General features: G+C 43.9%; 1 protein-coding gene and 3 long non-coding RNA genes across 8 annotated transcripts; 2 read left to right on the top strand and 2 right to left on the bottom strand.

Moving 5' to 3' along the window:
• Positions 1-9,058: 9,058 nt before the first annotated feature.
• On the top strand, positions 9,059-54,064 carry TEX36 (testis expressed 36). 4 transcript variants are annotated; one of them, XM_009215600.4, is made up of 5 exons: positions 9,194-9,278; positions 26,807-26,938; positions 27,685-27,765; positions 32,580-32,828; positions 54,035-54,064. In XM_009215600.4, exons 1-5 carry the CDS (start codon positions 9,228-9,230, stop codon positions 54,047-54,049), a joined length of 528 nt encoding a protein of 175 aa, XP_009213864.1. In that variant the 5' UTR covers positions 9,194-9,227; the 3' UTR covers positions 54,050-54,064. The 4 variants fall into 4 exon arrangements, with proteins under 4 accessions (XP_003904437.1, XP_009213864.1, XP_009213863.1 ...); XM_009215599.4 differs by lacking the exon at positions 54,035-54,064 and adding an exon at positions 43,036-43,852; XM_009215598.4 differs by lacking the exon at positions 54,035-54,064 and adding an exon at positions 42,768-42,994.
• On the bottom strand, positions 27,734-40,733 carry LOC110744190. 2 transcript variants are annotated; one of them, XR_002524500.2, is made up of 5 exons: positions 40,502-40,733; positions 38,520-38,624; positions 31,943-32,050; positions 30,966-31,694; positions 27,734-27,861 (listed from the first exon to the last, which is right to left on the bottom strand). It is a non-coding gene; the product is annotated as an uncharacterized LOC110744190 (long non-coding RNA). The 2 variants fall into 2 exon arrangements; XR_002524499.2 differs by lacking the exon at positions 27,734-27,861 and having other exon boundaries at positions 28,605-31,694.
• A 14,544-nt stretch (positions 54,065-68,608) lies between the features above and the next one.
• On the top strand, positions 68,609-98,572 carry LOC103887805. The gene is made up of 3 exons (XR_002524502.2): positions 68,609-70,994; positions 72,017-72,121; positions 98,049-98,572. It is a non-coding gene; the product is annotated as an uncharacterized LOC103887805 (long non-coding RNA).
• On the bottom strand, positions 96,578-102,325 carry LOC103887806. The gene is made up of 4 exons (XR_004176859.1): positions 100,390-102,325; positions 98,927-99,074; positions 98,568-98,665; positions 96,578-96,734 (listed from the first exon to the last, which is right to left on the bottom strand). It is a non-coding gene; the product is annotated as an uncharacterized LOC103887806 (long non-coding RNA).
• Positions 102,326-144,179: the final 41,854 nt, after the last annotated feature.

Below are 144,179 nucleotides of genomic sequence, written 5' to 3' on the forward strand. Positions count from 1 at the left end.
TTATAATCACAGTTATCACAGAACCATTAAAAGCCTATTAACTTGAATTCCCACAATTCCTTGAGGGCAAGGGCAAAGAGAGAGCAAAATAACTTTGAATATAAATGTAACACAACATTCGAAGGGAGAGAATCTCTTTTAATTATGCCAGCGAAGGAAGATGTCTTATGGATGCATCTCCCCTAGCAGATGGCTGATGAAAGAATACACATGAAGTCTTAGGACGCTCGGGATGTTATGAAAATGAATTCTCTGCAAAGAGACTGGGAAAGCGTAGGGAAGAGTGTGCAGACCTCTTCCTGGGAGGAGGAAGCGTGGAGGACTTGCTAAAATGTGTGACTGCCGGTTGGGTTGGTTGGATGGACACTGTACCGTGGCGAAACAAATCAGCCTGACGAGAAGCCTCAGCCACATTCGGTGGAAGCAATAGCCCAGTGAATATTTGGGCTATTGTCATGTGAGAAATTTGATTTCATGTTTTTCCACCCTTCAGTGACTTCGCTGACATTTCCCCTAACAATGCTATTATGTGCTGTACCAGTAAGACAGTGTGGTCAATAAGCTGTCTTGTGACTTCAGATAAAATGGAACGTTCTTATCTCACCGCAGAACAATTAGATGCATCAAATTACTTAAAAAAATCATACAGTAGTGAGCTGTGTGCACACCAATGACAGACTCTATCCCCAAATCTCTGGGCCCGGCATGGTGGCATCCACGCCTCCACATTGGGATGCTGGCACAAAATAGTCCCCACAGGTACTTGCACTCCTGGAGGCTGGACTTGACCTTGCCTTGCTGTTTGTAAAGGAATATTGGAATCACCTGGGGAGGGAATGCACCCGTACATGCGCACACACACTCTCTCGGTCTCTCTCTCTCTGCTGTCTGAAATAACTAATTCCAATCAATCCACCCTCACCTTAAATGCGTTCTTCCTGCATGAATTACCCACGTTCACTGCCCAGCTTGATCTCGTTTCCGCAATGGATGAAGCAAATGACTCAGTCCAGAGGGAGTGGGTTATTGACTAAGTGCTTAATTAGGCGCACAGCCCTTATGTGGTCGTTCTTGTACAGTCAAAACGACTGGACCGTGGCGTGGCAAAACCATGAATCTGGTTTACTCTCATGTGCCTGAGCCACGGTTGAATCAATGGGGCAGCAATCTAAATTAAACATTAAGACAGCCACACTGCAACATGTTTATGTAACTGCAAAGAAACAGCGTGTCTCAGGATCCTCCAGGGGAAAACATTATCCACGTCCCTCCTTGCATATCAGGTACACAGGAAGGTGGGTATGGTACAGTCTACAAAGGTTTTGAGCTCTTGAGGGAAAACCTAGGTAAACACGATGCAAACTCACTCTTTTGGCCCCTGACTTTGGCTTCTGAATCTTTAAAAGTTTAGCAGCACAGTAACCGCTGTCCAATTAGAGGTAGCAGGTTGAGACAAGGCTCCAGTGCTTATCTGCAGGCGCCAGGTCAAATGTGCCCAAGGGGCACCGGCAATGCGTCTTCTTCCTTAGAAGAACCAAGGTGGTATTGACGTAGACACAGCCCAGGTGCGTCTCCCGATTCCGTAAGGAGACGCTTCTCAAACTTTAATGAGCGCATGAATCACCTGGAGCATCTTGTTAAAGCACAGATTGTGATTCAGTAGGTCTGGCTGGGGCCTGAGATCCTGCATTTCTAATAGATTCCCAGGTGATATTGATGCTGCTAGTCCCAGGTCCACAACTGGAGCAGGGAGGTCCTAGCAGGAGGGTTCCCCTACCTTACAGCCAAAGCAAACATGAGAGGGGTAGGAAGAAAAAAAAAAGACAGCTGATGTTTTGGTGACATGATGCACTGAAGCCAGAGGGGAGGCTGATGGCCACAAAGAACCAGCCAGTCATCCCTGGAGTGAAGGGAAGTGTCTACACAGGTTTTGATGGCAGCCCTACCAGCAGAAGGCAACATGGTAAGGCTCAATGTGGTGCACATTTCCCGTTCGCCTTTCCAAGGCACACCCCATTGGCAAAAATGCCCTGGAATGTGAACAAAGAGCAACATCAAGAAAGGACACATTGTATTGGTGGCCATCCACATGATTAACTGAGTTGATGAACCCTAGATCCCTGTAGAGTTGGAGAAAGTGAAGCCTAAAGCCAGCACTCAGCCCAAGTCTGCCTTTTATGACTTTGTCTTCTTATTATCTTTGTAACAAGGCTCTTTTATGAGCTTGCGATTTCCTGCCAAGTTGATGAAATCTCCATTATGTTTTATAGTACAAAATAAGAGGATAAGAGAGGTTTTTAAAGGCCTGCAGATCTCTTCTTCGTTTAGGAACCCTGCCTGCCCTAATTCTGTCCCTGTGTGGGGTAGAGATCAACTTTCTGTCATGTTCTAAGACACTGTTCATTTTCTCTTCTGCTGAAAAATAGATATTTATTTTGCCATTTTGCTTGACAATTCTAGAGGCTGGCATTTTCCATTTTAGTGCTCTTCATTTTGAACCACACATGTAATTACTGCTGTCTTTTAGTCTGTGTTTGCGGAGGACTAGCCCGTTCAAACTGGGAGAGGACAAAAGCAGCTGTCTTTCCAGGGGCTGAAAACAATAGCATAAAGTCTTCATGTAAACCTCAACAAACATTGAAACACAGAAGTGGAAATAGGAATAAAACTCAAAACAAGTGGAGAAACAGAAATCCAACTACATATTTCCACCTTTGTCTGAATTTAGAGAAAGAACAAATACACTCAACACACCTGCTATAGCTTAGCACGAGTCTTATTTCTAAGGTGCTTTTTCTCAAAAGGCCGAAAGCTCCCAACTGATTATGTTGCTGTTGTTGCTCACTCCCTGCATTTCTGCCTCCTACTGGCATGGTCAGTTGGTCCAGGTCACAGAGGGCAAGGTGCCTGTCCACATTTCTCGGGCTGCCTGAATGATCTCCCTCTCTGGTCCTTCCTCCAGTCTGGCTCTCACCCATGCCCTTCTTGATGGCATCAAAGCCCCCTCCAGCCTCCCTCTGCGTTCTTTTTTTTTTTTTTTTTGAGACGGAGTCTCGCTCTGTCACCAGGCGGGAGTGCAGTGGTGTGATCTCGGCTCAGTGCGACCTCCACCTCCCGGGTTCAAGTGATTCTCCTGCCTCAGCCCCACAAGTAACTGGGATTACAGGTGCCCGCCACCAGGCCCAGCTAATTTTGGTATTTTTAGTAGAAACAGTATTTCACCATGTTGGCCAGGAGGGTCTTCATCTCCTGACCTCGTGATCCGCCCACCTTGCCTCCCAAAGTGCTGGGATTACAGGTGTGAGCCACCGTACCTGGCCTCCTCTTGGGTTCTTGAGTGAGCCAAGCTCCTTCCAACGTCAGGGCTGCAGCAGTCAGTCCATCTGCCTGGGACACTCTCCATCTTCCTTGGTTTGCTGATGTCATTCTTCATTTCTTCATCATCTTTCACATTCATTCACTGTCACAGGCTCCTGGAGCACCCTGGACCTCTCACAGTCATAACAATTATTTGTGTAATAATGTCTATCTCCCTTACCTCAGCTTCATGAGGTCAGTGACTGTATTTATTGTGCCTGTCACTGTATCCAGTACAATTTCCTAGGTCACAGCGCTTCTCTGGGTGACCAATTCTCCAAGTTATCAATTAACCAAAAGCTTTTCTAGAAATGATCTGGACAGTTTATAGCAATTCCTGTTTTGGCAAGGGTGACAAAAATTCAGTCACTACAATGACAATGTCTTGTGAAATTTGAATCTGGGGTGTCATGAGCATCAGCAGAGTCAAGAAGTTTTGTAAATATTACAGTTAGTTTCTACCTTTCAATTTGATCAACGTTCTAACCGGGACTGGTGGCACATGCCTGTAATCCCAGCACTTAGGGAGGCCGAGGCGGGTGGATCACCTGAGGTCAGGGGTTCGAAACCAGCCTGACTAACATGGTGAAACCCCATCTCTACTAAATACAAAAAAAAAAAAAAGGTTCTAGTGGGCCAACTTATCCTTCTTATCTTTCAGCTGGTTTTGTCTTTCTTGTCTTGATCCAGGAATTGTTCCCTTGCGTAGGAGACAGAGAGATACAGTTAATTTTCCATATAGTTTGCAACATAGGGTAACAAAAAATGTGCTTTATGTTATAGATGCCTGAATACTTTTCAAGGTGGCAGCATACAAATGTGCTATGTATTCATGACAATTTCTACTAGCACCGTATGAATCATGTATCATCATAAATAATTGCAGCTGAGTCACTTCAATTTGGTTGTTATTTGCAGAAAGAATCCAGACTCAGCCTTACAAGGTGAACCCAAAATGTGCTTTACAGTTAAGAAACCTAAGTATTTCTCAGGTGGTCAACATTTTATGTACAAATGGATTGGCCTTCCCCATATGCGTGTTTAATTGTGCAGGATTTGCGGACGTAAACATGAAAATGAATCTTTCATTTGGTAGACTGACAAACCGTCACATGCCTGCATATGTGGGAGCTGAGTGTGTGTGGGTGGACTTGTGGGTGTGTGTGGGTGGACTTGTGGGTAGGCGTGTGCAGACACACACGTGAGAACGTTCCTGTGAAGTCCGCCTAATTCTACCGCTTCCTCTCCCGCAAAAGACAGCAAATCGTTCATTAAAACGAGGCGTGACATGCTGCTCTGGAAATGCGCGGAAGACATGGGCGCGTTTACCCTGCACTACCTTTATGAAAAAAGACTTAAAATTCAAAGAACACAAAAATTGTCATGTCGAAAAATACACTGGACACAACAATTTGCTGTGTTGTAGGTAGTCCAATGAAAACAATTTTTGGTTAATCAATAGTTTTGAGGTACTGGTCATTGAATGTATTGCTAAATTCATGATTTGCTATTTATAAAGAACTGATGTTTGGTGATTGCCCTAGTGCTGTCTAAAAACAGTGGTGACACATGGCACATGTGCAGTGATATTTGTTGAATAAATGATTGGCTCGGTGTTGTCTTAGCTGGCGGTTTGGACCCCTACGTGCAAGCCTGTGGCAGGACCGAACTTGACCCTTGGGCGTTCTCGGCCCGGGTGGTCTGAGTACCCTTAGTGCTATAGGACTTGTTTTCAGAATGGTGGGTCACAAAGTACAGCTCAGTAATTTAAACCTCTGAAAATAATAACAGCCACCATGAGCATCCCTGCTCCAACCTGTGGCTAAGAAATCCTAGCTGAAGAGAAGTAGCATTTCATTTTTTTCCTGGCCAGGTGTCTTTGTTCAGTTTTGATTTTCTTGGACAAATTTGTTAGAATTTTAAACAATCATTCAAAAGAAGAAAATTGGAACATACCTTAACCAGCGGTCATATACCTTGTTTAACAGAGCATGGGACTAAGTACAGAGGAGAGGCGAAATATATTTGAAAATCAAGTTTCAGTTCTAAGAGATTTTCTGCTCCATCGGTGGAGACAAAGTGAATGCATGTGAAATACTGAGTTGGAAATGGCCACTGTTTTTAGGTTTTAAATGTCGTCATTGTCTTCCTCCCTCCTTTCTGACTTCAGCTTTCATCTTAGGGTGCAGGAGAACCAGAACTCTGCCCTGGCCCACCACCTTCATCTGTGTGGTGTTGGTGGCACATGATGTCCGTCATTTGGCCCCTGGCCTACAAGAGCTCACCTTGTTGAAGCGCTAGGCATTTCAGCAGGCCCTGTTTTGTGCAGGTTAAGGAAAGGGAATTAAAAGGAATCCTCTTATAAAATCACTGCTCAATAATTTAACAGCGTCAAGCAAGTGCATTAAAACAAAACCTGTTTTATGCTGGCCTCTGTACATCTGGGTTCTGCTGTGGGCTCTGCCATATATTAGCTGTGTGACTGTGGGTGAGTTACCTCACTTCATGGAGGTTCAGTTTCCTCGTCTGTAGGTAAGACAGTTACTAACACCTGCTTCAGTTTCAGTCTGCGTTCCTGCAGTGAAACCAGTGACACACTCCAAGACAGAAGAGACCTTAATGAAGGGTCTCCTCTCAGAGATGTTGCCAGGGTTACAGGAACTGACAAGAAATGGTGCAGCTTCCAGGACCAGCAAGAGCAGGAAGCCTGTCTATCCCTGGGCCAAAGTGTTAGGGAGAGGGCACTGTGAACAGGGAGAACTGTGGCTGTGGGGAAGGGGCTGCCCGGCAGGAGCCATGGACATAAGTAGACAAACACGGGTCCTTCCAAATTCTGGCCTGGTAGGGATAGAGCCTGGGGGGCCAATACTTTGAACCTGTGATGTATCAGAATGTGTTATATACACCTCTTCCCAACTCCATGTTCAGTGATGTCAGTAGCTTGAAATCCACCATGGTGGAAGTATTTATGAACGGAAATTGGCCGATGCCACTACAAATCAGGCTGCTTTTCCTCTGGAGAGCTGGTTGTGAACCATTTATGAGCACACTGCCTATCTCCTCCTGCCCTTCTGATTCCCACTGCTATTTCCTATGGGATGAATCCAACCAGAGCCAAAGCATGGGCTGGATGCGGTGGCTCACGCCTGTAATCCCAGCACTTTGGGAGACCGAGGTGGGGGCAGATCAGCTGAGGTCAGGAGTTCGAGACTAGCCTGGCCAACATAGTGAAACCCTGTCTCTACTAAAAACACAAAAATTAGCCAGGTGTGGTTGGTTGGCACCTGTAATCCCAGCCACCTGGGAGACTGAGGCAGGAGAATCGCTTGAACCCAGGAGGCAGAGGTTGCAGTGAGCCGAGACCGTGTCACTGCACTCCAGCCTGGGCAACAAGAGTGAAACTCTGTCTCAAAAAATAATAATAATAAATTAAAAAGCAAAAGAACCAAAGCATAGGGGAATAGGGGATACAGCCTTTACAGCTTAGACTCCAGGCTGCAGAACAAGGAATGGATGGAGAATGAATGGGAGAGGGGTACACACAAAAGAAAGATAGCCAGCACATGTCTTAGGGTGTTGTGAAAGTTGTATAAAACAATGAATATAAAAGTACTTAGTAAACATTGAAGTGCCTTTCATGTGTTCTTCCTTAGTTTTGCAAAGCACATTAGAGTTTGCAGAGTATTTGTAAGGTGCTATGTGAGCACAGCGCCGGAAAGTAGACAGCACTATGCATCCTCTTCGGCACCCCTCCCCTGCCCCGGCCAGGCTAATTGGAATGAAGTTAGCCTTATTCTTGTTAGAATTTGGGGAATTAAATGTTCAAATTAAAGACAAGAGAACACCCACTGGGGTGGCAGTGCCTGCGGGCTGTACTTTGATTTTGCTTCTCTGTCTCTTCCATGGTGATTAAACTTTAGGCTGGGCAATCATCCCACCAGGACAAAGCCTACTATGCAACCCCCTTTACAGTGAGGCCTGACCATGTGGTTGAAGTCTTGGCCCACAAGAGGAAGTGTCGTATGGCAGCTGCCAGGAACCCTCCTTAGGAGGAAGCAGCTGAGTCAATTGGGGTTGGCCCAATATGATCCATGGGGACACGCCCTTTCCCCTCTACTTCTCTTCCTGCATTCTGCTACCTGGAATGCAGATGCCATCTGGGGCCACAAGATGACAGCTGTCCCCTAGGGCTGGTGAGCGGTGGTAGGTGGGAGGGAGCCTCATCTCTGAGAATCCTGAACAGCAGAGCCACCATAGCGAGCCTGGACTACTTCCCTCTGGACTTCTTTTACGCAGAGAGAATAAATGTCTATCGTGTTTAAGCCCCTGTTAGTTCGGGTTTCCTGTCCCAGTCAAATTTGATCGTAATCAATATAGTGTGTCTTGGCAAGGCTGTGAGATGACAGGACTCCCTTGTACTGCTGCTGCTGGGAGTATTTCTTTACACCTGGGCTTTGGAGAGCAGTGGGCAATGCCTGGTAAAGGTGAAATACACTGTGTGTGTTGCACCGGGCTTGTCAACAGGTAGCAGAAATCCCAGAAGGGTTTACTACGCACGTGACAGATCGCCTGGTGCAGCAGCTTTGCAACACCGAAAGAGGCGGCCCACCATCTTTTCCTCCTCTCCTTACCATGTGGCTTTTGGCGTCACAGTGCAAGAGGACCTATGCATCTCTGGCGTCACATCTAGGGGCCACCTCTGGTCCTTCAGTGCTGGCAGTGGATAAGGTCCTGTATCACTACTACGGCAACTCTCTCGTTGGAAAACCCAGGGAGGTAACTGGGGGAGGAAGGGATGGAGGACACAATTTCTGAGTGAGAGAGCAGCTGGACAGGTTGTCCTGTACATGTTTACTCTTGTATTCACATGGAATAGCCAAGAGAATTGGCAAGACACAACATTTAAAAAAAGAAAAAGAAAGAAAAGCAGAAAACACCTTACTGAGTAGAAGGGAGGCAGGAAGTGTGTCCAGGCCCTGAGAGAAATGCCAGATCTCAGGAGCAGCCTTTGCAGCCCTGGGGAGGCCAGGTGGCCCTTGGCAAGTCTCATGAGCTCTGGAGTTGGCCCATGACCTTGCTGGGACTTGTGACATCCCATCCATTGCTGTATGACCCTTGTTTCCTATTTGTAAATGTTGAATGTTGTCATGGAGAAAAAATAAAAACAGGTGAATGTTTAGTTTAACACAGCACTTGGCATATAATAACTATTCATGAGTGTTACTTCCTTGTGGCCTCAATGCTGTGCCAGGCAGGTAAGAGTGGCTGTGAGTGAGTCCTGAGGTTGGGTCTGAGCTGAGACACAGAGGCTGCCACAGAAGGAGATGGTAGGCAGCATGGGTTCTGGGTGCAGCAGTGCCACTGATGCAGACAAGGCCACCCCCAGCCTGGGACTCAACTTACTTCTCTGAAAACTAACAGGTTGGAGCATACAGTTGCCATGGGGACATCCAACTCAAACATTATTCATTCAAAAATTGAGAGGGTACAAAATGTTTGCCATTACCCCAAAATCATCTTGTCCTCACCTGTCTGAGCTGACCACAGGGCTTCCTCAGCTGGGACCTGGTGGCTCTTTGCCTCTTACCCTGGGGAGTCACAGCTGCAAGAAACCAGTGGCAGGAATCTTCAGAGGGCTTAGAAGACTCCTTCGCCCATTGTGATGGGTGAGTTCCCATTCCATGGCAACAATGGGCACCCGCACCTTCCCCTCCTGGTAGAGGCTGAGAAGTAAAGATCAGGAATGAGGAGGAGGAGCAACTTCCCAGACGTGTAGAACTTATGAAGTTTATGAAGCAGCTTCCCAGACGTGTAGAGCGTATAGAGAGGTGAGGCAGCCAACCTCAGCCACATTCAGCTTCCTGAAGAGAATGACTAAAGGACGACGCTTCAACCCACCTTTAGACAAGGATGGGAGATGGGTAAGGAAGATGGTGGCCCCTGATGCCTTTCTCATGCCACATGGGTGTGGTCAACGGTCTGAGGAGTTCAGATCCTGCTTCTGCGATTTCTGAAGCATGACCTTTGACAAATCACTTCACTTTACTCAACCTCAGTTTCTTCATCTGTGAAATGGGAATCCCCTAACATTCTTGCAAAGATTAAATGAAATAATGCATGTAAACTGCTGAGCACGCTGGAACCTTGTGAATGTCTACTAAGCAGTAATTCCCACTCTACTTTTTCTTTCTTCCTTAACATCTATTTTCTAAAGTACTACAGAACGTATTCTCTTATCTATGTTACTTTTCTCCCCTTGCTAGAATATAAGCTTCATGGAGGTGGGATTTTTGTCTATTTTAGTCACTGATGTATCCCTAGTGCCTAGAACAGGATCTGGAGCATAGGAGGCACTCAATAAATATTTGTTGAAGTAACTATATTGTACTAGAAACCTCTAAACAAATTCTTGTTGGCTCCCAATCCTATTCCTTTAGCCCCTCTAGCCTATGAAATGAGAAGAGTCCGGGAACGCATCATTTATTCATCTTCATCTCTTGAAAACTTTCCCTTTCCAGCTTCACGCTCTCCCTCAGCCCTTGCTCTTCTGATGTCACTTACAGAACCTGTGGGATTTGTCACTCTTCTATCATCTTCAAGAAACATTTGGGTCACCAGTGTGAGGTCTTAGCCTCACTAAGTGTGAGGTCTTAGCCTTGTCGGCCAAGCACTTCTCTCCTTTGCTCTTAAACATGTATATTTCATGGCTGACAAGCCTTTCCCATTTCTAATTTCTACAATTTATTGACAAAAAGAATGTTAAGGGGAAATCACAGATGTAGACTCGCAATGAGAGACATAATCAGAGAAAAACCTGATGTCAACTTCTTTTAGGGTAGCAATAGGTAAAAAATTGTTAAAGTTTTAATTTGTTTTAAAGAATAACAGAAAACACTTCAGCCAATTTGGGTCTGAAGGCTTTAAAAACCTGATCTACCCACTTGGATATAACCTTGGCTAAGCAGCTTAGTCTTTCTAAGTCTCAGTTTCTTTGTCTGTAAAATGGGAGCATAATGTACCAAGGATAGAAGACCATGGTGGGGGATTCATGATTCATTAACGAGTGCTCAGTGCAATGAGTGAGCACATAGAAATCACTTCACATATATACACTTTGTATATATGTATACATATATGTGTATACACACAAATGTATACCTTGTTTCATTCCACAAAAATTTAAAGCATGGAAAATGTACACAATAAAATAATACAGTATAAATCAAATAGAAAGTTATAACCAGTTTTATAAGTACTTTAGAAGGAGAAGAGGCTGAGTCTGAGAACACATATAACATAGACATAATATTGTGTATATTTCTAGGATTATATGGTAGATATTTGGGCACCACATTTGACTCTGAGTTCCCTGGCAGCCAAAGTAAAATGGGAACTAATGTCAACTCCATAAAGCTAAATTCCCATGAAGAGAAAAATGTAAGTCGCTCAGACTAAGTAGCTTTCCCTCTAGCTATTACCTATGTATCAGTTAGAATCATCAGACTGAATTTTATAAAAGGCTGAATAAAGTGACTATAGTGTCTTAACCAAATAGGGATTTATATTTAAGTAACAATGAAACCTAGCAGTTGGCCATCCCAGGCTGGAACAGCTCCTCAAGGGAGTCACCAGCAGCTGCCTTTTCAGTGTTCTGTTTTGCCATCCTTAGTGTGGGGTGACTCCAGCTCCAGACAGTGAGTCCACAACTCAGACAGGAAAATAAGAGGAAGGTCAAATGACAAAAAGATGGAAGGCAGCTGTCACCTAAGTCTGCCCCTTTTTGTCAGGAAAACAATACTTTCCTGCCTTCCCCAGAGCCTGCTCCCTAGACCTCTGCTTCCATCTCACTGTGTCACATGGCCAATTTAGCTGCAAGGGAGTCTGAGGAGGTTTTTTTTTAACTAAGCACATGGCTGCTCTGAATAAAGAACTTGAGTTCTGAAGTAAGGGGGAAAGTGAGAATCAACATTTCATAGGTAGAAATTTTATTTCATCCTTCTGTCAAGAGCCCAGAAACGTAGCCCAGTCCCTGGGTTTTAGGGAGAAGGGCACTGCTCCCCAAAGCTTGGCTTGAGCATTTGGCAAAAATCCTTTCTGCTGTCAGCACCTAAGAGCATAAAAAGAATAGTGCTGATCATGAAGTTTCCCAAAGTAACTTGTAGACGAGGAAGGAAAAATTAAAGAAACTGTTGGCTTTGAGTCAGCAGCAGCCCATTTGGGAGGACAGTAATTGCCACATTAGAGATGACAGTCATTTTGCAGTTGACCTTGCTGGTTGTAATCTGGCTATTGCCAGGTAGGAAAGACTTTTTCCACACACTTGCCCCTTCCTATTTAATATTTCAGTCATTGAGTGATTGAACGCAGCAAAAATTTCATCGCCAACTAGTTAAACAGCTATATTTCACGGTTACAATATCTAACAGAAGGGTTTATTTCACAGCTATCATGTTATAGCCATTAAATATATATTTTAAAAGAGTGAAATTAAAATGCTAGAGCCATTTTTTACAGTGATTTAGTCTACAGACTTGCTGAATACAAATGAACCCAAGTCAGTTGTCATTTAACTGGTGAGAGACATCATTCTTGATGTTAGAACAGCCTCCCAACCACCAGCCTGATTTTCCACAGCTTCCCAGAGCGAAGTGTTGACTCAGTCAGCCTATTGCAAGGGTGAAGGAAAAGGTTCGGAGCCCAAAGGCCCTTTGTATTATTTATATTCACCTCTAAAAAGATTTCTTCAGAAAATATTTTAAAAATAGAAGATAGGATGAATGAGAAAGATATAGGTTGACTTTGAACACATTTCTAGAATATATTGTTAAGAGAGGAAAGCAAGGTGCAAAGCAGTATGTATGATATAATCTGATTTTTGTAAAGCAGTGTAAGTCTTCTCACAGGTATAGGTGTTTGTATGTGATCATATGAATGCTTAGTTGTTAATATTGTTATCTGGGGTTGGGGGATGTGACAGGAAGCAGAGAAGAAAGCAACCAAAAGCTACTGTAAAATAATAAGGCAGGGGAGGGGTGTCAAGATGGCTGACTAGAAGCATTGCGTGCCCGCCTCCCCTACTTAGAAGAACCAAAATAGTGTACAGGCAGTCACACTTCAAATACGTTATCCAAGACAGAACGCTGGAATTCAACAGAGAAGTGACAGGAAACACTGTAAGTGGGGAAGGAGAAGGGAAAAAGGCAGTCTGCCTGGCCGGGATCGGCTGGGAGCCAGGAGTGACTTCCCAACATGTGGAAAGGGTAAGTGAGAAACTTCTGGCAGCCCACATGCCCACTGTGGAAATGTGTGATTCTGGCCACAGAGAACTTCTCGACCCTTCCATCCCTGAAACTAACATAGACAGTCTCCTAGAGACCGTGGGATGGAACTCCTCTAGGGAGGAAGGTCGTGCTGGGTTTCTTCCTGAGACCCAAACTGCTATAGCAAGGTGCCATTTTCAAACCTAGCTTTTGGCAGACTGCACACTATCCTGGGGCCCAGCAGCGTCTGGACTGAGGCATTAAGGAAACTTGGGCTGTTGCTATTGGGACTGAGGAGTGAGCTGAGAGCATTTCCACAGTTGAGGCTAAGAAGCAAGTGAGGCACAGGCTGCAGCTGCAGCTGCTGGTGCTGGGAAGTGAGCACTGCCAGGAGACTGGGATGTAAGCGAGGCACAGACTGACACTGGGACTAAGTTGTCAGCTTTCAGGGGTGCTCCTGTAGCCAGAGCCAAGGGGGGCAAGCTAGGCATGGACTACTGCCGAGGTTAGAGGGTAAACCCTGGCAGGACTGGAGCATGAGAGGGATGTGTGTTCCCCATCCACCAGCCCAGGCTGTGGCCACCAAAGACAACCCCTCCCTCCAGTGACAGGGCCTCAGCACAGCTGCTACCACCTCTCAGCTGAGCACTCCACCTGGGGCCCACTACTGCTCATGATGGCTGGTGCCTGCTGTCATATTTCGGGGGACTGAGCGCAAGCCCACCCAGCCTGGCTTTGGCTCCTCTTCCATAACAGAACACATAGCCTCAGGTCCTTGGGCTTGCCCAACCCATCCACCACCTTGAGTACACTCCTCCCAGGGAACTCAGATTGGGCCTAAACTCCTGGCCACTACCATCTCAACTGGTTCCTATACGCAAGCACCACCTGAGTCCTAGAGACTGGCCTGCCCAACCCATCACAACCACTGCCAACATCAATGCACACCACTCAGGACCCAAAAAATCATCCTGCCACTGCTACTGCCATCACCCATGCCACACCAGCTGCCTAGGGGCCTGAGAACCCACCCACCTGCCTGGTTCACTGCTGCCACTACTGGTATCCAAGCAAGCCACCTGGAGGCCCAAGAATTGGCCCACCAGGAACTGCCAAAACAGGCACCAGCTTATACTACTCTGAAGCACAAAGATAGACATGCTCAGCTAACTGCTGCCACCACTGGGGCCTGAAGACTGACCTACCTTGCGTCTCAGTCCCCAGCACAACTTCATCACAGCCTCTCTTGTTAACCATACTGTAACCCACTGAGGAAACCACAGGTATCACTCATTATGGTGACAGACAAAGAAATCATATAGAGCCTACATGACTACATGCATGCAGAATCAAAACCGAAGTACCCTATCTAACTGAAACCATAGAAACATCTTCAGGAAAATGTCCTCCCTTATGAAAGTAAATTTAAAATTAGGAAGAAGAGACTGTTATACCAGATGTGCAGATAGCAATGTAAGGACAGAGTAAACATGAACAAACAAGGAAATACACTTCTAAGAGACAAAATAATTCACCAGCAATAGATCTTAATCAAAAAGAAATTTCCCAAATTCCAGATAAAGAATTGAAAATATGCATTTTAGGGGCTGGGTGCAGTGGCTCATGCTTGTAATCCCAGCACTTTGGGAGGCCGAGATGGGCAGATTACTTGAGGTCAGGAGTTTAAGACCAGCCTGGCCAACATGGCAAAACCCCATCTCTACTAACAATACAAAAATTAGCTTGGCATGATGGCACATGTCTGTAATGCCAGCTACTTGGGAGGCTGAAGCAGGAGGATCAATTGAGTCCGGGTGGCAGAGGTTGCAGTGAGCCAAGATCACACCACTGCACTTCAGCCTAGGCAATAGAGTGAGACTCTGTCTCAAAATAAAAAAGGAAAAAAAAAAAGAGAAAATATTCATTTTAAAGAAGCTCAGTGAGATACAAGAGAATTCTGAAAAATAGTACAAAGAAATCAGAAAAATAATTCAGTATATGAATTATAAATTTGCCAAGGAGACAGATATTTAGAAAAAAAGAGAACCAAATAGAAATTCCGAAATTGAAGAACTCATGGAAGGAAATACAAAATACATTTGAAAGTTTCAACAGTAGATTTGATCAGGCAGAAGAATCTCAGAACTTTAAGACAGGTCTTTTGAAATAATACAGTCAGACAAAAATAAATAAAAAATAATTGAAAAGTATAAGGTCTTTGTTACATTTTGAATAACATAAAGTGATCAAACATTTAAGTTATTAGTGTCCTCCAGAGAAAAGAGACAAAGAAAGGATTAGAAAACCTATTTAACACAATAATAGATAAAAAATTCCTAAGTCTAGAAAGAGATTTAAACATTCTAGTACAAGAAATTCAACAGTCCCCAGGCAGATATAATACAAAAAGGTCTTCTCCATGAAACATTATAGTCAGACTATCTAAAGTCAAAGATAAAGAGCAAATTTTTTAAAAAGCAAAGGAAAACCATTAGTCATAAATAAAGGAAACTCCATCAGACTAACATTAGGTTTCTCAGCAGAAACCTTACAGGTCATAAGACAATGGGATTGTATATTCAAAATGCTGAAAGAAAAAACTGCCAGTCAAGAATGCTATTTCCAGCAAAATTCTCCTTTACAACTGAAGGAGAAATAGTCTTTCCCAGACAAGCAAATGCTGAGGGAGGGACTTTTTTACCACTAGATTGACCTTTTGAGAAATGCTCAAGGATCCCTGGAAGTGAAAGGACAATATTTACCATCATAAAAACATACAAAACTATAAAACTCACTAGTAAAACAACCATACAAAGGAGGAAGAGAAAGGATTCAAATCGTACCACTAAAGAAATCCACCAAATCACAATGACAATCAGTAAGATAAAAAGAAAGGAAGAAAGATGTAAAGAGCAAGAAAACCATTTAATAATATGATAGGAACAAAGCTTCACATATCAATAATAACTTTGAGCAGAGACATTAAATTATCCATTTAAAAGATATAGAATGGCTGGCTGAATGGAATTTTAAAAAATGATCCAACTATATGCTGCTTACAAGAAACTCACTTTAGCAGTGAAGACATATAGACTGAAAATAAAGTCATGATAAAAATATATTCCATGCAAATGGAAAACAAAAGTGCACAGCAGTAGCTATACTTAGATAAAACAGTCTGTAAGTCAAGCACAATAAAAAAAGAAATACAGGCCGGGCGCGGTGGCTCAAGCCTGTAATCCCAGCACTTTGGGAGGCCGAGGCGGGTGGATCACAAGGTCAGGAGATCGAGACTATCCTGGCTAACATGGTGAAACCCCGTCTCTACTAAAAAAAATACAAAAAACTAGCCGGGCGCGGTAGCGGGCGCCTTTAGTCCCAGCTACTTGGGAGGCTGAGGCGGGAGAATGGCGTGAACCCGGGGGGCGGAGCTTGCAGTGAGCCGAGATCGCGCCACTGCACTCTAGCCTGGGAGACACAGTGAGACTCCGTCTCAAAAAAAAAAAAAAAAAAAAAAAAAGAAATACAAAGAAGGTGATTATAATGATAAATGGATCAATCCAGCAAGAGGATATAACAGTTCTAAATATATGGCTATCCCACACTGGAGCATCCAGATTCATAAGGCAAATATTATAAGATCCAAATAAATGGACTGCAATGCAATAATAATGGAAGTCTTCAATTCACTCTTCCCAGCATTAGATAGATAATCTAGACAGAAAGTCAACAAAGAAACACTGGATTCAAACTGAACTTTAGGCCAAAGGGACCCAACAGGCATTTACAGTTCTTTCTATCAAACAACTGGAGAATATACATTATTTTCATCAGCATATTAACATTCTCCAGGATAGACCATATGTCAGGTCACACACAAAAAAACAAAAAAAAAACAAGTCTCAACAGTTTAAAAAAATTAAAATCATCACATATCTTCTCAGACCACAATAGAATAAAACTAGAAATCAATACCAGGATGAACTTTGGAAACTATGCAAATACATAGAAATTAAACAACATGCTCCTGAATGACCATTGGGTCAACGAGGAAATTTAGATAAAATTAGGTGGGAGGGGCCAAGATGGCCAACTAGAAACAGCTGCGGTTGGAGGTTCCCACTGAGAAGAATGAAAATGGTGAGTGAATCCTGCACCGGCAACTGAGATATCCTGATTCTGTCATTGAGACAGACTAGGTGGTTGGCAGGACCCACAGAGAGTGAGGAAAAGTAGGGTGGTGTGTTGGCCCACCTGGGAGCCACATGGGGTGGAGTTCCCACCCCAGCCAAGAAGGGTGGTGAGTGATCATCCTGCCCTGCCTGGGAAACCATGCTTTATCCATAGACCTGTGCAACCCATGGATCGGGAGATCCCCCTCATGAGCCCATGCCACCAGGGCCTTGGGTCCCAAGCACAGAGCTGTGCAGATTCTCAGCAGCCACTTGGTGGGGACTGCCTAAGACTACCGAGTTCCTGTGGGGAGAGGTGGCCATCATCATCGTGGGTGCCTGCTGCCTAAGACGACTGAACTCCCCAGGAGAGGGGCAGCTGTCATCACTGTGGCTGCCTGCTAAGACAACTGAGCTCCCATAGAGAGGGGTGGCCTCCATCACTGTAGCTCCAGTCTGCCATTTTTACCCTGCTGGTGCTGGAGAGACTGGACCATTTGGACCCAGGAGGAATTTCCCATAGCACAGCATAGCAGGTGTGGCAGATCGTGGCCAGACTGCCTCTTTAAGCTGGACCCTGGCCCATCCCTCTTCACTGGATGAGGCCTCCCTGCATGAATTTCAGCAACTCCAGCCAGGGGTTTAGGGACAGAACTCTTATCTCCCTGGGACTGAGCCCCTGTGGGGAGGGGTGGCTATGGTGTCCCTAGATCAGCAGACTTAGTCTTCTCCCCTGCTGACTCTGAGGAACCTGGGCAATCTGGATGAGCAGAGATTCCCCCAACCCAATGCACCCCCTTTGCCAAGGGGCAGCCAGAGTGCTTCGTTAAGCAGGGCCCTGGTTCCCATGCCTCCTGAGTGGGTGGGACCCCTCAGTCAGGTTATACAGGAGTGTTCCTGCTGGTATCAGATCAGTGCCCCTCTGGGACAGAGATCCCAAAGAAAGGAGCAGGCTGCCACCTTTGCTGTTCTTCAGCCTCCTTCCAGGTGCTGGAGGGACCCAGGTGAATAGGGTCTGGAATGGGCTCCCAGCAAACTGCAGCAGTCCTATGGAAGATGGGCCTGACTGTTAAAGGAAAGACAAACAGAATGCAACAACAACAATAGCCTCAACAAAAAGTCCCCATAAAAATTCCATCCAAAGGTCAGCAGTCTCAAAGATTGAAGCTAGAAAAACTCACAAAAATGAGAAAGAATTAATGAAAAAAATGCTGAAAACTCAAAAAGTCAGAGTGCCTTTTCTCCTCTAAATGATTGCAACACCTCTCCAGCAAGGGCACAGAACTGGGCAGAAGCTGAGATGGATGAATTCATAGAAGTAGGCTTCAGAAGGTGAGTAATAACAAACTTCACTGAGCTAAAGGATCATGTTCTAATCCAATGCAAAGAAAATAAGAACCATGATAAAACATTACAGGAGCTGTTGATCAGAATAATCAGTTTAGAGAGGAACATAAATGACCTGATGGAGCTGAAAAACTCAATATGAAAACTTCACAATGCAACCACAAGTATCAATAACCAAATAGACCAAGAAGAGGAAAGAAGTTCAGAGCTTGAAGACTGTCTTGGTGAAATAAGACAGGCAGACAAGAATAGAGAAAAACAATGAAAAGGAATGAGCAAAACTTCTGAGAAATGTGGGATTATGTAAAAAGACTGAACCTATGACTGATTGGGGTACCTGAAAGAGAAAGAGAGAACCAAGTTGGAAAACATACTTCAGGATATCATCCAGAACTTCCCCAGCCTAAAAAGACAAGCCAAGATTCAAATTCAGGAAACCCAGAGAGCCCCAGTAAGATATTCCACAAGAAGATCAACCCCAACACACGTAATCATCAGATTCTCCAACACGGAAATGAAGGAAAAAATGTTAAGGGCAGCAAGAAAGAAAGGCCAGGTCACTTACAGATGGAAGCCCATCAGACTAACAGAAGACCTTTCAGCAGAAACCCTACAAGCCAGAAGAGACTGGGGGTCAATATTCAACTTTTTTTTTTTTTTTTTTTTTTTTTTTTTGAGACAGAGTCTCTCTCTTGCTGCCCAGGCTGGAGTGCAATAGTGTGATCTTGGCTCACTGCCACCTCCACTTCCTGGGTTCAATTAATGCTCCTACCTCAGCCTCCTGAGTAGCTGGGATTACAGGCACTTGACAGCATGCCCAACTAATTTTGTATTTATATTAGACATGGGGTTTCACCATGTTGACCAGGCTGGTCTTGAACTCCTGACCTCAGGCGATCAGCCCACTTTGGCCTCCCAAAGTGCTGGAATTACAGGCATAAGCCACTGTGCGCAGCCTCAACATTCTTAAATCAAAAAATTTCCAACTCAGACTTTCATATCTTGCTAAACTAAGCTTCATAAGTGAAGGAAAAATAAAATCCTTTTCAGACAAGCAAATGCTGAGAGAATTCGCCACCACCAGGCCTACTTTGCAAGAGCTCCTGAAGGAAGTACTGAATATGGAAAGGAAAAACCATTACCAGCCACTGAAGTACAAAGACTAATGACACTATGAAGCAACTACATCAACAAGTCTGCAAAAATAACCCGCTAGCATCATGATGACAGGATCATATTAATAGATAACATTAACCTTAAATGTAAATGGGCTAAATGCCTCAATTAAAAGACACAGAATGGAAAGCTGGATAAAGAATCAAGACCCACTGGTGTGCTGTATTCAAGAGACCCATCTCATGTGCAAAGACACACATAGCCTCAAAATAAAGGGATGAGGAAAAATTTACCAAATGGAAATCAGAAAAAAACAAGAGATGTGATCCTAGTTTCTGGAGAAAACAGACTTTAAACCAACAAAGATCAGAAAAGACAAAGAAGGGCATTAAATAATGGTAAAGGGATCAATTCAACAAGAAGAGCTAACCTAAATATACATGCACCCAATACAGGAGCACTGAGAGTCACAAAACAAGTTATTAGAGACCTACAAAGAGACTGAGACTCCCACACAATAATGGTGGGAGGCCTTAACACCCTACTGTCAATATTAGATCACTGAGACAGAAAATTAATGAGAATATTGAAGACTCAAACTCAGCTCTGGATCAAGGGAACCTGATAGATATCTACGGAAGCCTCCACCCAAAAATAGCAGAATATACATTCTTCTTGGTACCACATGGCATTTACTCTAAAACTGATCACACAATGGGAAGTAAACACTCCTCGGCAAATGCAAAATAATTGAAATAATAACAAACTGTCTTTCAGACCACAGTGCAGTCAAATTATAACTCAAGATTAAGAAACACACTCAAAACCACACGACTACATAGAATTTGAACAATCTGCCCTTGAATGACTCCTGGAAAAATAATGAAATTAAGGGAGAAATCAAGTAGTTCTTTGAAATCAATGAGAACAAAGAGACAATGTACCAGAATCTCTGGGACACAGCTAAAGCAGTGTTAAGAAGGAAATTTATAGCACCAAATGCCCACATCAAAAAGCTAGAAAGATCTCAAATTGACACCCTAACATCACAACTAAAAGAACTGGAGAACTAAGAGCAAATGAACCCCAAAGCTAGCAGAAGACAAGAAATTACCAAGATCAGAGTGAAACTGAAGGAGATAGAGATACAAAAAATGTTTCAAAAAATCAGTGAATCCAGCAGGTGGCTTTTTTTTGAAAAAATTAATAAAATAGACCACTAGCTAGACTAATAAAGAAGAAAAGAGAGAAGAATCAAATAGACACAATGAAAGATGATAAAGGGGATACGACCACTGACCCCACAGAAATATAACCAACCATCAGAGAATATTATAAACACCTCTATGCAAATAAACTAGAAAATCTAGAAGAAATGGATGAGATCCTGGACATATACACTCTCCCAACATTAAATCAGGAAGAAGTCGAATCCCTGAATAGACCAATAACAGTTCTGAAATTGAAACAGTAATTAATAGCCTACCAACTATACAAAGCCCGGGACCAGATGGATTTACAGCTGAATTCTACCAGAGGTACAAAAAAGAGCTGGTATCATTTCTCTCCTGCAACTATTCCAAACAATTGAAAAGGAGGTACTTCTTCCTAACTCATGAGGCTAACATCATCCTGATACCAAAACCTGGCAGAGATACCATAAAAAAAGAAAACTTAAAGCCAATATCCATGATGAACATTGATGCAAAAATGCTCAATAAAATACTGGCAAACTGAATCCAGCAGCACATCAAAAAGCTTTATCCACCATGATCAAGTCAGCTTCATCCCCAGGATGCAAGGCTGGTTCAATGTATGCAAATCAATAAATGTAATTCATCACATGAACAGAACTAAAGACAAAAACCACATGATTATCTCAATAGACACAGAAAAGACCTTTAATAAAATTCAACATCTCTTCATGTTAAAAACTCAATAAACTAGGTACTGGTGGAACATACATCAAAATTATAACAGCCATTTATGACAAACCCACAGTGAATGTCATACTGGATGGGCAAAAACTGGAAGCATTCCCCTTGAAAACCAGCACAAGGCAAGGATGCCCCCTCTCACCATTCCTATTCAACATAGTACTTGGAAGTTCTGGACAGGGCAATCAGGCAAGAGAAAGAAATAAAGTGTATTCAAATAGGAAGAGAGGAAGTCAAACTGTCTGTTTGCAGATGACATGATCCCATATCTAGAAAACCCCATAGTCTCAGAACAAAACTGGAGGCATCATGCTACCTGACTTCAAACTATTCTACAAGGCTAGAGTAACCAAAACAGCATGATACTAGTACAAAAACAGGCACATAGACCAATGGAACAAAAAAGATAACTTGGAAATAAGACTGCACATCTACAACCCACTGATCTTCAACAAACCTGAAAAAAACAAGCAATGGGAAAAGGATTCCCTATTTAATAAATGGTGCTGGGAGAACTGGCTAGTAATATGCAGAAAATTGAAACTGGACCCCTTCCTTACATAACAATTAACTCAAGATTAAAGACTGAAATGTAAAACCCAAAACTATAAAAACCCTTGAAGAAAATCTAGGCAATATCATTCAGGATATAGGAAAGGGCAAATAAATATTGCACGATTAAAATGTCAAAAGCAATTGCCTAACCACGCCTACCAAGCGGAGGTGTCCCCAGGCTGTCCCCAGTACTCCAGGCCCCGCCCCCTGCCACATTCTCTTGAAGAGGGGGCCTCCTCCTCGGGGGCTCCAGGTTGGCTTGCCTGTGCTCTTGCCTCCCTCGTGACAGTGGTGTGTGATGTCGTCTGTGAATGCTAACTTCATCACCCTTTCCAGCACACTGCCAATAAACAGCTATTTAAGGCCGGGGGCGTGGTGTAGGGAGAAAACTACAGCCAATATCCCCGATGAACATAAATACAACATTTCTCAACAAAATACCAGCAAACTAAATGCAATAGCACATCAAAAAGACAATATACTGTGATCAAGTGGGATTTATACCAGGGACGCAAGGATGCTCCAACACACACAAATAAAAAAACATGACACATCACACCAACAAAATGAAGGACAAAAACCATATGATTATCTCAACAGACATAGAAAAAGCATTTGATAAAATTCAACATCCCTTTACGATAAACACTCTCAACAAACTAGGCATAGAAGGAACATAAGTCAAAATAGTAAAGACCATATACAGCCAACCCACAGCTAACATCATACTGAATGAAGTGAAGTTGAAAGTCTTTGCTCTCAGAACTGGAACAAGACAAGGAGTCTCACTTTCACCATTCCTATTCAACATAGTACTAGAAGTCCTAGCCAGAACAGTCAGTCAAGAGAAAGAAATTAAAAGTATCCAAATTTGAAAAGAAGAAGTGAAACTGTCTCTTTCTGCTGATGATATGATATTATATCTAGAAAAACCTAAAGACTCTACCAAAAAAAAAACCCCACTTAAATTTGATAAATATATTCAGTAAAGTTGCAGGATACAAAATCAACATACAAAAAGCAGTAGCTTTTATATATATCAGCAATGATCTAACTAAGAAGGAAATAAAGAAGGCAATTTCATTTATAATAGCTACAAAAATATATAAGAATAAATTTAACCAGGGAGGTAAAATATCTTTATAAGAAAAACTATAAAACACTGATGAAAGAAATTAAAGATGACACAAACAAATGGAAATACATCCTATGCTCCTGGGTTGGAAGACATATCATTAAAATGACCATATTGCTCAAAGCAATCTACAGGTTCAATGCAACCTCTATCAAAATACCAATGTCATTCTTCACAGAATTAGAAAAACAATCTTAAAATTCATATGGAATAAAAAAGAGCCAGAATAACCAAAAGAATCTTGAGCAAAATGAACAAAGCTGGAGGCATCACTTATTACAAGACTATAGTAACCAAAACAGCATGGCATTTTTATAAAATTAGACACACAAACCAATGGAACAGAATAGAGAACCCAGAAAACTGATCTTTGACACAGCCGGTATGAACTTATATCAGGGAAGCCGTACCCTGTTCAATAAATGGTACTGAAAGAATCGGATAGCCACACACAGAAGAATGAAACTGGACCCCTATCTCTCACCATATACCAAAATCAACTCAAAATGAATTGAAGACTTAAATATAAGACCTGAAGCTATTAGAATAAAACCTAGAGAAAACTCTTCTGAACTTTGCTTTTGGCAAAAAATTTATGACTAAGATCTCAAAAGCATAAACAACAAAAATGAAAACAGACAAATGGAACTATATTAAATCAAAAAGCTTCTGCACAGCAAAGGAAACAATCAAAAGAGTAAATAGACAAACTGTTGAGTGGAAGAAAATATTTGCAAACCATTCATCTGACAGGTGACTAATATCCAGAATATACAGGGAACTCAAACAACTCAACAGTAAAAAACAAAAACCACCACCACCACCACCACAACCAAAAAACCAAGTAATTCCATTAAAAAGTGGGCAAAGGACATGAATAGACATTTCTGAAAAGAAGACATACAAATGGCAAACAGGTATATGAAAAGGTACTCAACATCATTGATTATCAGATAAATGTAAATCCAAGCCACAATGAGATATCACCTCACCCCAGTTAAAACAGCTTTTATCCTAAAGACAGGCAATCATAAATGCTGGTGAGGATATCAAGAAAAGAGAACACCTGTACACTGCTGGTGGAAATATAAATTAGTATAGCCACTGTATTAGTCTGTTTTCACACTTCTATAAAGAACTACCTGAGACTGGTAATTTATAAAGAAAAGAGATTTAATTGATTCACAGTTCTGCATGGCTGGGGAGGCCTCAGGAAACTTACAGTCATGGCAGAAGGTGAAAGGGAAGCAAGGCACATCTTACATGGCGGCAGGAGAGACAGTGAGCAAAGGGAGATGTGCCACACTTTTAAACCATCAGATCTCATGAGAACTCACTTATTATCATGAAAACAGCAAGGGGGAAATCCACCCCCGTGATCCAATCACCTCCCACCTGGTGCCTCTTCTGACATTTGGGGATTCTAATTCAAGATGAGATTTGTGTGGGTACACAGAACCAAACCATATTAGCCACTATGGAGAATAGTACAGAGGTCCCTCAAAAAACTAAAAATAAAACTACCATGTGATTCAGCAATCCCACTGCTAGGTATATACCCAAAAGAAAGGAAATCAGTATACTGAAGAGATATCTGCACTCCCATGTTTATTGCAGCACTATTCACAATAGCCAAGATTTGGAAGCAACCTAAGTGTCTATCAATAGATGAATGGATAAAGAAATGTGATACACATGCAAAATGAAGTACTAGTCAGTCATAAAAATGAATGAGATTCTGTCATTTGCAACAATGTAAATGGAACCAGAGGACATGTTGTTAAGTAAAATAAGCCAGGCACAGAAAGACAAACTTTTCCCATGTTCTCACTCCTTTGTGGAAGCTGAACATTAAAACAGTTGAACTCATAGAGAGTGGAATGATGGTTATCAGAGGCTAGGAAAGGTAGTGGTGGGGGAAGTGGGGATGGAAAATGGGACAAAAATATAGTTAGAATGAATAAGATCTAGTATTTGATAGCACGACAGGGTGACTATAGTCAATAATAATCTATTGTACATTTTAAACTAAAAGTAGAATTGGATTGTTTGTAACACAAAGAAATGATAAATGCTGGAGTTGATGGACCCTCCATTTACCCTGATGTGATTATTACACACTGTATGCCTGTATCAAAGCATCTTATGTACCCCATAAATATATACAGCTACTATGTACACATACAAAATTTTAAATTTTAAAAAAGAAGACATACAAATGGGAAACAGGTATATGAAAACATGCTGAACTAATCATCACGGGAATGCAAATAAAAACCACAACGAGATATCATCTTATCCCAGTCAGAATAGCTATTACTAAAAAGACAAAAAATAGCAGATGTTGGCGAGGATGGGGAGAAAAGGGAACTCTTACACACTTTTGCTGGAAATGTAAACTAGTAGAGCCACTGTGGAAAATAGTATGGAGATTTCTCAAAACACTAAAAAGAGAAAGTACCATTTGATCCAGCAATGCTATTACTGAGTATCTACTAAGAAAAAAATCAATATATAAGAGGGATACCTATACTTGCGTGTTTATTGCAGCACTATTCACCATAGCAAAGACATAGAATCAACCTAAGTGTTCATCAGTGGATGAATGGATAATGAAAATGTGATTGCTATTTAGCCAAAAACATTTGCAAACTATTCACACTATTGGAGTGTATACATTTCCTCTTTGTATCAAATCTACCACATCAGGTAGGTATTATTACTCCTATTTTACAGATAGGGAAACTGAGGCTTGAGAAAGCTTAGTCTCTCTCATCAGGCTCACCTAGGAGATAGGAGAGAGAGCTGGGGCTGGACTCAGGACCTCTGAATGTCTGGCCTCTGACCCAACCACATTATGCTTCCTTCTCCCTTTAAGGGAATTTTCATTGAATTGGGTCTTGTCTTTTTAATTTCCATTCATTTCCTCCTAGAGAGTCCTGCTTCAGAGCTCACTTTGTTGGGGTGGCTTTTAAGAGGTGCATTCAAATAAAATTGGGGTGAGTTTCTCTCGCCATCCAGAGCCAGCCACATCCCGCTTCAGGAATGAAAGACTCATCCCTCCGGTTGCTGGGAGTGTGGCCCTCCCTGCCCACACCTGGAGATCTGCTGGCTGAAGAGAGCTGCCTCCCTAGGGTCACCCCCTCTTCTAGGGGTAGCCCAGGAATAAATCCAATGCCTCATTGCTGGGTGCACAGAGACTGGATCCCCTCTCCCCAACTCTGAGGGGCCACCCAAAGTCCAGAGCTCCCAGCCGGGTCAACAGAGGCCCTTGTTGGGACCAACCCCTTCTGCCCAGTCCTGTTTCCTTCCCAGTCTTTTGTTGATTGAGATTGCAAGGACACATTCTAGATAATCCTCATTGTCTTCATTTTTCTTGCTTCACAGCCTTCTATCCCCTCTTTTTCCCTCCTAGACGTTACCTCCCCTATACCATCCCACATTACCAGCAGAGAATCATTTGGGACTCTCTGTTCCTCCCCTTCCCATGGTCTTAGGGCCACCTCATACCTACATTGCTGCAGGTTAGCTCATCTCCATAAACGTGGGTTGGCTCCTAGGTCCTCAGTACTGGGAGCTCCCTGACCACAGGAAGGATCTCAAATAACACATTTCTGTCTCCTCAGAATGTGTCTGCTCCCTCTCTGAGGACCACACCCTCCTTACCAGGCTATGGGAACATTTCCAGGCTCCAGCACAGCAGGGGTGGCCTCTGTAACTTGAAACAACCGGCAGTGATGGCTCTGGGCCATTACAATGTTTTTTGTCTTGGAAAGAATACTTGAAAATTACAAAAATTATGCCATTTCCATTGCATGCCAAAAGCACCCAAATTGCATTTTAATCACTGTACAGAGGAAGCCCTGATACTTGGCTTGTAGATTCGAATGTGTCTGGTTTTAATCAAGGCATGTGCTGTTCTTCCAGTTCCCTCACATCGGGCTAACGCAAAAGACATCAGAATCCAACACCAGGGCTATGTTAAAAGAGCCCCAGAGTCCACACTCACCTTGGCAAGTGGAGGGGAAGCTGCCGCCCATATACAAAGTCCGGGAGAAGGTGAGTCCTGAACACTGGCCACAGCCATGGGCTCCTGTGGACCTCCCAGGGGGCAGCAAGGCTGGCACGTTGGGCCAAGCAATTGTTCCTTGTAAGAAACTGCGCATTTACTATCCTTGGACCCTGAGGGTTGGTAGTGTCCCCACCCCGTACCCTGGTGCTCTCCAGCAGGAACTACCTCCTGCTACGGACAATCAAGTCAGGCTCCTCCATGAACAGGAAGCAACATCCTTCCAGCCCACAGCTCATTAACATGCACCTCCTGCCTCCCCGGCCAATTCCTGAGCAACTTCAAGGCCCTGCAGTGGCATGAAGGAGAAGCAAGGGTCCATTTCATACCTGCCAGGGTCCCCCCGAGTGAGGCCTTGGGCCAGGGCTCTCATCTCCTGGGACTCCTACTGGCCAGATGACGGAGTTGGTCTACATAGCCTCAAAAGTCCTTCCCAGCTTTTGGCTCTGTGAGCCTATACGCTTTTCCATCCTTGCCTCCAAATAAGTTGTTTTGAAAGAGAATTTTTATGACTTTCAGGAAGCTGGAAATAAGGTGGGGTTTCAAAGCCCCGGGGCTGATGAGCACGTGGATATCCTCCCTGTCCTGTATCTGCTCCATCTCGGGGGTCAGGTTTCATTGTCTTTCTTAGAGGTTACTTTGCCTCATCCATCTTCCTTCCACATCACCGGATCCCAGTTCTGAAAGCAAGCCGGGTTCTAATGTGTGCCCTTTCTCTTCCATCCCACTTTTCCAGCAAGCAGTGAATAACCAGTTCCCCTTCTCCGTGCATGACAATCGGCACAGTTTGGAGAACTCTGGATGCTACCTTGACTCCGTGAGTATTTCTTTCCAAATTATTAATAAAACAGGGAACAACACAAGGGATCTTGATTTTCTGGGGTGTGTTGAAGATAGAGGACTGGCCTCAAAACTGGAACAAGGTCAAAACAAAGCGAGATCTTAAACAAGACTCATAACAGGTTAAAAAAAATGTTGGAAGCTCTCAGAATTCCACGCCGCTTTCAAGATCTACACCAGTGTTCTGCCTAGGTGTGTGTGCGCTTCATCCTTCTCCAAGTGCCTTCCCATAAATTGTCTCTTTTGCGAGCTTTCTTGTGAGGATCTGCCATGGGAAGGAGGGACTGCTATGCGTATCTCTGGATAGCAGAGCCAGGATCCACAAGGAAAGGTCAGAAGGAGGAGGAGCTTACATAATAGAAGGAAGGATTTCCTCGTGACTGGAGTTGCCTTTTCTCAGCAGGTGGTGAGTTCTCCTTCACTGAAGAACATGAAGTCTGACACAATGGTGGTTAACACAGCACTATGTGATAGCAATGTAATGCAAACTGTATGCATAATTTTAAACGTTTTAGTGGTTACATTAAGTACAAAGAAACAGGTGAAACTTACTTTAATAACATATTTTATTGGCTGGGAGCAGTGGCTGACCCCTGAAATCCCAGCACTTTGGGAGGCTGAGGTGGGAGGATCATTTGAGGTCAGGAGCTTGAGACCAGCCTGGGCTACCTAGTAAGACCCCGTGTCTACAAAACATTAAAAAATTAGCCAGGTGTGGTGGTGCATGCCTGTTGTCCCAGCTACTCAGAGGATTGAAGCAGGAGGTTCACCTGAGCCCAGGAGTTCAAGGCTGCAGTGAGCTATGACCACGAACCCTGCACTCCAGCCTGGGTGTCAGAGTGAGATCCTATCTCAAGCAAACAAAAATAATTTATTTAGCCCAATAATTCTCCAAATTGTCCATTTGACATGTAATCAATATAAAAAATTAATGAGCTATTTTACATTCCTCCTTCCAAACCGAGTCTTTAAAATCTAGGTGGTATTTTACGCTTACATAACATCTCAACTTAGACAACTCACATTTCAAGTGCTCAGTGGCTACATGTGGCTCGGGGCTACCAGACTGCACAGCACAGGGAAACCTATTAGGTAGAAAGCTGCATCAAGTGATATCTGCAAATCCTCATGGAAGCTGAAAGTCCATGATGATGAAGATGTTATTAATGGCCCACCATTTAGAAAGCATCTGCCATATACCAACATCTCGTATTATTGTATTCAATCCTCACAACAATCCTACAGGCTCATTACACTTATCATCTCAATTTAGAGATGAGCAAATTGAGATCCAGTAAAGTTAAACAACTTGCCCCAAATCCCTCTTTCTTCTAGACTACAATGTCTTAACTAAATAGAAGTGCCTTAACCCGAAAAATCTGGTTTTCTTCTGGCAGAATGTTGAAAACAGAACCAGAATACCCACTTCGCCTGCTTCTGTAAATGGAGCGCTTAATATTGTTTTTCAAATAATCAAAGCAACGTATGTCCTTTAAAAACTGAAATAATACAGAATTATATAAAATTAAAAATAAATTCACACCCTTATTTTCCCTCCTCACAATCTGACCTTGATGATTCACTGCTAGTAATGGTTTTGTGGGTAAAATTTGAGACTTTTTCCAATTCACATGCAAATGTACACACATAAATGTATATTTGTTAATGGTATAAACAGGATTGTACCACTTGTATTTTACTAAGGTTATGGTGGTCTTCTAGAAAACCTTGGAAGCTTTCCAACTTTCTCTATGTTCTGGAATAGCTTATATAACATTTGGATTTTCAGTTTAATGAAGGTTAGACAGAATTTGCCTATGAAATAAGTTGGGTTTGATATATTTTTTAGAGTAAGTTTTTTATTACTTTTTCTTTTGTTCTTGATTATTAATCTATTCAAACTTTCTACCTCTTCTTGGGTAGATTTTGCTGATATATATTTGCCTAAAATTTATCTAATTCATTTCAAATGTACTGGTATAACATCTCTCAAAATAGTCTTATTTTGTTGTTCCTTTAAAAATTTTTTTTCAGTTGAATGTTTAGTTCACATACTTGCAATTGTTTTTGTTAATAATTTATTAAAACTATAAGTAGTCTTTAAGATTATTGGTTTGACTACATCCCAAAGGTTTTTCCAATTAAGGTCTCATTATTATTTGCTTTCAAATAGCCTATGCTTTAATTTTTAATTTCCCTTTTCCTAAAAAAATTGGAAGAATGTTTTGAATTATCTATATGGTTAAAAATTTTAGAAATAATCTATTCATTGCTAATATCTAGTTTTATGGGTTGTGGTAAATTTCAAAGAGTATAATCTAAGATTTTCACTTTTGGAAATATGAGATTATCTTTGTTGTCTTGTATGTGATTAACTTTAACAAGTGTGTTGTGGCTGTTTACAAATAATATATATTCCCCCATGTTGGTTACAAAGTTCTTTATATTTATTAATTTAGGACTGCGAATTATTTAAACCTTTCTCATGCTTGTCTTAATTTTTGTATTGATCTGTCAATTTCTGTTTCTAAGATTATTCTTGAGATTCTAAAGTTTTTTTTGCCTATGTAGTTTAATACCATATCTTTCTGCATCAAAAATTTTTGTTGTTTTATTTTCATGATGGCTTTTGCCGTTTATCAATATAAAGTGTTTCTCTTTATATGCGTTAATGCTTTCAGCCATGAATTCTATCTACGTTATGATACTAGCATTGTCACTATTACTCTCTTTTTGCTAATGTTTGTTCTTTATGTTGTGGCCCATTCCTTTGTCTCCATAATTTGTAGTCACTTTGCTTTGCGTTTGTCTTCTATGATAAGTAGAATGCAGCATAGTTTTTAAAAAAAATCCAAGAATCTATTTCTTTATGTGAGAATTTAGCCCATTCACGTTATTATGACATTTTATGCTTTTGGTTTTATTTCTGCCATCTCACTTTTATGTTTCCTATTTATTATGCTTATATTTTGTTTCTTTTTTTCTTCCTCTCATGACTTTGCTAGACTGATTGAGTTTTTTTGTTCACTCTGACTTCTATTGATGTTCTACGAGTACTTGCCCTCAAGTATAAATATTTAACAATTATATTAACACTATATTACTCTATGTATAAAAATTAGTAACTATAGCTTTTCCCCAAGAATAAGGTAAGTCTTCCAGCATGCTGTATCTCACTTCCTGCTTCAGGGCTGCTGTATTGGTGGCCAGGTTGTATCCTCCAAGTTCTGTAGGTGCCATTCCTGGACTTCAGCTGGGAGCTCAGAGACGTGGCCCTCATTTCCCTAATCAAGTTGAAATCCTGGAATTTTAGTTGTAAATTCTTTTCTGTCTGTCTTTCTGTTTCCCTCCCTCCTTTCCATTTTGTGAATTTGTACAATTCAATACATTTCATAGTCACATTATTAGCAAGCATTTAGATTTAATCCATAAATTTTACTCGCTACTTCCCTTGAAGCTCTTTCCCCTATTTTCATCATGCCTTTTCTTTTACTTGTTTTTCAATTTGCTGGAGTATCCTCAAGTCATTCTTTAGAAGCTGACTTGGACTTTGTGCCCTGCGTCATACACTTGTTCCTCCAGTGCCACTCTCTTCCTCTTCTCCCCACTCTGGTTCCGGGGGGCTGATCTATGTGGAGTACATTCCTCCCCAGTCCCCTCAGTCCTGGAGCCATTGCACAGCCCCTCGGGGTGTCCCTACACATACCCACACATATGTAGATAGTCCCTTTATAGACTGTCCTCAAATTACTCTAATTGAAATGTGCCTTGCATCTCCTGCTGCGAATCTGACATTGACCCTTCATCACAGAAACCTCACTTTACTGATGTGAAGTCTATGTAATGTAACGTCCGTTTCCTCTCAGTCGTTCATGTCAGTATAGTGTTTTTGTTCTTGGTTTTCACCTAGTTGTGATCAAACAGAATGTACAATTTTGAGTACACAGTAATTATTAGGTTCACATGTAAGGTGCTGAGAGTGAATGAGGAAGCCTGTGGGCCAGTACCCAAAGGTGCTGGGTCCTTCAGGGGAGCCCTTAGGGATGGGAAAGAATTCGGCCTCCTCAGACTTTTCAGAGAAAGAGTCATCATTGGTCCCACCGAGTGCTGGGGAGCAGGGAGGGGTCGGCGATGTTGGGGCAAAGGGAACCTACCTGGGTCCCTAAGGTTGAGGCTGTCTAACAGTCTGTTTCTGGCTGAATTCCCTCTGGTTCTGCCTTCCATGTCTCTAAAAGCCCAGGCTCCTTGGTGGCATCAGAAGACTGTGAGGACAATAACAGAACCCCACCAGGGTTTTGTGAGTGTCAGTTCATAACCTTCAACAGGTTGGTAAAGGAGACCTCGAGACAGTCATCATAGGGTGCATTTCAACACATACATGTCAAGTAACTGATTTTAAGAAAGACCTCAGAACTATGTGACTGAGGCTGGGCACGGTGGCTCACGCCTGTAATCCTAGCACTTTGGGAGGCTGACGTGGGCAGATTGCCTGAGCTTAGGAGTTCAAGACCAACCTGGGCAACATGGCAAAACCCTGTCTCTACTAAAAATACAAAAACTTAGCCAGGCATGGTGGCATTCACCTGTAGTTCTAGCTACTCAGCAGGCTAAGGCAGGAGAATTGCTTGAACCCGGGAGGCAGAGGTTGCAGTGAGCTGAGATCGTGCCACTTAACTCCAGCCTGGGCGACAAAGACTCTGTTTCAAAACAAACAAACAGACAAACAGACAAACAAACAAAAAACTATGTGACCTTGAATATTTTCCTTCTAATCTTGTAATTCTTCTCCAGGGCCTGGGACGTAAGAAGATCGCTCCAGATAAGAGGCAACATGTTTCAAGAAATTTTAATCTCTGGGCGTGTGACTATGTTCCATCTTGTCTTGATGGCTTTTCAAATAACCAGATATCATATGTGCATAAAGAAGCCGTGGTGGTCTCAAGTTTCAGACGCTTTCCACGATGCTATAAAGAGATATGGAACACTTTAACATTTCTTCCTGAGCGAAGATATACAGAGTTTTTGAAAAAGAAGCCCAAAGTAAGGTTCACTATTGACAAAAAGGTTCTCTCTTCACTGGAGTCCTAATCCTCCCAGAAGATTTTTGATGAATTTTTAATATTGGTATTTCATCAGACATCCTAAAAGCATACGTTTTCTGATCCAGCACTACTATTTAATTTTTTAAGTGCTTTTATGATTTTTATAAGGTCAAAAAGCATTCAGATCTTTGTGAAATAAATATGTGATGACATACGCATGTGTAAATAAACTTTTCGATGGCCACATTTACTTTTGGGGAATTTTAAAAAGTACATCCTTAATATATGGTCACATTTTCATTTTGAAATTTCAAACCATACAGAGGAAATGAAAGTCCTCCTGATTTCACCACATCTCCAATCCTGTACGTCCTCAGAAGTAAGTTAACTACTTGTTTTTAATCTGCATTTACAAGCATATACATCTGCATTAACACATAAATTTTTAACATTACTATGTTACACAGTGCAAAATATTCTACTTTTTTCTTTTTTTTCTTTTTTTGAGACAGTCTCTGTCTCCCAAGCTGGAGTGCAGTGGCACGATCTCGACTCATTGCAACCTCTACCTCCTGGGTTCAAGTGATTCTCCTGCCTCAGCCTTCCCAGTAGCTGGGATTACAGGTGTGCATCACCACGCTGGACTAATTTTTCTATTTTTAGTAGAGATGAGGTCTCACCTTCTTGGCCAGGCTGGTCTTGAATTCCTGGCCCCAAGTGATCCTCCCACCTTGGCCTCCCAAAGTGCTGGGATTACAGGCATGAGCCACCGCACCTGACCTTCTACAGCTTTCTTTTGATACTTAATAATGTGTCTTGGAATTCTTGCAGTGTTATAAGAATAGACTGATTTTTTAAAAAATCACTACCTATATTCCCAAATACAAGTTCACTCTGTTTTAAATAATTATCTTAATAGACATTTGAATAATTTCTAGTGTTTTTGCTGTTAGACACAGTGGTACATGAACGTGCTTGATCAGCCTCTCTGGATACATGTTTCCCTGAACCTCTGGAGTGGATAGACTCTGAAGAGTTACTTTGTTAATGCTTGGTTGACAGTAATGCACGAAGTGTTGAGAAATAATGCCATTGGTTTTGAAAAAGACTGGACCAATTGAACTCCTACTAACAGTATCTGTGAATTTGTTTTTCCCCTTTCACATTATCATTTAAATATTTAAGGATATTTAAGGGGAAAAAAGAGACCTTGTTATTTTCTTATTTAGCATTTCTGTAATTATTAGTGAAGTTGAGTATCTTTTCCCATGCAGTGGCCTCCTCTATTTCCTTTCTATAGACTGAGCAGTGTCCCCATCATTCCTTACCAAAATTTTCTTGTTTATCTTGGATGTTTTTTCTGTACATAAATTTTGGAATAAGCTTGCAAAGTAAACAAACAAACAACAACAAAAATAACATTGCCAATGTGATAGGCATCTCCCCAAATTTAGCTTTTAATTTATGGGAAAACGGACACCTTTATACTGCATCTTCCCCTTTGTTTGAATTTACTTTATATCCGTCAGTAAAGTTTATAATTTTCCTCACATGGGTCTGATGTGTTTCTTTTCCATGTTTATTCCTGTATATTTTGAAATTCTGTGGCTATTTTGAATGTTTTAGTTGCACTTTTAGATTGGTTTTGGCAGATGCATGAGAAAGCTATTGGTTTCTGTATGTGAATCTTCTACTTGGCGACCCGGCTAAACTTCTAATAATAAATAAATAAATCTTCTAATAAAATAAAAAGAAATTTCTAATAATATTTTAGTGGATTCTCTTCTGGATTTTTCTAAATGGAAAATTATATCATTTGTAAAATAATAACTATTTTAAGTCATTTCCAACATTTATATTTTTCCCATCTTATTGCATTGGATAGGACCTCAGGTACAATTTGAATATTATTACAGAGAGTGTATATCTTCATTTTCTTTTTTTTCTTTTTCTTTTCTTTTTAAGAGACAGGATCTAGCTCTGTTGCCCAGGCTGGAGTGCAGTGGTGCCATCATAGCTCACTGCAGCCTCAAACTCTCAGTCTCAAGTGATTCTCCTATGTAGTGAGAACTACAGAAGCACGCAACCACACTCAGCTAATTTTTAATTTTTTTTTTTTTATATATGGGATCTCGCTATGTTACCCAGGCTGGTCTCGAACTCCTGGCCTCAAGCGTTCCTCCTCTGCTGGGATTAGAGGCATGAGCCACCGTGCCCGGTCCTGATTTCTTTATAGATTAAGGTGTTAAGGCTTCATGTCAAACATATTTCAAGTATTTTATCTATTTTGTTGTTTTTTGTTCCTCTTTGCTTATAAACTTTATTTCTCAGAGCAGTTTTAGGTTTACAGAAAAATTGGAAAGTTCAGAGTTCCTGTATACCCACTCTCCCCGCTTATCTCCACAGTTTCATCTACTGTTAATATCTTGCTTTGGTGTGGTATACATCATATAAAAGCCCTGCATATTTTAACACAGTAAAATGAATGAAATTTTTATTTAATGGCTGCAGGATTTCATGTCGTGCTTAGGACTTCCTTTGCTTAAGATTATTAAATAATTCTGAGTTTGTGCTATGGTTGTACGTATGGAGGGACATTATAGCAAATAATGTTCTGGTGTTTATTGAGATAATCTTATGTTTTTCTCTATTAATCTGTTAATATAATAAGGTATATCAGTGGATTTTCTAAACTTCAGCCATTCTAGCATTCTTGGGGCAAACTCTAGTTGTTATGAGGTATTATGCTTCCGATATATTCAGAATTCGATATGCAATTATCTTACTTGCAGTCTTTTAGTTTTTAAACTTCTGCAATTATTATTTTAGCTTTCAGTTGAAGGCAGCTTTCTCTCCTTTTCTATCCTCTGACACTGCTTATATAAATTGCAAATACCTATAGAATTTGCCAGGAAAACTCCTGGACCTGGGGCTGTTTTCGGGTGCAAATCTTGGCATGTCTTTTCCATTTATTTTTATGGAGATTGGTCTGTATGGTACTTCCATTTTTTTTTCTTTTCTAATTTTGATCATTTTTATTTTTAGAGGAAACCACTTGTTTTACATGGCTTTGTAAAATGTTGGTGTTTTAATACAGTTCTCTTTTCTAAGGCTCTTAAAGTCACATCCTGTCCTTTGACATTTTGAATGTTTACATGCCTTTGCTCTGTTTACCAACTCTACATTTTTGTTGCTGTTGTTTGCTTTTGATCTCATTAATGTATGCTTTCATGTTTACTAATTCCTTTCCTGAGCTTATTTTGATTTTCTTTTTCTAGCTTCTCAAGGTGAAAACATAACTCAATTATTTCCAGTCTTTCCTGTTTTCTTGTAAATGTAGTCAAGGCTACTCCCTCAGAATGCCACTATACATAGACACATCATGGTGCTCTTGTTATTTCTTGTTACTGTTCTTTTTTTTTTTTTTTTTTTTTTTTTAGACGGAGTCTCGCTCTGTCGCCCAGGCTGGAGTGCAGTGGCCGGATCTCAGCTCACTGCAAGCTCTGCCTCCCGGGTTTACGCCATTCTCCTGCCTCAGCCTCCCGAGTAGCTTGCAGTTGTTTTCTTTCTTTTTATTCTTTGTTTTGTTTTGTTTTGTTTTGTTGGTCTTGAGACAGGGTCTCCCTCTGTTGCCCAGGCTGGTGTGCAGTGGCATAATCATGTCTCACTGCACTGCAACTTTGACCTCTGGGGCTCAAGTGATCCCCCTCCCTCAGCCTCCCAAGTAGCTGGAACTACAGGTGCATGCCACCATGCCTCGCTATATTGTATCTTTTGTGGAGACAGAGTTTCACCATGTTGCCCAGATGGTCTCAAACTCCTGAGCTCAAGATCCTCCTATCCAGGCCTCCCCAAATACTGGGATTATCGGTGTGAGCCTCTGCTCCCAGTCTGTTTTCTTTCTTAATTCAATAATTATTAAGAAATGTATTTGATTTTTTTCTTTCGTTGTTATTTTTCATTGTCAATATTTTATTAATTAAATAATTTCTGCACTGTGGTCAGTGATTAAGATTTGTGTGATTTCTGCTTCCTGAAAATTTTAAAACGTTCTTGAGGCTTAACACATAGTCAATTTCTGTCACTGTTTTACATGTATTTGACAAGAATACACAATCTCCCTTTTACGCATTTCTTTTTTAGAAGGAATAATTATAGGGCCATAGAAAGTTGCAAAAAAAAATTCTGCAGAAAGGTTCTGCCTATTTTTTACCCAGTTTTCTCCAATGCTAATATCTGGCATAACTCTGGTAAAATAGAATATTCATTTTCTATTGCTGTGCATATTAGTCCATTTTCTGTTGCTTAGAATAGGATATCTGGAAAGATAATTTAAAATTATAAATTACAACTGTAATTTATAAGGAAAAGAAACTTATTTATTACAGTTATGGAGGCTGAGAAGTCCAGAACCAAGGGGATGCAGCTGGTGAGGACCTTCCTGCTGTGAGGACTCCCTGCAGAGTCCCCAGGGTGAACAGGATTTCCCATGGAGAGGGGGCTGGGCATGCCGACGTGCTCTCTCAGGTCTTTCTTTCTCTTATTATCAAGGCACCAGTCTCCCTTCCATGATAACCTATTAACCATGGATCCATGAATGGATGAATCCATTCATAAGAACAGACCCCTTATAACCCAATCATCTCTTAAAGGTCCCGCCTCTCAATGCTGTCACATTGGAAATTAAGTGTTAACATGAATTTGGAGGGAAAATATTAAAATTATAGTACTGTGTCACAAGTGACTACAAATTTAGTGGCTTATAACAAAACTACTTAACACACAGCTCTGCAGGTCAGACGTCTGGGTGCACGTGGTGATGTCTTCTGCTCAAGGTCTCACAGGCTAAAATCGAGGTGCACTCTCATCAGAGGCCGGGGGTTCTCTTTCATGTCTATGTGGTTGTGGCACAATTCAGTTCCTTGTGGTTGGAGGACTGAGATTCCCTGCTTCCTCATTTGCTGTTAGCCAGGGACCTTCTCAACTCCTATGAGTTGCTGCATTCCTTGCTACATGGCCCCCTCCATCTCCAATGCCAGCAATGGAAAACCTCGAGTGGATCCCTCACACATTTTGCAATCTCTTTCAGGAGGAAGAGTTTGGTGCCCTTTTTAAGGGGATCACCTGATTGGGCTTGACCCAACCAGGATAACCTTCATATTTTAAGGTTGAGACCTTAATTCATCTGAAAAATCCCTTTTGCCATATAACATAACATAATCATGGAATTGATACGACATCATATTCACAGGTACTGCCACACTCAAGGGCAGGGGATTATACAAGAGTGAGGTTCATTAAAGGTCATCTTAGAATTCTGTGTGCCACAAATATCATAACCAGGAAATTGATGTTGGTGCAATTCACAGGCCTTATTCAGATTTTCTTCACAGTTTTACGTGTGTGTGTTTTGCTGGCTATAAAATTAGATTATATCTAGCTTCTTAATTAGCTAGTCATGTCTGACATTTATATAACATGCACACTTGGGAATAAGGTAGGGTATTTCACTTTCAGTATTGTCTTTTTATTTTCCATTTTCTTTTAGTTACAGAATTTTTTTCAGTTATATCTCTGATTATTTTCTCTACTCTATTTTCTTCGAGAATGCTTCTTAGATGGTTACTTAAATACCTGGCTCTATCTTCCTCAGCTCTCAAGTATTCCTTTATATTTTTTGTCTACTTACCCATTTGCACTGGTTTCTGGGAGAATCCCCAAACTTCATCTTCCAGTTTACTAAGTGGCTCTTCAATGATCCATTCTGCTATTTAGCCAATCTATAGAGGTTTTCCTGTAACCAAACAACAGTTTAATTTCCAAAGTCTCTATTTGGTTTTTGTTTGTGGGTGTAATATTTGATTCTGCCTGATAATGATTTTACTTATTTCTGTAGCTTGTTATTTTTCTCCACCCACTTTGCTTCCTTGGGTATTGTTGTGTCTATTTGTCTTTATTGCATGGTGCGAACATTTTATGACTTGATTTTATGCTCATGTTGGTTTTTTTGGTTTGTTTGTTTGTTTTGTTTTTTTAGGTGAAGTCTCGCTCTGTTGCCCAGACTGGAGTGCAGTGGCAAGATCTGGGCTCACTGCAATCTCTGCCTCCTGGGGTCAGGCAATTCTCTAGCCTCAACCTCCTGAGTATCTGGGATTACAGGTGTGTGCCACCATGCCCAGCTAATTTTTGTATTTTTGTCTTTGTTTTTGTTTTTCTGTTTCTTTTTTTAATTTTTGAGATGGGGTCTCACTCTGTTGCCCAGGCTGGAGTGCAGTGGTGCGATCTCTGCTCACTGCAAGCTCCACCTCTGGGGTTCACGCCACTGTCCTGCCTCAGCCTCCCGAGTAGCTGGGATTATAGGCACCCACCACCACGCCTGGCTAAGTTTTTGTATTTTTAGCAGAGACAGGGTTTCACCATGCTAACCAGGCTGGTCTCAAACTCCTGACCTCAAATGATTGGCCCACCTCAGCCTCCCAATGTGCTGGCATTACAGTTGCTTTTTGAGGATCCTTGATAGCTCACCTGTGAGCAGTATATATGTTTTTCTCACACTGTCTGCATGAGGGTCGGGGAGAGGCAGAAAAGACTGCCCCAGATGTGGCCACTAGCTCCTCTTCTGGGGAGGGGCTCCCAGTCTGTCTACTGCCACCTTTCTGGGACACTGCCCTGCCCTCCTGACCCAAGTGATAACTGTCAATTCATCTACTTTGTCACTGACACAGATCTAGTTCATCACTTTGCACAGAGAATGTGCTGAGGACTGCCCTGGCAGAGAACCTCTGTGAATAGCCCTGTCAAATGCCCTGGACCATGCCTCTTCTCAAATTCACTGCCTCCATGCCAGCACCCCTGGAACAGAGAACATTTGTAGCCGAACTGACCTGTGCCCAATTTGATCCTGTCTATCTTCCATTACTTAGAAAACTGGGATCACTTGTCATAGATAGAAGGCAATCTAAAAGTAAATAAAATGGAAAAACCAACCAACCAACCCACCAACCAACCAAACCAACCAACCAGGACGATTAAATTCCAGCTGGACTTTGTTGCCTCCTAAAGACCTCTTGTCTGAGGCCTGGTCTCGGTTTGTCAAAATAGGGAATTAGTAAGTATTAGAGAGGTGTTGGGCATATGACCACCAAACCCAAGATTTTCTCCTCAGCCTAAACAGAAGGTTTGAAGTAGAATAGTAAAAAATAACAACAACAACAACAACAAAACCACCTTTCTTTTTTTTTTTTTTTGAGACGGAGTCTGGCTCTGTCGCCCGGGCTGGAAAAACCACCTTTCTTAACATGTAAGTCAATATTATTTAATGTTGCACCTGGCAGCTACCTAAACTCCCTCCCATACTTTAGGAAATACAGGCTAAGGGATTTTATGGTTACTAAAATGAAATCTTAAAAAATGACACAAATAAAAAGAATATCAAAAGACATTTCACATATATTAAATCAGCAAGCATCCATGCTGTTATGGTAACACCCTAAGAACCACAAAACAAGCAAGAAGAATCAATTTTCTCCTTTGGGCTCTTTGCTGCCACCCACAGTCTTTGGTCCTAGCATGGCACTGGGACCCAGTGTTTTGGAAAGATCCCCTTCAGCTCAGCTCTGCCTTGGCAGTAGCCGTGTCTTCTAGTCCTGCCTTTCTCTGGGTTTAACAAACCTGGCTGTTCCCAAACACACAGTGCAGTCATTGCGCTAGTTTCCATTTTTCATTCCTTTTTGTGAGGGAATCTTGGTAGCTTCTCTCCTGTCCTCTGTTTCAAAGAGACACTGTTTTTGTTGTGGTTTAACAGAATGCTGTTTAACAGGCAGGTTTGTGACATCAGAGGCCTGCAATGTGCATAACTCTCAAGCTTATATCTGACGCGCAGGGTTACGTGACTTTATCTCTGTCTGTGGTAAGTTCTCTGCAAGGCCCTGTCTTTGCCTTCGACATGTAGGAGCTTTGTTCTCCACCAGGTGCATTTTCTTTTCTTCTCCCAGGGAGTCCTCACAAAATCCTTGCTTATGGAGCCTTCTGCCTCTTCTCTCCTTTCTCTGCCTAAACACCAACAGTCTCTAACAGGAGTGACACATAATTCAATTTATGGGAAGTGAAATTCAAAAAATTACCCAAAAGACATACAGAACCAAATCTGCAATTATGTGGAGGGACACAGAGATTGATGAGTGGGAAAGGTATATTTACCACCTATGGAAACACAAATTAGATAACCTCCCCTTAAAACCAGTCTTTCTTAGTAGCTTTCTACAAAAGAAATAACACTGTCCAACCACCTCACAATTCTCAATCCAGTGAGTCAAAAACAAAAGGATACTGCACAGGAATGGGGGGGTAGGTCCTGGGGACTCTAGCGTAGATGCCCCCAATACAACAGCCCACTTTACAAAAATAAAAGTCTTTGATAAATTGGCACAATGTCAGTGACTTGCTGTTGTTGGTTCTGAACAGAGGAATAAACAGCCAGTTAAAGAAACCCCAACTTACTAATCAAATACATGAAGGTGTTTATAGATTTCTTCTGTTTTAGTGCATTAGAGTTGGACTTATGCCATCTGAGAGATGACTTAGACATTAAAATGACACCCGGGGGTAATAACGTTTCATAGCGAGGCTGTCTAGTACCCATTCTAGACCGATACTAGGAATCTTCAGTCACTGTTCGTGCATGTAGCAGGCATCTGCATAACTATTGAGTATCTAATTTATATTTGCAAAAATCAGATGTAAAGGCCCTCAGACATGATGGTTAGAAGGGCAAAGTGATGATTTCCTATATGAAACCAACTTTTAAATGCTGCCTATTTTTAGAGAAGTGTATTCTCATTTGGTCTGCTTTAGCATTTAGGACCATGACTTAAAAGTTGCCTTGTGCCTTCTTTTTTTTAGAGTATCTTGTGGCTGCCTTTGGCCAAAGCCATTTCTGTTTGGGTGGCCAGGCACGGGAATCAGGTGTTGTGACATTTCTCCTGCCCTGGCTAATTCTACTGCCTTTCTAGGAACAATTTCTACGTTGCAGTTTAGTGGCCAATTGCAACTTCAATCAAAGTTCGGGACCTATCACAGCTGGCCTAAAGTTCAGGAGAAAAGGACATTTCATCCCAATTAATTTTTTTTTTTTTCACCTACAGAAAAATTGGTCCCATATTGAAGATTCCCGGGGGAGGGGGGAGAGATGGGTGTGGGGGAGGAAGGGTTGAAATGATGAGCTAACTATAGGCTTCCCATATGTTCTGTTGAGTACAGGGAAGAATCCATGCTGTTATGGTAACACCCTAAGAACCACAAAACAAGCAAGAAGAATCAATTTTCTCCTTTGGGCTCTTTGCTGCCACCCACAGTCTTTGGTCCTAGCATGGCACTGGGACCCAGTGTTTTGGAAAGATCCCCTTCAGCTCAGCTCTGCCTTGGCAGTAGCCGTGTCTTCTAGTCCTGCCTTTCTCTGGGTTTAACAAACCTGGCTGTTCCCAAACACACAGGGCAGTCATTGCGCTAATCCTGGTGCCATGTTGAGGATGGGAAAATGCTAAGTGTGAAGTGCTGTATATTGCCTTTATAAGTACCCATCAAAACAAACCAAAACATCTCATTTAACACACGGTATTTAAGTAAACATGTTACGGCTACACCAAAATAATCCCCCCAAATATTAAACAACAAATCAACTCCCTGTCAGAGCCTGACTCACTGAATAAATGGAATGAATAAAATTGTAACTCACGCGCTTGACTACGGCTCTATGAAATTGTTGAATCTGTTAGGTGTAGCGTGTGATTTCCGCACAGAGTAACCGAAATAACCTCAAATGCTTTATTCTCTCTCCCAATCAAAATTAAACAGATCTGTAAGTTCCCAAATTGGGTAATACAGGCACAAGAACACAAATCCTATTTTCTTCCCTTCTTCCTCTCCTCCTGCCAAATAGGAGCTAGCATCAGAATATTCAGTCCAAGAACAATGATTTCTACTCCACTTGGGCACTGATCTGGCTGCAGCATCTGCAGGGGACAGTCCCAGTTCCGAACGGAAAGAACAACTTTGCTCCTTATCCACGTTCCATATAGCTACTGACAGGATAATAAGTGACCATAGCGGAATACTATGCCTCCTCTGCTGAGAACACATGGTTGTAATTCCTTTGGCCTGAAGGAGAATCACTGAAGCCATTTTAAACATTCTTTTGTTGTTTATAGCCTCTGTCTAAGATTCCATGACCGGTATCAGCTATGAGTGGCATATCCAGTCCCTCTCCAACATCTGCCGTTATGGTTCCCAAAGAAGATTGAGAAGTCTCAACAAAATCCCACAGGAGAAATCTTATTGTTCCTCCAAAGAATATTTTGTATTGAAAGCACTGCCTCATATTCATGACATTCTAGATGTTTAGAGAAAGGATTTGACTCTGCTGGATATCTTCAATCAACCAGGAGAGTCTGGGTTAAAGCAATCATGTTTGCCAACTGAATCTGGGCTGTTTTACAGCTCACTCCTCAATATGGCCACAGTCCCTCCCACCCTCAGCCTCATGACATACCCCTCCACTCTCTATTGCCCCATTCCCTTTGGGACAGGTGATGTAGCCACAGTATCACGTGTATTGGTATGAACACGATGTAAGACATGCCCAAAGACCTTACGTATTTACTCATCATTTGGTGACAATTTTTTTTATCACAGCCCTACCTCTGTGTTAAGTACCGTGCTGGCTTCTAGGGTAACGCATGAGTGGTAATAGACCCCAGTGCTGCCTGTGGTGCATCCAGCATAGACCGTCAGGCAGTGAGATGCAGCAGGCCCCTTGCAATAGCCGAGATTTGGAGCTAGGGATTCTGTGTAAATGTGGATCAGGCAATGAGACTTTGAAAGGTCATCATTATAATTTTATTAAGCTGTGACAAAAGGGAGAAGATCAATGTAGAAATGTGTTTAGTATTGGATACATATGATCTTACAGAACAATTATGAATTTGTGTTTCTTGTGTACATTAAAATTTGGATATATGTGTAAGAACAAAAGCTGAATCTAATTTTTTATCTGACAGATAAGGAATTGATTTGAATTCTTTCTCTGCTAATTAAAGGAAAATTAGAAAACAAACTATTTACTAAAGCACTAAACACATTTTGATTACTTATGGAGACAGGCAGTTATTTTGGCTTCACTTATTTATTTACTGAAAGCCTAATGATAGGTAAAATGAAGAATTAATAGTGCAACAGAGAGGGATGATGGGTTTATTCAGCAGACGGAAGGAGGGTGACGCATTTCCACCTTAGAGTGGAGAACATGAAGTCTCAGTGATGCTGATGGGTGACGTTAGGCTTCATGCAGCCCCTGCTGGAGTGCACTGACCTGCACACGGACACGGCAGAGGGATCAGGTTGGGGTAGCAGGTGAGTGTGGCTGCAGACCAGCTGAGTTCAAGGTGCCAGGGGAGGCAGAGGGAAATCTCTAGCTGACAGCTGGGCACGGTGGCTTAGCTCAGGACTAGACTTGTAGAGAGGAGATAGGGAGATAGCTTGATGGAGAAATAGAGTCAGCAAAATTTGTTTGTTTGTTTGTTTGTTTACAACAACGTAAGTTTATTATCTGATAATTCTGGGGTCAGAAGTCCACAGTGGGTCTCACTGGATAAAAACCAAGGTGTAGGGCTGGTTTTCCTTCTGGGGGTTCAGGGGGAATCTGTTTCTTTTCCCTCTCCAGCTTCAGCGTTGAACTGAGACCTTCTCTCACTCCCATCTCTCTGCTTCTGTCTTCTGAATCCCTCTCTCTTCTCTCTTTCTCTCTCTTTCTGTTTTAGGATTTTTTTTTTTTTTTTTTTTAACATAGGAATGAGTGGTGTTTACAGACCAAGGCAAAGAAGGGAATGGGAATGCCCAGGCTGAGGCTGCCTGAGGATGGGGGAGGAGAGAAGGGGAGCAGGGGCAGCATGGGGAGGGGCCTGCACCTGGAAGGGAGACCCACTTCTGGCAGTGGGGGATGAGGGTGGGGGAGGGGGGTGTCACATGACTCAAGTGGATGGGAAGAGATGAAAGAAACTTGAGAGTGGGGAGGGAGGCAGTTGGGGATTTCTCTGGAGTGTCTGAGGGAGGCAGAGAGAGGTCTTCAGCTGAGAATGAGGCACCTGAGATGAAACCTGGAGGAAGATGGGCAGCCTGTGGCATCGTCATTTCAAGAGAACGCCATAACCGAGAGGAAGCTGGACGGAGCCCGGCAGCAGGGCGGGGGTCTGGATTTGTAGAGGTTTGTGGTCCAGCTGTGGGATTTTTCCAAGAGAACTCAGCAGCTCAGGAGTAGGGGCAGGAGAAAATGAAGACTGAAGTGGAAATCATTCTTGTGGAGAAAAGCAAGGAGACTGTGCCATGAGATGGATGGGAGCAAGGTTCTTGAGGCCACTGCCTGTCAAGTCTCCTGGGGAGCCCACCACAGGGGTCCCACTGGACCAGCTGAGTCAGGTTCCTGGGGGTGGGGCCAGCCTCAGCATTTTTGAAAAGCTCTCTAAGTGATTCTAGGGTCAGCCAGGGCTGACAACTGCTGGGAGGACTGGGGGAAATGTATACCTAAAAGACGTGAAATCAGGATCTCAAAGGGATGTCTGCACTCCCATGTTCACTGCAGCACTGTTTGCAATGGCTCACATGTGAAACTGACCTGGACATCCAGTCAACAGGTGAACGGATAAAGAAAATGTGGTACATACATACGGTGGGATCTCATCTAGTCTTAAAAGGGATGGAAACCCTGCAATCTGCGACATGAACAGACTTTGAAGATCTTATGTTAAGTGAAATGTCAGACACGTAAGAACACACACTGCATAATTATACTTTTTTTTTTTTTTTTTGAGACAGGGTCTCACCCTGTCACTCAGGCTGGAGTGCAGTGGCGATATCATGGCTCATTGCAGCCTCGACTTCTCAGGCTGAGGTGATCCTCCCACCTCAGCCACCCAGGTAGTTGAGACCACAGGTGTCTACCACCACGCCAGGCTAATTTTTATTTTTTAATTTTTTTGTAGAGACAGGGTCTTGCCATGTTGCCTCGACTGGTCTCAAACTCCTGGGCTCAAGCGATTTGCCCGCCTCTGCCTCCCAAAATGCTGGGATTACCAGCATAAGCCACTACACCTGGCCTATAATTCCACTTATCTGAGATGTTTAAAATAGTCAAATTCATAAAATCAAAGACTGGAATGGAGGTGACCTGGGGCCTGGGGGAGGGGAAAATGGGGAGTTATCCATCAATGGGTATAAGGGTTCATTTAAGTACGACAAATAAGCTCTAGAAATCTCCTCTACCGCATTGCACCCCCAGTCAACAGTAACGTATTATACACTTAACATTGAAGAGGACACATCTCACGCTGAGTGTTCTTAGCTCACCCACACACAAGTACACCGGCAGGGAACTGAGGGTGAGAGAGACGTGACCGCAGAAAGTGAGAACTGGTCTGAGTGGGGATGGGGGCGGGGGCTGAGCGGGTTGGGGGACTGGCCTGAGTGGGGAGGGGGGCGGGGCTGAGCTGGTTGGGGGACTGGCCTGAGTGGGGAGGGGGGCGGGGCTGAGCTGGTTGGGGGACTGGCCTGAGTGGGGATGGGGGCGGGGCTGAGCGGGTTGGGGGACTGCCACTGATACAGTGGTGGGTCACAATGTGTGGGGTAGACTTACAGAACTGGAACATGGGTTTAGAAAGTTCATATTTGTGAACTCATTTGGAACTTTTACGAAGGTATCAAAATTGAATCTCATTTGGTTATTCATTTAGTGAGTCATCCATATAAAATAATTCAGCAAACACAGTGTGTAAACATTTGAAGGCCACGTGTGGTGACTCATTCATGCCTGTAATCCCAGCACTTTGGGAGGCCGAGACAGGGGTATCACTTAGGTCCAGGAGTTCTAGATCAGCCTGGGCAACATGGCGAGATCTCATCTCTACAATAAATTTTAAAAATTAGCCAGGCGTGGTAGTGTGCACCTGTAGTCCCAGCTACTCAGGAGGCGGAGGTGGGAGGACTGCTTGAGCCCAGGAAGTTGACACTGCAGTGAGCCGTGATTATGCCACTGCACTCCAGGCTGGGTGGCAGAGCTTGACCTTGTCTCAAAAAACAAAAAAATGAAGTGTCCTAGGAATTCAGGCTGCCCAATCACCAAGCAGACAGGTTGAAAGAGCCCTGGATGGCTGGGTTCCAGTCTGGGCTGGAAGTGGAACCCACCATCCCAGTTCATTTAAACCATTAACTGGGCACTGGCTGGAGTGAGTGGAGAACAGGAGAAACTGTGAGAAAGCAGGCAGAGCCCCAAGGACGTGAATGGACACAGTGATGTTGCTGAGTTCTCAGGCCAAGAGGATGGCAGTGCTGGGGGACAAGAGAAAGCTGGTGCACTTTCCCCATCCACTGTACCTTCGTACCCCAGCACGCGATGCCCTGCCTGGTATGCAGAGCACTGTTGCAGGGGAACTAGCAAACAGCATTCTGAAATGCCTTTGCCATGGACAGTTGTCAAGGCTGGTCTTGGCCTACTGATTGAGAGGAGAGCTTTGGTGCCCAGCTCAGTTACTTGATATCTTCGTGACCTTGGGCAAGCTACTTCTAAGTCTTAGTTTTCATATCCTTCTACTGGGGCTAATGATAGGACCTACCTTGTACAATTAAGGATTGCATGAGAAAATGAATGCACAGCGTTTTTCAAAGTGCTAGATGCAGGGTAAGAGTCTGGCTACCTAGAAGATTCCAATGGCTAGTCAGTGAGGCCTGCAGGATGACCTTTCTGGATCCCTTCTAAATGCAAGGAGCAACGTGGTGGTGCCCGCTTCTTGGCAAGACTCTTGGCTGTTAAATCTTTACAAAATCAAGTTCCTAGTTACACTTCTCATGCACTATCGGTAGATTCTGCTAGTTCCCAGGAAACCAAGGAATGTTAGGTTAGCAGTGGGTCTGGTGTGGCCTTAATCCCTTTCCCTGCCTTGCTTAAGGGAAGACCTCGTCATTCCATCCTGGCCCCAGCTGGAGGAAATGTTACCTTCTTCTCTGAACTCCCTCACAGCCCCGAGCACAGCCCACTTGTGTGTTAGGCGTCATTGTACAGCTTCATCTTCCCCCCAAACTCCATGCCTTGGGGACAGGGGCTCACCATCCATCGTTTCACCTTTAGCTTGCCACAGTACTTCATTCTCTCTACCCTCATTGATGACATATTGCGCTAATGGACTGGTGGATGTTTTCAACACAGCCAAACACTAAGCCATTGTTTGCAGATCTGGGCATTTTTTAACCTTCTGATTTTTAACAAAATGGGCGCTATCCATTCTAGCAGGCAGCAACTATCATTTTGTTCTACAAAGTTGCAGCACACAAGCAAAGATGTGTCTGCAGAAATGATAACATTTTACCAAGGCAGAAAAGAACGCTTCCGTTTTTCTTCTGAGAAGATAGAGTCCCCTTTGTTATTTATTTAATAGCTGTGATCACAGGGAGAGAAGATAAGAAGTTTGCTCTGGACTAAGCAGATGAAGAGATGCATTTCACAAGGAAAAGTGCCCAAAGCAAAAACTGCTCCCCCATCAGTACTCGGATCAAGACTAACAACCCCAGTGGGCTCACAGAGGAACTTGTCATAACAACATACCGTCTCCGGAATGACATCAAATGTGTGGAGGTAAATGAGATCAGATCACCTCCCCTCCTTGGCATCAAAGAGAGATGTTGCAGAGTTGGGACCTGGCTTCTGCTGGCTCTGCAGAAGGAATCACACTCTCTATATTTTAAGTCTCCAATCACTCAAGCGCTATGCAAGATTAATAAGGTTCAGACAACAGGATTTTTAAAAAATATCGTGTACGTAACAAGCATCCTTTATCCTCTTCCTTAAATGAATATACAAAGGTCAGCTCATTGTTTTTAAACATTTGGGCAAAAGCAAAACAAAGCCAGAAACAACCTCCCCACTCCAAAAAAATGTAAGTTTTTTTTTTTTTTTAAGTCCAAGAAAGTAAAGGTATCCAATGCTGAGGAGTAGACTTGAACCCTAGAGGCAGCGGGGTGGGTACCAAGGGTCCCATAAAGAGCTCCCTGCCTCCCGCTTAATGCCTAATTACTCATCGGCATGCCTTTGTTCGCCAGGCGTCTGCTTTTACAATGCAGTCAAACAACGTAGAACTGTGTCCATTTATGGGAAAGTCAAAGACCAATAAATAAAAAGTTTAATTTCCTGATTCCCTGAAGTCGATGGGGCTTAGAAAGTACTCACCAATCCTTCCAACAATGGTCTTTTCCAAACATCATGTGAGCAGCACCTCATATCAAATTTCATTGCTCATAAAAAAGAATCAGATAATGTTCAGTGGGAAAAAAGCAGGATACAAGGTACATGGTGTTTACAAGTAAAAAGCCAGCTGCTTATGGGGAGGGACTGGAAGTGAACCATCGCTATCAGAGCCTTTGTGTTGGGGGCAGGATTTGGGGAGATCGCTTTCCTTCTGTTTTCTACATTTTCTCCTGCTATATTGGTTTTACCGCAGAATGTTTTTAAAAAATCGATTGGTAAAACAATTAGCTAATTATTTAGCAGATGTCATTACTTAGAATGAAGAGCATTACAGAAGGCAGCCAGTGTCAAGCAAATCAGCTGTAGCCCAATATATGCAACCAAATATCACCAGACTGGGTTTCTTGGCTTTCATCTGGAGAGATGTTGCCTCCTACGGATTTCCAAAGTTGCCACCATTAACAAAAAATCATCTCTCATCAGTTCTTTCCACCTATTGAATTATTTCAGGTAATTAACAGCCTTTAGGGAATTTTCCCTCTAGAGAGACAGAATGGAAAGATAAGGCAATGAAGTATGCATATAACTCTTTTTTTTTTTTTTTTTGAGATAGGGTCTCATTCTGTCACCCAGATTGGAGTGCAGTGGCACAGTCTCGGCTCACCACAACCTCTACCTCCCAGGCTGAAGCGATTCTCCTGCCTCCGCCTCCGGAGTAGCTGGGATTACAGGTGCACAACACTGCTGCCCAGCTAATTTTTGTATTTTCAGTAGAGACGGGGTTTCATGTGTTGGCCAGGCTGGTCTTGAATTCCTGACCTCAAATGATCCACCTGTCTTGTCCTCCCAAAGTGCTGGGATTACAGGGTTGAGCCACTACACCTGGCCATAATTACTTCTGATGTTTGGTAAGAAAATCGCTCAAGAGACATGAGCTGGTTTATTCACCTGGCTGTCCACTGGGAGGGGATCCTACACAAAAGTGGATGGAACCATTTCTGTCCCACCCCAGCCCATACTGCCAGCTGGGCTCGTTCTCCCACTCTCTCTTCTTTCCCATCACTTTTACTGGCTTCTCTTCTAAGCATTCCTCAAAAGGTGGTCCTCAGAGTTACGTTCTTGGCCCTCTTCCCTCCCTACGCTTCCTCTTCCTGAATGCATTTTGTGGGCCAGTCCCTTATGTAGACAGCTGTTTATCCAGCTAAGTCTACTGAACCTTCCAAGGTGCCAGGCCCTGTACTAGGCACAGGAGTTGTGGGACAAAGAAGGAGAGTCTCTTCCCTTAGGACTGTGCATCTCAGTGGATAAAAGACACACAGACAAGCCAAGAGGATTTCACCAGATAAATATCCCGAGGCACACCCAAGGTTGTTTTCTGCTGGACTTGCTCCCCAGATATCTCATGAGCACATCAACTCAGCCAGTCCAAATGAGAGCGCCAGCTCTCCCCAAGACCACTCTTCTCCTCCTCAGAGTCCACATTCTGTCTAGTTAAAGACCCTGCCATCTACGTAGTCACCAAAGCCCCAAGCCTGGGAGTCCTCACAGATGCCCCTTGCCTACACCCTGCCATTCAGCCTGAGGACAGTCTCTTTCGTCATTTCCTTCTTTCCACTCCCACACACACTGCCCCAGATCCCCCTCACTTCCAGCTTTCTGCTGCCATCTTCTGTCCTATCCTCTCGCTCCTCCACATGCCACCACGCTAAGGGCTTCTCCTAAAACACCTGACTGCATGGTGTTCCTGCTTAAAAGACCATGCCAGGCTCCCTACCAGTGGATCAAGTGCATCCTCCCGGCATGACCCCTAACCACTCTGTACCAGCCTCCACAAGCGGCCTCACTTGCTTCCAAACACTCCCTTTCTGTGTCACCAACCAGGGCACCGGGCACCTGCCACTTCCCACACATAGAGCACTCACTGACATCGCTGGACCTTGGCCATGCTGTTCTCTGTACCTAGAATGCCTCTCCCACTACCCCACCAGAAGGGAGGTCCTAGAAAAAAATCCTATTCACCTGTTATTCAAGACCCAGGTGCAATCCCTCTTCTCTGGATCCTCACACATCCCAGTGCTGTCCTGGTCACTCCGTTGTATTAAATTCCTCCAAACCCAAGGAGAATGAATTGCGTCCTCCTCTGGCTCCTATGGTTGATCATTCCTGCCTCTAAGAGAGCATACCCCAAAAATATGCTTTTCTCTCATTCCAGCGACTACACAGAATGTTCAAGATCAGGACAGAGCTCTCCTCTGTCATACAGCCGAGGCACACCCCGAGGGCGTGGGGCTACATGGTGGGCTCCTGAAATAGCTCATGAGTAGTGATCAAAATGTTAGCAGTGGTGTTCCTAAATACCAGCTATTTTTTAGGAGTCAAAATACTCATTTAAAAAAACCTGAATGAAGGCTTGAGATGTACTCAGATAATTATAGGCAGCAGTCAATGTTTTGATCCAATGCAGTTGTAGTCACTGGAGAAAGCACTCTGACCATACCTTTCCTGCCTAATAAAATCCTTTCAGCTTGCCTGATTTGTTGCTTCAGTGTCTGTTTCCAGGGTTACTGGCGAGATTGAAGATTTTTCAAAACTGTTTATTAGTCATTCGTATTTCTCCCAGAAGTCCTTGATGGGACTTTTTAAAAAAGCAGGCAGAAGTGGGGATGGGGAAGGAACTCTGAGACAGGAGCAGAGGGAGAAGCGCCATTCCCGCCCTTCCCTGGAGCCTGACCCTCCCATCCATCTGCGCCACAGCCCCGCCTCTGGCCTCCCTTTTTAACTCCAGAGCTACATCCTGGAAGACTGGGTCTCTTCCCTGGGGTGATTTCCTCTATTAGGACTTCTCCCCTTGATCGTCTTCCCGGAGACATTCCAGTGGAAGTGGGAAGGGAGGGGACGTCGACCCTCCACACTGGCCCACAGTTGGATGGAGAGTTCATTAGGACCGGGTGCCATCCCCGTAACAGACACTAGTTTCCCACTGGCATGCGTGGCAGTCAGCCTTCCAGATGCCCGAATGACCCACACTTCCCCGTATTCGTGTCCTTAGGCAGTCCCCTCCCATACTAAATGACAACTGGCCCTTTGTGTCCAGTAGAATATGGCAGAAGTGACCGTGTCTAATTCCTGAGGCTGGTCATAAAAACGAATAGAGCTTCTGCCTCGCATTCTCTGTCTCCGGACATTCACCTTTGCAGCACAGCCACTGTGCTCTAAAGAAGCCCAGACTAGCCCACATGAAGAGCCCACATACACTGAGAAAAACCGAGCTCCCCACCTTTAGTCAGTCTCATCCACCACTGGAGTAAACAAGCCTTCGAGTGTATCCAGTCCCCAGACTTTAAACCTTCTTCCTGAGACCCCAGATAATCCATCCCCTGTCTGAATTCCCAACTCATAGAATGGACATTGTACACCATGAAGTTCTGGGGTGATTTGTTATGCACCCCTAGTAGCTGAAACAAAATAAATAATAAAATGCCAATAAAAGAATTTCATTTCAGTATTGCCGTCATTAAATATGAGCACATTGAGATTTTCAATGTCTAGCAGAGGAGGCATCTAGAAAACACTTTTTTGTAAAGAATCAGAACTATTTGAGCACTAGACCCTATGGCTTGGCTTATAGACAGCCACTTGGAATACTGTATTTCTTACGGTCTTAAAAATGCATGGTACGTGATCCTACAGACACATACCACAAGAGGGCAGGTGTACATACTGGAATCGGGCCTCGCAGACCTAACCCTAATCTCTCAGTGACTTAAAAAAAATTTCATCGAGAGGGCAGGTGTACCTACTGGAATAGGGCCTCGCAGACCTAACCCTAGTCTCTCACAGTGACTTAAACAAATTTCATTGATGATTTCGTTTCATATTGATCACGGTGATGGATAGACTTCGGTTTTGAAGAAGTGAATCTACATTTCAAAACCCAGCCAGCTGGGAAGGCCTTCATCCCTAACAGTTAATTTAACAATGCCATATTTGTATTTATTATAAAATATATTTTTGTAATGAAAATACCTACAATTTCATTACTAAGAAAAATCGAGCTGCTGTTTTTAAATGTCAGTGGGATGAACATTTCCTGACTTTATATCACCGAGTGAATGCAGATATGCTATTTACTCAATCTCATTTATTTCATAATGGGATTAAATAATGCTTCATTATTTCATAATGAACAAAGTAATATGTGATTTTGAAAAAAGAAGCAATTACACTGATTTTTCTTTCACCTTAGAATCTCTCCCCATGCATTCTGACATCAAAATAAACTAATTCATTGGGTAAATTTGAAGTCGCCTCAATTTCTTCAAGAAAGATGAGGAAACAGGCTTCTCAGAACCTGGGGTTTTTCTGATTACAAATTGTTTTTTCAAAATATCTTGTATGAAAGTCAGATCGTCTCCATCACAGGGTGTTCCTTGTACACCACACAGTCAGTCCTTTTTTTGTGAGTGACTAGTGCTGGTCTCTGCAGCCCAGCTTAATTGCAGTTATGATGTAGATCAGGCTGAAATATCAGACTCTGACTGATGGCTTACTTGCAATTTGCCCTGCACAAATTCCTAACTACAGAGAGGCCACGGAGCTTTGTGACTGAGAGACTGGGTGTAAGTCATGTGACTGGTCAATGAAATAGCTTTTCTTAACCTCGGCTTTCTCACCTGTCAAATGGAGCTCACACTTCTATTTTCCCCAAGAGGATGTTGTGAGGAATAGATAAGGTAGTGGATATAAAGCATGAAACTCCGTGCCTGGCACATGTGTCATCAGTGCTCAGGAACTCTTCTGTCCGCCCCCCACCGCAGTCACAAATCTCGGTGATCACGCATCACCTAGGATGTCTGTGACAATGTCTGGGTCGCAGCAGGCACTCCCTAGACAGTTAACTACTATTATTTTTTACCCTCCAGCTTTTCACTCTATAACAATCTTTAGAAAGGATTTTGAAAACAGAGATGGCGGATGAACGCTGCCTCTTCGTTACCAGCTGCGTACTCATGCAAGATCTCGAAAAGCACTTCTAAAAGATTCCTTCAAAACGATGCTCCATTCCACACTTCCTTCCTGTGTCCAGAAACCTAATTATCATCATCGGGAGAAAAAAGCCAAGACAAATGAAGCCTTTCCTGGTCAGTGTTATTAGAGACTGATACGCTCATCCATTCCAAAAGAAAGCAACTGCTAAAAAGCAGCTTCTTTTCTTTCCGTTCTCCTCTCTGAAGGTTCGCTGCAATACGATTCCAGGAAGATTTTGCGCAGCAGCCGCAAGCCCACACCAGAGGCCACAATAACAAATAAGATATAGACAGTGGGACATTAACTGTGCTTCCATGTCCAGGGTGCTGAGGTGGAAATCATTTTCGACCGAACATGCGCTACTTTGCAGCCTGTTAGCATTAAGCAGGCACAGCTAATGCAGTGACTCCAAATAGAATCCTTTAAAGCTTTGCTCCCTTCCGCGGCAGCACACAAAGCCAGATGTTTTTATAGTGGAGAATTCTACATCAGCACACTCGCATTTTTTCCCTTCAAGTGCCAAATGCTTCTTATCATTACATGGTCTCAAATACATTTTATTAATAGTTTTTTTCAAGGCACCAATAAATTGCATAACCTTTAACCCGTGAGTGTAAGCACGCTAAATTCAGACAGGCAGCAAACCGTGACTCCAGTCTTACAGTCACTTGGGTTAGCCTGGACAAGTCTCTTAATCTCTCATTTGGATAATCTTTGAAGAGTCTCCTGTGGCTTTGACATTCTAAGTGTTGCCACCTGGCACCTTTTCAAATCCACCGGTGAGACTGGCACCCTCCTCTGGGCTCTGCAGTGCCCTGTGCTGGCGTCTGCAGCTCCCAGAGCTCTGTTTTATCCCTTGGTGTCCCAAGGACTCATGCAGACCTGGATGTTTCTTGAGGACAAAACAGGAATGGTGTCCCCTGGAGTTGTGCAATGTGGTGGCATTGTTTATTTGTACATTTGTTGAACAAACGATAGTATTTTATGACGTAGTTCTGATTCAAAATATTTGTTTCACTCTTTTTATTAAAATTAAGATAAAAAAGATCAGGGTTGTTTTAGAACGGTGTAAAATGCAATGCTTAAATAGAAAATGATGTTTTAAATTAAATACATGCTTTCAAGAATGTAAGTTAATAGATTTTTTTTTTCTGAATGACTTAAACATGACTTAAATATTCTAACAAGCCAATGGTTTATTGATCAGAAAAACTTAGGTATTAAATTACTGGCTGAATACTGCCCTAGGAATCCCATTTGTCTTTAGATTATAGGGTGATTAATTTGATAAATAGCCAAGATATATTTTCATCTCTGTAACATCTAAAAGCATAACCTAATGTTCATTGTTCTTCTATCCAGATACGTTCTAAAGTAGTATGTCTGACAGCACAATTAAGGATTTAAATATTTTACAAGTGTCAATATGCCCCAAAATCAGATTAGTGAAAACATCTCACTTACATGTATTTAAAAAATCTTTTTCTCTCAAGGTTCTTCTCCTACTGGAGATACAAAATTTAGCAAATCCTGTTGACTCTGGAAAGTGGCAAAGAAGGATTTAAATTAATCCAATGCTTGAGGTGGGACCTGGGGCTGCTTTCCAAGATCCTGTTATTCTTTCATTTGCGATCCCACCAGCCCACTCCGGAAACTCCCTCCTTCCCTTTTCAGTCTCCTCTCTTCTATTTCCCAGGCCCCAGTGGGAAGGAGCCTCCGGGAGGTCACGCCCGGAGGGAAGCGCAAGGCCATTAGACATCTCTGACTTCCTGCCATCTCGGGTTAGACCAATAGAAACCTCTGAGTAGCTTGGTTTGTGTGCAGGTTTCTTGCACTGCTGGGACCGACTGTGGTGTTCGGTGTTGGATTTAGTGCTCCCCTGGATCCCATTGCTTCCAGCTGCTGGTTCCAAGTTCCCACCTCCCTGGGAAGCCCTCCCTGATTGCCCTCCTTCTCCCCACTTCATGGCCTCTGTGTCTGCTGCATCACAGCTTTAATGCCTGGGAGAATTCTCTAGTTTGACATCAGCCTTGTGCACTTGACTGTGAGCTCTCCAGGGGAAGGAAAGGTTTTTTTCTTCATTATATCTTCACTTCTGCATGGAGCAGGCACTCACTATGTCTGTTGAATGAGGAGTAAATGAATGAATGCACAGACAAAGAAAGGAGATGAGATAATGTGCATGAAAGTGCTCTGTAAACAGCACAGCACCACAGCAGGCACCTGAACGTTAACGACTCTTCTGTCAACATTGGCCAGTCCTGACGCCAGGCCCGGGACATAGGGGGACTCGGCACTGTCTGTGGAAAGTGAAGGCAGGGAGGCTGAATGGGGAGCTGACTGTTGCAGAATGGGCCCCCAGCAAGCAGAGTCTGAGGTGGAGTTCAGTGTGCAGGGTGTTTACCAGGGAGGGCTGGTGGGACTGAACTTGTAGAAGGGAGCAGGAGGGAGTGGGACTGGGTAATGGTAGAAGTGTGGCTTCTTGGCTGACCCCAGGTGTGCTCTGAGCTGGAATGGCCCTTCAGAGTTGTCCTGAGTTGGGCTAAGATGGCCTGACCTTTATCCCCGGCACTGATCTGTGATATGGCTCGCCCAGGAAGGGGTGTAACCTTGGATGAGGTGGCTCTCTGCAGCCGTGGTCCCCAAAGGTGTCTATGAGAGCAGGTGATGGGTTATGCCTCCTTCATGGCAGGGGGAGGTCTGAGTTGCACACCTCGGTGTCCACTATACCAACTCCGACAGAACCCATGACCGGAGGGAATGTGCTCAGAGCTGAGGAAATCCTTCACCCGTAGAAGAGGTGGCATCGGTTGGAGAAACATAGCCTGGTAGATACATAGAAAGTCTTTGCCACGAAAGTGGCTTTGCAGTGGGTCAGGTGCCAAGACTAAAGAGTCCAGGGCTGGGCATCTGGGATGTTGGCAATGTTCTGTTCCTGGCTCTGCGTGTGAGGTTGCATCTAGTTGAACATGTATGACATATTTACACTTCTACATGTTATGTAAACTACATCTCAATAAAGTTGTTAAAATTCGTTTAAAAATTTATAACAACTGTGTTATGTTTCACCTTCCAGTCTGCCTCTTATTTCTCCTTTTGAAAGAGAACATGTCACTGGGGTTTTACTACACACAATTCTGCCAACCCCCAGATGGAAACAAACATTTTTAAACTAAACTATGAACTGATCCAGAACATCGAAATAACCTTTGGATCAAATCTCACTTTTACTTTCAATTTGGGCAACTCTCCATCCTCTACTCAAACCCTTTAATGGCCTCCCATGTCACACTGCACATCCACAAAGTAAAACATTTGGATTTGGTGGGGGAGCTAAACTATTTTCAGTTCCTGTCACCAAAGTTTAATTGAACACTTACTTTGTGCTAGGCCCGGCATCTGGCTCTGGGCTTAGACCCGGGGCTGAAGAAGGCAGTCCTGCCCGGGAGGGGCTCATGTCTGCTGGGAGATTAGGATGCACACATATCGCCTGCGTGTCCTGAGAAAAGCTGAGTAATGGCTGAGCCCGGGGCCACCAGGAGTTCTGGGGAGGTGCAGGGATCAGCACGGACTTTCTGGAAGAGGTGTTGCCCTTGCCAGATCTAGAGAGATCGCTATCTAAATTGTCTGGCATGTCTCCTGGAAACTTTGTTTTGCTTGTGTTTGTTCTCCAGAGGCCAAGGTCACCCTGGCCTCCTCCGCAGTTATGGCTCCTGTGTTGATGGCTCTTGCCTTTGTACCTCTGTGCCTGCCTTTGTGCCCCGTCCTTATCTCTTTATGCAAAAAGCTGACTTGCTCTTAGATGGCTGTGCTTGCTTGCAGAAAGGACAGTCACTTTCTCCAGGATCTGCCCCCAAGTCTCCTCTCACAAAACCCTCTGTGCCATTTCCCCAAGTGCCCTGGACAACACTCCTTTAAAATTCATATCTTTTCTGTTTCTGCTGCTGCTTTCGGGCCTTTTTTTTTTCCTGCAGAACTATACATCTCATGAGTATTTAGTCAGCTTGAGGAAGGGTCATTCTCCACCTCCAGTGAAGATGAGCTCACCAGAACAAGCTTAGCGGGGAGTGTATGGAGACCTCAGGGTTGAGGCTATGACCAGCCCCACCAGTCATGACCCATTGCAGCTCTTCCTCAGGCCCCTCTGACCTGTTTTGCAGGACAGGGTTGAGAATCAAATCCTTGGGTCTGGTTCAGAGCCCAAACAGGCTCAGGACTGGAGGACACGAGGATGCCTGCCCTGGGTTTCCCCACTTTGTTCTCTGGTCTCTGACTACCTCCAACACTCACCTATGTGGAGCCGTACCTGCCCCCAGCTCAGGGAAAGGAGAATCCTGCCAAAATTCACATGGACATTGGTGCCTCACTGTCATTTGGGAAGTTCTTAGGGGGATAGTGAATGGCAGGGAGGGCTTGGGAGGAGATCAAGATATTCCACAGCCAGACTGTGTTTTGCTTCCACAAACACTAGGATTAACCTGCCTTTCTGAGCCTGTAACAATTCACAACTGGGAGAAGGGACTCAGAACTACAGAGTTTGTCCAGCTTAGAATCAAAAAGTTACTGCAGATAAATCTGAAAGCAGGGACATGGAGAATTAGTGATACCAAGAGGGAAAAAAAATCAACATCTTAGAAAACCTTCCAACCTGTCCACACGAGTTAATCCCACCAACTCTCAGACGTGTGTCCACTCTGAGGTGAGGATAAGATGATCCCCATTAATATGTTCCATGCCCTCTTTCCAGAGCCAAAGCAATGAGGCGACTGATTATTTATAGATTCAAACTGCATAGACAGCCATTCAAAATAATTTACATCCAATCCTTTCTTTAATGTGTTATTAAATCCCTGGGTACATATTTGCTGATACAACATTCACAGCGAGACTTTGAAGAGCCAGAATGAACATAAAGTGCCTTTCTCACACTTACAGAGTCTCTTCAGACTTACCCATCAGTCCCGTACAGGGCCTCCCACCTTCCTGTCTCCGGGCTGTGCAGGGTTTGGTTGATCAGGGACTAACAGGAGACTTGTTTTTTTTTTTGGTTTTGAAACCAGTCAATCCTGGGGATATTTCTGAGTCAGTTTCATGTTACAGATATTACTAAACAATCATGAGATAATGCAGAAAGACAAATCTCTCCCAGTATTGCTGTGCTAAATGTGATGGTTGTGTGATGGTTAATACGAGGTATCAATTGGACTGGATTGAAGGATGCCTAGATGGCTGGTAAACGATTGTTTCTGAGTATTGTCACCAACGAGGTGACAATACTTTGCAGGGCTGGGCAAAGTTCTCCAGAAGGCTGTGTATACCCTGAATCAGCCTCCAATATATGGTCCTGTTTCTCCCATAGCCTGGATTCACAGGTCTGGGAGGGTGTTGCCAGAGGAGATTGACATTTGAGTCGGTGGACTAGGAGAGGAAGACCCACCCTCAATGTGGGTGGGCAGTATCCCAGCAGCTGCCAGAGCAGCGGTGGCTCATGCTCTTGGAATTCACTAGTCGTACCATGTTCTACATCATCCTGAAGCAGCTGGATTGACAGAACAGTGGAATGGCCTTTTGAAGTCACAATTACAATACCAACTAGGTGACAATACTTTTCAGGGCTGGGCAAAGTTCTCCAGAAGGCTGTATATACCCTGAATCAGCCTCCAATATATGGTCCTGTTTCTCCCATAGCCTGGATTCACAGGTCCAGGAACCAAGGGGTGAAAGTGAAAATGGCACCACTCACCATCACCTCTAGTAATCCACTAGCAGAATTTTTGCTTCCTGTTACTGTGACATTATGTTCTGCAGGCCTAGAAGTCTTAGTTCCAGAGGGAGGAATGCTGCCACCAGGAGGTGCAACAATGATTCCATTGAACTGGAAGTTAAGACTGCCACCTGGCCACTCTGTGCTCCTCCTGCCTCCAAGCCAACAGGTTAAGAAGAGAGTTATAGTGTTGGTTGGGGTGATTGACCTGGACTATCAAGATGAAATCAGACTACTACTCCTCAATGAAGGTAAGGAAGAGTATGTGTGGAACACATGAGATCTCTCGGGGCATCTCTTAGTATTACCAAGCCCTGTGATTAAGGTCAATGGCTCTACGGCCATACCATGCTGAATGCGCCCCATCTTGTCTGATCTTGGAAGCTAAGGCCAATGGGAAACTACAACCCAATCCAGGCAGGAACAAATGACCCAGACTTTTAGGAATGAAGGTTTGGGTCACTCTACCAGGTGAAGAATCATGATCAGCCAAGGTACTTGCTGAAGGCAAAGGGAATACAGAATGCATAGAAGAAGGTAGTCATCAATAACAGCTATGACCACGTGACCAGTTGTAGACATGAGGACTGTAATTGTCATGAGTATTGTCATGAGTATTTCCTCCTTATTTTGTTAAAAATATGTTTGTGCATGTATACACCTGTACTAAGGAAATATCTTCATTTTATTTTCTTTCTTTTTCCTTTATCACGTAGCATAAAATTTATTGACGTCATATGAGCATTTAAGCGTTGTTTGCTTTATGTAATAGCATTTAGGTTAAGGATTAGTGTGCTTCTCCTTGTACGAAGGATAGCTGTATTATGTTAGGCATAATTATGACCTTATTATTGTTTTTATGTGGGGATTAAGTATGATTTCAGGAGACGTGTATGAGTGACAGGTTGATAATGGGTGGACTTGTGATGGCTAATATAAGGTGTCAACTTGATTGGATTAAAGGTTGCCTACATGGCTGGTAAAGTACTGTTTCTTGGTGTGTTTGTGAGGGTGTTGCCAGAGGAGACTGGCGTTTGAGTCAGTGGACTGGGAGAGGAAGACCTACCCTCAATGTGGATGGCAGCATCCCATCTGCTGCCAGCAAGGCTGGAACAAAGCAGGTGGAGAAAGGTGGGATGATCTGGCTTGCTGGGTCTTCTGACTTCCTTCTTTTTCCATGCTGGATGCTTCCTCCCACTCCTGTCCTTGGACATCAGACTCCAGGTTCTTTGACCTTTGGACTCTGGGACTTGTACCAGTGGCTTCCGGGGGCTCTTGGGCCTTTGGCCACAGACAGAGGCTACATTGTCGGCTTCCCTGGGTTTGAGGCTTTCAGACTTGGACTGAGCTATTGCTGGCTTTTCTCTTTTCCAGTTTGCAGACGGCCTATCGTGGGACTTCGCTTTGTGATCATATGAGTCAATTCTCCCTAATACACTCAATTTTATATACACATATGTCCTATTAGTTCTGTCCCTCTGGAGAGCCCTGACTAATAAAAGTGGTAAAAGCAATGTCGAAAATGACACACTGGGAAGATATACACCACACCAGCACATGAAAACATGTCACCAATCATTAGGGACATGCACATCAAAAGCACAATAAGATAACACCTCTCATCTGTCAGGATGACTACTATTAAAAAAAAACAACAACAGAAAATGCCAAGTGTTGGTGAGGACATGGAGAAACTGGATCCCCTGTGCTCTACTGGAGAGAATGTAAAATAGTGCGACTGCTTACACACGGGGGCTCCTCAAAGAATGACAAATCGAATTACCACATGACTCAGCCATTCACGCCTGGGTATGTATCCAAAGTATTCTTTGGATATCTACTCTATATATTCTATATACTCAGGAGTGTATATATCCCCAAAGAATATTTTGAACATATACACAGAAGACATTTGCAGGTGTTTGGGGATACTGTATCTGTATACCTATTTTCATAGCAGCACAATTCACAACAGCCAAAACATAGAAACAAGTGTCCACTGATGGATGAGTGAATACACAAAATGTGGTCTATCCATACAATGGAATGTTATTTAGCTTTGAAAAAGGAAGGAAATTCTGACACATGCTACAACATGGATAAATCTTGAGGATATTATATTAAACAAAATAAACCATCCACAAAAAGACACATGCTATATGATTCTACTTAATTGAGGTTCCCAGAGTAGTCAAACTCACAGAGATGGAAACTGGAATGGTGGTTGCCAGGTTCTGGGGGGAGAGGTTCTGAGGAGTTACGGTTTAATGGGTACAGATTTTCAGTTTTGCAAGATGAAAATGTTCTGGAGATGCGTTGCACAGCAATGTAAATTATCTTAACACTACTGAAGTATATATTTAAAAATAGTTAAGATGATACATTTTATTTTATGTGCATTTTACCACAACTAAAAACAAATTGACTTGTGATTGCCTCCTGGCAGCAACTGTCACTGGCTCCAGCTAGTGTTCTGGCCTGGGGTGTGTTGTGAGTCCTTGACTGTATCTTCCTGATCCCCGTCTGCCACGGTCTGACAAATCAGTGCTCAGCACATCTTCACTGAATGTCAGAGGAAAAGAGGGAGACAGAGAGGAAGGATAGAAGGAATGAACAGAAAACTCACAAAAGATAAATTACAAATGGACAGTAGCCAAAAGAGGAAATGTTCAGCTTCACTAGTAATCAAAGAAAAGGCCATTAAAGCAACAATGAGTTTCCATTTCTCTCGACAAAATGAGCAAAGATTTTTATTATTATAATTTAAAAACCTAGTGCTGGCAAGGATTTGTTGAGATGGGTGACTTCAGACAGCGCTGGTTCATTTCTGTAAGGAATGTAGTAGTATATATCAGCAGCCCTATAAATGTTCATAGCTTTTAAACCAAGAAGGACAAATCCTAGGGGACTGACAAGATACTCAGACAAAGATTTAGGGGCAAAGATGCATGTTACAGAGTTACTTATAACAGCTCAAAGAGCAAAGCTAAATATCTAGCAAAAAAGAGAATGCTTAGGTATAAGATGCAATGTTTTGTAGCTACTGAGAAATCATATTTTACAAGAATATTTAATGATGTGAAAAATTTTTACAATGATACATGCAACTAGGTGATATATACATGTATATATAATACACACACATACACACACACACACACACACATATATAGTAAAAAATGGTCGGGTGAGGTGGCTCACACCTGTAAGCCCAGCACTTTGGGAGGCCGAGGTGGGCGGATCATGATGTCAGGAATTCAAGACCAGCCTGGCCAACATGGTGAAACCCTGTGTCTACTGAAAATACAAAAATTAGCTGGGCAGGGTGGTGTGCACCTGTAATCCCAGATACTCAGGAGGCTGAGGCAGGAGAATTGCTTGAACCTGGACCCAGGAGGCAGAGGTTGCAGTGAGCCAAGACCGCACCACTGCACTCCAGCGTGGGCTACAGAGCGAGACTCTGTCTCAAAAACAAACAAAAACAAATTACTTCACCATCTGAGCATCCAGAAAGTGCTTGGAGACACAAAATGATGAGGCATGGTCCGTGTTCTCAAGGAGCAGAAGGCATGGTGGTGGAGACCTCTACTATAAGGAGAGGGGAGTGTGGGTGGTGGCGCTGGGGCAGGTACCAGGGATGGAGCCCAGCAGAGGTTGTGCCTGCATGGCTTTGGAGGATTTGCACCCTTGTCTCTGCTTCCCCTGAACTTGGTGGTGGTGCCTCCTGTTGATTTTGTTCTTTCCCGCCATTGCTTGTTTTCGATGCTCTGTTTCTGTGATAGGTTTATGGTGCTTTAGGGTTTACTTTTCTCCATGATCTATCTTGGCTCAACTCAACCAATAACAGATATTCCCCAAGGCTTATCTCTTTAACACCGTCACTGCAGCAGGCTTGTGAGTCAGTGTTTAAGTATCACTCGACTTGCATCTATTCTGGCAAAGATAACCTTTCTTGGAGATCAAGGTCTGGAGGGTGGGCAGGACCTGCACTAGCTGAAGGCCATTGTATCAGGAGCCTAGGCTGGGGAGCTGGGAGGCAGGCACCTCCCTTAGGAAGTGGGGAAATGAGAGCTAGAGAAGGACAGTCTTGTCCAAAACAGGGTGCCAGCCCAGCGGCAGAGCTGGGACTGACTCTAGCTTTCCTGACAGCTGGGCGGGGCACCTCAACACGCCACTCTGCTACTGTTCTGCTCTCAGTCTCTCAGCTGGAGGGGGCAGGTCTTTTCTTCCAGCTGGAACACTGGACTCCTGCAGTGGTGCAAAGAGACCAGAGCAGGCTTTTGGTGGGGGTGGCTGGTGGCTGCCTTTAGTCTTGATATAAAAATGATGGAAATTATCTCTGTGTGCACATCAGGAGACCATCCAGATATCTTTTAAAATTTATGATTGAAAAAAATTTACAACCCAAATGAAATCTAGCCATTTTCTTCTATTTTGGTTTTATATAGTTTTCCTCCCCCCCACTCCCCTTTTGTAAAAAACGCTACATGTTCTGGAAGTTTTAGCAGATGCGATAAACAAATCAAAGGTGGGCCGTGTGCGGTGGCTCACGCCTGTAATCCCAGCACTTTGGGAGGCGGAGGTGGGCGGATCACGAGGTCAGGAGATTGAGACCATCCTGGCTAACACGGTGAATCCCTGTCTCTACGAAAACTACAAAAAATAAGCCGGGCGTGGTGGTGGGCGCCTGTAGTCCCAGCTACTCGGGAGGCTGAGACAGGAGAATGGCGTGAACCAGGAGGCGGAGGTTGCAGTGAGCGGAGATCGCACCACTGCACTCCAGCCTGGGCAACAGAGAGAGACTCCATCTCAAAAAAAAAAAAAAAAAAAAAAAATCAAACATGCGCTTTGCAACTAGTAAAAGTAAGATAAACTCAATTACTTTTAGGTATGACGTTTGCCTGCTTATAAAGCCCAGAGGATTACTAAGGGAGCTACTGCAGGTAAGAAGAGGACAGTTGGCCAATGAGCCAAGGCAGACCTCTGGCTGCAAACTCGCAAAAAGGCTGGATAGGATATAAATGTGTAGCTATAAAGCTATATATATAGTAATGTGTGTATATATACATATGTAAATATATATAAATGTATATTAGCTGAGCTAAATAGAACAGGTGGGGCTGACAGAAAGAAACAGAAAGCCTCAGGTCCCCTGAGTGGTAACAGAAGAGCAGATACAAGTGCTTGGCACTTTGATGGGTGCTGGGGTGTAGTGGCTCACGCCTGTAATCCCAGCACTTTGGGAGGCCAAGGCGGGTGGATCACCTGAGATCAGGAGTTCAAGACCAGCCTGACCAATATGGTGAAATTCCGTCTCTATTAAAAATACAAAAATTAGCTGAGCGTGGTGGCACACACCTGTAGTCCCAGCTACTCGGGAAGCTGAGGCAGGAGAATTGCTTGGACCTGGGAGGCAGAGGTTGCAGTGAGCCGAGATCGCCACTGCACTCCAGCCTGGGTGACAGAGGAAGACTCTGTCTCAAAAAAAAAAAAAGAAAAGAAAAAGGTGTGGAAAAGAGACAGTGCTGAACCCTTCATGAGGCTTGCAGGATATAGTAGAACACAAACATTAATCAAAGAATCACACACGCAGAAAATACTGTCATTGTGCAAAGTGCTATGAGAGCAGGTACCTGGTGTTCAGGAGGCATTTTACCTGGCTGGGGAAATCAGAAAAAACACAAGCAGAGACCGACCTGAGGGACAATTTCGTTTTAACAGTAAAACATGTAAAACAAAATCTAAAAGAACAGAAAGAAGACACAGAGGGATAATTTGGAGGTAGGGCTTATATTTTTCTTTTAGCATAATACTAAGGAAAAACATTGCAAAATTTGACCCTGTCAACATTTAAAACTTTTGCTCATTGAAAAAAACACCATATGCAAAAGTAAAAGGCAAAGTGCAAATTGCAAAAAAGGTTTGCAATAAGCCTAGGCAAGAGTTAAATTTTTCATATATAAAGAGCATTATCTATCAATAAGAAAAAGATACATGCACCTACAAAAAAAAAAAAAAAGAGAGAGAAAAACAGGCTTAGAACTGGACAGTCTCACACGCACATTAAAGCAAGTAAATACAGAAGGCCAATAAACATCTAAAAATATTTGCCTTCTGTTGTCATCAAAGACACATGGATTACAACAATAGCATGTCTTTTTATTTATTCAGCTTATGAAATTGGCAGGGATTTGAATGTTGAGGTATTAAAATGTTGAGGAAAGTGGCAGGAAACAGGTGGGAATATAAATCGGTACAATTTTTCTGGAGGGCAATTTGGCAGTATCTATCAAGCACTTTAAAAATATGCCTACTTGGTAATTTCACTCAAATAATTTATCTTAAGGAAATCAGTATGCACATGTGCAGAGATTGTGTGAAGGATATTAACCCCAGTGTTATTTACAATAGAGTAAAACTGAAAACAACACAACTGTCTAACAAAATAAAGTATGGCAGAATACTAGGCAGTCATTAAAATTTGCATTGTACAGGAACAGCTAATGTTGCTGAAAAATGTTGACAATATATGGTTAAATGAAAAAAAGGCAGATTACATAACTGAAAAATTCAAATAAGGAGGCCAGAACCACACATTCATGGAAACGTGAGATAGCATAGATAGCACCTGTGACTGGAATGACACTACCAGTTGGGAGGGAATGGGTGGATAATCCAATGAATGACACTGGGATAATAGATTATCAATATGAAAAGATAAAATGAGAGCATTATAGCACACTAGAGACAAATGTAAATGCCAGATGGAAGAACAATCTGTGAAAAGAAAACCTAAAAACTTTTAGAAGAAAATATAACATCGTATCTGTATGATCTCAGGAAGACAAGGATTTCTTAAGTGACAAAGAGGGCAAAAACCATAACATAAAATATTGGCAAACACTACAAGGTTAAAATTAAAAAAAAAAAATCTGTACATGAAAAGATAGATCCTCAAGATGCAAAGGTTGCTACAGAGTGGCAGAAAATGAATTTGACACATATGAAAGAGGAAGAATTATCTCAGAACATTTGAGTACCAGCTTCTTCAACTTTAATACGCATGCGAATCACCAGGAGATCTTTTGAAACGCAGGTTCCAATTCAGGTGGAGGTTTGGGTGGGGCCTGAGAGTCTGCATTTCTAGCAAGATTTCAGGTGCAGTGTATGCTCTGCTCCAAAGATCACACTTCGAAAACAGCAGGATATACAGGACTCCTACTGTGAACCCCCAAATTGGGGTTCAGCCTGGGAGGCCATCTGGGTTCTTGACTTCGCGCAGGAAGGAATTCAAGAGTGAGCCACCAGAGTAAAGTGAAAGCAAATTTATTAAGAAAGTGAAGGAATGAAAGAGTGACCACTCGATAGGCAGAGCAGCCCCAGGGACTGCTGGTTGGCTATTTTTATGGTTATTTCTTGATCGTATGCTAAATGAGGTGTAGATTATTCATGAGTTTTCCAGGAAGTGGCAGAGAATTCTGTGAGGGTTCCCCAATCTTTCAGACTATTTAGGATAATTTCCAGCTATTGCCATGGCATTTGTAAACTGTCGTGGCACTGGTGGGAGTGTCCTTTAGTATGCTCATGTATTATAATACATGCATAATGAGCAATAAGGCAACCAGAGGTTGCTTTCATCACCATCTTGGTTTTGGCAGGTTTTGTCCAGCCTCTTGACTGCTTCCTGTTTTATCAGCAGGGTCTTTGTGACCTGTATCTTGTGAAACCAGTCCTGCCAAACTCCTACTTCACTATAGACAAATAAAGGAATATAACCCCATACTAAATTTGGTGAAGGGTCTGAGCAGGTAATTCTCAGAAGAGAGGAACCAAACGACCAATAAACACGTGGTGTGAGTTAGGATGGGGTTGCTGTGGCAACGTGCATCCCCACAACAGAAGTTTCTTTCTTGTTCATATAAACAGGGCAAATATTCCAGGCTGGTGAAGGGAGGGGCAAAGTTCTCTCTTCACAGCTCACAGGGTTCCTGGCTGTTGGAGGCTCTGCCATCTTCAATATGGTAGTTCCAAAGCTGCCGTAGGAATTAAGCAGCTGAAAAAAGAAAAGAGGGAGAAGGATCCCACATGGGAGGTTTTCCTGGGCTGGACCTGGAGATGGTAGCGGGTTGCTACTCACATTATGTTGGTTAGATCTCCATTCAAGGCCACAGCTGAATGCAGTTGAGCTTGGGAAATATTTAACCGTGCCCAAGAAAAAGAGGAACCATGCTGGGTGACCGGTTAGCAGTGTCTGCCACACATCTGAAGACACTGAGCTCAGGCAATTAAAACCATAATGTGATTCAATTCCACACCATTGAATTGGCAAAACAAAACATAGATAGAGCCACCAACCAACCACACAACTCCACACAGAGAATGTTCCCTCTCCCACCTCTCCAACCCCTTCCCCTGTGAAAAATTTTGCTTTTTTTTTTTTTTTTTTCTTTTTTTGAGATGGAGTCTCACTTTGTTGCTCATGCTGGAGTGCAGTGGTACCATCTCAGCTCACTGCAACCTCCGCCTCCCAGGTTCAAGCCTCCTGAGTAGATGGGATTACAGGTATGTGCTACCACATCCAGCTAATCTTTCTTTCTTTCTTTCTTTCTTTCTTTCTTTCTTTCTTTCTTTCTTTCTTTCTTTCTTTTTTTTTTTTTTTTTTAGTAGAGGTGGGGTTTCACCGTGTTGGTCAGGCTGTTCTCAAACTCCTGACCTCAAGTGATCCGCCCACCTCAGCCTCCCAAAGTGCTAGGATTACAGGTGTGAACCACCGCGCCCGATCCTCCTGTTTAAAATTTTTATTCCGTGCATGTATTAGCTCTAACATACCATTAATTTCCTTTCGTATAATGTTGTTTCCTGTCTGCCTTCCTTCTCTAGACTGTCAACTCCAACAGGGAAGGGGCTATTTGTCTATGACGTTAACTTCTGTATCCCTAGTGCTGGCACACAGTAGGCCCTCAACAAGATGTGCTGAGTGGGGAGGCTGAAATAGGGGTGCTCCAGGGGGCATTCTAGTCTTCCAGTCACACCAGCCCACGGCCCAGACACCAGACATATAGGGAGTTCCCAGTCCCTCCAGGCGTCAGCCACGTGGTCATTTCCAGCTTACGGGTTTTCCCAGCTGAGGTCCCAGGCTTCGTGGAGGAGAGACAAGTTTTTCCACGGTGTCATCTCAGATTCCCAACCCATAGTATCTGTGAGCATAACCAATGACTGTTGCTTTCATTCTTTAAAGTTTTTTGTTTAATTTTAAAAGTCAGTTTATTAAGGTACAATTTATATTTAGTAAAATGCATCTCTTTTCAGTATACCGTTCGATGGCTTTTCATGACAAATGTAGTCATGAAGCCATCATCACAACCAATCCATAGAACATTTCCACCACCTACACACTCCCCTCTAAGACCCGAGCTTTGGGGTGGTTTCATATACAGCAAGACTCACAGGAACGACACCCTCCTTTCTCTTTATTGTGAACAGTGTCCTTATTTAGTGACTGTTTTTTTTCCCCCTCTGGAATCTCCTTTCCTGTGAGCTCCTGCTAGACCAGTTTCCTCATCAGCCTCCAAGCTCTGCGAGAGCCAGATCTGCATGACTCGTTTACCGTAGCTGCTCCTATGCCTGGCACAGCTCTGGGTTCACAGTAGGTACTCATTAAACCATCGTTTCACGCATGGAAGAAGGTGATGGCACCTGCTGGTTCTGGAGACTTGAATTCTCACTCTGGCTTCAATCTTCTATGCGAAAGTCATGTGACTTAGCCTCAGGCAGTTCAAATGCGAGACGGGGTTATAGCTCCCGATGAAAAGGCTTATGGCATGGAGGCAGTTCAGCTCATTGCCTCAGTCATTTGTTTGTCCAGTAAATATGTATTGAGCACTGACTATGTGCTGGGCACTGTACTAGATGCTGGGGATGTGCAGGTGGACATGAGCAGATGGAGTTCTTATGCTTCCAGGGCCTACCAGCAAGTCGGGGAGTCACATGTAAACCCAAGGAGCACACATGTGTTCTGAGACACTATGGCAAATGAGTATGTGTTTCTGTCCTGAGCTCAGTGGTTCTACAGTATTCTTTGGCACCTGAATGAATCCCCATGTTCTCTTGCAATCATTGCTCAGGAGGCAGAATTGTTCATATTTGCTGTCAAGGTTAGAGATGTTCTGAGAATCACCATGTTTATACTAACCACGGCTCCTGAAATAAATGTGGGGAGGGCAGAAATGGGCAAAACCACCAGGCAGTCTATTCTCTTTCATAATCTCTGACTTTAAAAATGACAAAATAGACCTTTCAGATAAACCAATCAGCCTCACAAATATTGTCCAGGATTCAATCTGGGGACTCTTGCTTGACAGCACTGGAAATTACAAATGCCTTGCACTTCTCCTGCAATGACTTTACGCTTTGGAAGGAAGTGTGCTGTCTTATAAATATTTCCCATTATGGAACTTTTTGGTAAGTTCCTAAAGTAATTTTAGATCTCAGCTAGGTTTGCTCTCCCTGCTGCCCAATACAATATCTTCCAGGGCTGCAGCACTGGAGCGATCTAGAGAAAAGAGAAATTAAGACAATTTTCTAGCTTTCTGTAAGCATTTGCATGTGAATGAAGGCATCCTGCTGTTTGATAAATATGATATGTAGGAAAACCATGAGAATCAAAGTTCACATCCAGTTGGGCCCTTTATGTGTACGTTGTGAAGGTTGCTACAAAAAATGTGATAATATCTTTGCAAGTATATGACTAATGAGAATACGTATAGCACATCTGAGACGGCTCAAATGTGTAATTATTGTGAGGATTTCACAGACACATAAATATAATGATCTTCAGCTAAGTAAATTGCTAGCTACCAATGAAATAAATAGAGTCCCTTCAGAATTTGAAATAATTTGGAATGGTAGGTGGTAGGAAATGATTCACCTTAGCTGTTATCTCCGGAACAGTAATACAGAAATATATCTGCCAACTCTGGTGCATTTACATTGTTCTTCATATCCTGTAGAGTTTGTCAGAAGAGCTCTGGTCCCTGCCGACTTCCACCCCCTGATTTGATAAGCTACAGCACAGCACGGCTCAGCACTGGGTAGGAGCAGCTAATATTGTTTACCGTGGTAGGCATCCCAGCCATAATATTTTTCCAAGAAACACTGATGTGTTTAAAGGTCAGGTTGATACTGATTTGACGGAATAACGTAAATTCAACTTTCTAGGAGTAAAATGGTGTACATGACTTGGTTTAAAGGTTAAACTGTTTTTTTGTGCACTGGATAGGTCAAAGATACAAGACTTTAATACACAAAGTATAATTACCTGTTTGGACAGACAGGAAGATGTGGTCTAGGGTTTGGATTTTCGGAGAGATGTTTGGAAACGTAGGAATCTATTGATGTCTTGTCGTTCTTGAATACGTTTCATTATAGGGAAAAAATAAATCCTACAAGGGTGCTTAATTAGAAGGACTGTCAGTTTCCCTTTTTCTACATATATGACTGCTGGGATTCCAGGAATTGATTTTTTAGAACACGGCCCAACAGTCTAAGAATGTCTCCAGATACAAAGTTCCCTCTGGGCTGGTAAACTCCCGAACAAAAAAAGTACAGAGTGGGTGCTAAATAAAAGCTCGGTTGATGAATGACTTAAATGCATCGTTGATTTTAGTCCACAAAGTTGGTTTTAATAAATAAGATGAAAGGTGAATAGATTCCCTGTAACTAGAATCTAAAAATAGATAAATCTGGCTGGACATGGTGGCTCACGCCTGTAATCCCAGCCCTTTGGGAGGCTGAGGAAGGCAGATCACCTGAGGTCAGGAGTTCAAGACCGGCTTGGCCAACATGGTGAAACCCAGTCTCTACTAAAAATATAAAAATTAGCCAGGTATAGTGGCAGGCGCCTGTAATCCCAGCTACTCAGGAGGCTGAGGCAGGAGAATCGCTTGAACCCAGAAGGTGGAGGTTGTAGTGAGCTGAGATTACACCACTGCACTCCAGCCTGGGTGACAGAGCGAGACTCCATCTCAAAAATAAATAAATAAATAAATAAACATCTTGGACCCAGAACGTTTTTTTCATTCATTTCTTCACTCTCTTTTGTTTTCACTAACAGATTTTAAAGCACTGACCACATTGCTGCACAATGTTGCGTATGGAGACTAACTGGGAGGGCATGATCCTGACCTCATAGACTTTACGGGCTAGGAAGAAAAATAAGGTGAGTTGAGGACATAACAGGAGAAGAAGAATGATAAGGTGGGCCCAGCTACCTTGCGTGCTGTGCCTGGGCACAGGCCCCACTAGCATCCTTCTCCCCTGTCCCAGAGAGCAGCCATCCCCAACCTTTTGGGCACCAGGGACCAGTTTGGTGCAAGACAATTTTTCCACAGACCAAGGCTGGGGGGATGGTTTTGGGATGATTCAAGTGCATTCCATTTATTGTGCACTTTATTTCTCTTATGATTACAGTGTAATGTATAATGAAATAATTATACAACTCACCATCATGTAGAATCGGTGGGAGCCCTGAGGTTAGTTTCCTGCGACTAGATGGTCCCTGCTGGGGGTAATAGGGGACAGTGACAGATCATTAGGCATTAGATTCTCTCTCTATTTCTTTCTTTGAGACAGAGTCTCGCTCTGTCACCAGGCTGGAATGCAATGGCGTGATCTTGGCTCACTGCAACCTCCGCTTCCCTGGTTCAAGTGATTCTCCTGCCTCAGCTTCCTGAGTAGCTGGGCTTACAGGTACACACCACCACGCCTGGCTAATTTTTATATTTTTTGTAGAGATGGGGTTTCACTTTGTTGACCAAGATGGTCTCAATCTCTTGACTTCGTGATCTGCCAGCCTTGGCCTCCCAAAGTGCTGGGATTATAGGCGTGAGCCGCTGCCCCCGGCTCTCTTTTTTTCTTTATTTGTAGAGTCAGGGGTTTCATGATGTTGCCTAGGCTGGTCTTGAACTCCTAGACTCAAGTGATCCTCCCACTTCAGCCTCCCAAAGTGCTGGGATTACAGGCATGAGCCACTGTGCCCAGCCTAGATTCTCGTAAGGAGCGTCCAACTTAGATTCCTTGTATGCACCGTTCACAATAGGATTTGTGCCCCTATGAGAATCTAATGCCACTCCTGATCTGACGGGCGCAGGGAGCTCATGCGAGTGATGGGGAGGGGCTGTCAATACAGATGAAGCTTCACTTGCTCATCTGGGCTCCTGCTGTGTGGCCTGATTCCTAACAGGCCACCACCTGGTACTGGTCGGGGAACCCTGCCATCGAGAGCTCTTTCTCCTGGCTCTGGTCACATTTTATGGGAAACATGTCTCTTTCCCTGAGGACCCCTCCCCGACTTATCAACTCTGACATACAGACCCTCATCCTAGCTCACTGCTCACTAGCAGGTACTTTCTGAGCTTCTCGGGTCCTGGGGGAGGCCTGGACTGAACCGGGATGGGCCCCTCATCCCCTAGCGCCCAAGTTCTTACAGTGCAGTATAAGAGCCAGACGTTTGGAGTTTGCCTGACCTGCCCGCTGGGCCCAGCCAGTACCTCCTGTCACTCTTTGCTCGGTGACAGGGGGCACTTTGCACTCTAGAAGATCCTGTGTTCAGGTGGAGGGGGTGGATCATCTCAGGCTGCAGGAGTTGGGTGGGGAGGGGAGGTTGTGGCTCTGATTTTCAGTATTAGGACTGTATAGGGGAACTGTGAATATGCTATCCTTCTGACGCCTGGCACTGTGGACACGAGGTTTGTGCAGGTGGCCGTATGTCCTGTCCCAGGAACCAGCCTCCAGGGCTGCCATGCTTCAGCAGCAGCTTAGCCTGTCCCCAGATATTGCCATCAATTGCATGCCAGTGTTTTAGAGGTGAGAATGATTGCACAGCCTTATTCGTGTCCACTGTGCAGTATAAGATTCATCAACAAGTTCCCCTGGGGGCTGGGTTAGAGAAGCGAAGCACTGGGTGGCGGGGGCAAGGACTAGTGGGGGAAATGGGTTCAGGCGAGGGGCAGACAGATGGGGACCACTAAGAGGTGCAGAGGGGAGACCAAGGGCTTTCCTGTGACCTCTGCCCTGCCCACCCCATCCTCGGACCCCTACCAGGTTTCTGGTGCAGGGATGGGGGCACAGGTCTTTGGAAGTCGGAGAAATCAAAGTGGAAACCATCTGGTAAGGGAACCATCCCTTCCTGTAGTTTCTGGAGGGGGGCCATGGGGAGGAGTGGTGCTTTTATTTAAGTAGTTTTATTGGGCAAATGGCACTCTTAGGATAGGAAGGCTGGTTGGCCTTGTCTGTAGATGGTCATCACTCCTGAAGAATGGTCCGAATCTCTTTCTGCCCAGTTCTGCCATGCTTGGCCTTGGAGCCATGTTCACCTTTCCATGCATGGCACCAGGTGGGCCTGTGGGCAGGGTCCAGCTGGGTGGAGCCTTCCTGGGCCCTGGAGAGGATAGAACTGGAACCGCAAGCCACACAGGTCCCCGTGGAAATCTCCAGGTGTCATGTAATCATCAGGCTGTCCTCGAAGTCTTCATTTGCACCGCATGCATTTGATGCATTCTTAACAAGTATTCCATGGAAAGGATACAAATGTTAATTCTTTAAAAAGAGAACAGAATTCTATGTGGCATAGAAATATAAACACATAGAATTTTTAAAAACCTGGAGGGAGAGAGTTTGGAAATGTGTCTTGACTTATTCTATAACTTCACCTTTGCCTTCTTCACTTTATCCATTTCTTCTCTGTCTCATCTTTGATTTGTGTCTTTAAGACACAGAACAGGCACTCACAGTGTGTTTGTTGAATGAATGAATGAATGAATGAATGATGAAAGAATGAATGAATCAAGCACAAGTCAGAGTAATACAGCTGCCGGGGAGCATGAGAAGGAGAGATGAATCCCAGTGCAGGGAATCAGATGGGGCTTGCCTGACCCCTGAAGGATGGATAGAGGGGAACAGCACGAGACGGGGCGGAAGGTGTCCAGTGGGGCTTGGGGAGTGATGAAATTCTCCTTGGCTTGAATACACAGTGGTGGAGGCATGTGATGGGAGCTGAGAATTTTTTTAATTAATGAAAAGCGCTTTCCCACTTGTGTCTTTAAGCACAAGAATGACAATATTCACTTCACATTTCATGGTGAAAATGAAGGCCCTGGGTATCCCGAGATGTACCTGCCAGGAGATGGGTGCTGGACCAGCCTCATATCCCACATAAACCAGGCAGTGTCTCTGCCTCACTAAGTCACAGTTAAGTCCCCTCCTTCTCCCCAAGACACTCTTGCCCCTTCTTTTTGACAGGCAAGGAAGCTGAGGCACAGAGTGGCGGTGGCCTGCTCAGCAGATAGAGGCAGAGCCCAGGCTGGCCTCCCCTTTCCCCCTGCAACACCTCCCTGGATTTTGCTATAAATCTGTTCACCTCCCTGCTGGGGGTATGAGGACGGTCCTTGGATGTGTGTCTGTGTCTTTGGCAGAGCAGCAAGAGCAGGGAACAAGGAAGACTCCCAGCATGCAGGTGCTGCCTCTGGACCTTGTCCAGGGCGAGGACCCCAGCGTGCAATGCATGGAGGCTTGCCAAGGCTACCACTGCCTCCAACTGGTTAGCAGGTCAGTGTTCCCAAGGGGTGTCTGAAGAGTTCATGGACTGTGATACATCAACATCCCCCAAATTGTCCCAGGGTCACAACTCAGATGTAAAACTGAAGCAAGGGACTGCCTGCTAACAGTTGAGGGTGGATGGGGCCCCTGGATCCCCAGTTGAGCCATCAGCAGTGGGAAGCAACTGGAAGCAGTGTGCACCATCTTTTCCCCAAATTTTCTAAACCAAGCTGGCAAGCTGGTGAGCACCGTTGTGCATAGGTAATAACTCAGCCAGAAACAAGTGTCATGATTCACATGCTACAGCTAATGTCTAGCTAATATCCCCCAGCAGGGATGAGCAATTACAAATTCCTGAATTATCTTCACTGTCTGTAACTCAAACAAACAAGCAATCATCTGTTTCCTTAGCTAACCCCCCTTGGGGCTATATGGCTAAAAGGTTGGGAGAGAGTGGGCCTCTGAGATGGGAACCTGGCGTTGCCACTTCCTGGTTATGCCTCTTGGGCAAGTTACATGGAGGTCCCCATTCATATAATAATTATTATAGTTTCTTTAATAATATACTTGTCTTATAGAGTTATTGTGAAGATTAAATGTGATTATTAATTAAAAGTTCCTCGAACACTGTAAACGTACCATAAATGTTAGCTGTTATGACTAACTGAAATTTAAACCAAAAATATTAGGATGTGGGCATTTATAGATAAAGTATGCTTAGATTTCACAAACATGTTTAATTTTCCTGAGTCTTCTATTTCAACCAGAGAGCCAAATTGAATCAACACTTATGCATGCCAACTCCTCTGGCCAAACGAGAAAGCTAAAACAAAATTGCTTTTGGACTCAGCAAATGTACTGTATTCTTTAGCAATTGCTCTTGCTTGCTAAGGTCATCAGTGAGGCTCTTGGGATTAGTGCAGTTCCAGGTAGGATCCAGATAGAAATGGGCTGCGGTATTCAGCGTCTCACGTTTACAGAATCAAATCGTTGTGCTCTCTCATAGACAGGACTCCATGTACCCTTGAAACACTAATGAGATACCAAGAGACTTTCAGATCGTTCCATGGGGGTTATAATTAGAAACAGAATGATTTGTGTTTAGCTTAAAGATGGGACGGTTGTCCTCCTGAGCTCTTCAACTCAAAGGCCATTGCATAGAGGGTTGTGATTGGGACCCTGGGGTATCGCTGGGGGTCCTGAGCAAGTGACTTGACTGCGGTGACTTGACTCACTTTCCACAAATGTAGCATGTAGGGCTAGATCCAAGGGCTTTCTTTTTTCTGATTTTAAGTAATTCAAATAGAAACAGAAACTCACCCACATTAGCTGAAGTAAAGGAAGGTCTACCAGAAGTACAACAGGCTCAGGAGTCCAGGATTCCAGCAGCATGGATCACACAGGTATGGTGGTAAAGGTTGGAGACCCACATGATCAATCCCAAGACATTTTTCCTACCTCTCTTTGCATCTGCCCACCCATATCTCTTCCTTCCTCAGGTCTCCAGTCTCTACTCCCTCCTCAGCCCACACATGAGCCAGCACAACCTCCCTGGGCCCCTCTACATCAACTTGTCCAACTTATCCCCACAACCAACTCTCCCAACATTTTAGTTTTCTCATGCAGACTTTCTGAGAAAGTACTTGGATTGACCCAGCTCATCTTACTAAGAAGATGACACAGGTCATAAGTTACCCACCAGCCTGTAAACTAGCTCCTCTGCTATGGGCAAGGACTCATTTGTGTTTGCTGCCTAAACAAATTGGATCCAGGCCCAGTTTCCTGAACTGGGCTGGAGATGTTAGGGCTGAATCAGACAGCCAATCCTGAAATGAGAGTCTGAAGCTTTCTAATTCCCACGTGTCTTAGGACAGCATGGATCCTGGAGTCTAGGGCAGGACTGAGCCAGGGATTGGGGGTCTCACAGGCACAGCTTCCATTGAGGAGGGTTGGGGTGGCCTGGAAGCCAGGGAAGGTCCACCTGAGGGGCCTCACATTTACAGATGGGTAAACTGAGATGCGGAAAGGGATTTACACTTTTGAAACCTCTGACCATTGCCCATTCAGAAATATTGGGCCACACATACTGCCCAAGGTAATTTATAGATTTAACGCCATCCCCATCAAGCTACCAATGACTTTCTTCACAGAATTGGAGAAAAACTACTTTAAAGTTCATATGGAACCAAAAAAGAGCCCACATTGCCAAGAAAATCCTATTCCAAAAGAACAAAGCTGGAGGCATCACGCTACCTGACTTCAAACTATACTACAATGCTACAGTAACCAAAACAGCATGGTACTGGTACCAAAACAGAGATATAGACCGATGGAACAGAATAGAGCCCTCGGAAATAATACTACACATCTACAACCATCCGATCTTTGACAAACCTGACAAAAACAAGAAATGGGGAAAGGATTCCCTATTTAATAAATGGTGCTGGGAAAACTGGCTAGCCATATGTAGAAAGCTGAAACTGGATCCCTTCCTTACACCTTCCTTACACCTTATACAAAAATTAATTCAAGATGGATTAAAGACTTAAATATTAGACCTAAAAGCATAAAAACCCTAGAAGAAAACCTAGGCAATACCATTCAGGACATAGGCATGGGCAAGGACTTCATGACTACAACACCAAAAGCAAAGGCAACAAAAGCCAAAATTGACAAATGGGATCTAATTAAACTAAAAAGCTTCTGCACAGTGAAAGAAACTACCATCAGAGTGAACAGGCAACCTACAGAATGGGAGAAAATTTTTGCAATTTACCCATCTGACAAGGGGCTAATATCCAGAACCTACAAAGAACTTAAACAAATTTACAAGAAAAAAATCAAACAACCCCATCAAAAAGTGGACAAAGGATGTGAACAGACACTTCCCAAAAGAAGACATTTATGCAGCCAACAGACACATGAAAAAATGCTCATCATCACTTGCCATCAGAGAAATGCAAATCAAAACCACAGTGAGATACCATCTCACACCAGTTAGAATGGTGATCATTAAAAAGTCAGGAAACAACAGATGCTGGAGAGGATATGGAGAAATAGGAATGCTTTTACATTGTTGGTAGGACTGTAAACTAGTTCAACCATTGTGGAAGACAGTGTGGTGATTCCTCACAGATATAGAACTAGAAATACCATTTGACCCAGTCATCACATTACTGGGCATATAGCCAAAGGATTATAAATCATGCTACTATAAAGACACATGCACACGTACGTTTACTGTGGCACTATTCACAACAGCAAAGACTTGGAACCAACCTAAATGTCCATCAATGATAGACTGGATTAAGAAAATGTGGCACATATATACCACGGAATACTATGCAGCCATAAAAAAGGATAAGTTCATGTCCTTTGCAGGGACATGGATGAAGCTAGAAACCATCATTCTAAGCAAACTATCGCAAAGGACAGAAAACCAAACACCACATGTTCTCATTCACAGGTGGGAATTGAACAGTGAGAACACTTGGACACAGGGTGGGGAACATCACACACCGGGGCCTGTCATGGGGTGGGGGGAGGTGGGAGGGATAGCATTAGGGATAGCATTAGAGGGATACCTAATGTATAGCACCGAGTTAATGGGTGCTGCAAACAAACATGGCACATGTATACATATGTAACAAACTTGCACGTTGTGCACATGTACCCTAGAACTTAAAGTATAATAATAAAAAATACATAAAATAAAAATAAAAAAGAAATATTGGGCCACAAAGTAGTATTTGCACAAATACAATACAAAGGGTATTATATTAAGGGAGAGATATCATCACAGATTTTTTAGCCAGTTGTTTGAGTCGGTGAAAATGTTACTAATTCCAGCGAGGTGTGTGGTTCTGGCATTGGGTAAACCTTGGTGCTCACATGTGCCGTCTTTCCCTAAGCAGATGGGCAATTTCCATTTGCTATTTATCCAGGTCCTCCAGCATGCATGGAATCTAAGAACATGATACTGAAAGACACCTGTTACAAAGGAAGGAAATACAGAAAAACAAAACTGAAAGTGGAAAATGAAAGGAATGAACATCAATAAAGAGAGTGAAGTGAGGAGGAAACACACACACACATGTGCACACATAGAACAGGACGCTGCCCCCAGGGCAGGCGTGATGTCCTGACACTGGTGTCAGCTGGTCCTCAGCAGGTTCCGAGAGCCCAGGACATGCGTCTCCATAGTTACACACTGAGACAGATTTCAGTTTTAACATCCTAAGGGCCACAATGTGGACTTCTGCCATAAACCATTAGTGGTTGCAGTTTGCTAGGATTATAGGTGTTTTTTTTTCCCTCTTCCATTTTCCAAACCTTCTTTAATGCGGTTATATTTTATAATAAAAAATGTTTTTTCCTATTATTTTAAGAAAAAAAATCCAAGATGAGTACCTTTTCATCTTTCAGTGAGTGACTCTTCAGGTAGCAGAAGGAAGGGGGCACAGAGCGGGGCAGGCAAGGTCATGGTTAAGAAAGACGAGATTCCAGGGGAAATTTCCAGTTTACGGAAAAATAGGGTTGATATGGTCAGCCTCACATTTGGCTGATTTGTTAGTGGTTAATCAGCAGGACCAATTATAAATTTTTGGATTGGGGGTTCCAACAATGGTATGGAATTTTCAAGACAGCTCAATGTTTGGGATTTCTTTTCCAGAAAAGGTGCAATTTAACTCAGGTGAGTTAAACGACTAATTTAACTCACTCAAGTGAGTTACTGTTGACAGGATTTTGAGCCTTGCCAATGATCAAACAGGACTTGCCTGTTTGCTGAATGCATTTGATTTCCTATAGTGAATCTGCTGGGTCTCTTAAAAACCTCCAAGCAAAAATCAGTAAAATCTACTGACTAGCAAAATATAGAGTCAGAAGAGATGTTGAGAATGCTAGGAATGGACTTTCTGGATTCATTTTCTTCACACGAAAATTAGGCCGGCTCGGCAATGGATGATTGGCGCTGGACTCTGTTGGTTTGGGGAGAGGTGGCCTTGTCAAGGTCCTAAAGGACTAGTTTTCCAAAGATCCTCTTCCTAGAGATTAGAGCGAGCTGGCTGCTGAGCTGCCTGGAGGCCTAGACAAGCTCAGGGGCAAAGGCAGGAGGAGTGCTGGCCTCAGCGTCACCCCGACGGGGTTACCATCACTGGCCAAAAAACTAACCCAGTTTTTGCAATCCTGTTTCCTCCACTATTGCTACCCTGAAGTGTTGTTGTGAGCTTACACATAACAGCTGGGCAGGGTCCAGCCTAGACTATGACCTCAGCAAATGTGCATTATATTGGCACAGTGTCTTCAAAGACAGGCCAGAGAACATGGCAAGCAACCACACACTGGAGACTTAGGAAACCTGTGTGTCCTGCTGACATGAGGCTAGAATCATGCTTGCAGGTGACCCACAGACTGAGGAGGTGGTGAGACCTAGCAGGGACCCCTCTTAGGGGTCTGCCATTCCCACACTCCTCAACCCTGGCATGGAAATAAAGGACAAATTTTGAGTCCCTTTAAGGAAGATTCCGGGCACCTATAGCTAACTCTATAATCAGCAATTAAGAAAGTAAATAAATAACCCGCTAAACAAGAAGGAAATAATAACTTCAACAACAGCCACCCAAGTAAGCCAGAGTCACAAAGTGTTTGGGATCCCTACAGAAACTAAAAGATAACATCTTAGCATATGTCCTTGAGTTGTTTTTTGGAAACCTAGGCCCCCACCAAATGGAAAATGCCAACCGTTGTCATGTGGATCTCAGATAAGGGGGAACTAAGGCCTGAACGCTGACTGCCATTCTAAATTTCTTCCTGTGGGGCCTGGAGCGAGTCCTCCAGGCCAGAACTGAAGGCTCCTTTACTCTGACCCCCAGTTTTTAGACACAGCCTTGCTTCCTTGACCAATTGCAAATCAAATAGCTCTGAATCCACCTTTAAGTGCCCACTTAAAGATATCCTGCCTTTTTGGGCCAAACCAACATAAAACCTCCATGTATTGATTTATGGTTTTCACCGTAATTTCTGCTTTCCTGAAATGTACCCCTGCCATTAGAAACTCTTGCTTGTAAGCTATTGGGCAGTTTGGGTATTAAGCATTAGTTGCAAGGTTCTCTTTGCTCAGCACCCTGTAATAATGCCTCATTTTCTCTTGCTGCAAGTCTCCATGTCAGTGTTTTTTTTCTGTGCACTGGGTGAGCAGACCCAAGTTGGGCTTCGTAACAGTGGTTGGGCTCTGGAGGAACCTCAATGGGTGGGACCAAGAATGGACTTCACATGGTGGATACAAGTAGAGTTTGATGTGAAGTTCAAGCCTCAGGTGCAAACATGCATCTGCAGTGGATAGAGAACACAGATGGACTACAACATTGGGCAATGTAAGCACTTTGCAGTTCTAAGTGATGGTGAAGTCAACAGTCACTCCCCTAAAATTGCATGTGCTCACCGGCAGGGCTCAACCAAGTTTGGGTCACTCTTGTTGGGATAGGCAGTTCATAGGCACCAGATGTTCTAGCAATGTTGCAAGGGGCATCTCGTGTCATCCCATAATGGCTTTTTGAAGTAAGTAATATTTTTAACCCATTTTACAGATGAGGAAAGTTAACAGGAGAGATTACAAATTTATACAACTGCATTTTAAGTCCAGATTCCCAGCCAGGAATCTCTGAATCCAGAGTCCCAGGTTATCTGTTATATTGAGCTGTGCTCAAGCGTCATGCTAATGAGATTACTGGTGGCTGAGGCTCTTGGGCAGACCAGGATGGGGAATAGTTGCCAGAAGAATCAACTCTGTGATTGGAAGGTTGGAACTTTTAGCCCCGCCTCCCACCCTCAGTGGAGCATGGAGAGGATGAAGGTTGATTTCATCACCAGTGGTCAATGATGTAATCCATCACGCCTACATAATGAAACCTTCATAAAAACCCAAACAGGAAGGGTTCGGAGAGCTTCCAGGTTGCTGAACCCCTGGAGGTTCCTGGAGGGTGTTACCCCCGAGAGGTCACGGAAGCTCCGCGCCCCTTCCTCCATACCTCGCCCTAGGCATCTCTTCCATCTAGCAGTTGTTCTGTATCCTTTGTAGCATCCTTTATAAGAAGTGGGTGAGCCTAAGTAAAGTGTTCCCTGAATTCTGTGAGCTGCTCTAACAAAGTAATCAATTGTGAGGAAGGGGGTTGTGGGATCCCTGACTTATGGCCAGGTGGTGGGAAGTATGGGTTACAACCTGGGGCTTGGGACTGGCCTCTCCCATGGGAGTGCTGTAGGACTGAGCCCTCGCCCTGAGGGATCTGATGCGATCTCTTGGTGGATAATGTCAGAACTGAATGAAATGATAGTATATTCAGTTGGTGTCTGCTAGAGAATTGCTGGATGTGCAGGGAGGAAACCCGGCATATCTGGTGTCAGAAGCATTGTGTTGCATGACTGTGTAAGAGAGTAGAGAAACACTGCTTTCTCCTCTATCTTCTACAGAAATCTAAACATAAAATTCAAGTAGCTACATTCTATACAAGCAAAGAAAAAATTGTGTTGTATTTGTGAGCATGCAGTTAGAGAGGGGTCGTTACACGGAGGTCAGAACCCACGGGAAGCTCATCAAAGAGAGACTGTGGCTGGTGGCCCTGGTGGCCCTTGTGGCCTAACGCATGTCTGGCTTCATGGGGATGGTCTCCACTTGCCACCGCCAGCCTTGCTTTCCTCATGCCTGCTGTCTTTACCGAAGGTTTTCTCCCAGTAGGAGAGTTTAGGATGCACAAGATACGCTCTTCCAAAAAAGTTGGGCATTTCTCCAGGAGCCAGAAAAATAAACCAGTGCTCAAACAGACTGGAAGACAATTTTGTTTTTCCAAGCTCTGAAATAATCAAGATCTCACTGTGTACATGTTTGCAAACAAGGAGGAACAATAAGCACATTCAACATGGAGAGTTTTATTTGCGGTTCTATTGTGCAGGACAATCGTTTGTTAGGACTCGATTATGACTGTCACTCTGTGAAAATATTGCTGAGCCTGGGCCCTACTCAGAAATGAACGCTCACAGACTTTTGAAACGGAAAGCCCCGTCTTTCCTGTTGGGAACTAATGATTCTCATACAAGCAGGGAAGGTCAGTTTCAACAAAGAAAAGTTGACAAGAGCAGAGTAAACAAGTTCGTCATGAATGCATCTGCTAATTGATTCTCTGAGTCTGAGGGATATTTCCCCTTAATGTGGCAGCTTCATGAACATGCTTGTGTATTATAGCTACACTTTCAAGGCTAAGACTAAGATTTGCTCTAATACAGGAACACTAATTTCCTATTGATTTAAGTAAATTCAGTGTAGAGAGAACCACGGCAGACACGAGGGTATTGATCAGTGCGGTTTCCCAGCGTGCGTACACACAGATAGTGAAGCTGAGACAGTTCTAGAGTCCTACAGGACACTCCAGGAGATAGTGTGTGGATCCTGCCAGCCGTTCGTTGGCTTCCCACTGCGGGAAGATCTTCAAGACAAATCCACGCAGCCTGGGGGCCCTCACTTCTGGGCCTTGGTGGCTCCCAGTTACTAAGGGCAGAGCCAAATGGCAAGGGTTTTGGGGGATTTGGGGACTACATTAAATTTTAACTTTCACCATTCACCGACTGATCTTGCCTCCTGTTGATAGTTGAGAAGAGAGTGCAGTAATTAAAATAATATAGATGACATCAAACGCTCATTGAATGCTTCCAGATAGGCCAGGCACGATTTTAAATGTTTTACTTTTAGTAACTCACCTTTTCATTCTCAAATTCCAAATGAAATGGATTTCTGTCATTATCATTCTAAGACACAGAGAAAGATAATCACTTGCGCATGGCCTCACAGCTGGGTGGAAGGGAGGGCGCTCAGATCTGCCCTCATCACTGGGCCGTGCTGTCTCCAGGTGTAGTATGGTGCAGGCCAGGCCCATTGTGAGATGATTCACCTTTAGGCCACATGTGGGGAAAGAAAATATATCCCATGAACATTACTCATGTGAACACAACCGAAGAAGAACTTTTAAACTGTGCAACAGAACAACTTTTGGAGCCCGTTTGTAACTCCTGATTGCATCATATGTATGTATATCAATGTATCTATATCTATATATAGAATCTATTGTGTTATGATGTTTGTGTAAACCATACCAGTCCAAAAGATCAACACAAAGTAAATCATATTTCTTCATCAGACAATATTATTCTCATTATAGCTAACTTCTGTTGAGTGCTTTTTTCCAATGCGTTTTCATAAACATCATCTTATCTGAGCACTGAGCAGCACGCACTAAGTCAGTATGTTGTTGACGTGGACTTCCATTGGATGGGACTGGTTATCAGGAAACACTTTCAGCCTAGTGGTAATAGTAATGATAATATCTGCCACATTTGGAGCTCTTACCCTGTAATGCTGTGCTAAAAGCTTTTGTAAAATTTTATGAATCTTTACAAAATAGTGCCACCATGAAGACAGTACTATTAGTAGCTGCCCCCCACCTTTTTTTTTTTTTAAAATAAAAGAGAAGGAGGGCCAGGCATGGTGGTTCACATCTATAATCCCAGCACTTTGGGAGGCCGAGGTGGGAGGATCACCTGGGCCAGGAATTTGAGATCAGCCTGGGCAACATAGTGAGACCTTGTCTCTACAAAAAAAATCTTTTAAAAAAATTAACTGGGTGTGGTGCCACACACCTGTGGTCCTAGCTACGGGATAAAGTGGGAGAATTGCTTAAGCCCAGGAGGTGGAGACTGCAGTGATCCGAGACGGTGCCACTGCACTCCAGCCTGTACCACAGAGCAAGATCCTGTCTCAAATTAAAACAAAAAAAAAAGTGAGAGAGAGAATGAGGCTGAGAGACATTAACAGACTTGTCCAAGGTCGTATAATGCTAATAAGTGGATTTCCTGCAGAAGCCTTGCAGACAGGTGATTGTAGTTGTGAAAAAGGAGACCTGCAACTTAATTATGCAGATTTGGAAAAGCAAAATGATGCTCAAAGATGAAGATTGCCCAAGAACCATCTAACCAATTGTGATACCGAGACTTTACAAACCGCATCACTTCAAAAGATGAGCGTGCAGTGAATCATATTTCATCAGACAACATTATTCTGATAATAGCTCAACGTCATACAGTGAATTCTGACCAAATGAAAATTATACTGTAACTTTTCATATGACTATACATAAGAGATGCAGAAATCCTAAATACAATACTAGATAATTGAGTCTTGCACCATCCCAGGAATGCAAAGATAGTTTAGGATTAGGAAATCTATTAATATAATTTATCATATTATAAGACAAAGAAATAATATGTGGTTCTTTCAATCTATTCTGGAAATATTTTAATAAAACTCAATATCCAATACTGATCAAATTTACAAAACACTGATGGTATCTCAGTAAATTGGGAATAGAAAGACACTCCTTTAAAAGAGTAAAAAGTATCCATCTCAGTGTATCAACCAATATCACACTTGTTACTGAAACACTAGGAGCCTTCCCCTTAAAGTCAGGTGTAAGACAAGGGTGGCCACTATCACCCCTATTTTTCAATGCTTTTCTGGAAATTCTAAGTCGATGTAAAAATACACACACAGAGAAAAGATAAGAATGTTAGAAAGAAGATACAGGTGGTAATTATTTGCAGGTGTTTTAGCTGTTCATCTGAAAAATCCAAGAAGGTCAACTGACAAACTATTGGAATGAAAAGGAGAATCCAGTGAGTTTGCTGTTTTTAACAAATCTATACAATAAACAATCTCATGAAAATAGGCAAAGAACATAAATGGTTAGTTCTCAGAAAAAAGAAATAGAGATAGTTTTATGGGAAGATGCTGAAAATCATTCTGCTATTGTTTGACGTTTTTCCTCTCCATATCTCATGTTGAAATGTACCCCCCAATGTTGGAGGTGGGGCTGAGGGGGAGGTGTTTCAATCATGGGCGGACCCCTCATGAATGCCTTCATGCCAGCCCTTGGTGATGAGGGACCTCTTGTTCTGTGAGTTCACGTGAGATCTGATTGCTGGGTGCAGTGGTTCACGCCTGTAATCCCAGTACTTTGGGAAGCCGAGGCGGGTGGGTTACTTGAGGTCAGGAGTTCGAGACCATCCTGGCCAACATGGTGAAACCCCATCTCTACTAAAAATACCAAAAATTAGCTGGCCGTGGTGGCACGAGCCTGTAGTCCCAGCTACTTGGGAGGCTGAGGCAGGAGAATCGTGTGAACCCGGGAGGCGGAGGTTGCAGTGAGCCAAGATCGGGCCACTGCACTCCAGCCTGGGTGAGAAATCGAGATTCCATCTCAAAACAACAACAACAACAACAACAACAACAACAAGAGCCTGGGTCCTCCCCTTCTCTCTCTCTCTTTCTCCTGCTTGCACCACATGCTGCATTGCTTCCCCTTTCACCTTTCACCATGAGTGGAAGCTTCCTTAGGTCTTCACTAGAAGCAGACGCTAGCACTCTGCTTCCTGTAGAGCCTGCAGAACTGTGAGCCAATTCAACCTGTTGACTTTATAAATTACCTAGCCTCAGCTATTTCTTTAAAGCAATGCAAAAATGGACTAACGCATATTCACAGTAAGTGAAATCAAATGACAGCTACACTGAGATACTACTTTTAACCAATCATGCTTGCAAAGATAGAGAAGGTCAATATCACACTGAGATGAGGGTGAGGGACTCTCTTGGATACAATCCCTTTGAAATGTAAATTGGTACAACCTCTATGGAGAGCTCTATCCAAATTACAAATGTCTGTACCCTTTGACTCATTAATCCATCATCTAAGAGTTTATCCTAGAGATACACTCACGTGTGCATGAAGTGATATGTTTACAAAGTGACTGCTGTGTTTGTGAAACAGCAAAAGATTAGAAACATTCTAAATGCCAGTTGCCAGTGGAATGATTAAATAGATTATGGTATACATACTAGGATGGAGAATCTAGTTAAAAAACAAACCAAAAAAGGAATCCTTAGGGGCTAATATGGGATGCTCTCCAAGATACATTGCAAAATGAACAAATGCAAGGCACAGAAGAACTATTGCTTGTTATAGTTATAGCAAGAAGGATACATGTGTGTATATGTGTGTGTCTGCTTCATTTGTATAAAGTGTCTCTCTTTTTTTTTTTTTTTTTTTTAAATTTTGAGACAGAGTTTCCCCCTTGTAGCCCAGGCTGGTGTGATCTTGGCTCACTGCAACCTCTACCTCCTGGTTCAAGCAATTCTCCTGCCTCAGCCTCCCAAGTAGCTGGGATTACAGGGGAATGCCAGCATGCCTGGCTAATTTTTGTATTTTTAGTAGAGATGGGATTTCACCACATTGGCCAGGCTTGTCTCGAACTCCTGACTTCAGGTGCTCTGCCTGCCTCAGCCTCCAAAGTGTTGGGATTACAGGCGTGAGCCACTGGGCCAGCCTGTATAAAGTGTCTCTAAGGTAAGAAACTGATAGCATTGATTGTTTCCAGAGGTGAGAATATTGGTGGGAGGCTTTTTACTCTATAACTTTTTTAAACTTTAAAAGTTTGAACCATGTAAATCTAATCACCTTTAAAAATTAAATTAAAACATGATAATACAAAATATAAAACCCTTTTTTTCCCAAATGGGGTCTCAGTAAGTTGCCCAGGCTGGCCCCAAACTACTGGACTTAAGCCACCCACCTGCCTGAGCCTCCGAGGAGCTGGGATGACAGGAGCACACCACCACACCCAGTGTATTTGTTCTTGCACTGCTGTAAAGAAATACCTGAAACTGGGTAATTTATAAAGAAAAGAGGTTTAATCGACTCACAGTTCTGTGAGCTGTTCAGGCTTCTGCTTCTGGGGAGGCCTCAGGAAACTTATAATCGTGGTGGAAGGGGAAGAGGAAGTAGACACGTCTATACGGCAGGCACAGGAGAATAGAGAGAGGAGGGAGACACTACACACTTTTAAACAAGCGGGTCTTAAGAGGACTGTATCACAAAACAGCTCTAGGGGGATCCTGCTAGACCATTAGAAACCACCTTTCCAATCACCTCCCACCAGGCCCCACTGAATTGTAATTGGGATTACAATTCAACATGAGATTTGGGTGGCGACACAAATCCAAACCATATCACCTGGTACTTTTTTTTTTTTTTAGACAGGGTCTCACTTTGGTACCCAGACTGGAGTGTAGTGGTGCAACCTCTGTCTCCTGGACTCAAGCAATCCTCCCACCTAAGTCTCCTGAGTAGCTGGGACTACAAGTGTGGGACACCACGCATGCCTAATTTTTTCTTTTTTTTTTGCATTTTTAGTAGAGACAGGGTTTCACAATGTTGTCCAGGCTGGTCTCGAACTCCCGGGCTCAAGCAATCTGCCCACCTCGACCTCTCACACTGCTGGAAGTACAGGCATGTGCCACCCTGGCAAATCTTGTTGATAGACTACTATACACACTAACCCATTAAGGAATATATTATTGGAATAAGATCTTATTCACAAGAGTCAAAAAGATAAAATAAAATACTAAGGTATAAATTTAACAAGAAATGTACAAGACCTGAAAACTACAAGATATATAATAGTATCCATCCGGGTTATTCACTACCTTTGACCCAATGATTTTACTTCTAGGCACTTATGCTAAAGAAATAGCATAGAGGAGAATAAGGATTAACTTATAAAAATGTCTATCCCAACCTTATTTGTAAAGATAATACATTGGAAATCAACTAAGTGTACAATAATAGGACTGAAACAATTGACTGACTAAATTATGCTATCTACATGTGTATTGGACACAAACTTGTGTGCTTTGTCAGATACTGCAGATGGCCTCTGTCTCACTGTCATTTGAGGTCTGTGTCCCACATGCACACAGTTGCACTCTATTACTGAACTTAGATAAAATACCACAAGCCAGGTCTTCTGTGCGAACCCAAAGGACTGGACCACACAACTCAGTCATATGGGACAGTCGGCTCCTGTAGGGGAGGGAAGTTTTCAAACCCTCCTAGGGTGCCGTGCTAGGTCTGAATGTAAAACTGACAAAGACAGCTTAACAGCAGAAATGAATCCAAATCATTAAATGAAAGTTTTGTATGACATGGGAGCCTTCACAAGGAAACGAAGTCCCAAAAGCCTGGGGAGAACTATGGATTTTGATGCGAAGTCTGATGAAAGAAGTGGATAGTTGGCTAGTTGTGGAGAAACATGACTGTACACAGAAGGGGCAAGAAACTGGACGAGTTGTGTGGGGAAACCCAGAAAGCTGTTTGTTCGGATTCTTTTCTCTGCCTCTGGAAGACGTTCCTTCCCTTCCACACATAGGACAGGACACCTGTCCCGTGAGGGCTTTCATGGGAAAGAGAGATCAGAGCGACGTTCCCACACTTGATGGCTAGCGGTGGGGCAGAGGAGTTCTAGTTTCTGTGATCCACCTTGGGGGAGAGGAGTTTTGTTTTCTATGACAGGCCTTGAGGGAGAAAGGGGAGAAGGTTGAAGAGATCTTGTTTGTGAGGCCTCCCCAGGCTTCTTCGGTTCAAAGTCCTCAGCGCACCAACGTGCCATACTTTGGGGTATTGCCTTCTAAGCCCAAGACACTCCCTCTGGGGGTGACTTTTGACCTGCTGGAAGTGGGAGGCGGGAGGGAATTGAGCAGGTACAACCTCCCTGCTTTCTCCCTCTGGGAACTCGTCTATGGTGTAGTTCTTCCTCGCAGCCCCTCTGGGGACACACCTTAAGCCAGGGGATGACTGACCTGCTATGTCTTTGTGCAGTTTGTCAGGAGATCTCAGTCAACACAGTGACTCATCACACAGCATTTGTGTTTTTCCTGGTGTTTTTCTTTCGTTTCTTCCCAGAGCTTGCACCTCCCAAATAAAGTATCAGCAGGTTAATCTTTGCCTAAGGCTGCATTTTCTAATGGACCCATGTTGAGACATTCATCTGAGATATTGTTTAAAATTATGTTGAAGACTATCTATGACATGAAGAAACATTCGCATTGGGTCCATGAAACAGCAGATGTTCAAAATGTTAGTATGTGTATTAGTCCTCTCAGGCTGCTGTGACAAAATACTACAGGATGGATAAACTACGTGACAGAAATGTATTTTCTCACATTTTTGCCCATTGGAAGTCATAGTTGGATTCTGGTGAGGTCTCTCCCCTTGGCTTGTACACAGCTATCTTCCTGCTGCATTCTTACAGAGGCTTTCCTCTGCATATTCAGGGAGGAGAGAGAGAGAGAAATCTCTGGTGTCTCTGCCTCTTCTTACAAGTACACTACTCCCATTGGATTAGGGCCCCACACTTACGATGTCATTTAACCTTAATTAGCTCCCTAAAGGTTCTATCTCCAAATACAGTCACCTTGGGGGTAAGGTCTTCAACAGATGAACTGGAGGTAGGAGACGCATTTCAGATCAATGTTTTCATCCTTGTAAAAAACATAAAGAAAAAATTTGGAAGAAAAATACCAACATATTAATGGCCGTTAAAATTAGGGGTAGGGTTATGAGGATTATTTTTATACTCTTATTTCTGAATTATCTACATTTATTAAAAACCCATTTGTATCAGCGATCTGTTGCTGCATTACAGGCCACCCCAAAACTTAGTGGGTTCAAACAACATCCATTTTATTTGTGGACAGTTTTGTGTGTCAGCAGCTTGGGCTGGGCTCTGCTGGGCAGTGCTTCTGCTGGTCTTGCCTGGAGTCTTTCAGGTGGCCCCTAGTCTTGTAGCTTTCCTGGGGCTGTTGGGTCCAAGACAGACTCACTAACATGGCAGGCATGCCTCTCCCTCGAGGTGGTCTTTCATGTCCACAGTGCCAGCTGGGACTTTTTTTGCATACTGGCAGGAGTTCGAAGAGGACAGGAGTGGAAGCTTTGAGATCTCTGAGGCCTGGGCTCTAAGCTCCCACAGTGTCACTCTCTCCACAACCTGTTGTTCAAAGCAAGTCACAGGCCTGCCAGATTTGGGGGATGGGTGGGGAGAGACATCTTTTCTGCCTCTCTGGATGGGAGAAGCGGTAAAGTCACGGGATGAAAAGGCTGGAGTACAAGGATGGGAAGAATGATCAGACTCTTTGCAAATGATCTACTGTACCGTTTCAAAGAATTTTTTAAAGCTTCTTCCAGGCTATGTATCTATATTGAGGCAATAATAATGGCTAACACTTATATAATTATTTTGTGCCAGACTCAAGATTCTATTTGGACTTGAAGGAAAACATTTTAAAAGTATTACATAAGTCCTACAGCTGATATTTTTAACCAAAATAGATGGGCTCTTTGCTAGAGTCTGAATGTGTCCTCTACAATTCACAAGCTGAAATTCAATTGCCAGTATGATAGTATTGAGAAGTTCTGCCTTTAGGAGGTGATTAAGTCCTGAAGACTCTGCCCTCATGAATGAGATTAATGCCTTACAAAAGAGCATCTATGCAGCATTCAAAACAAAAAGAGCTTTTTGTTCTTCTACCCTTTCTGCTATGCAAAAACACAGCGTTCATTCCCTCTGGAGGAGGACACAGCAAGAGGCACCATCTTGAAAACACAGACCATGCCCTTACCAGACATTCAACCTGCAGGCACCTTAATCTTGGACTTCCAGCCTCCAGAACTGTGAGAAATAAATTTCTGTTGTTTTTAAGTTACCCAGTCTCGGGGATTTTGTTATGGCAGCACAACTGAAGTAAGACACTCTTCCTCTCCACCCGTTCAAATTAGTGAAATTTACAACATATGTATCAGGGAAAGTAAACTTCAATTTAGTTCCTAGCTGCTGGACAGATTGTCAGATTTGTGCTAGTGATTAGAAGAATAAATTTCCCACAATTCTGCAATTAAAATCCTACCAGTTTTCCATTCCTGATTGTGTGGTAGGATAGGACCATCTCCCAGTTGCTTAATATTATTAGATTAGCAAGAAGATGTCTAACATGACTCAGTGTTGTTCTTGAAAAATAATTAGCTACCTAAGTGGAATAGATCTCCGTGGAATACAACTATATCTCTTTTATAACATTTAAATTTGGAGGCTTAATTATCTAGTGAAAAATTGTCACTTTAGCACTTTAGTCCATTTGGCTATATATTGACATTATTAAAATGCTTTCCTGGTCTTCATGCAAATTGCTTTTTTTAAAAAAACCAATTTATCTCCTAGCAACCCAAAGTGAAATAAGCACTGAAAAATACCACTTCAAGAAGACTTTGGGCTCTTAATCCATGTAAATTCCTGAGGTTTATTTATTGATTGTCTGAATGAACAAATGACGAATTGCTGCCTATAGGTGTATGCCGCTGAATCACTCTCTAAACGAAACTTTAAAGCAGCTAATTAAGCAGTCAAGTTCACTCAGATAAATGATAAAATCCAGTGCACTTGGCCACCATTTTGGATCTGTAAGCACGCACGCAGCAGAATGGAAGAAGCAAACTTAAAGTTAGGTATGTGCATTTGAAAGACATGACCATGCTCTTGAGACTGGGGAAGTTGCTGTCTCTTTTTAGGGATGAACCCTGGCCCTGTGGAGCTGGCAGCCACCTCACCTTCCAGAGCCTGAACTTCCTCCTCTGTGAAATGTGTAGAAAATTTGCGCTCTAGAATTTGAGGTTAAGAAGGTACAGTTAAATTATGGGAGTGAAAGTGCTTTACAGCTAGACATCACTGAGGTGAAAGTCATGGTTTTTCTTAGGGATGATGCAGCAGGATGATACAGGCTGCCAGCCCTCCCTGAGAGCACCACTCCACCTCACCCCTGCGGGATGCTGCTGGCCATCTCTCTGAGCATGTCCCTTGGCTTCCTCACTCCCTTGGTCTTGCCATGGGAAGGCACTCAGATTCGCTTCCTCCAGCTGACTGCGTCGGGAAAACCACCGCACCCCTGAGGTCTGGTGAGAGCACCTGCTTACCCCCGAAGACCATGCATCACTGTGGCCTTGTCTGAGTGGAACTCAGCCTCCTCCTCTCACTGCTGCCTCTGTGGCTGAAGACAAACTCTGCTCAGCTGCAGGCTCCTTTGGGTGGGAGGACAGACAGTTACCTACCCTCTACAGGGATATGCCCAGTTCATGGTGCCTGGGCCTCAATCATTTCCATGGGTTGGGAGGTGTGAGCTCAGATAAGGTTGAGAGACCACCACCCTACATTCCCCCATGACTACTTCTCTCAAAATCCCAGGGTTGAGTGGCTTACCCACCTTTTCTGCTCCATGATTCTTTGAGAATGACAGTATTTAATTCAATCACACAACCTTAGCGGGGAAAAGGCAGAGACAGAACTGGCTTTAGGGATGTTCCACAGACAGGCCATTCCTGATTAGTTTGGATTCCCCAAAAGCTGACTCTGAGACAAATAGGTGAGTGCAGGTAGTTTGCTTAAAAGGTGTTTCCAGAAAGTCCTTGTAAGGACGTGGGGGAAAAGTGGGGCAGGAAATTGAGAATACCCAGGAGGATGTGCCGGAGTGGGGAGTTACTGAGGAGGATGTGCTCTCTCTGACAGCAAGTGGACTTTCTTCAGCATGCTCCATCTCAGGCCACTCTGGGCTGAGGTCCTTAAAGATTACAGAGGACTCTTCCCTTCCAGCTCCAGGCAGGAAAGTCCCAGGGAAGGACTCTGATGGGCTTGGTTGGGTCATGTGACCATCCCTAGGCCAATCATGGTAGTCAGGGTGATGGAAAATTATGAATGGGCCAGGATGGGTCGTTTCTCCACCCCTGGTCGGAGGGATGAGGCCTGTAACTGGAAGTGGGAGGCTGAGGCCAGTAGAAGCTTGCATCCTTTCTGGTCATTGGACTTTGACCAGGACCAGCCAGCCCACCTAGCGGGCTTCAGTAATGTGGGCCCTTGGTGACGAGGGTTTGGGGTCTGATCCCTTCCCTCTCAGAAGCTTCTGGGCTCTAAGTTTATGTTTTCTCTTTTCTTCCCTCCAGCTGTCTTCAAGCTCAAAGGTTTCTTTCCTCCGCTTTACCCCTCCAGGCACTGGAACAGGCAGGAAGCCACTTAAATCTCCTAGCCCTGTCTAGCTGGGTGTATTTTATGGTGTTCTGGGAAAACTCTCCTCTTCCATTTATCAGGCATGAATAAAATTGGAGAAAAGGTTTTGACAAAGGGTACTACCCTAAAAGAGCAAATGGAAAGTTTTTAAATATTTTTCACACCTTAGGGCACTTGACATTTTAGTTAGATCCATGCTTTTGCTTTCCTGTACTAGAAGTAAGACTTTCACTTGCCTGACCTTAATGAATGTTAAAGGGATCCTTTCATGGCTTAAAGACAAGTCCAATGTGCAAGAAACTAGTGGTAAAAACCAAGCAGCCATTGGTTGGAGAGAAGCCGACACTCCAAAATATCTTCCTCTATGTCTAGTAATACAGACCATGCCTTTTCAGAATTGGATGTTCATTCCTTCTTTTATTCAACTAATATTTATTAAGTACCCAACAGGTACTTTCTAAATCATGTTGACTAAGATCTAACAACATTCTTGTTTTCAAGAAGCTTACTTCAAATTGGGGAAACTGTATTAGTTCATTCTCACATTGTGCTAAAGTACTACCTGAGAATGAGTAATTTATAAAGAAAGGAGGTTTAATTTCCTCACAGTTCCACAGGCTGTACAGGAAGCATGGCTGGGGAGGCCTCAGGAAACTTACAATCATGGTGGAAGGTGAAGGGGAAGCAGACATGTCTTACATGGCCAGAGAAGGAGGAAGAGAACAAAAGGGAAGGTGCCACACACTTTTAAACAACCAGGTATTAGGAGAATTCACTCACTATCATGAGAACAGCAAGGAGGAAATCCATCCCCATGATCCAATCACCTCCCACCATGCCCCTCCTCGAACAATGGGAATTACAATTCAACATGAAATTTGGGCAGGGACACAAATCCAAACCATATCAGAGCAAGAAGATGGGCATGCAGGAATGAGAAAGCAAGTGACATGATTTGGCTGTGTCCCCACCTGAAATCTCATCTTGAAGTGTGATCCAAATTGTAATCCCCACGTGTTGGGTGAGGGGCTTCGTGGGAGGTGATTAGACCAAGGGGGCAGTTCCCCCATGCTGTTCTCATGATAGTGAGTGAATTCTCATGAGACCTGATGGTTTTATAAGGGGCTTTGCCCCCCTTCCCACTGCACTTTTCCTTCCTGCTGCCTTGTGAAGAAGGACGTGTTTGCTTCCTCTTCCACCACGATTGTAAGTTTCCTGAGGCCTCCCCAGCCATAGAAACTGTGAGTCAAACCTCTTTTCTTTATAAATTACCCAGTCTTGGGCAGTTATTTATAGCAGCATGAGAACGGACTAATATGGCAAGCTTCTTTCCAAGAATGAGTGTGCCAGAAATGAAGTAAAGCAGAAGCTATTCAGGGAAGCCTCACAAAGGAAGGCATTTTTGAGTCAATATCTGAATAATCAGGAGTCCTTTGTGTAATGAGTTGGGGAGGAGGCAGATAGAGGCATGAGCATGTGCCAAGGCCCTGAGGCAGGAACAAGTTTGGGGGGTTCAGGAACTAGGAAGGAGGCATGGGCAACCAGGGCACAACATGTGGGGAAAGGTAGAGGTGGGTCAGAAAGGGAGTCCATCAGCAGGGCTGCAAATGAGGGTTTTGGTCTCAGGGCAACAAGAAGCCATGTGAGCAGGGGATTGGCACAGGTGGGTTTGGTTTTTGAAAGGTTGCTGTCACTCCTGTGTGGATAATGGCTGAAGGGACCACAGTAGTCTAGGCATGAGATGGGGTGGTCTGGCCATAGGTGTAGCAGAGGAGATTCTAGAAGTAGAGCCACAGAACATTTACGGACTGGACAGACAGGATGGAAAATGAGAGAAGGAGGGACGACAGGGTACCCCACCTTCCCTTGGCTCTGTTCTTCAGGGAGAGCAGAGCCCACTTAAAGCTGGGTAAGCCCGTGCCAAATGTACTCTTTTCTGAGTCATTGGAAATACCTGGGTCCTGTCCATGTTATCTTGGGAAAAAAGAAAATTCAAGTCAAAGAATGACAGAAAATTCAGTTCTGTTAACTGACGACAATTTAATTCCAGTCGAAATGTCATTCCTGTGCCAGCAAACAAGCTCTACTCAATCACTATCCTTGTGTGACCCAGGGATTTATTTTCATCATCCATAGTAGTCAAGTTGAGCTAAACCAGAATTCCATTTTGATGTGAATTTCAATTAAGCAGCTCAAGCCTGTGGGTTTGGATCCACATATTATCAGCAGCTCTCAGAACAGCATCCTCTCCTCACCTGAAGCAGAAAGTGCTTTTAGAAAACCCTGTTATCACCCACAACCCACAGTAAATCCATAGATTCTCTGAGAAATTACTCCTTTCTCTGCAGTGGGCTGTGGCAGGAGAGCACCACCCTCTACTGGTGTTCAAGGCTGTCCAGTGGACTTAGTTATTTAAAAAAAAACAGGGAAAAATAAATTTAGTGATTAATGACTATAATGCTGATAAATATAGCCATTTCAAGGCATGCACATAGAATATGACATTTGTTTATTTCAGCAGCCCCGTGAGGGTCACCAAGACCTGCCCTTTTTAATCTTTCTTGCTCTTCTCTTTGCTCACATTCCCCCGGAAACCAAAAAAAGTCAGTACTCCTTCCAGTTATTTGTGCAGTCTACAAACTTTTTCTGCCAAAGATCTGAGTAGGAAAGGAAGTGGATTGTGCAGGGAACAGAGTCAAAGGAAATAACATGAGAAAATCCTTCTGTTATCATCTTAAGTAAAAAGAGCAGGATGCAAAATTGTCTATACAATATGGCAGGACTATATTAAACATGTACATGTGCCTGGAGAGAAAAGACTCGGAGGAAATACTCGATCGTGTTAATTACAGTTGTTTGGAGATGACAGGATTAGGGGTGATGTTTTCACTCCACATTTTAAATTATTTTTTATGATTTAATTCATCTTTTTTGTCTGTTCTTTTTTTGAGACAGAGTCTCACTCTGTACCCCAGGCTGGAGTGCACTGCTGCGATCTCAGCTCAATGCAACCTCTGCCTCCCAGGCTAAAGTGATGCTCCCACCTCAAGCCTTCTGAGCAGCTGGGATTACAGGTGCGCACCACCGTGCCTGGCTAATTCTTTGTATTTTCAGTAGAGACAGGGTTTCACCATGTTTCCCAGACTGGTCTCCAACTCCTGGGCTCAAGCAGTCCTCCTGCCTCAACCTCCCAAAGTGCTGGGATTACAGGCGTGAGCCACCGCACCCAGCCTGATATTTACTGTTCTGCCCATGCAGAAGAGAACCTGAGACCTTTTGGAAATCTTTCTGCCTGGTTTCAACCCTGTGCTTCTGCTGAGGGCAGCCCCTCATTGTACCCTATCCCTCCAGTCGGAGGGACAGACACATATATGACCCAACTGAGCCGGTAATGACATCCCATTCCCTTGCCCCAATTCAGGGATGGGCCTAGGGCTCAGGCTAAGCCTCACTAAATCCTTCTCTGGGGTGTTTTTAAAGCTTGGGCAGGGAGAATAAGGCCCCCTGTCCTCTCCGATTGCTGAAGCACACAACTACTCATGGTAATACTTCCTCCCTCTTCCTCACAGGAAAGAATGACAGCAACGGTGCCACAGGGAGAACCAGGCAAGAGACAAGAGTTCTGTGAGCCAGTGAGGACCCAGTCTTTTCCTCGTCCAGGCCTGAGAACTAATGCACCCCTCCTTGTCGTGTGAGCTCTTTGGGAGCAAGTTTCTGTCACCCGTTCCCCAGTCCTGACTAATAGAATGCGTATTAGTTGGGAAGAAAAGGACCTTTTGTCTTAGCCTCGCTGGTTGGTAACCACAAGGATTTATCCGGTATTCTTGGAAAAATAAATTCCCAGCTATGGAGAAATCCTCTTATTCTGCTTGCCTGTGTGGTCGCAAGTATCAATAGGCTGTCTCCCTGGCAGGAAGAATGATCTGTCTAATGGTCTTTTTTGTTTGCTCTCTTAAGCCAGTGAGACGATGTTTGTCCTGTTGTTTCACTCTCAGAGTAAATGTATAAACCCTAAAAGTCAGATAGGACCACTCTGCCCCTGACAGAGCATCTTTTGGAGTTGTTCGAGAGCATCTCAAAAGGTGTACCTTCATCAGAAATCCCAAAGGGTAACTGCCCCGATGGAAGTGACGTTTACTCAATGTCGTGCAAACAGCAACTGCCCGGTGTAGACACTGCGAGTCCTCTACAGAAAAACACACAGCTCTTTACACATGCAGGGCCCATCCCATGCAGTGAGAGCATGTCTGAACTTTGCATTGTCCTGACTGTCCTTCAGGCAGAGCCATCCAAGAGTCAGGGGAGCAGGAAGGACTCAGAGGGATTCAGGAACTGGGGACACTGGTATGGTATGATGGCTGGCCCAGGGAGGAGGTAGGCAGGCCCCCTGCTCCATGAAAGATGGGTGTGCCATGTTCCTCCACAGTTACCATGTGGAGGTACTCACGTGGTCATCCAAGACTCAGGGACTGTCTCTTAGCATTGTAGCTCTGAGAGATAGGTCCAGGCTGGGGCTGGAGCTACAGAGAGCAGGAGCTGCTCATGTTGAAGGCTGGGGTGCAGGGCTGGCTCTGATGTAGCTGTGGATTAATACACTAAGACAGGAAAATTGAGGCACCAGTCTGTCCATTCATTCACCTATCCATTTACCCATCTATCCACCCACAAAAATATTCTGAGCATCATAAGCCAGGCACCATGTCAGGCACTGGCAGTACAACACTGAATTAGACGGTTGGCCCCTGATCTCAAGGAACTTGCAGTCCGGTCACGAACAAAGACGAGGAAGTGGCAAGTGTGCAATAGGGAAATGGAGTCTCTGCCCATTGAAGGAGTTAGGTGGGAATGGCTCTGATCCAAGTCCTGATGGGGAGTAGGAGGTAGGGGAGGAGATGGCGAAGGCAGTGAGAGGTCGGGGAAGCAGGAAAGGCAGCCCTGGCTGAGGAAACAGGGTGTTCAAAGGCCTAGAGGCAAGACATGGAAGAAAGGGGTTTCCGGATGGCTGAGGCATAGGGTGTGGATGGACAAGTCTTGAAAGATGAAAGAAGGGGTTGGGGAGGTGGGTGGGCCCCATGTTCAAAGACTTGTAAGCTAGGTTTAAGAGAGTTTGTTTTGTTTTGTTTTTTTTTTTCTGTTTATTTTTATGTTTTTTTTAACACAAGATCTCGCTCAGTTGCCCAGGCTGGAATGCAGTAGTGCCACCAGAGCTTACTGCAGCCTCAAACTTCTGGGCTTGACCAATCTTCCCACATAGTTAGGACTACAAGCATGTACCACCATGCCTGGCTAATTTTTTGAAAATTTTTGAGATGAGATCTCATTGTGGACCCAGACTGGTCTTGAGCTTCTGAGCTCAAGCAATCCTCTAGCCTTCACTTTCCAAAGCACTGGGATTTCAGGCGGGAGCCACTGTGGTTGGCCTGAGTGTGGTCTTTTTGGTGGGAGCAGTGGAGCGACATGAAAGGTTTTTCAGCAGAGAATTGTCAAGTCTGGGTTTAAGAACAACTCTGGCTGCTACATACAGAATAAAATGGAGGAGGGGAGACTGCGGGGTGGGAGAAACTTGCCTGTCCCCGCTCCTCCCTTTTGGCCCACCACCACCCTCACCCCTATCCAATTCTACAGCCGAGTTCTCTGTGCAGGAGCAATCCTCCCTACAGAGAAGCAGAGGCCATATTGGTGCTGCTCCCTGTTCTGTGTCCCCAGCTGGGTACTACGCCTGGCACTAGGAGGTGGGCAATAAACATCTTTTCCCCAATGAATGGCAACCTGAATCAATCTGTAGGAAGCCATATTCTGCCTTAAATCTCAACACTGTCCATTCCTAGCTATGGGGATTTAGTCTCGCTATGGAGTCCTTCCATGTCTCCGTTTCCTCACCTGTACAATGGTGAGAATTATTTTACTTACCTCATATGTTTGTTGCGAGGATTGAATTACATAAAACACGTAAGGCCCAAGTCTGGCACCCGGTAAATTGCTACTATTCTTGGGCTGTGGAGGTTTCTTTACCAAGTCACGGAAGTCCACTCCTCTCAGTCAGGGCCAGCAAAGCCAGGGTTGGGTGAAGGAAGGTGTGGAAGGTGGAATAATGGCCCCTTGAAGATGTCACAACCGAGTCCCTAGAGCCTGTGAATATGCTATGACACAGGACAATGCAGGTGGCAGATGGAATTACAGTTGTCAACCATTCCCTGAGATGGGGAGAGTTTCCTGGATCATCCAGGTGCTCCCAAAGTCATCACAGTGGTCCCGGTGAGTAGAAGAGGGAGGCAGGAAAGAGGCACCGTCAGGTGACATGGGAACGACTCAAGCTGCCATTGCTGGCTTTGAAGATCCAGGGAGGGGCCACTGCCAAGGAATGAAGCAGTTTCTAGAAGCCTGAAAAGCCAAGAACACAGATGCACCCCGAGGCCCCAGGAGGAAGCAGTCCTGCCAACACCTTGACCCTCGCTCAGGGAGACCCAGTTTCGACTTCCACCCTCTGGAACTGTGAGATGATACATTTGTGTTGTTTTAAGCCACTAAGTCTGTGGGAATCTGTTACAGCAGCGACAGGCAAGATGCCAAGGCTGAACGCTGGCTGCAGGGCCCACCTTGAGGAAGCTAGGGGGAGCCACTCCTCTCCTCCCCGACGGCAGCCATGGCATTTGGGGGAGCTGTCAGTCACCGAGCTTGGAGCACGCGGCCACACTTCTGGGGGTACACATGGGGTCCCTGGGATTGCTGAACTGAGGCTGGGGAGAGGCAGGCCCTCTCAGGTGGCACAAGCGGTCTACACGGGAGGTAGGTGGTGGTGGTGGCCATACTCCCAACCACATCCTGCTACAACAGGGCATCTGGCAGGAGCCATCAGCAGGCAAGAGGGCAGCAGAGGGGTCAGGGCAGGTGCTGAGTAGCCCCTCAGCAGCCCCAGCCCCTGGGGGTCTACAGGGAAGTCCAATGCTGAGTGTGCCCCAACCCCCACTTCCTCCTCCCAGCTGCTGAGTGAAAACCATAGGGTGAAGAGAAAGGAAAGTGTTGCTGAAGTTCCAGGAGTGACAGTGGATGAGCCTGGGGTGAAATGTCTGTCGCTGTGTACAAGAAGGCTGACTCCTGACATTGGTGGAGCCCAGCACGTGAGTGTGTGCTGAAAACAAATGTGTTAAATATGGTAAAAATATGTTTGTAGTTTGTACATGACAGAAAGTTGGCAAAATTTCAAAGACGACTGAATTTAATTATTATCGTGTATGTTTAAGCATTTTACTGATGGGCCGGTAATAAAATTGAGATGCGTAACTCATAAATTATATACTTATTCCATAAAATTTATATTTCTTGTTTATATTTTAGTAAAATCACTAATTATCTTGTTATAATAAAGATTTCCATACAATTTACATGTCACATGGAATAATGCCAAATTAGACAACATTTCTTGAGTTATCGTAGTTCTTAGTTTTTTACGAACTTCAAGTTGAAGCAGTAGCTGCTGGAGTCATCAATAAACGTCTTCCAGTAATACTTAGATGCCGAAATAGACCATGAATTTTACATATCACATTCACATATTATAATACAATTACATATGATAAATTATTGCAGAAAATGTTATAAATTATTATAATTTTATCATATACACAATAATCATGTATTTAGCAATTTTAGCCATCTCTTAAAGCAGTGTCTAGATTGATTTAATATTTCTCAATTTCTTCTTTCAAATTTTTCAGTGCTGGGATATTATGAAGAAAGCTGAAAATGTCAGTAAATTGCTCAACTTTTTCGTATCTCTACTCAACTAAGACTCTTCCCTGACCCACAGTATCCCCAAAATATTATCGAAGGAAAATTCATTTGGGAATTATTTTTATGTAGCTCTTCTTCACAGCGACTCAATTATTTTTGTTTTCTTGTTCTAATTTCTTTACATTTTATTGGAATGTCACACATTTTACATGTGTTTTCTTTTGATTTAGAAAACTTTCTTTAAAATTTCAAAAAATTCGTTTTGATATTTAAAAAATGAGGTAGCCACACTTAAAATTTTTTTTCTTTTGAAAGCTTCTGATAATATAATTGAGAGCAAGCAACAATGTATACCAAAAGATTATGGATAGTGCAAATTCAAAGTAAATTTAATTTTCTATTTATGAACTTTTTCTGTAGATCTTCTGTTACTTTGCCTAACTCTTCTCCTGTCGTGTTTAAATGAAATCGAATTGCTTGAACAGCATTTAGTTAGCATTCTCATTATATGCTGAGAGAGCTTGTAAGGTCAAACTGGATGTATGTTTCATGAAGATGTTCCCTCTTTGGGTGGGTCCAGAAACTACCCTTCAGACTTGCTTAATTGTTCTGAAAGGTGCATCACCATAGGTCAAGTTGAGACCACGTGTCCTAGCAACAGATTTATACTATGGGCTTTACAGCGGATGCTGCTGAATTTTCGGACAAAATTCTGGCCTATACGCCTTTTCCTTTACTAAGTATGTTCACGCCATTTTCATAGACTTAGCTTCACGGTCTTTTAACTTAATTCCTAAAATTGTAAGTTATCTTTCCAGTTCCTCATTTAAATCAAAACCTGTACTTCTAGGTGTGGAGACAATGTAATATGTTCTTGTTTTATTCTTCAACAATACGTATCATAAATGTTAGTTGTTCAACATGACCTTTGTCCCTGGTGCCATCTAGTTGCATTGAGTAATATTTACTTATGTTTGTGTGTTATGTATGATTTATTCTCTCACTCTATTACCTACTAAATTAGTAATCTCATTTTGAATTATTTATCCTAGATAGTGATTGTTTTATTACTTTTATTCATCTTACATTTTTGGCCATTCTAGCATAAAAATTGGAGTTATTTCTATTAAACCAAAAATTCTTTTATTGTTTCTGTGAATATGGTGCTTGTTAATACCGTGAAAAGCATCATTACTCTTGGTTACATATTGGACTCCTAAAACATTTTTTCAGAACATCACAACAATGTTGAATATTATTCACTTACCATTGTTGAATATTATTGGAGGTCTGGCCTATTTTTAAATTTCTAGTATTTGCGCACGAATTTTTTTTTTATGTGTGTGAATGACATTTTGTGTTATTTTAATTAAAAATCCAAATGTTTCTGGTCAAAAATAACTTATTTGGCTAAAACTCATCTTGAAAATTGGTGTGAATCATGTAACCCATATAATCAAAAAGTTCATGTTTCGCTTTGAAATATGAAAATCTGTCTCGAGTTCTTCTTCCATTTGAAAGAATGTTGGTCTAAAATGAAATACTAAGTTTCCTGCAATGCTCACCCAGTGAAAAATCGTATTTGCTAATTTGAATCAGACTGTGTTTTGCTAGAAACATTCCCATGCTGTGAGGGGGATGGGCGCCATTTTTAGGATCCACCTAAATGAGTGGTGCTCTGGAGACTTGATCTTTCTCTCCAGGTTGCTGCTTTCACAGTGGAAATTTCTTCCCCTTCTACAGAACAGGCCGGAGTTGCACTCCTGAGTTGTGAATTTGTTATGAACAGTCCTCTTTTTCATTCTCATTGCTCTGAGCACTAATTAAATCTTCATGTACTGAAGAATGTGAGGTTCCAGGGATTTCATCGACCTCTTGAAGTTGTGAATTTGATGAGAATCATTTTCTTGCTCATTTATCTTGTTTTGATCCATAATTAAAACTTTATTAAATGTAGCAGTTGTAATGTCTTACTAGCAAATTTTATGTGTCTCATGCTTTTGTATAAGACTTCTCACTTTTATTATTTCAGCTTTACAAAATTTAAGCAAACCATTTCTTTGAAGGTATTCCATTTTTGTTTTTGTTTTAGTTTTTTCTTTTTGAGTTCTACTATTTTTATTCCTATCATGATCTTGCCTTATATTTATTCTCGGTCATTTAAAGACTAAAAATGGAATGTAATTGTCTTTTAAGAAAAAAACAATTTAAATATATTTGTTTTAAAAAGCAAATGTGAAAATAAAATAAAATAAAAAGCAAATGTGACAAAAAGTTATTTTTATATGTTTAAATATTACTTTTAAGAGATGTTAAATTTTAAAATTAAAGAAAAAATAGCATCATTAACAAATATAAAAAATGAAACATTTTTAAGAAATAAAATTTTACATTTAATTTTGAAAATGTAGCTCTATCTTATTGCATAGTTTACAATAATAGGATTACTTTCAATTCTAGTGTTCAATGGCCATCTAGTTGTGCATGTAGGAGTTGGTACCAGGCTTCATGCATGTCATAGCTAGATCCACATACATGCAAATTTAAGAGTAATATGAATTATTTAACTATTGAAAAATATTCTTCAGATATTAGATGCAACCGTTGCAAATTATGCACTAATTCTTCAGGACTTCTGGGCCACAAATTAGAATATGAAGAGACAGAAGAAAATGGAATCTCAGCACCACCGAGAAAAAATGCTTCATTATGTGAGAATCTATTGTGTTTGCCTTAACTCAGAAGATGGAGTTGACAAGGTAATTAATTAGTGATTTATCTTACCTAAGCACTTCTACTGCTCAGGTCCTCCCTGATTCTGAAGCAGTGTCTGTTTCTGACATGTGCAGGTACAACCCACAAACATTTGTGGCATTTAGGCTCAGTTACTTTTCGTTTCAAGGAATAGGGCAAGGGATAAAGAGAAGTGTTTCCCTGGGACCTGAGCTGTGTTAGTCAACTGAGTAAATGTTTAAGGTGGCAGGTGGCACTATGCCAGCATTACCTGTCGGATCCCAAGGGACAGAGCACCTGTGTATTTTTTTTTTTTTTTTTTTGAGACAGAGTCTTGCTCTGTCGCCCAGGCTAGAGTGCAGTAGTATGATCTCAGCTCACTGCAACCTCCGCCTCCCGAGTTCAAGCGATTCTTCTGCCTCAGCTTCCTGAGTAGCTGGGACTACAGGCGCACACCACCACACCTGGCTATTTTTTGTAGTTTTAGTAGAGACGGGGTTTCACCATATTGGCCAGGTTGGTCTCGAACTCCTGACCTTGTGATTCACCCACCTCGGCCTCGCAAAGTGCTGGGATTACAGGTGTGAGCCACTGTGCCCAGCTCACATGTGTGTGTGTGTGTGTGTGTGCGTGTGTGTGTGTGTGTTTAGACGGAGTCTCTGTCGCCCAGGCTGGAGTGCAGTGTTGTGATTTTGGCTCACTGCAAGCTCCACCTCCCGGGTTCACATCATTTTCCTGTCTCAGCCTCCCGAGTAGCTGAGACTACAGGTGCCCGCCACCACACTCGGCTAATTTTTTGTATTTTTAGTAGAGACGGGGTTTCACTGTGTTAGCCAGTATGGTCTTGATCTCCTGACCTCGTGATTCGCCCATCTCAGCCTCCCAAAGTGCCAGGATTACTAGCGTGAGCCACCGCACCTGGCCCCTGTGTATTTTTTAAAACATTCATCGTGTGTATTTGTGATATGCAGACCCCTCGGAATTTCAGAACCTAGGACAGAGGTTCCTCTTGTTTGGAACTAAGGGTAGAACCAATATTTAAATATTTTTGAATATTGTAAATGAAGAGGTTTAGGAAACAAGGATTTTAGTCCATCTACCCATCCATCCATTTATTCAAATACATTTATTTTTTTGAGTACCTCTTGTGTACTAGGTACTATGCTAGGTGCTAGGGTCACAGATTGGGGGCATTGAGAACCCTTTTGTAGAAGAAAGCAGAGAAGGCTATACTGGATGGGACAACATTAAAGTTGGTCTTAAAGAGTCAGTGATGACCAGGCGAGAAGAGAGAAAAACAGACGAGAGGGAACAGTCTGTGCAAAGGCACAGATTCATGAAAGGGCTTTAATGTCTAGTTTTGAACATGTCTGATGGGCCAAGTTTCAAGGAGCCAGGAACACACCATATGTCTAGAGAGGTGTGCTGGAGCCTAGTTTTGAGTGGTCTTGTTCATGTTAAGGAGTTTATAATTTATCCTATAGGCATTGAAATGATAGAGTTCCCTGACCCCTTTGCAGGACTTGCAACAGGGGTGTGGATCATTTGCTCGGCCCGCGGTGTGCTCAAACCCTTTTCCGGAGAGGGAGCACATAGACAGGCAGGTGCAGGAGCCAGGGTGAGCACTTTTGGCCTCTGACCCCACGGTAGCATCTAGGGTGTGTTACAATTAATGCTCTTATATTAGTTGACGTTCACAAATGGCTAAGTGTTAAACCAGCTCAGTGGAGAGTCAGGGTGACAGCCTTTTACACCCTGCCTTCTTGGTACCCAGGCCCTTGCCCAGTGTCCAGGAAGAATGAGGTCACTCGAACTTGGAGGATGGTGAATGTGGGGATTTTATTGAGTAGTGGAGGTGGCTTTCAGCGGGATGGATGGGGAGATGGAAAGTAGATGGACTGGAAGATTATCTTCCCTCTGGAGTCCAGCTGTCCCTCAGCCAATCTCCTCTCTGACCATCCCCAGTCAAACCCTTCCCAATGTTCAGACGCACCTTCTCTTCTCTCCTTCTCTACCTCACCGCTCTGCCGCTCTTCTGCTGTTGTTTTTTTCTGCTCATGGAGCTTGGGGTTTATATGGACACACGATAGGGGTGTGGTGAGACAGAGTGGTCTTGGAGAAGGCAACATGTGGGCGTAAAAATAGGAAAGCCTGTTCCCATTTACGGCCACGGGTTTCCAGACTTGGGGGCGGGGCCTTTGCCGGAGAAACGCCCTTCTGTTTCCTGTCCGTGTCAGCATGCGTGTGATATGGTCATATGTACAGTTTCAGGGAGGAAACTCTTTTCCTCTACTCTCTTAGGTTTTGTATTGAGGGCCTGAAAATTAAACTGAAAAAAAAAAAAAAGACAAAATAGCGAGAGAAAAAACCCCTCAGATTTAATTACATGTGTATGCATGGGCGTTCACAAAGAAATGTGACTCAAGGAGGCAGCTAGAATTTGGGGTTTATGTATCATCTTAACAGGGGAAGGGGCACCTCTGAGAGAAATGATTTCTTAAATGAAGGGAAGAAGGGTCACTTATGGAAAAACAATTGGCTTTTTGGAAAAATAAATATGCCCTTAGGAGAAAAGATGAGAGATAACGATGGTTTTGTGACATTTGTTTGGGATGTAAACCAAAAATAAAATTCAAAGGCCTCCCAGCCCCCCTGTTCAGGCCATGATGGGAACTGGGGGTCAAACATGCTTAACTGTACCCCTCCAGCATTACCATCAATATGGACCTTAAGTCTGATAAGAAATATTTACAACCTATTCTCTCTGAAGCCTGCTACCTAGAGGCTTCATCTGCACAATAAAACCTCGATCTCCACAACCCTTTGTCCTAATCCATACATTCCTTTCTACTGACAATAACTTTTTCAACCAGTTGCCAATCAGAATATATTTAAATCTACCTATGACCCGGAAGTGCCCTGCTCTCCCCTTTGAGTTGTCCCACCCTTCCGGATCAAACCAGTGTAAACCTTACATGTATTGATTGATGTCTCATGTCTCCCTAACATGCATAAAAGCAAGCTGTACCCCAACCATCTTGGGCACATGTTGGCAGGACCTCCTGAGGCTGTCATGGGTGTGTCCTTACCCTTGGCAGAATAAAGTTACCAACTTGATTGAGACGTGTCTTGGATACTTTTTGGTTCACAGGGAGTAGGGATTAGAGTTGCTCCTGGGGAGGACATTTATAACAATTTAGTTTTTTGGGTTTTGTGGAGGCTGTTCTTTTAGGTAGATAAGAGATTTTGGAAACTCAAATACCTTCAGCTCAAAACAACTTTTATGCCACAGTGGTTTATTCTGGATCACTTCAACTTGGAGATTGCTTTGAAATGGGAGAGAAGAGAGAACAGGAGATCCCTCTGGAGACTGGATGAGTCCGGGCAAGAGCTATGAAGGTTAAAGTTTAATGTGCACAAAGTACACCGGGGGATCTTATTAAAATGTAGATTCTGATTTAGAACTTCTGGGCCGGAGTCAGAAATTCTGCATTTCTACCAAGCTCCCAGGTGTTGCTGGTGCTGTGAGTCCCTGGACCACACTTTAAAAAGGAGGGCTTTGGCAGCAGCAGAGGGTAGAAAGGGGAGGAGACTGATGAAGGTTCTTGACTTTGACTGCACAATAGAATCACCTGGCCCACATCCAGCGTGATGGTATCCGAATCTCTCGGGGGTGGACACAGATACCAGTATTTTGTAAAGCTCCTCAAGTGACTAAAACTGCCAGCAAGGTTAAGTGGCAGTGTCATAGAGCCAGTGTCAGCTGAATTTATCCCTCCATAAGCCACACCACTCCCACTCCTGTGCGTTAATTTCTCTGGCTTTTAATGCCAAAGCTGATTCCTGGCAGAGTGTGCAGAATGGCTTTGGGGAACTGAAAGACAAACTGAAGACAAATGCTTAGTAGGACAGAAATGATGGCTGTTTCATCTCCACCTTCTTTATTGCTTTTAATTTTGCTGTCTTACTTGGAAACAGCCTTCATGTATCTCGTCTTTCATAGAGTCAGAAAGCACAAACAAAAATCTGCTGTTGTTTATCACAATTGAATAAACATCCTTAAACCCCTAGCTACTCCTGCGAGCCACAGAAGGCTGAGCCAGACAAAAACAAGAATGAAAATAAAAAACAAAACAGTTTTATTTTGTTTTAAGGAATGTCAATTGCCTTTTCTAATTACAAAAATTATATGGGCTTATTGTAAAAAATTTCAAACATGATAGACAGATAAAACCTGGAAAGGGGCAGTCGCCCGGGATCTAGTTGTTTTATTTTAATTTCCATTTAGAAAAAAAAAACTTCATGCAAAAGCAAGGTAATGAAGCTCAAATGCAATCAAAAGGGAAAACAGCATTCTTGTCAAGTTTCGATGGCATAAGCCTATTAGCTTTTTGACTTCCAAACTTTTGCAAATGTGAAACTGTTCTCATCTTCTCACCTGGAGTGATCAGTACTTAATGGTAGTGATTAACTCTCCAGCTCAGAAGGCAACTGGTTATTAAATAACAAACTCCTGCCACATTATCCTTCTCCAAAAACAATGTGCTCACAAACCCCAGTGTTCTCCTTGCTGGGGCTGTGACATGGCTTTGGGGCAAGTGGCACAAATGAATTCCTCCCCAGGCACATACAAAATCTCTCGACCAGTCCCGCTTACTTGAGGTTTAAGAATAAATGTTGCAACAGACAACTTCCAGTGATTAAACTTGCTTTCTCTGGCAAAAATCCCACGAGTTTGTGCTATTGACGAAATGTTAAGTCATAAATCTGTTAATGGGATTAAGGAAATAAAATATAGATTATTTTTAAAACATTAAATTGGCACAATTATGAGACATCTGGGAAAAATATTAAAGCTCTGTGAATTCTTGAGCATGCCAGAGCCTGAAGGCCAAGGTAGCAGGCTCCATTCATCATCTTCAGGAGTGGAGTCTGTGCTGGCCTAGGAGGTACTCGACTGTGTGCAGCTTGTTTGTTTCACTAGCACTAAAGTGGGTATCCAATTTAAAAGGATTGAGGGCTGAGATGCAATGAGTGAAGGTGGGTGGGATGAGACTGACTTGGATGATTTCAATAAGGAGAGGAAGATTTAACAGGGTGATGGTGAATGTCTTCACAGAGACCTGTATGTACATCAGGGGTCCCCATCCCCCAGGCCATGGACCAGTACAGGTCCTTGGCCTGTTAGGAACTGGCCACACAGCAGGAGGTGAGTGACGGGTGAGCCAGGGAAGCTTCATTTGTATTTACAGCCACTGTATTTACAGCCACTCCATATTGCTCACATTACCCACTGAGCTTTGCTTCCTGTCAGATCAGTGTGGCGTTAGATTCTCATGGGAGCACGAACCCTACCGTGAACTGTGCACGTGAGGGATCTAGGCTGTCTGCTCCTTATGAGAATCTAATGCCTGATGATCTGTCACTGTCTCCCATCACCCCCAGATGGGACCGTCTAGTTGCAGGCAAACACGCTCAGGGCTTCCCCGATTCTACATTATGGTGGGTTTTATGATTATCCCAAAACCATCCCCCTCCCCAGCCTGTAGAAAAGTTGTCTTCCACGAAACTGGTCTCTAGCACCAAAAAGATTGGAGACTGCTGCTGTACATGAAATATTTTCACCAAAATGCAATTTTCCCATTTTCTCACCTCGTTTTATTTTCCCACGTAAGGTCAAAAGGAAAGTATTATCAGTTGAGGTATATTAAATTTAGTCTTTTTTAATCCTCAGTAACCCATCTCTGTACCCCCATTGTTTCTTCAGATGCAATTAATTCCATTCACCTTCATGGTGTGTCCTGGGCACTCGCTGGCTGGTCATCAAGGGCTTTGCTCAGGAATAGCCCAGCTACAATGACTAGATGAATTTTCAGGTTGAGTCCAGTTTCTCACAATATATATCACTCTTGAAAGGATAATTTTTTTTCATTTTTGATTAATGATGTGGTTTTTCTTGGGGAGCTGATCTACTAATTCAGAATCTGCCACAACCTTGCATTCCAGTAAATGGTTTTCACATTTCAGAGGCTCTTTATTTACTTCTCAGTGTTCTGTTGGTGTTCTAGAATACAAAATGGTTCCCACTGAGCCATTTCTCATCTTTCTGAGCATTGCCCTACATTTGAAACATTGGCAAATCAATTCAAGCCACAATCCAGTTATGCTGATTTTGAAGAGAAGTTGGGATCAAAATCCAGAGTTTTTCCCTGATGGGAAATGGGGAAGATTCATGTATTTTAAGATCCACTCTAATCAACCACAATTGCCTACATAATTCAGGTAGAAATGAGGTCTCTTTCCATTTAAGTGACCTAGGTAATTTAGGCTGTAAATTACCTAGGTGTAAATTTCGGTGTATTCTGTAGACACTGATTGTAAATAACTCACATATTAGTTATTAGGTACTAACTAAAAACTTTGCAAAAATTCTTCCCATCAGGAGTCTTGATTTCTTGTTATTTGTGATAATAAAAAAGTAGCATGAAAGCTCTCCAGATATATTAAGTGAAAAATGCAAGATGCAGAAGAATGTGTATAATATGGCACCATTTATGATAAAAGAAGAAAGGAGAAGAATACACATTTGTATTGACTTGTAAATGCTTTAAAATGTCGGAAAGGAAAAAGTAATAAAAGCAAAAGACAAATCGAATAACCCTGGTCCCTGGCTGAGAGCGATGGGGAGTTGGCAGATAGGAGTTAGGAGTGGAAGAAGGCTTTCCACCGGGTGCCTTTTGGGATTTTTCGATGCTTGAACAAAAAAAACTCATTCATGTCAACGAGTAATTTGGCCAAAAACCCAAATAATTATTTAATTAAAAAAAGTCATGGGCGATTAGTGACTAAATGATGGAGGGGCATGTTCAGATACCTCACCAGCTTCCCTTTAGTATTTATTCTTTAACTGAAGAGAACGAGCAAGGCAGGAATAAGGGCTGATGCATTTACCTTTCCTCACAAGCCACCCAAGAGGAGCCCCTGACTGTCCAGCCTGTACAGCAGAAAGAACTCGACCACCTTGAAGACTGCTGGCCGGCTGCCAATGGAGTGCACGCCCAAACGTCCTGTGCTCCACAGCTCTCCCTAGCCGGCGCACCTGTGTATGGCTTTGCATGAGGCAGGCAGGACAAGATTGGGTCGTGGGGTCCGGACGTGGCCATCTGACTACATCCAGCCACCATCCCATCAGCAGAGGGAAGCTTCTCTTAGAAGACTCCATAGGCCTAATAGACCGCAGGCACCCTGACACAGAGAAACAATCCCTTGATTAAAAGATCAAACAGACAACGCTTTAAAAATGGTTAAAGGCCGGGCGCGGTGGCTCATGCCTGTAATCCCAGCACTTTGGGAGGCCGAGGCGGGGCATCACCTGAGGTCAGGAGATCGAGACCATCCTGGCTAACATGGTGAAACCCCGTCTCTACTAAAAATACAAAAGATCAGCCGGGCATGGTGGCGGGACCCTGTAGTCCCAGCTACTCGAGAGGCTGAGGCAGGAGAATGGCGTGAACCCCAGAGGCGGAGCTTGCAGTGAGCCGAGATGGCGCCACTGCACTCGAGCCTGGGCGACAGAGCGAGACTCTGTCTCAAAAAAAAAAAAAAAAAAAAAAAGGTTAAAATGGTAAATGTTATGCTATTTATATTTTACCATAAATTTAAAAATTAATAATGTAATATACAAAACTTATTGAATTGTATATTTTAAATGGATGGATTATATGGTATGTGAAGTATATCTCAATAAAGGTGGTTTTTGAAAATCAGACTAAAACCCCTGCCTTTTTTCTGAATAGTTGTGAGCTCCTTGAAGGCAGAGGCCTTGCCTTGTCCACACTTATATCCCAGCGCCTTCAGGAGGGCTGGCTGAGAAGGTTATCGGGAAATGTTTACTGTCTGAATGATGATTCATATTGGCCATATGGATAGTTCAAATTCACCCCTTAATTCTGTCTGGCTTATGTTGGAAACCACCTCTGTATAAGTATCTGGATCTCCACTACAGCAATCTAGTCATTTTTTTCTTTTTCAATTTTTATGGTTAAAAGCAAAACAAAACAGAAAATCTTTACATCACTTTGGAAGAAAAAATCACAACTTAATAACAAAAAAATCAAATAACAATTAAAAAGTGAGCAAAGGACTTAAGTAGATATTTCTTCAAAGATATGCCAAATGGCCAAGGAGCATAGAAAAAGTTGCTCTATCCCTCATCAGCAGATAAATGAAAATCCAAACTTCATACCTGCTGGATGGCTACTATCAAAAAACCCAGAAAAGAATGAGAATTAGAACCCCTTTGCACTGTTGGTAGGACACAACAGTGTAAAATGATGCAAACCCTATGGAAAACAGTATAGACATTCCTCAAAGAATTAAAATTAGCACTCCCACACAATCCAGCAATCCCACCTCTGGGTGTGTATGCAAAAGAATTGAAATCAGGGTCTCAAAGAGATATTTGGACTCCCATATTCTAGGCTATTCACAATAGCCAAGAGGTGGAAGCGACCTACCCACCCAGGGATGAATAAGTCAACAAGAGGTGGCCTACCCATAAGATGGAATATTATTCAGCCTTGAAAAGGAAGGAAATCCTGCCTCATGCTACAACAAGGAGAGACCTTGAAGACACTAGGCTAAGTGAAATAAGTCAGTCACAGAAAGACAAATATGTAAGATTCTACTTGCATGAGGTATCTAAAGGAGTCAAATTCATAGTAACAGAAAGTTAAACAGTGTTTGCTAGGGGCAGGCAGGGGGAGGGAATAAGTTATTGTGTAATGGATATAGAGTTTCAGATTTGCAAGATGAAAAACTTCTGAAGATCTCTTTTACAATATGTGAATATGTTTAACATTACCGAAGTGTAACACTTAAAAATGGCGAAGATGGTACATTTTATGTCACATGGTTTTGTTTTGTTTTGTTTTAACACACACACAAAAAGAAGAAATCAGCTCTATGATTGGTATAATAAGAAATGTTGAAACTGAGTGATGGGTACACTGAAGTTCATTATTCTGCTCTCTCTATTTGTATAGCATAGAATTCTCTAAAATTTATTTAAAATAAATTTGGCATAGGCATACCTCAGAGATATTGTGGATTTGGTTCTCGATCACTGCAGTAAAACAAATATCACAACAAAGTGAGTCACACAAATTTCTTGGTTTCCCAGTGCATATAAAAGTTATATTGACACTATACTGTAGCCTGTTAAATGTGCAATAGTATTTTCTCTAAAAAAGGTACATACGTTAATTTAAAATACTAAAAAGTGCTAACAATCATCTGAGCCTTCGATGAGTCACAATCTTTTGCTGGTGGAGAGTCTTGCCTCAGTGTGGATGGTTCCTGACTGACTAGGGTGGTGCTTGCTGAAGGTTGGGGTGGCTGTGGCAATTTCTTCAAATAGGACAACGATGAAGCTTGCCACCCCACTGACTCTTATTTTCACAAACGGTTTCTCTGCAGCATGTTTGGTAGCATTTTACTCACATTAGAATCTTTTTCAGCACTGAAGTCAATCCCTCAAGCCCTGCCACTGCATTATCAAGTTTACGGGATGTTCTAAGTCCTTTGTTGTCATTTCAACAATGTTCACAGCATCTTTACCAGGAGTAGATTCCATTTCAAGAAACACTTTCTTTGCTCACGCATAAGAAGCAACTCCTCAGCCATTCAAGGTTTATCCCGAAATTGAGGCAATTCAGTCACATATTTAGGCTCCACTTCTAATTCTAGTTTGATTGCTGTTTCCTCTACATCTGCAGTTATCTCCAACACTGAAGTCTTGAACCCCTCAAAGTTATCCATGAGAATTAGAATCAACTTCTTCCAAACTCCTGTTAATGATGATATTTTTATTTCCTCCAATGAATTGCAAAATTTTTAAATAGCATCTACAATAGTAAATCCTTTCTAGAAGGTTTTCCATTTACTTTGCCCAAATCCATTAGAAGAATCACTACCTATGGGAGCTATAGCCTTATGCAATGTATTTCTCAAATCATAAGACTTGACAGTTGAAATTACTCCTTGATCCTTGGACTGCGGAATGGATGTTGTGTTAGCAGCAATGAAAACAGCATTCATCTCCTTGTGCATCTCCATCAGAGCTTTAGGGTGGCCAGAATCATTGTCAGTGAGCAGTGAGCAGTAAGATTTCGAAAGGAATATTTTTTTTCTGAGAAGTAGGTCTCAACAGTGGGCTTAAAATATTCAGTAAACCCTGCTGTAAACAGATGTGCTGCCATCCAGGCTTTGTTGTTCCATTTATAGAGCACAGGCAGAGCCAATATCCCATAATTCTTAAGAGCCCTAGGATCTTCAGAGTGGTGAATGAGCACTGGCTTCAACTTAAAGTCACCAGCTACATTAGCTCCTCACAAGAAAGGCAGCCCGTTCTTTGAAGGTTTGAAGCCCGACATTGACTTCTTTAATCTAGCTATGGGAATCTTGGATGGTATCTTCATTCCACTAGATGGTTAAGGGAATCTTAGAAGGTAGCTTCTTCCACTAGATGGCTAATTCATCTACACTGAAAATCTATTGTTTAGCATGGCCACCTTCATCAATGGTCTTAGCTAGATCTTCTGGATAACTTACTGCAACTTCCCCATCAGCACTTGCTGCTTCATCTTGCACTTTTATGTTATGAAGACAACTTTCCTTAGACCTCATGAACCAACATCTGCTAGCTTGAAACTTTTCTTCTGCAGCTTTCTCACCTCTCTCAGCCTTCACAGAATGGAAGAGAGTTAGGGCCTTGCTCTGTATTAGGCTTTGGATTAAGGGAATGTTGTGGCTGGTTTGATCTTCTCTCCAGACCACTAACATCTCCATCTCAGCAATAAAGCTGTTTTGCTTTCGTATCATTCATGTGGTTACTGGAGTAGCACTTTACTTCCCTCAAGAACTTTCCCTTTGCATTCACAACTTGGCTACCTGTTTGGCGTAAGAGGCCTAGCTTTCAGCCTGTCTTTGCTTTTGTCATGCATTTCCTGACCAAGCTTAATCATTTCTAGGTTTAAGCTTGGTGGGTGCCTGTGGTCCCAGCTACTTGGGAGGCTGAGGCAGGAGAATGGCATGAACCTGGGAGGTAGGGCTTGCAATGAGCCGAGATCGCACCACTGCACTCCAGCCTGGGCCACAGAGTGAGATTCCGTCTCAAAACAAAAAAACAAAAACAAAAAAAAGTAATTAAGAGCCAGGTGTGGTGGCTTACGTCTGTAATCCCAGCACTTTGGGAGGCCAAGGCAGGTGGATCACTTGAGTCCAACATTGAGAGCAGCCTGGGCAACATGGTGAAACCCTGTCTCTACAAAAAATACAAAAATTAGCCTGGCATGATGGTGGAATAGTCCTAGCTACTCGGGAGGCTGAGGTGGGAGGATTGCTTGAACCCAGGAGGCAGAGGTTGCAGTGAGCTGAGATCCACTGCACTCCAGACTGGGTAAAAAAGTGAGACTCTATTTCAAAAAAAAAAAAAAAAAGTAACTAAGAAAAGAACACAATTCTTTTTAACTAAAGCCACATTGAGAAAGATTCAGCAATGATCTAGATTTCTGAAACAGCCAAAGACTCAGGATTGAGACTGTATGAGCTTTGACTGAAATGCACATTTGCACGGGGGTCACTTCTGACATTGCAAAGGGAGAGGACAGCTCTGTGCTGCCTGCCAGACAGACCACATCTGTTGGGAACATTGTCTGCAACAGTAGATGGCACACTTATTTTTCTCAGGTTCCTCTAACATGCTACAAAAATCAGGGCATTATTCTGTGTTGTAATTTTCCATTGTTGAGATGCAAATTTACTAAATATATTTCTGATAGGTTTCATTCATATTCTCTATGTCACCTGGTATGTGATCAAACTTCTTTACCTGCCTTCTTGGAATCCACAGTATCAGCCATCTTAATGTTTTATTAAGCTTTTCAAACACATCATCAATCCCCTAGCCAGAATCCTGCGCTTTACGTGGCTTTAGTCCCAACACAGCTTCCCAGGGATATTTGCCAAAATATTCCTGGATTCATCTGTAATCCATTTACTAACTTATATTCGAAGGATAATTGTTTGTACAAATACTAACCATATTATTATGCCTGTTGATGGCTACCTAGATAATCGGTAAATTGTACAAAGATCACAATAAATAATAATATAATGATAACCACATGTGGAAAATCAAAAGAATATAGGCTAGCTTTTGTTCAAGGTATCTGTACATTACGCCAGAGTTCCAGATGAAAAGCAAAGAAGTTGCACATCTGGGTCTTTTATTTACCTGCTGCCAAATGTCTACACATTGGGACAGATCCGGGAGGTGGATGGTTTTCAGTGCTGTGGACACAGATGTCACTATGGGCAATTCAAAGAAGACCAGACTTAGATGATGAAAAAGATGATGTTGAAGAGAAACTTGGAGGGAGAAAATCCAGGGGATAGAGATACATTAGGAGAGGATAAAACACCAGGAATGACAATGACAGAGCAGCTGGCATGTGCACACACAGTTACACAGTATCACACTCCGAAAACACAGTGTTGCCTCAGACCTGTGAAGGTTTAATGGAGATGCCATGTAATTTACAAAGGTCTTTTATCACCTTCTTTATTCCATGGGAGTAAGCCGAGAAGGAATGGAATGAATTTCTAAGTGTGTAATTTTTATTCCTTGCCGTTCAGCCAGCTGACCGACCTCTCTCCACACTGGCTCATAGATTTCCAACTCCTTGAGTCATGGGTCTGAAATACAAATTGCCCCACAAAATAATAACAAAAAACAAAGAGTGTGTCATTTCTTGTGGCATTTTGTTTCCGAGGCTAGCCTTTGATCTCTGTGGCATCACAAGCCGTTCTGTAGCATATTGAGAAATCAAGCTACCGTGTGTTTTTTCCACTTGAGCCATTTGTCGGCAGATGCTATAAAAACCCGAGTTGTCCCTCTTGATCTTTATCAGAGATTGCTGTTTTCTTTGATCTCCTCCTCTGTGTGTGACATTTGTGCATGGCTTCCCCATTTAATTGTCTGACTTCTGGTTGCTGTTTGAGTTTAAAAGTTAATCGTAGCTTTCCTTTTTCTTTTTCTTTCTTTCTTTTTTTAACTCTTCATTCTTTGGAGCCAGTCATCCAGGTAAAGTATTGTGATTTCCTGATGACATCTCATCAGTTAGGTTAGTAATGTCTGCCTCTGCTCAGTTTTGCACAGACAGTAAATTTCTGAAGTTATGAGGAGAAACGCCACACAGAAAAGTTCAGACGGTTGCTGTGCATCTTGGTTTGCCATTGTCTGTGTGGAAGACATCAAGACTGGCTTGCAAAATGCAAACCCGCCTCCCTACAGTGCGGCCAGTCTCTCCAGTTCAGTCCAGCTTCCTCAGTTTACCCCCATGCACCTCCTTTCACTGTGACAGCCACCAGGTAGAGGATGAAGTAGAAAAAGGAATGTATGCATACTCCCCCGACCTTCTCCCCATCCTGTTTGAATAATGAAGATCTTTTTGCAGTTTCCCTAGCAGTGGGGCCCTCCAGAGCCCACCCCGACGAATGCCGAGGCTTTCTGTACAGTTTCCACAGTTACAGCCACATTCTCCATCGGGACTTCTAACTGCAAATATCAGGGAAAGAAGACTGACATTTAGTTTGGCACATGATATGTGCAATGCTTTAGAAGCATGTCTTGTACAATCAGCACCCCCATTTTGCACATGAGAAAAGTGAGGCTGATGAAGTTAATAAATGAATGTCTTTCCTCTTCCCGCTGCTCTTGTGCTTTTTAAAACTCTCGCTTTTTTTTTTTTTCTCCTTTCTGTAGTTGTACAGGCACCTCTGGGCTCTCACAGCTCAGTACTCACGTTCGTGTATCAAAATCTATGGTTAAGCTTTGCCCCAGGTGAGTGCAAATGGCTGGTGAGTGTGTGCCGGCAAGCAGCGGCTCCCGTGTGGAAGAGGAGGTTGAGAAAATGCATTCATGCTTCACTTCAGAACAAAACACTTGAGAACACACTTGAGACGGTACAAAACACTTCAGACGTGGCCGGTAAACAGGCCTGAGCTCCCCGGGAAGGACCACACGGCACAGTGGACCTTTTCCTATTCTGTTTCGTGGCATCCAGATCAGCCCTCGGAAGATGTCTGGGCACAGTGGAGGGGTCCATAAATCACCAGGCCAGCAGACTCACCTCCAGGGCAGGGAGGTCTTAAACCTTCCCCCGCCACATACTCCACAGAGTACGTTTTTCAAGGACGGGCACCTCTAATGACCATCAGCACCCGGGGGACCATGTGGGGAGAGGGGCACACAAGGACGTGTATGATTGATGACAGACTCTTCCTCTGTGACACGCATCATGGTTGTGTTTAATAAGTCTAGGTAGATATTTGCTTACTGTCTGTTTTCCCTAGGAAACATCACGCTTCTTATGCGTCGGATCTGTGACTGCCTGACTCTCCTCAGCGCCTCTGCAGAGCCTGGCAGGTGGAAGGTGCTCAGTGAATACTGGTTGAGTGAATAAACAAGATATTTATGCAGGGTGCTTTTATTGGATGAGCTAGGAAAGATCTCCTGTGGTGCTGAAGCAAAGGCCCCCAGGTGGAGAGGGGATGGCGACCTGAGGGGAGAGGCAAAGAAAGTCCTATCAGGGAAATGAATCCATCAGAAGTGAGCGGCTCAGTCAAGGGCGAGTGGAACGGTGTCAGTTGGGCTCAGGGTTCAGACTGGCCTCTGGGCAAGAGGCCTGGGACAGGATGTATGGGGAGACAGGGCCTTCCACGTGGGGCTGGCAGCAAGCAGGTCTACAGGAAGGGGCTGGGCAAGGACAGGCCATTTCCTAACTTCCTGCTTGAAAATATCAGGAAAAGGGAGGAATAAAGGAAGAACAAAGAAAAAGGAAGAGGACCGAGAAGAAGTGGAAGGGAAGGAGGACGAGGAGGACACAGAAGAGGGAAGGCAGGCAGGAAGGCAGAAAGGCAGGCAGGCAGGCAGGAAGGAAGGAAGGAACGACGGAAGGGAGGGAGGGAGGGAAGAAACAGCAAGAGAGGAAAGATGGACAAAGGAAGATGGAAGGTAGGAAATAATGAAGGAGTAAGAAAAGAGAGGGAAGGAAGGAAGAAAGAAGGGAGAGAAGAAAGGAAGGACAGAGGAGAGGGAAAAAAATTTATCTTCTATTAATAGAAAAAACCCTGAAGGCCAGGAGAACGTGGTTATTTTATAAAACATCACAAAAGGTAAGGGAAAAACAAACAGTAGAGAAGTGGGAGCAGCTAATCTGTGATCTCGATGGAGAAGAGGTGCTGCGTATGTATCCATAATGAAAGACCAAGATTGACAGGAGGAAGATGGGCCAGGCAGGAGGGTATAAATAGCAGCGCTGGCTTATTTGTAACTTTCATTTTTAGGTAAGGATGATTGGCACATGGATGGCTTGGATGAAGGGAGCCCCCTGATCTTTAACTTGCAGGTCACATGGAGAAAACTTTGCAAAAATGCTCCAACATGGAGATGTCAACTTGAATGACAGCCCTGCGCGAGGTGCCTTGCTCTGGCTGCCTTCTTTGCATGCATGGCTTCACAGAAATGATGACTGCCATTTGAACAGAAAGACATCCTTCCCGACCGGGGTCAGGAAACTGACAGGGCCCACCCATTAATAGAAATAACTGTCATTTAAAATAAAATGCTTGGTGGAAAACTTCAGGAATCTATTAGATAACATGGGGCCTGTGATCAGGGCACCCATGAATCACCATAGAGGATGCTGGCGCTCAGATATGGCGCAATGAGTGGGTGATGGTCACATCCCCAGCAGTCGATGCAGTCAGCCATATGGCTCCCTCATGCAGAACACGCCGGCGCCTTCTCCTGATTTACAGCCCCTACATCTTAATCAGGAGCTTTCCTTGTGGGACAACACAGGAGGGGATCTGCATGAAAGGATGAATGACAACATAGTTTATGATTTGACAACTTCTTACAGAAGAACCTTTTTTGGTGCTTGGAGTTGTTTAGAGAAGGTTCTTTCCTATCGGGACTGAGCCAGTCATGCTCACTCCTGAGAGTGAGTTCAAAGCTCAGGACCTCCTCTGAGCTTCCACGATGCCTTATTTTTTGACCAAATAAAATATTGCATAAGGTACAACACTACTCAAAGGGTTATCATGGTATCTAGGCAATTTTCCTTAAACATTAAATACATTTCTGAATTAGAGGGCCCTGAACTATACAAAAATGGTGGTGCTTGATGATAGGTTTGCAGAAAGTGAACGTTTATGGCCTGTTCTTGGGTGTATGATGTCTGTGGTTTGTGCTCAGACTGGGGGTGTAAATAACAAACATTGGTGTCATGCCTTATACATCCATTATCTCATTTGATATAATCTTTAGAACAACAGTAAGATGACGATTAATGTGACCCATTTCACAGAGGAGACAACTAAGGTGCAGAGCGGGTAAATGACTCTCCCAAGAGCAGCCTCCTTGAGAGGAAGGAAGTTATGGAACTCCAAGTCCTCAGACTGCAGTCACTGGGACAACTCTGAGATGTGGGTGTTATATATGTCACTCAGTAGATGAGAAAACTGAGACTCAGGGGTTGTGCAACTAAGGAGAAGTATAATAGGAATTCAAACCTTGTCCATGCTCCATTCTATGAAGAGTTTTCAAAGACAATGTCAGCCTTCTATTGCTAGGCAACAAATTTTCACAACTGTAGTGGTTTAAAACAACACCCATTTATTATCTCACAATTCTATAGGTCAGAAATCCACTGGGCTCACATGGGCTCTGCTTAGGATCTCACAAGCGAAATCAAAGTACCAGCTGCTGGAGGCCCTGGGGGGAGAATCAGCTTCCAAGCTTATCCAGGTTGTTGCCGAATTCAGTTCCTTGTGGTTGTAGGACTGAGGTCCCCCTGTCCTTACTGACTGTTGGATGAAGTTTGTTCTCAACTCCTACAGGCTGCTATCCAGCTTTTACATGTGGCTCCCTGCATCTTCAAAGTCAACAACAGTGGTTGTTTTTTGTTTGTTTGTTTGTTTTTGCTTACCTTTTGCTGATTTCCCTTTCTACCACCAGCTGGAGAAAACTTTCTGGTTGTGTTAGACCCATCCACATAATATCCCCATCTTAGGGTCAACTGATTAGTAACCTTAATCACAGCTGCAAAATCCCTTTGCCACATCATGTGACATAATCAGAGGAGTCCTATCATATACACATGAGAGGGAATTACATAAGACTGAGGGCCATCTTAGAACTCTGTCCACCACAGAGATCATGGGCTGGGAATTGCCAGCTTTTAGGTGCTCAGCAGGGCATCCTTGGTGGAAGGGAACACACCAAATCCTTCCTCCCAGAGGTTGAAGCTGACTCTAGTTCTACTCATGGCACCCATTGTTCCTGAGCAGTAAGAGGTGGCTGAAGACTGCAAGCTCCTTGGGAGCTGGGGATCCAGCCACTCACTTGCTCTGTGACCCTGCCAAGCCACATTCTCTCTGAGGCATCGCTGTGCTCTCTGTTAACAGGTTTGGGGCCCAAAATTGAAGATCACATCAGACCCCACAATGTGCAAACACTGTACTAGGCACTGTGGACAACCCGAGAAAGGAATGAAGCACAGTTCCTGCTTGCGGGGAGCTTACATACTCAGTCAAGGAAATAGCCCAACTAACCAGAGTCCAATAGACCCAAGGTTTCCAGGATGCAGCTTCCTTTCAGTACCCAGCCAACAAGTCCCAGGCCCTCCTGAAACTCAGGACATCTGTTTTTGTCAGAACCCTCACTCCCTCTCCAAGGGTTTCTGAAAGTCTCCAAGAAATACACTGGCTCAGTGAGCCCACCTGAACTGAATCTTAGCACCTCGGCTGTTTGTGTCCACTCCCTCATGCCACAGTCATGATCTAGGCTGCCAGAGCTCTCCTTATACATCCCAAGGGTGAACATGGGCACTTAAACTTAATTCCACAAAGTTTAGCAAAGACCAAACCATGCTGATGACCATGGGGATCTGGGGGTAGCATCAGGGTTTACAGTGCAGTTGAGAACAATTTTTAAATCACCTCTTGAACCAACATCTAGAGTGCATTGGTTGTGGCCTTCATGGGATCCCCTTTTGGCTCTCGTTAGGTGTCCAGCCCAGACACTACTCTCAACAGGGTTGGCCAGGTTCCCAGAGGAGCGATGGGACAGTTTTCATTATATTCTTCCAACCCTCAGTGGATTCAGCTCAGAGGAGGAAAGAAACCCACATTTCCCTCGTGACTGCTTTCCCATCAGCATCATGGTGATCTCAGTTGAGAAGGAACTCCTTGCCTGGTGCAGACAACCTTGAGCATCAACACACAGTGCTTGACCGATTGCACTGTGGCCTCATCCTCTCCATGCCAGTGTGGGCTTGGGGTCTTCTCTGCATGATCACAAGGACATTGAAGTGTCCTTTCTACCCTCCAGTAGATGGGTGTGCAATCTTTCCCCAGAGGCAAAGTTGACCTCCACCTAAAGCGAAGGAGAAAATCGTGGGCAATTTTACAATTGCGGTTTTCCTCCTTTTTAGCCATTCTGGTTTTTAAATATATATATATTGGGGTGAGCCCAGTGTCAGAGAACCCAGTTAGCAAACTTAAAATGAGACATGGGATGCCAGGAAGGAGTGTCCCAGGATGAGTTCCCTGGAACAGACTCTGAGGTGGAGAGCTGCGTGTAGGTTTCTTGAGAGATGGACCCATAAGGCAGTAAGGATTGGGCAGAAGGAGAAGTGGATCTACAACAGATACAACAGAGGCCCAGCTGCTCTGGTGGGAGCTCCGAAGCCAGGGTGGCCCTTCAGCATTGTCCCCAAATGGAGGGAAGTAGGCTGGGCTTGGTCTCCCTGCTTCAGCCAGTCACCAGTCATAGGCTGCCTTTGCAGGAGCCATTACCTTGGGCTAGGCTATTCCCTGAGGCTAAATGCAATTTCCAGTGAGGGCTACAGCTGGGAACAGCTGGGGGAATGTATGCTTTGGTCCTAAAGAGGGGATCTGGGCAGAGTACCCCAGAATCCACAACAAGGAGGCACCAAGAAAGGCTGTGGGTTACAGAGGAAGTAGAAATACATCCAGGAAGGCTTCCTGGAGGAGGATTAGCAATGTATGAGCAGCCTTTGGAGAAATAGTACGAGGTGGAGGAGGGGACCTGCCTCACAAGCGCTGTGGGGCCAGGATCTGTGCCCACCTGAAAGCCTGCTGTGATTGTGAAGAGTGACAACAATTCCTCTCGTCTCTGGAAAGCAAGAGGCTTGGGCTTTGTGAGTGCTGGGATGCCTGCAGCTCTAACAGGGTTTGACCCCTTGATCTTCTGTCCATCAGAAAAATGCACAGGGAAATAAAAATAATGGAGAGGTTAATTAATGGTGCCTGCAGACTTCTTTTTAACCTCCTCCACTTCACTATGTCAATAATAAGTCAAGAGTCGACTTTCCCCAGGATATTCCAAAGCGTGACTAATTGCAATAACACCGAACACATTTCCCCTCTTCTCCATCCTCTCCAATTTGGAAAATGATTTTGCCCTTTCCAGATATATGATACAAAATGGGTGAATTTGTTTAAACACAGCTACAGAGTCAAAGCTCACTTCCTAAGACCTGGGCACCCTCAGTGACTCCTTGGCACTTCTTTGGAAACCAAGCCCAGCAATGCCTTGAGAAGTTGGTGCACTGCTGTGGGCATGAGGCCAGAGACATATAGAATTCACTGCTTCCGTTGTAGAAACGCTTTCTGAGAATTAATCTAGAATCACATAAACAAGATTTCTTCCTCTGAAAATAAATTTTGCTTCCAAGACATTTACATTGTTTTTCCTAAGGTTGTGTAAATACATTTATTTGTTCATTTGTATTTAACTCCTGAGACATATGCCTCTCAAGATCCGTCACAGTGGAAAGTTCAATGAGGACCAGGCAGTTTACGTGGCTGTGTGGGAAGTGCTAAGTGTGTCTGGAACACATTAGGGACACATGAGGCTGTGCTCACCACATGCCTGTCAGCTCAGAAGATCAAAGAGGAAGCTCTGCCATGCATTTAGTGTGTTCCTTGAACAGGGTTCTTGTCGCAGATTACAAAAACGGCCATAATTTGTTTAACTTCCTCTATCTGCCCCTTGGATAGTCCCCTCCCACACTGGCTCTGCACTGGCCTTATGTCTTACATGGCTCCTGGGACATTAGCAAACAAGCTACCAAAGGCTTTAAAAAGTGTTCACACTTTGGGGCTGGCCGTCTTGCTGCCCTGGGAAGCTGGGTTCATGAGAACACATGCCCCAGCCATTCGTGTTGCCATAGCCATCGACTACCAGACAGGTGGGTAAGACTAGCCAGCCTCCACTTGATTCCTAGCTGACCATGAGTGGGTAGTGTCTCGCTGAGACCATCAGAAGGGTGTCCATCTGAGTCCAGCCCAAACTGCTTACCAATAGCATTGTGAGCGAAAGAAATGGAGACATCTGGGAGTGTGGCAAAAGTGAATCAATTCAGTATTCACCCTTAGTCTTTTCACCCATAAGATGGAGAGAAATTGCCTCCTCCCTAGGTTTCTTGAAGCTTAAATGAGTCCTGGCCCACAGTAGGTGCTCCAAATTTGTTCCATCCCTTTTCTGCAAAAGATGAGATAGAATGTGCAGTTGGTTGATTTATTGGCCCCAGTTCTTCCCACCTCTCTACCAGCACACCCTTGCCATGACCCTTTTAAGGGAGTGCTCCTGTCTTTTGGCCTTGGACTTGGCCACATGACCTGCTTTTGTTAATGATATCTGGGCAGAAGTGGCAGCGACTGGTTTTGAGCCTACCCCTTAGGCGACCTGGAGGGTTTCCATGAGCCCTCGAGTACTTCCTGCTGTTGTCATCAGAAGCACATGCCCTGGAGAGGCCCTTGGTTACAGGAGCAGGATGAGAGCCATGTACTGGTAGAGCTGCTGCCAAAATTTCCCCAACCAGAGCAGTTTGGAGTAGAGCCCAGCCTAGATTAGTCGATACCGGCTGCCCCACACATTGGTGAGAATGCATCATTGTTGTTTTAAGCCACCACGTTTTGTGGGGGAGTTTGTTACCCAGCATCATTGTGGCAATGGCTAACTGATACAGACAGGGTTGCAACTCACTGCCCATATTTGAAAGGCTTTGGTCTGGACAACTCCTACAAATATTTGGAAACAAGGCCAAAGGAGAGAGGGCATAGCAGGGGTTGGTCCCCTCAAGTTAACCATTGCAGAGTGCTCTGTTGGGAGCAGCCCAGTGGAGAATGATAAGACTTTCTACAACTTATGGACAATCTGCATGTATCTGGTGCTGTGCTAAAGACTCCATGCATCAGCCTTTGTAACCCTCAAAGCAATACCAAGAGGCAGGTAAGAGAATCATCTGCTCCCCCAGTCAGGAAACAGAAGCTGGGTGAGATTGAGAAACACAGCCCAGGGCTCTGGGAACAGGGCTCTTGAAGTGCAAGATCCAACCCACGGCCGGTGTCTCACACTCAGCCACAATTTAGCAGCCCAGTTCTACCTGGTAAGACCAAAATCCCCTGGGTTTTCAGCTATTGCCAGACTGGGGTAGTGCTTTGTGCTTATTGTAAAGGCCCACAACACTGTTGCCTTGAAATATAACATTTCCATTTGTGAATTGAAGAATACCATTATGCAGGAGAACATTTCTTTATGTCCAAATTCTGCATTCACGACGGGTGCTCCACAAATTGTTTCTTTTCATGAGAAACTTCTGTGCAAATGCACAGCAGAGTACCCACTTCTGGGCACACATTGAATTTTCACAGCCGAGTTGGCTGCACCTTCAAAAAGAGCAAGGTATTGTTAGGCAGCGAGAAACCTCCATGAACAGATAGTAAGATATGGAAATCCACTACAACTGAGCAATAAAATTAGAACTCTGGTCCTTGTCGCATGCTTTTCTCCTACACAGATGACCCTATCAGTAGGGGATCATATCAGTTATTTGCCAAACTTGGACTCCCATAAGAATGAAAAGGGGCTGGGAGAACAGGTGCAACTGAGACTGTTGTAGGTAACCAGGAATGTGGTCACCCCATCCTGCTAGGAGACTTACAAAAACAACAGCAACTGACCCTTGTAAAGGACTTTAGCACTTACAGAGACACTTCCCATACTCTGTGAAGCAGTATTAGATCATCATTTTACAGATGACAAAGCTAAGGCCCAAAAACTGGCATTTAAGTGGCATGTTAAAAATCATGTGTGCAGCAAAGTGGTGACTCCAATCGAGGTTTTCTAACACCAGATCTTAGATTATTTCTTCTGGAGGATTCTGTGTCCATCAAATCGTTTTCCATGACTTGCACATGGAGGTTACTTGATAAACATTTGTTGGAGGAATGAGTGAATGTAACGGCCAAAGAAATAACGAGTAACACAACCATGTTGTATCTTGTGATTTCATATAGTGCTCAGAGGTATTTTGCAATGTAAGAGAAAGGCTCTGTTCTGTTGGAACTTCTCTGAAATTGCCTAATAACTTAATTGGTCTTTAATATGAAGAGGTTCCGCCAATATCCCCTTCTTCTGTTCTTGGGTTGCTAAAAAATGAGTACTTTGTTCTTTCCGGCGTGGGAGGATTTGGTTGATCTCTGTAATCAGTAGTAGTGGGAATAACATCTTTTCATGCATTCTCTGCCTCCCCTCACCCTCTCCAACCACCCTTTTTTCCACCCGAGTTTGATGCTCTTAATTGCGGTTTCCCTTCTGCTCTGTGTCAGGGGCGCTGTTACCTTTTATAAAGACTTTGGGAGGCTCCCTTTTCCCCTCCAAACGTTCCACCAAGGCAGCATCTGCTGTAAACACTTATAAAATCAGTGAAGTGGTATCATTCCCCAAGTGCTTCTTTCTAACATTAGTTTTCATTTCTCTGAAAAAAAAAATTTACACCTAAGAACTGGAAGCAGTAGGCAGTGAGGTGGTAACAGTATGTCCTACGAAAATGTTTTGGCCATGGCATCTATGATAGCTTTTGATGACTGTTTTAAAAAATAGTCTTTTTCTAGAAATAGACTCATGACAAAGACGGAACACATGTTCTGGTCTCTCCGCGCTCAGCTCCTGAGGCATCCTTGGCTACCTTCTTTTTTTTTTTTTTTTCTTGTTTTGAGACAAGTCTTGCTCTTTCGCCCAGGCTGGAGTGCAAGGGTGTGATCTCGGCTTACTGCAACCTCCAGCTCCTGAGTTCAAGGGATTCTCCTCCCTCAGCCTCTTGAGTAGCTGGGATTACAGGCACACACCACCATACCTGGCTAATTTTTTGTGTTTTAGTAGAGATGTTTGCTAGGCTGGTCTCGAACTCCTGACCTCGGGTGATCCACCCGCCTTGGCCTCTCAAACTGCTGGGATTACAGGCGTGAGCCACCGCGCCTGGCCGGCTACTTTCTCATTTATAATCTCCACTCATTTGCCAGACATCTGAGGGACATACTTTGCTCTTGAGAAAGATCTTTCTCTGTCCTTCTGGATGAGGTACAGGGTTCCTGTCTGCTCCTACCCAATACAGCGTGATAAATACCGTTCACCTCAGAAAACAATGTGAAGCTGAGAGTCAGGTCTCTCTTAGCGCTGGACAACAGAGCCCCGCCTGTGGGTTTTAGGCCATGCCCAGGGCATTATTTCTCATCGTCCAGGCAGGAGGACTCGGCTGCAGACCAGGCTGCTGCTGAGCGAGTATTTGTCAGTTAAACACAGACCCTGAAGTAAAGATAGAAAAAGGGGCTCCCTCACCCCCAGGACTCTTTGGTCTTGTCCCCAAAAGCTGTAGAGGACACTGTTGTACCCCTCTCAGGCCCCCAGCTGTTGTCTCTCCTGCCCACCCCTGTACCTGTGGCCCCTTTGGAGGCCTGTCCAAGGGCTACTAAAATCACTTTGCCCACGTGTCCAGGAGCCCAAAAGGCTTGAATGATTGTGTTTCTTGGGGCTCAGAGCCAATAACTGGGTGCAGGACAATGACACCCAATGCCATGACACCCTCCAGGCTGAGGTATGACTCACTCTTCAGGCTCCTCACAGGAGCAGGCTGAGGCCAGGAGCTCTCCTAAAATTGCACCCTGGTGTGTGTGGCGTCTTCCCTTTCCCTGCCCCCACTCCCACCCGTGTCCCAGGAGCGTTTCCTTCACAAATCTCTTGCACAGGAATTCTTGTCTTGGAGGAACCTAACCTAAGACTCAAGTTTGCAAGAAAAGTGCTCACTAGCAGAAAGCATGTATTTCAACAGGCATCTATTCAGAAGAGGGACCCCCTTGGTTTCTCCCCAGAGCATTTGCTCAGGGAACTCTAAATAAGGGATTTCTTTCAGCACACATGCATGACAGGGACATCAGCAACCTCTTAAAGAGGACAGTGGTGGCACTAACCTGCAGAGAACACACAGCTAAGCCCATTTGTTGATTCAGTCCTTGTGCATTCATCGAGGGCGTAGGGTAATTTATGCTAGAAATGGTGCTCGGTGTAAGGATATGAACAGGGCTAAGACCCTCCTAAGGGTGCCACAAGTGCACAGTAGGAGAGATAAAAAAACAACACAGGGAGACAGCACAGGCACAGAAAGTTCTGGAAGCAGGACCGTCCTGTTTTCTCCCATATCTGGCTCCTGGCCAGTAGACTGTGTGCTCTCTGCAGGCAAGGGACCATGTCCTGTGTGCTTTTGCATCCCTGGTGCCCAGCACAGGCCCAGCACACCGGAGACAGCCAACAGGTGTTTGCTGAATGAAGGAAAGCACAAAGGAGGGGTTCCCTGTGTGGCCAACTTGAGGCAGGGATGGGATGAGAGTGGTCAGGCAGGATTCCTGGAGGAGCTGGTGCCTGAGCTGTGTTGGCTATGGCTGGGGGAAGAAGAGTGAGGGAACAGTGTCCTAGTCACAGGGAACAGCATGTCACAGCCTGTCCTAGGAAGGCCCAGTGTGGCTTGAGCAATGCAGCTGGCGTGGCACTCCTGTATTCGTACTACTGCTACTACTGCCTTTCAGAAGGAAACCCTCATACCTGTGAGAGCGAGCAGCTGGGGGCAAGGTGGATGGAGGACTTCAGGTTTGCAGCTGATGCTATGGATAGGCCATTAGCAGGGGAGAGCATGGCTAGCAAGAGTCCTGTGGCTGTCGATTGGCGCCAGGAGAAGTGGGGACCAGACACCGCTCAGCAGGATTCCAGGTTTCCAGCCTGGGGAAGGGGGAACTGGACAGATGTGAGGATGTTTAAGAAATACCAGCCAGAAGAGATTGTGGCACTCTCACCATGGCTCTTCTGCCATCCAAACAGAGCTGTTCAGGATGGGAGAACCCTGGGGCACAGCTCCCGCTCTTCCTCCTGGGTGTGGCCCTGCTAGGGATAAGGCCATCTGCAGCAGGAGGGGCACAGCGAGGCCCTGGGAGCTGAAGACAGCCCGCATCTCTCTGGGGTGGACTGTCCTGGGGCAGGAGGGGCACAGGGCGTTATAAGCCGAGGTTTTCTACTAGCTTGGCCAGGCTGATTTTGGCGGGGCGGGGGGCGGGGGACGGGGAACAGATACAGAGAGGGGACAAAATTCCCCACACTCTCCGGAGTCACTGCTTAAAACAAAACTGCCTCATTCTTAGAAAGCACGATGTCTCCAGTGCAGAGGTGGGGACACTTGGGAAAGGGCGATGCTTGCATTTCCAGAGGTGTGCGTGTGAGTTCCTTAGAACAGGTGCCTTCTGTGTTGAGGACATGAAGACCCCCAGGGCAGTGGGAACCAGGAGGCCGGGGGTCCAGTCCCAGCCTCGTCACCGACCTTCAGTGTGACCTTGGGCAAGTCACGTGATCTCTTGGGCTTTGGGCTGTGTGAGCCTTAAAGTCACTTCTAGCTGTAACACTCCAGGGTCTAATTTAAAACCCACAATTCTCAGGGAAGAAACAGGGCAGAGGGACCAGGACAGTTCAGGGTCACAGCAGCTGCCTGACTGGGATATGGCAGAGCCACAGTATACCACAGCCCTTCTGGCAGGAAAAGTTGGTAGCTTGCCTGGAACTTTTGAAGGCACATCTGCCTGGACCATGCATGAGGTACAGCCTCCTCCTCTGCAGCCCACCACGTTAAACATAGCAACTTCCTGCGAAGGGAAGCATCAGCAGAAAGACCTCAGGGTTTTTGTGGAAGCCCAATAAGGTAATACAGGTCAAGCAGTTTAAAACAAAGTGCCCCAGCCATGGCAGATGTCACTGCTAGTAACAACTGTGTTGGTGAAAAACAGTAACTTGGTGAGCTTAAAAGGCTGGCTTCCCAACCTTGTTCTTACAGCCAATTGAAACACGCCCACATACACACATGCGCACATGCTCTCACACATACACACTTAATACGCAATGTTACTTACGTGGCATAGTTAGTGCAAGCAGAATATTCCTTCTCTGAAATGCTTGGAACCAGAAGCGTTTTAGAATTTGAATTTTTTCCGATTTTGGAATATTTGCGTTATACTTATTGGTTGAACATCCCCAATCCTGAGATCTGAACCCCAAAATGCTCCAATGAGCATTTCCTTTGAGTGTGATGTTGGTGCTCAAAAAGTTTCAGAATTTGGAGCATTGCAGATTTCAGATTTGGGATGCTCAGCCTGTATCAAAAAGTCCGCATTCCAAAAAACAAAGCAAAGCAAAACAAACAAACAAACAAAAAACAAAAAAACCCACCCACTCTAAAAATATTCAGTAGTGCCCATAATATCCTCCTGCCCTTCAGAAGGGATCCCTTGTATCTAGGCTCATTGACCATTAAGCTGAATGAAGGCACAGGGATGTTACAAGCCACTGTTCAGTTCTTGCAGCTAAGCTCAGTGATATGAAGTGCAACAATGCAAGGCGGTAAAACCAAGCTGAAGGCAACGATTTGGAAAGGCACTGATGTTGTCAAGCACATGGCATAGAATCAGGTGAGACGACAACTCATCCAGGAGATGAGAGGCTCCCTTATGGCCTGGAATATGATAAGCCTTGATTTAACTTTATTCTATTCAGGGAGATATAAAAATGTCTTTGGGACGGAAACCTAGTATCTAAGTCTTAGAGAAATTTACAAAATGTATTCCTGGTTACACAGATCATTTTTAAATCACCTAGTACTTTAAACCAAAAGGGAGGGATTTAAAAGAATTTGTGTCTATCTATGTAGTCCCAGGGATCTCTCTGCAGCCCGGCTGTGCACACAGGACCCTTGCCTGCTGTTCCCTAGAGAAATACCACTAGGGAAATACCAGGGGAACACTAGAGGAATATCAGGGGAACACCAAGTCCTGTTTCTGCTCCATCAGCTTGGCTTTCCTGAGCAGCACATGCTGGGAGCTTTGCTGGTGCACAGGCAGGGGATGGGAATGGGATACTCACCTGTGATATTCCCACGCAGTCGCCTGACACCCCCAGGTCCCATCTCTCCTTGGCGCATCTCCTCTTCTCCTGTCCTCTGAGGAGAGTTCTGTTTTCCCCCACACACTTCCCAGACTTTGAGACACAGCACTGGAAGACGGAGTGGAGAGACGCAGGGTTGGAGAGCGAGGGAGAAGAGGGAAGCCAGGGAGAGACTTAGAAGGCACATGGTCTGGGGCTTCTGGGACTCTTGGAGGCAGAATGTTGAGAGTGAAGTATTTAGAGTTTGAGAGCGATTGTGTAAAAACTGGAGAGAAAAAAGGGAGGCAAAATAGTTTTATTGATTTATTATTTCAATAGTTTTGGGAAACTAGGTGGTGTTTGTTTACACGGACAAGTTCTTCAGTGGTGATTTGTGAGATTTTGGTGCAGCCATCATCCAAGCAGTGTACACTGTACCCAAAGTATAATCTTTTATCCCTCACCTCCCACACCCTTCCCCCAAGTCCCCAGAGTCCAGTATCATTCTTATGCCTTTATGTCCTCACTTATAAGTGAGAACATACGATGTTTGGTTTTTCATTCCTGAGTTACTTCACTTAGAATAATGGTCTCCAGCTCCATCCAGGGTGCTGCAAATGCCATTATTTAATTCCTGTTTATGGCTGAGTAGTATTCCATGGTGTGTGTGTGTATATATATATAGTGTGTGAACATGTGATATATAATACACACACATATATATATATATGTATTTTTTCTTTATCCACTTGTTAGTTGATGGGCATTTGGACTGGTTCCATATTTTTGCAATTGCAAATTGTGCTGCTATAAATGTGTGCGCAAGTATCTTTTTCATATAATGACTTCTTTTCCTCTGGGTAGATACCCAGTAGTGGAATTGCTGGATCAAATGGTAGTTCTACTTTTAGTTCTTTAAGGAATCTCCACACTGTTTTCCACAGTGGTTGTACTAGTTTACATTCCCGCCAGCAGTGTAGAAGTGTTTCCTATTCACCGCATCCATGCCAACATGTATTTTGTTTTGTTTTGTTTTTAAATGATGACCATTCTTGCAGGAGTAAGGTGGTGTCACATTGTGGTTTTTGATTTGCATTTTCCTGATCATTAATGATGTTGAGCATCTTTTCATATGTTTGTTGGCTATTCTATTCATGTCCTTAGTACACTTTTTGATGGAATTACTTGTTTTGGAAAAGGGATTCTTAAAGAAGTATTTCTAGATATTATAATTTGGATGACCTCCAAATTATATTATTCTTCCAAAGGAGACTGAGATTCGTGGTGTCATTTGTTGCTGCTTGAAAGTTTCTGATGTGACACTCTGCTGAGGCTGGACCCCACAGGGCCTGAGGACCTGCCCAGGTCACACATGGTTAGCTTGGAAAAGTAGGAGCAGTGTTCAATGCCTCTGAGATTATTTCCCTCCCCAGCACGTGAGGAGCCACGTTCCCGTTAGTGAATGTTGGAGTGGAGCGCACTGGACCACGTGAACAGTCACTTCCCTCTTGCTTTTCACCATCCTCGGAGGCCAGCCTGGCCCCTCCCAAGCTCTAGGGGGAGCACTCTACTTTCCCATTTTATCTACTGGATCACTGGCGTTGCATTCATGTATCTGCTCAACACATCCTCAAGTTTAAGATATTCTGGTTTATATTTGAGATATTTCCAAGATCCGTAGGGAAAAAAGAAAAAGGGAATGAAAGAAAGGAAAGGAAGGCTGGGCGCAGTGGCTCACGCCTGTAATCCTAGCACTTTGGGAAGCTGAGGCAGGTGGATCACGAGGTCAGAAGATCGAGACCATCCTGGCTAACACGATGAAACCCCGTCTCTACCAAAAATACAAAAAGTAGCCGGGTGTGGTGGCACGTGGCTGTAGTCACAGCTACTCAGGAGGCTGAGGCAGAAGAATCACTTGAACCCGGGAGTTGGAGGTTGCAGTGAGCCGAGATCGCACCACTGCACTCCAGCCAGGGCGACAGACTGAGACTCCGAAAAAAAAAAAAAAAAGGAAGGCAAGGCAAGGCAAGGCAAGGCAGTGATGGTATGAAGGAAAGAAGGAAGAACAGCACTACCACCGACTCAGAGCCAGGCACTGGGTCTGATACTTTATATACAGAGAATGGCTTGAGCCCCAAAGCCACACACAGCACAACTTAGTCCCCTTCATTTGTGAAGACATTGAGATTTGGAGAGGTTAAGTTACTCAGTAAAACCCAATTCTGCCGACGGACAGTTCTGGGTCTGTGCTGTAGAGCTTCTGCCATTCCAGGACTCACAACACACTCCCAGTCTGAGCCTCTGCAAATGACCCAGCCTCCCCATCCAGAGCTCTACAGACTGAAAAAGATGAAGTGTGGACTTTGAAGGGCTTCCTCAGTCCACTTATACAGTCGTATAAGTCGTATAAGTGGAGCCTCAGCTCACCGAGGCGCAGCTGGAACTGACCTACCGATGTAAACTGGTGTGAAAAGAAAGCCCTGGAAAGATATTAAGGTCCCGTGTTCTCCTTCCACTTGGTGGGCAGCGTGGTCCAGTGGGAACTTCTGAGAACCAGGAGACCAGGGTTCCACTCCATGACCTTCAAGAGTCACTAACTCTCAACACACCTCAGTTTTCCACTCTGGAAAGTGGAAAATAACATTTATCAAACCTTTCCAAACCTGTTTAAGTACATATCAGAGTGAAAACCTCTTTAAAAGAACAATACAGAAAGAATGCATAACGTTTGCCTCGTTTATTATTGTATCTCACACAGTCATGGGCCTTTGTTTTGTGTGGTTTCACATTCTTGTGAAGTAGGCAAGGTGGGCATTTGTGTTCCCATTTAGCAGACATAGAAACTGAGACCCGGGAAGCCCAAGTCACATGGTTTTTAGGTACTGGGAGAGCACATGCCTTCCCTCCCTGCCACATCTGGCACATGCCTGTTCTTTGTCCAGGCCTATCACCCACCTGGAGCATCCTGAGATGTGGGGGCTAACAAGGCTGCGTCTTGATCGATTTGTGGTCCAAGATGTCCCTGGAAGAGGCTGCCAGCTGTGACCAGGGGTTGAGAGGAATCAGGAAGAAAGCAAGTGGCTGGCCATACATGACCCATTATCACTCATGGGGAGGAAGAGCCACTAAAGGCACTTACACTGCTGGTGGCAGGGTGTAGTGTCACCTTCAGACAAGAGGGGGAAGTGACAAATGAGATCACCCCTCAGTCAGGGTTCAGCAAGGGAATTTACTACCTCAGTCTGCAAGTGTTGGTTTCATTTCCATGGAATAACATTTATTTCAGTTTGATGGATGAGACATAAATCAACTTCGATGCCCACCTCTGTCTGCATATGTGGGCTGTGCTGTACTGTTTCTTTAAAAAAAAAAAAGTTGGAAAGGTAATTCTTCCCAGAGCTAGATTAATGATTGCACGTCTCCTATTACCACGGGCTTGTAAGACCAGGATTGACAGCTGTTTTAGTGCTCTCCGGCTGGGAACAGTTTGTTTAACAAATACAGCAGGACACACATGATCCCCTGGCTGCCTGTTCTCATTCCCATCTCGTAGGATGGCATTGTGCCCACTCACAAGCCGGCAGCTCCCTGCCCTTGGGCAAAGGTGCCAGGGAATTGTGGCTTAAACTGGCACCAAGTGGCGCACAGAGGATGCTCTGCTTTTCCTTCTCCTGCAACCCAGGAACCCTGCGTCCTCTCCACACGTGCTTCCACCAACCTGGCACCTGAGTATTATGACAAGACTCTGAACAGACGACACTATTAACAATAGCGGGTACTGAGCATCTGTCACGGGTCAGGCATGGTATTGAATATGCCCTTTACATTTTGTCTCTCATTTGAGCTTCACAGAAACCCTTGAAGAGTGGCAGAGGGGTAAGATTATTACCCCCATGCTATAGAGGAAGCAGTGAGGATGCAGAAAGTTCCACTAACCTGTCTGACATCTCACAGTTGAAGTGGCAGAGCCGGAAAAGACCCAAAGGGCAGGACCAAAAAATTCACAGGCGGGGAAATTTAAATGACTGAGAGAATATGTGTAAAAGTTGAAGACTGGAATGAATAAATTCAAATGAAAGCAACACTAGTTTATTATATCTTAGCTTTCGAATTAGCAAACAAATAAATGTTTCTCGTGATAATACGTAATGCTGATGTGGCAAATCACAGGTGGTTATAAATTCTTTCACACGCCTAAGAAACAGGGTCTCAGTCCCTCCCTTGAACCTCGGTGAGCTCTCTGGTTGCTTCGACCAACAGAATGCAGTGGAAGTGCTGCTGTGCCTTAAGAGACTGGCAGGTTCCACTTCCCGGCTCTGGGAGCCCTGGCTCACTGGTGGCACCTAGAGTCTGACCGCCCAGTGGGGGAGACCTTGTGGCGAGGCCCTGAGAGCACATGAGCAGGGGAAGGGAGTTATGAACCGGACCTTCGAGCCATCCCTGCCAGACTGCAGGCATGTGCGGAGGCCAGCTTGGACCCTCTGACCAGCTGCCAACTCAGCACCACCAAGAAACCTCAGTCAGGGCCATGTAGGGCAGAAGGACTGACCGGCTGAGCCGTGCCTGAATCCCTGGCCCATGATATCGTTTGTTCTGCAGTGGTGTGTAACCGGAAGAGCTGGGAAGCTGAAGTGTTGCAAGCACTCTCAAACCCAATGCGGCAGTGCACGCTGGGGCACACTTTCTAGAAAGCAATTTGGTAATATGGGTCTAAGATCCTAATTCTCTTTTGAGGAATCCATTCTAAGCAAATAACCCAAAATGTAGACAACATTTTCTACATCTTTTATTTACATTAACATTCAATGAGAACCTTCCAAATGTCAAACATAAGAAAATTTAAGTTCTAGTGCAAACAATGTCACATTCTGTAGTTTTTTAAAGTTTTTAAGAGTTTTTAATGACAGTGGAAAAGAACTCTAAACTGTGTATTTAATATGGGCTTATCAATGTTAAAAATACATACATAGAAACATACTATAAGGACATATGCCAAAAATAATAATCAGAATAACCTCTAGGTAATGGGATTACGGTTGACTTTTTTCCTAATTGTTCAAACTTTTTTCTACTTTCCAAATTATTTATAATGATACTGTGTTACATTTTTAATCATAAAGTAAAAACAAAAAAGAGAAAACTCTTTTAATTTATACTAAGAATACTGAATGAAAATGGGCCTTTGGGGTGGAGAAAACGTTTCGCTCAAGTACAGGTTGTAAGGTATGCAGATTGATGTTCTAAGAAATAAACTTGACTTTCCAAGGATACCACAAATCTACCTTTAATCTGTAAAGGTTTGAGCTTGAGAGATCACGTGAAGCTCTACAGGCTGGTGAGAGCTGCTGGGTCCAAATGTCGCCTCCTTCAGGAAGCCCCGAATCTACGAGTGCACCCCATCAGGAAGTGACCCCACTCATCCCAACTCAACTATGAATTTCTGAAGCACTTGACTGGTCTCATTCATTTGACCAGGTTTAGTGAAAATGGACTCCCACCACGCCCTGTGCATGGCACAGAGGATATGAGTGGTCGTCTCTGTTCTTGGTTTCAAGGAACTTACAATCTAGTCCACAGGCACTCGGCACTTTGTAGGTGGCACTAGTGGCTGTGTCCGTGGCATGTCTCCTCCAGCAGCCTGGGAGGTCCCCGAGGGCGGCAGCATCCATGTCAGTCTCTCTTCAGTATTCCCATGGCACCCAGGGCTGGCGCCGGGCACATAACAGGCACCCACTGGGTATCTGTGGAAGTGACGATGTGGTGAACATCCCACCCACCTCTCTGTTATTATCGTTCAAGTGAAATGCGCTAAAGTCCATGCAGTGTTGTGTAAATGGAAACTAACATACAAACAGAAAGGACTCAAGTTATTAATCAGAAGGACCGAGAGCGACTGAACATTCCACATAAGGGCGGAAGGGTTCTCTCATTTGCATTTTTCTGAGAAGCAGTTCTGCCTGCTAAATAAGACTTTCTTGTTCCAAAAATTGGAAGCAGATAAAACAGATCACTGTCTCCAAGATGTCAGCAGAAGCTGATCAGAGCACGCATCCCTGGGCTGGAGGGCCGCGTGTTGTTCTGCGGTAGCAACCTTCAGTAACAGCCTTGGTGGAAAGGGTGAGTGTCGAGCAAACCGAAGACCCGTCGGACCCCAGGCACCATTGCGTGCCAAAGAGAACACTTATTTTCCCTTTGTTTCTGTGGATGTTTTTAAAGGCAGAATGCCTACTCATTGTTTTCAATCTCGTTGATTATGAAGAGATTGCTGGATCAGAAAAATTCACAGAAGAGCAGATGTGGGGCAGTGGCCGTCCAACTATAATGTGCCCAAGCTTCATCTCAAGTATCTGTTCACAGTGCAGGTCCCAGACCCACGCCCAGAGACCCTCACTCAGTGGATCTGGATGGGGTGAGGATGGGATATGAGATTCCCAGGACCTCAGCTGGAGAAGCCATGATATCGAGGTGTGCTCATTTGGGGCTCTCCAGAGCTAAGCTGGTTAGAGGGATGTGGCTCTCCAGAGTTAAGCTTGTTAAAGTGGTGGGAAAGGAGTGGAGTTTTTCTCGTAAGATATCATATGTTCATTTATTGGTTTATCCCTTTATTCATTTTATATAAACATTTATTTAAAGTCAATAATGTGGCAAAATAGAGACTGAAACAGCCCATTGGAGGTCACTGACAAGCTAAGGGAGGTTTCTGGGGGGTGATGAGGGCAGAAGGCAGATTGCCGTGGGCTGTGTGAGTGGGAGGTGAGGAAACAGAGCCCCTGGGTGCTTGTGATGCTTACACGAAGCTTGGCTGCAAAGGGAGGAGAGTGTGTGAGAGAGAACAAGAGTGAGACAGAGGAGGTGAGAGAGGAGAGAGAGGGAGAGGAGAGAAGAGAGGAGAGAGGAAGATGAAAAGAGAGGGAGACAGAAGAGGGATTCAGAATGTTTTAAAGATGGTAACTGGGCAGTGGGCTTGCGTGTGTTAACTGTTGACAGGAAGGGGCCAGTAGGAAGGGTGAGGTTGATGGCCCAGGAGAAAGCAGAGATGGCCCCTGGAGTGAGTCCAGAAGGTGGGATGAGGCAGGGTCTGGAGCCTGGGGGAGGGACTGGCCGGCGATGAAGAGGTGACCTCTGACTTAGCACAGTGGTTAAAGAGTGGTCAACTCCTGGTTCTGCCACATGCTACGTGTGCAGCTCCGGGCAGGTGTCAGGAGAACACAGCATGGATTGGACATCCCAGAGGTGAGAGGCGCTCACGTGACCAAGAAAGCCTGAGTCGTGGCACCCAGCCAAATTAGCCCCAGTTGTGGACAGTCCAGCATCTCAGAACTCAGTTATCAAAGATGCTGTGGTTTATTCACAGCAATTCAGAACAGGGGCCCACAGAGGACCACCGCCTGTTCCTGCAGAGCTGTGTTGGCTGATCCATGCCCATTTACCTCCATGTTGTGTGTGGCTGCTTTCTCTCCAAGGTGCAATAGACTTGTGAGGATAGAGACCATATGGTCCCCAAAGCCTCAAATATGCACTACAGAAATACATGTTGCAGAAAAGCTTGCTGAGTGAGAATATGCAAGGACTTTGGGCAGCTTGATTCCAGTGCTGTCTCTACACGGATGCCTGTGTGCCCTGGGCAGGCTCCTGGTCTGTAAGATGCAAGAGCAGGAGTCCTCCCAACAGCATGTAGGCAGTGCTCACCATGTCCTCACTCAGCTGGGCACCCTGTCTGATATGGATTGGCTGTGTCTCCACCCAAATCTTATCTTGAATTGTTGCTCCTATAATTCCCACGTGTTGTGGGAGGGACCGGGTGGGAGGTAATTGAATCATGGGGGCGGTTTCCCCCATACTGTTCTCATGGTAGTGAGTAAGTCTCATGAGATCTGATGGTTTTATAAGGGGAAGCCCCTTTCACTTGGTCTCTCATTCTCTCTTGCCTGCTGCCATGTGAGATGTGCCTTTTGTCTTCTGCCATGATTGTGAGGCCTCATGGAACTGTGAGTCCATTAAACCTCTTTTTCTTTATAAATGACCCAGTCTCGGGCGTGTCTTTATCAGCAGTGTGAAAACGGGCTAATACACAGTCCTTATCTCTTGGCATGCTCGCAGCCAGGGTGCCCAGCCATCCTGATCACCAGCTTACAGACTGAGGCTACAGAGCCCTGGCAGAGTCTAAGCCACCTGCCCAGTGCCCTGCAGGAGAAGCCGAGTTTCTGAACCTGTGCTCTTCACGGCTCTCCTGTGACGTCCACCCTCAAGCTCGGGGCCCTGCATGCAGCTCCTCTGGAGGTGCTCTGGGGTACCCACAGCAGGATAGGAGGAAGCTGGGGGCAAGACCTGGCATCCCTCCTTGCTTCCACCAGGGTTGCTCCACTTTGATCTGTTTATAGCCTGGATTTAAGCATAAATGTCACATGAAAGAAGGGTCTGCAGGCCAGCTGGGCTCTTAGGCTGTTTCCAGGAAAAGAAATCTGTCTATTTTCAGGGCCCCTAGCCAGATGCCTTGAGCCGTGTATGCTTCCTCTCCCTCATCCCCACACCCAGTTACCCACCAGCTGTTGACTCTGCTTGCAAAATATCTCTTTATTCAGGCCACATCACCTCTTTCCCGGACTGTGGGCTCATCGCCACTCTGAAGGCTCCACCTGCCAGGGCCACATGACTCCCAACTGCTCTGTAGCTACAGGGGCACCTGTCCACCCTAGACAGCAAACCTGCATTTTGGTCACTTGGGACGAGGCATGCAGGTGGCTCAGGCTAAATTATGGACCCTGCCAGGCAAACAGCTCAAACCACGTTTGCATGAGAAGCTGCTCTAAGTTGGTAGCATTACCCAAGGCTTTGAGAACATGTCCACAAAGTGATATCACATTGTGATAGCAAAGTGAAGCCCACCTTCTATTACAGGGGCCAAGTTTAGCAGCAGTGACTTTGCTTTCAATCAAATTTTGTAATTAAATTTGTTTTTATGTAGTAAAATTCCATGTACACTTGTTAGATGCTCCTATGTCAATAAGACCCCAAGAAACGCCTAATCGAATTCTAGCGCTCAGACTTCTCTCTTCTGTTTACAGCACGGGACGGTGGCACTGAGTGACATGACATAGACTGATAACTACGGACCCGCATAACAAGCATCGCTTGTACACACAGCTCCTGAGGGCCAGGAGGAAAGCTTTGTCTCCTTGAACATCTAAACTGTAACATCTGCTTGACAAAGACGTCTGATTGGATGACTCCTATGGAACAAAGTCTAGTATGTCAAACTTATGCTCTACTGCCCAACACTTAATATTACGCTAATAATGCTCAGTGTCTGTGTGGTTCATCTGTGTTTCCAAAATACATCAAAATGTTTAATTAAGTAGCAAATATCTATCCCTTTCCTTCAAAAAAGAGCTTAAAACCAAGGTCATCAAAACATGATTCTAATTTGATCACCTGCCTTTTGAAGTCACATCTCTTAGACTCAAGTAAAGTGTGGAGTTGGGGCAATTATCTGAATTATTCAGGAAGCAGAATTTTGGCCTAAATCATCACATTCCCAGAGAACAAATAATATCTGTCAGTTCAGCCGAAAAGCAGAAAAATTGAACACTTTGCTCTTTTTCTACATGAAATAGCATATATGCCACCTTATTTTCTCTGAGCCAACTGGCTAATGAATTCTGTTTGACCCTGAAAAAGCTTAAGAAGATGAAGCCAGAAAGTTAAAGATTCTTTCGTTTTGCAAAAGTCAGAGAGATCTATATTTCCCAAAGGTCGTTTGCTTTAAGTTCTTGGTGTCAAATTGGAACTTTCTGAAGAATAGAACTCAAGACTTTTCTTATTTCTTCAGTAATATTTCAGTTAGTCCCACTCTCCGTTCTTACTTTTTCACCTGAAAATATTCCATATCATGGAATCATTAGTAAAATGAACTGTTGAGATATATATTTTTTTAAATATCAAAGTTTTCTGGCCAGGCACGGTGGCTCACACCTGTAATCCCAACACTGGGAGGCCGAGGTGGGTGGATTGCTTGAGCTCAGGAGTTTGAGACCAGCCTGGGCAACACGGCAAAATCACATCTCTACCAAATACACAAAAATTAGCCAGGTGTTGTGGCACGTGCCTGTGGTCCCAGCCCATCTACTCAGAAGGCTGAGGTGGGAGCATCACTGGAGCCTGGGAGGTTGAGGCTGCAGTCAGCTATGATCGCATCACTACATCCAGCCTGGGTGACAGAGCCAGACCTTGTCTCAAAAAAAAATTTTTTTAAGTTTTCTATTCTTTCCAAGTGATGTGGAGTCTGAGAAGTCACTCATAGGTCTAACATTCAAGTTTGTAAATTAGGCTGTTTCACTTTTGACACCATAATTTAGGATGAAAACCAGGTTTGCGTAAAAAGTCCCTGACTCTCCAAATGGGGAGTTTCACCAGAAACATCAGCTATCCCATTCTGTTCATTACAACAAAAAGTTTCTCCTGGAGACAAGTTTGGCTTTGAATAAAATCAGATAAACCCAGGTTGGAGGAGGGGGATGGTGGCACGGAGGTGGATCCCGTATTGTTTCTTTCTTTTTCGGTGAAACAACAGATCACCAATTAATTAGGATCTGAGAGAACAGAAGTACTCCGCATTTCTAATTTTGATATCCTTAATGTATAAGTCCTTCTAGGCTCACAGAGTTTATATGGCAACACAATATGTTCAGAAGGAAGTCTGGAAGGAGTTTGGATCTCTGTTCTCCAGTTCTCGGAAGAAAGGATCAGGACAGTGCGATTGTGTGAGTTCTGGAGCCACTGGGGCTCGGTCAGTGCCTCCCCCAGATGACGAGCCATCAGCTGATTCATCTTGATTTCGATGCTGCTGACACCTGCTCTAAGCACCCCGTCCTGTTTCCATGGTAACTAAGGAAAAGCATCCTTGTCCACATACTTTTGGAACCTCATTAAATCAGGCGGCAGGGCAGCAGCTGTGTTCTCCACGCGTTTCTCTGACAGTCATGAACTAATTTTACGATGCTCAGGTGATTTTGGGCGCTTTCTAGGCCAGACTGTTGAGAATGTGTAGATAGTGGGACAGATGGCAGAATAAATAAATATTGCCAAAGTGTTTAATGCACACACATTTTCTGAAAGGTGCGAACCAACGATAGTAATTTTATTGACTGAGGTAATTTGAAGCCAAATAATGGTTATGAGGAGGATGGAAGCTCTTGGAAAATGTGAACTTGAGGCACTCTTCTGATGCTAAAAATCTCTCAGGAAAACAGTACGTCACCAGTGTCGCCAATGTGGTTCTAAGGCAGCTGGTGGCCCAGAATGTGAGGATGTGAAATACAAAACTTTCTCATTTCCACCATTGTATTATTTGCTGGATTCGGGAAAATCTGAAGGAAGGTCTTTTTACGCAACACACACACACGTACACACACACACAGCCCAGGAAGTAGACATTTGATTAAACATGCAGATTTCACAAATACTGACTCAAGAACCAGGTTTTCTCCACTGCTTTTTTTTCCCCCAAAGGGGGTCGAAGATACGTATTCAGCTGAAAGAAATCTGGGCTGGCTTGACTGACCCAGAACAAACATGGCCTGCTGATTTCTGAAGAGAACCCCCAAACCTCTCCATGCTGAGAATGGTGAAGGAAACGTTGGATTTATTGGTTTTAACGGAAATGATCAACAGCCAGGGGAGAGTCCCAAACTTCTGTTGTTCTCAAGTGGGTTAGAGGGTCGGCTTCTTCCCTAGATCTAGGGCTGGACTTCCTGGGCTCCAAACTCCACCCTGCTGCTGACAGGGCCGTGGCCTTGGGCAACTTATCTAACCTATTGATGCTGTAACTGCTTCACCTATAAACTGGAAATCA

The sequence above is a fragment of the Papio anubis genome, chromosome 11, assembly GCF_008728515.1.
Source record: "Papio anubis isolate 15944 chromosome 11, Panubis1.0, whole genome shotgun sequence".
Taxonomy (NCBI): domain Eukaryota; kingdom Metazoa; phylum Chordata; class Mammalia; order Primates; family Cercopithecidae; genus Papio; species Papio anubis.

Excerpts from the sequence above, each read along its gene's own strand:
- TEX36 (XM_003904388.5), top strand. The coding sequence starts at position 9,228 with ATGACTAAAGGACGACGCTTCAACCCACCTTTAGACAAGGATGGGAGA. Across the intron at positions 9,279-26,806 it reads TAGACAAGGATGGGAGATGG|TTCCCTCACATCGGGCTAAC; the intron begins GTAAGGAAGATG and ends CTGTTCTTCCAG. Across the intron at positions 27,766-32,579 it reads CTGGATGCTACCTTGACTCC|GGCCTGGGACGTAAGAAGAT; the intron begins GTGAGTATTTCT and ends ATTCTTCTCCAG.